This window comes from Ascaphus truei, chromosome 5 (genome assembly GCF_040206685.1).
Source record: "Ascaphus truei isolate aAscTru1 chromosome 5, aAscTru1.hap1, whole genome shotgun sequence".
NCBI classification, from domain to species: Eukaryota; Metazoa; Chordata; class Amphibia; order Anura; family Ascaphidae; genus Ascaphus; species Ascaphus truei.
Genome location: NC_134487.1, coordinates 126,312,469 through 126,453,898, shown reverse-complemented (window position 1 = coordinate 126,453,898; position 141,430 = coordinate 126,312,469). Strand labels below are relative to the sequence as shown.

At 43.1% G+C, this 141,430-nt stretch overlaps 2 protein-coding genes across 7 annotated transcripts in view; one reads left to right on the top strand and one right to left on the bottom strand.

The window, feature by feature from the left end:
- The first annotated feature begins 59,707 nt into the window (after nt 1–59,707).
- On the top strand, nt 59,708–120,284 carry DRAM1 (DNA damage regulated autophagy modulator 1). 6 transcript variants are annotated; one of them, XM_075600630.1, is made up of 9 exons: nt 59,708–59,916; nt 60,384–60,494; nt 61,913–62,060; nt 98,503–98,570; nt 100,744–100,886; nt 104,574–104,751; nt 107,350–107,411; nt 116,845–116,949; nt 119,991–120,284. In XM_075600630.1, the coding sequence occupies exons 3-9, from the start codon at nt 61,927–61,929 to the stop codon at nt 120,036–120,038; spliced, it is 738 nt and encodes a 245-aa protein (XP_075456745.1). In that variant the 5' UTR covers nt 59,708–59,916; nt 60,384–60,494; nt 61,913–61,926; the 3' UTR covers nt 120,039–120,284. The 6 variants fall into 6 exon arrangements, with proteins under 6 accessions (XP_075456745.1, XP_075456748.1, XP_075456746.1 ...); XM_075600633.1 differs by lacking the exon at nt 60,384–60,494; XM_075600631.1 differs by lacking the exon at nt 59,708–59,916 and having other exon boundaries at nt 59,956–60,494.
- A 17,389-nt stretch (nt 120,285–137,673) lies between these two features.
- The window catches only part of WASHC3 (WASH complex subunit 3), a 12,537-nt gene continuing 8,780 nt past the window's right edge, over nt 137,674–141,430 (bottom strand). The window contains exons 4-7 of the mRNA XM_075600629.1: nt 140,956–141,084; nt 139,580–139,711; nt 138,983–139,047; nt 137,674–138,583 (exon numbers count right to left, since the gene is read on the bottom strand). Coding sequence (XP_075456744.1) covers nt 138,505–138,583; nt 138,983–139,047; nt 139,580–139,711; nt 140,956–141,084 — 405 coding nt within the window. The 3' untranslated portion in view covers nt 137,674–138,504. The remainder of the gene's footprint in view (nt 138,584–138,982; nt 139,048–139,579; nt 139,712–140,955; nt 141,085–141,430) is intronic.

Sequence of the window (141,430 nt, the reverse complement as noted above, 5' to 3'; positions counted from 1 at the left end):
CCTCGCAGCGTCATTTTGACGCCGCGTTGCCATGGCGCCGCAGGGAGGAAGCCGCCGGAGCCACGGTAAGTTAGGTTTACAGAGGCCCTGCAGCTCCCCCGGCACTTAATTTAAGTGCCTTCGGGAAGCGCGCTGGGCCTCTGTAAACCCCGCGCCCCCCGTCGGCAGTGTCGCGCCCCCCCTGGGGGTCGCGCCCCACAGTTTGCGCACCGCTGGTATAACTAACAATGTAAAATACACCCCCAAGCCTCCCCACACCCTCCTCAGCTTCCGAGAGGTCTCTTTTGTGCACCTTAAACAGAGCGGGAGGGAGTGAAGATTTCAGCAACAAAGCTTACTACTCCAATCTCCCATGCTACACTTCCTAACAGATAAAGGGAACAGTACTGCTGAAAATAACCATCCTAGATATGCTACGATTTAGAATCCCTATAGCAGACAAGAGTAACCCAGATATTTAGACTACTATGTAACGGCCCCCCAAAATAACAGGAGGCCCCACCAAAAATCTAAGTGGTGAACCATATATCCCAGTGCAGAACTTACCAAAGCAACCCCCCTCGCCCCCTTTCCCCCCTCCCCCGTCCCCCCCTTCCCCTCCCCTCCTTTCCCCCCCCTTCCTATCTACCCCGTCTCGTCCCCTGCCCCCACTGTCAAAACACAAGATACGAGTTAAGGGCACTAAGTATAGTAATAGACTATTCTCCCTCCATATATATGTATAGGAGGCAAAAGACCCTCAGGTCCACGCATATCTCTCTCAGCCCTCGAGAGACTCCCCTTACGCACCTTCCACAGAAAGGAAGAAACTGAGAATCTCAACGATAGAGATTACCATCCAAACCTGCCAAACCACGGTGTTCAGCTGCTAAGTTATATATCACGGTTGTAGAAAGTTATGTTATGTATGTTGTTATACACAGTTCCCACTGAAGAAAATGTTGTCTCAGGTACCCAAATTGACTCCCACTCCCCCTTTCCTCCCCCCCCACCACCCCCCCTCCCTCTCCCCTCCCTCCCCTTTCCCCCCTACCCCCCCCCCCCGAGTGAAATGCACTAAAACCTGTAAATGTAAATACGAAGGCAAGGGGGGAAATCTTAAGTTGGATACAGTAGAGGGTCTGGCCCCCTCTGCTGCGCACGTACCAGCCTCCGGTGCCGGACCCACCCCAGAAGGGGCACTTAGCCCCAAAAGCTGGTCGCCCAGTGGACCAGCCCCATGTTACTAAGGTCTCAGGTAGACCTGATTTCTACTGCTCTCTATCTGCTGGTTCTGTCCCAGCAGATCTTTCTTCTCTGTCTCCTGCCTCCCCCCCTCCCTCCCCCTTCCTCCACCATGGCACACTAGACCAAAAATACACATAGCCAAGGCCTACCACAAATGTTTGCTGGGGCAAAAACAAACAACTATACTTTTAAAGCAAGACCTTCCAGATGGGGAAGGAAAGGTCACATGGCACACTATAACACAAAAGCCCAATGGCTAAGCTAGCGGCAATCAAAATAATCTCCCTAAATGTAAAGGGCCTACAAAACAACAGGAAAAGGAGACTGACCTCAAAAGATCAGGGGCGATATCATCTTCCCACAGGAAACCCACTTCACATCCCAAGACCCACCAAATGTATTCAAAAAAGTGTTCCCAATTAGCTATTTTGCATCATTTAGTAGTAAAAACAGGAGTAGCAATTCTACTCCGACAGAGAACACAATTCAATCAAATCAAAACAACAGTGGATCCAGAGGGTAGATTTCGAGTGGTATACGGCTCAATAGCTGGTTCGGCGATTGCTCTGATCAATATCTATGATCCTAACGAGAATCAAACCGAGTTCCTCTCAACAGTTCTCGAGAGCATTGACCCGGCATATTTATCATCAGTATTGGTTGGTGGAAACTTTAACATGGTACTGAACCCTGCTGATGACAAATCATCCACCATGGGCTGCCCCCATACAACACTCTCCCAACAAATAGGGAAAAGGTTTAGGGGGATTATAAAAGATTTCTCTCTAGTGGATGTTTGGAGATCCCAGCACCAGGGCCAGCGGGACTACACCTTTTATTCGGCGCCTCACCAGACCTATTCTCGGATAGACTATTTCCTAGTAACTAAGAATATCCTAGAGGCAGCGTGCAAATCAGACATAGGCCCAATTACGTGGTCTGACCACACTCCCATTACCTTAACCTTATCAGTCCCATTCACAAAATCAAATGTCTATTCATGGAGGCTAAACGACTCCCTGCTGAACCATCCTGAGATAGAAAAAGAGGTCAAAACTGCACTTAAGGATTATTTATTTTTCAACTCAGGATCAGTCACCTCCCCGGCAATCCTGTGGCAAGCCCATAAGGCCTCAATCAGAGGGAAATTCATCTCTATTGCAGCCTACAGGAAAAAGGTCAAACTAAAATTACTCAAAGACCTCACGGACACTATCGTCAAATTAGAACAATCACATAAAACTGCCCCATCTAAGAAAATATACAAACTATTAACCGCTGCCAGACTAAAATTAAAACAGGCCCAACTAGAGGATGTAGAGAAAGCTTTAAAATGGACAAACCAACAGTATTATGATAAAAAGGTAACAAGGCAGACAGACTCCAGTAAACTGAGAGGGGTCCAGAAAAGATCCCAAATAACGGCAATCAAGAATGTCTGGTGAAATACAATATAATGATAAAAAAATAGCAGCGGAATTCACCAAATTCTACACCAAGCTATATAACTTGAGATCCCAAAATGGCCGAACCGGCGGCGGCGGAGGCCATAAAAAAATATCTGGAGAAATGCCACCTCCCTACAATAACGGAAGAGGAAAACGCAATACTTAATGCGGAAATTTCGAAAGAGGAATTAGAAGCGGCAGTGAAAGTACTGAAGGTGTCAAAGTCCCCTGGCCCAGGCGGGTTCACAAATGTGTACTACAAAAGATTCTTACCTATACTATCCACGCATCTACTGAAGATGTTCAACTTCTTCATGGAAGGGAACCCAATCTCGACCTCTATGTCTCTAGCTAACCTAGCCATAATACATAAAGATGGAAGAGACCCGATGCAATGTGGAAGCTACCGTCCAATCTCCCTCTTGAACATCGACCTTAAATTGTATAGTAAAATCCTAGCAAATCGACTGAACCCTATCTTACCTAGGCTCATAAACATAGACCAAGTCGGATTTGTAGCGGGCAGGCAAGCCTCAGATAACACCTGTAAGATAATTAACATAATAGACCATGTTCGCCTTACAGGAACCAAAGCAATCCTACTAAGCTTAGACGCGGAGAAGGCGTTCGATAGAATTGATTGGTTGTTCTTAGATAGCACCCTACGTAAATTTGGATTCAAAGACTCATACCTAGAGGGTGTCCGTAGACTTTATCAAGACCCTTCAGCAATGGTGAAACTCCCAGGGGGCAATCTACAACGATTCAATATTAAAAACGGCACCAGACAAGGATGCCCTTTATCTCCTCTCTTCTTTGCACTGACAATAGAACCCCTAGCATCTATCGCTGGAGCTCCTCATACATAAAATATCTAGGAGTAAATGTATCCAGGAACTACCGGTCCCTATACCAAGCAATTACCCAGCCCTATTTCGGAAAATTAAGACCGATCTAGACAAATGGAACGACTACCAAATTTCATGGATCGAGAGAATGATCTCGGTTAAAATGAACATACTCCCCCGCTTGCTATACTATTTCCAGACCCTCCCGGTCCACATCCCTGGCTCAGAATTGAAAAATATACAAAAGCAAATATTCCACTTTATTTGGCAAGGTAAAAACCCAGAACCGCTAGGTCAGTTCTGCTCACATCAAGGGGGAGAGGAGGCCTTGGAGTCCCCGACATACTAAGATACTACCAGGCCACCCAACTTAGACAGGTAGTAGCATGGAATGCTGAACCAGATCAATATTGCTGGTTAGATATAGAATCACAATACGCTGGCACGCCTTCTCTGCCAGTTTGTCTTTGGTCCCTGAATAAGGGAGACACGTTACCTAGCAAATTTAGCCTTGGGTCAATGAGGCACACATGGGAGATCTGGACGAGAGCTAAATTCAAATTTAAACTCGCAGCCACCAACTCTCAACTCATCCCAATCTTCAAAAATCCTAAATTCCCTCCCGGCTGTGAGCCCAGACAATTCGACCAATTTAAATCGAAAAACATCAGAGTAATCGCTGACCTTCTGAGCTTAGGGCATTTCCTGAGCTACCAAAGACTAAAAAGCAAATATGAATTTCCAGAACTAAACGCGTTCAAATATCTCCAGATTCGACATTTTTTACAAACATTATCCCCCACATTGGAGTTTCCCACTCTCACTAAGTTTGAAAGGCTGTGCCAGAATACTGCACACCAGAAAGGCCTTATAACGCAGATTTACGCTGAAATGGAGATGGCAATAGATCCCCCTACCCATGACTATATGCATAAGTGGGAGGCGGAATTAAATATAACCATAGAAAGAGAGGACTGGGAAAGTATATGGGCGGCTGCCTCAGGAACGTCCATATGTACCACGACTAAAGAAAATATATACAAAATACTGTTCCACTGGTATCTTACCCCAGTCAGATTAAGACAAATCTACCCTCTGGCCTCCGATCTATGCTGGAGAGGTTGCGGACAAAAGGGGGACATGGCCCATATATGGTGGTCATATCCGGAGATTCAGAAATATTGGTCAACTATACAAAATATAATAAAAGAGGTCACAGGCCTCACTATACTCGTTGGACCGCTAACCTATTTGTTGGCCAGGCCAATAGAGATTGCTGACCGCCCAACAAGAAAATTAATCTCCTCCATTCTTACAGCGGCCAGATGTGCAGTGGCCGCCTCGTGGAAGAGGGTATCATAGCAAACAGTGAAAAGAAGGATTCACGAAGTAATGCTCATGGAAAAACTCACAGCCTTCTTGAAGAGATCCACATGGTCCTTTTATAAAATTTGGGAATCATGGCTGACCCAACCCACAGCATAGAAGACCCCATCTGTTTCCAGAAGGGAAATAAAGATCTAGTAAAAAGAAACTAGATAGAGTATATTTGGTTGATTAGTTGAGGAGGGAAGACACCCCCCATCCTCCCCCCCACCCGCCCCCTTCTTCTGTTTCTCCCCCTACCCTCTTTCTCGCCTGCCCTCCCTGGTCTGTTAATAGGAACGGAGCCGCGGCGAGACTGTTGGTGTGTAAAAAGGAAAAATCTTGTATTAGGCTAAAGTTATGTTTAAATGTATGTACATTGTATAAATGCCTAATAAAATTTTTTGAAAAAATAAAAAAAGATGTGACATTTAAAAGTGAACATCATGGCCCCCAGAGTAGAGCTGTTGCTTATGCTCTCGCAAAATGTATTTGTGACTATAAATTCATATGTTGTGTAATATTTTGGTATGACATACTAAGTACAATCAGAGCACGCAGTCTATAAACTATGACAAAAAACAAGTCCAAAGACCAAATCTGGGGCTCCAAAAAACAATCCCAACAGTAGATTTTGGGCCCTGTTTGTTTAAATCAAAAACACTACAGGAATGTCCAATCCTTTGTCTCATAAACAGAAAGGTATCCTTACCAACTCCACTTATAAATGGTGTAAATGATCAGTCTTGGGGTTTACAGTATATACATGTAGAAAAGATGGCGCCTGGCTGGTTCTGCTCTGTAATTGAGCTATCACAAATCAGCTGAAGATGTTCACATGGAATGGCACCTACTGTCGCGGCCCCTTTTATTTTAAAACATCACCGCATTCTTCCTGGATTTTTTTTCGAATGCTACGCACTTCACCGGGTGCATGCCGCTTTCATGTTGCGTTCTTAGCCGCGGTTCATGCGCGGTTCATGCGCGGTTGATGCGTTTATTGAGAATGGTTCGGACTTAATAGGTTGCAATTCTTCGCGTGTCCGCCAGATGGCAGATATTCATGAATTGTAATGCGCATGCGCTTCAGTAATGTGTCGACTTACAGGTGTTTCGTTTAAAAAAGATACCACTGTGGGCTATTGTAAATTGGCCTTGGGACTGAAGGAAGAGGTTACAATAACGTATCAATTTAGGCTTTTCATATTAAAGAAAGACAAGCACCAGTTTCTCGGAAAAAAGGCGCGAAATTAAAACTACTAAAGGAAGAGGACTGCTGGACTGGTTTACATCCCCTTGAAGAAGTCTTTGTTAAGACGAAACGCGTTGGGACTTATTTCTACCCCTATACTTATAGCAGGAGTTTATTGGGAGCTGTCTTGAGCTCTGTTACCCTCTCTGTCCTTAACCCCTGGTGTATGGCCATCACTGGGGCTTATTGGGAGTTGTGTTAGCAGTTGTTTCCTGTATAGCTTCTGTGGCCCCTGTTGTTTGTGTTTTTTATATCTTAATATATAAAATCGAAAGGTTAGTGCTATCTGCGGTGAATCTGATTGGTCCTCAGCCTCTGGCCAATCAGATTGGTGGGTCTGACGTCACACACACACACACACACACACACACACACACACACACACACACACACACACACACACACACACACACACACACACACACACACACACACACACACACACACACACACACACACACACACACACACACACTGTCCACTGTCCCCCCCTCCTGTCCACTCTCCCCCCCCCTTGTCCACTCTCCCCCTCCTCCTGTCCACTCCCCCCCCTCCTGTTCACTCTCCCCCCCATCCTGTCCACTCTCCCCTCCCTCCTCTCCACTCTCCCCCCCTCCTGTCCACTCTCCCCCCTCCTATCCACTGCCCCCCCTGTCCACTGTCATCCCCCCTCCTGTCCACTGCCCCCCTCCTATCCACTGCCCCCCCTCCTGTCCACTGTCCCCCCTCTCCTGTCCGCTGTCCCCCCCCTCTTGTCCGCTATCCCCCCCTCCTGTCCGCTGTCCCCCCCTCCTGTCCGCTGTCCCCCCCTCCTGTCCGCTGTCCCCCCCTCCTGTCTGCTGTCCCCCCCCTCCTGTCCACTGTCCCCCCCCTCCTGTCCACTGTCCCCCCCCTCCTGTCCACTGTCCCCCCCTCCTGTCCACTGTCCCCCCTCCTGTCCACTGTCCCCCCCTCCTGTCCACTGTCCCCCCCTCCTGTCCACTGTACCCCCCTCCTGTCCACTGTCCCCCCCTCTCCTGTCCACTGCCCCCCCCTCCTGTCCACTGTCCCCCCCTCCTCTCCACTGTCCCACCCTCCTGTCCACTGTACCCCCCTCCTGTCCACTGTCCCCCCTCCAGTCCACTGTCCCCCCCTCTCCTGTCCACTGCCCCCCCTCCTGTCCACTGTCCCCCCTCCTGTCCACTGTCCCCCCCTCTCCTGTCCACTGCCCCCCCTCCTGTCCACTGTCCCCCCCCTCTCCTGTCCACTGCCCCCCCTCCTGTCCACTGCCCCCCCCTCCTGTCCACTGTCCCCCCTCTCCCCCCTCCTGTCCACTCTCCCCCCCCCCTCCTGTCCACTCTCCCCCCCCTCCAGTCCACTCTCCCCCCCCTCCTGTCCACTCTCCCCGCCCCCTCCTGTCCAGTCTCTCCCAGCTCACCTGTCTCTCCCTCCCCGGCGCTCAGCTCTCTCTCCCTCCCCGGTGCTCAGCTCTCTCCCTCCCCGGCGCTCACCTCTCTCTCCCTCCCCCGCGCTCACCTCTCTCTCCCTCCCTGGCGCTCAGCTCTCTCTCCTTCCCTGGTGCTCAGCTCTCTCCCTCCCCGGCGCTCACCTCTCTCCTTCCCCGGCGCTCAGCTCTCTCTCCCTCCCCAGCGCTCAGCTCTCTCCCTCCCCGGCACTCAGCTCTCTCTTCCTCCCCGGCGCTCACCTCTCTCTCCCTCCCCGGCGCTCAGCTCTCTCCTTCCCCGGCGCTCAGCTCTCTCCTTCCCCGGCGCTCACCTCTCTCTCCCTCCCCGGCGCTCACCTCACTCTCCCTCCCTGGCACTCACCTATCTCTCCCTCCCCGGCACTCACCTCTCTCTCCCTCCCCGGCACTCACCTCTCTCTCCCTCCCCGGCGCTCACCTCTCTCTCCCTCCCCAGTGCTCAGCTCTCTCTCCCTCCCCGGCGGGGGGACAGGCAGTGGGCAGGCACGCGGCGCCAACTACCTAAGATGGCGACGCCCGGAAGGACCCCCTTCCTCCCTCGAGGCGCCGAGTGCCTAAAATGGCGGCGCCCGGAAGGAGAGGTGACATATCTGTGTGTGTGTCACTGTGTGTGTGTGTGTGTGTGTGTGTGTGTGTGTGTGTGTGTGTGTGTGTGTGTGTGTGTGTGTGTGTGTGTGTGTGTGTGTGTGTGTGTGTGTGTGTGTGTGTGTGTGTGTGTGTGTGACACTGTGTGTGTGTGTGTGTGTGTGTGTGTGTGTGTGTGTGTGTGTGTGTGTGTGTGTGTGTGTGTGTGTGTGTGTGTGTGTGTGTGTGTCACTGTGTGTGTGTCTCACTGTGTGTGTGTGTGTGTCTCACTGTATGTGTGTGTATGTGTGTGTCACTGTGTGTGTGTGTGTGTGTGTGTGTGTGTGTGTGTGTGTGTGTGTGTGTGTGTGTGTGTGTGTGTGTGTGTGTGTGTGTGTGTGTGTGTGTGTGTGAGACACTGTAGGGTGGGGACCCGTGGGGACCCACCCCCCTCCTGTCCACTGCCCCCCCCCTCCTGTCCACTGTCCCCCCCCCTGTCCACTGTCCCCCCCCTCCTGTCCACTGCCCCCCTCCTGTCCACTGCCCCCCCCTCCTGTCCACTGCCCACCCCCCTCCTGTCCACTGTCCCCCCCTCCTGTCCACTGCCCCCCCCTCCTGTCCACTGTCCCCCCTTCCTGTCCACTGTCCCCCCCTCCTGTCCACTGCCCCCCCTCCTGTCCACTGCCCTCCCCTCTTGTCCACTGTCCCCCCCTCCTGTCCACTGCCCCCCCTCCTGTCCACTCTCTCCCTCCTGTCCACTCTCCCCCCATCCTGTCCACTCTCCCCCCCTCCTGTCCACTCTCCCCCCCTCCTGTCCACTCTCCCCCCCCCTCCTGTCCACTCTCCCCCCCCCATCCTGTCCACTCTCCCCCCCCTCCTGTCCACTCTCCCCCCTCCTGTCCACTGCCCCCCCCTGTCCACTGCCCCCCTCTCCTGTCCACTGTCCCCCCTCTCCAGTCCACTGTCCCCCCTCCTGTCTGCTATCCCCCCTTCTGTCCGCTGTCCCCCCTCCTGTCTGCTGTCCCCCCCTCCTGTCCGCTGTCCCCCCTCCTGTCCACTGTCCCCCCCTCCTATCCACTGTCCCCCCCTCCTGTCCACTGTCACCCCCCTCCTGTCCACTGTCCCCCCCTCCTGTCCACTGTCCCCCCTCCTGTCCACTGTCCCCCCTCCTGTCCACTGTCCCCCCTCCTGTCCACTGTCCCCCCCTCCTGTCCACTGTCCCCCCTCCTGTCCACTGTCCCCCCTCCTGTCCACTGTCCGCTCCCTCTCCTGTCCACTGCCCCCCTTCCTGTCCACTGTCCCCCCCTCTCCTGTCCACTGTCCCCCCCTCCTGTCCACTGTCCCCCCCTCTCCTGTCCACTGTCCCCCCCTCTCCTGTCCACTGCCCCCACTCCTGTCCAAAGTCCCCTCCCTCTCCTGTCCACTGCCCCCCCTCCTGTCCACTGTCCCCCCCCTCCTGTCCACTGTCGTCCCCCCTCCTGTCCACTGCCCCCCTCCTGTCCACTGTCCCCCCTCTCCAGTCCGCTGTCCCCCCTCCTGTCCGCTATCCTCCCTCCTGTCCGCTGTCCCCCCCTCCTGTCCGCTGTCCCCCCCTCCTGTACTCTGTCCCCCCCCCCTCCTGTCAACTGTCCCCCCTCCTGTCCACTGTCCCCCCCCCTCCTGTCCACTGTCCCCCCCTCCTGTCCACTGTCCCCCCTCCTGTCCACTGTCCCCCCCTCCTGTCCACTGCCCCCCCCTCCTGTCCACTGTCCCCCCCTCCTGTCCACTGTCCCCCCTCCTGTCCACTGTCCCCCCCCTCTCCTGTCCACTGCCCCCCTCCTGTCCACTGTCCCCCCCTCTCCTGTCCACTGTCCCCCCCCTCTCCTGTCCACTGCCCCCCTCTCCCCCCCTCCTGTGCACTCTCCCCCCCTCCTGTCCACTCTCCCCTCCCCTCCTGTCCACTATCTGCCCCCTCTCCCCCCTCCTGTCCGGTGTCCCCCCCCCTCCTGTCCGCTGTCCCCCCCTCCTGTCCACTGCCCCCCCTCCTGTCCACTATCCCCCCCTCCTGTCCAGTCTCCCCCCCTCCTGTCCACTCTCCCCCCCTCCTGTCCACTCTCCCCCCCTCCTGTCCACTCTCCCCCCTCCTGTCCACTGCCCCCCCCCTGTCCACTGTCGTCCCCCCTCCTGTCCACTGCCCCCCCACCTGTCCACTGCCCCCCTCCTGTCCACTGCCCCCCCCTGTCCACTGTCGTCCCCCCTCCTGTCCACTGCCCCCCCTCCTGTCCACTGCCCCCCCTCCTGTCCACTGTCCGCCCTCCTCCTGTCCACTGTCCCCCCCCTACTGTCCGCTGTCCCCCCCTCCTGTCCACTGTCCCACCCTCCTGTCCAGTCTCCCCCCTCCTGTCCAGTCTCCCCCCCTCCTGTCCACTCTCCCCCCCCCTCCTGTCCACTGTCCCCCCCTCCTGTCCACTGTCCCCCCCCCCTCCTGTCCACTGTCCCCCCCTCCTGTCCACTGTCCCCCCCCTCCTGTTTACTGTCCCCCCCTCTTGTCCACTGTCCCCCCTCCTGTCCACTGTCCCCCCCTCCTGTCCACTGTCCCCCCTCTCCTGTCCACTGCCCCCCCTCCTGTCCACTGTCCCCCCCTCTCCTGTCCACTGCCCCCCTCCTGTCCACTGTCCCCCCCTCTCCTGTCCACTGCCCCCCTCCTGTCCACTTTCCCCCCCCTCCTGTCCACTCTCCCCCCCCTCCTGTCCACTCTCCCCCCCTCCTGTCCACTCTCCCCCCTCCTGTCCACTCTCCCCCCCTCCTGTCCAGTCTCCCCCTTCCTGTCCACTGCCCCCCCTGTCCACTGTCGTCCCCCCTCCTGTCCACTGCCCCCCCTCCTGTTCACTGCCCCCCCTCCCGTCCACTGTCCCCCCCTCCTGTCCGCTGTCCCCCCCTCCTGTCCACTGTCCCCCCTCCTGTCCACTGTCCCCCCTCCTGTCCACTGTCCCAACCCTCCTGTCCACTGTCCCCCCCTCCTGTCCACTGTCCCCCCCCTCCTGTCCACTGTCCCCCCCTCCTGTCCACTGTCCCCCCCTCCTGTCCACTGTCCCCCCCCCTCCTGTCCACTGTCCCCTCCCCCCCTCATAGTGGGAAATTTAACTCACGGGCAACACCGGGTCTCTCAGCTAGTTTCATTATAAAGATTTACCCCTTTTTTCCCTGCGTCCTTTCCTGTGTTCCTGGAGATTTTCTGTTATACCTGTTATACCTGGTAAAGTTGGTTACTTTAACAACCACATGCTGTTTTATAGTTATTTTAATGTGAGTGTCCATTTGGTTCCAGCTATATATAAATTGTGTATACAATATCACACTATTTATGTTATCTCTTTATTGAGATTATCCTGCTGTGGAGGAGCTGATCTTGATGCTGCAAGTTCTTTGGCTGGCGGAAAGTATCCTGTTTACAGTATGCTGTGAATCTGTTTGCGGGAGAAGGTCTTCAGTTCCAGCTCTACAGAGATTCCTGACTAGTGTGGTTCACTTAACAACCGAAATGCCTATCTATCCTTGCCGAATGTGAGTTTAATACTTGTTGCCTTGACGGTTATTTGCAATATCACACTATTGTGTTTTTCTCCTCTTTTTTCTATATATTTCCTCATTTGATGAGCCTGTGTGCAATCGGAACTTTACTCCTCTAACGAGTATCAAAGGAGACAATGGAACAATTTAAAACAAGTCAACATTTTCTTTAATTTACTGCTAGTTAAAACATTTATGTACAGAAAGTAAAAACATTTACAGTCAGTATGGTTTACAGTCACATGTTGTCATTAAAAAAATGTCTTTATTCATAAAATATACAAAACGCAACATCTCCTTTATTAAAGTACAGCATGTCAAAACATTTACAGTAGGATGGTGTGCAGAGCGGTCAGTCAGGCCTGCACAACTCCAGTCCTGGAGGGCCGCAAACAGGCCCGGTTTTCAAGACAACCTTGAAAACCGGGCCTGTTTGTTGCCCTCGGGGACTGGAATTGTGCAGGTCTTGTGTACAGTAAACACAAACATTTATTTATTAATACAAGTTAAAACACACAACATCTCCTTTATTTAAGTACAGCAGGTCAAAACATGTACAGTACAGCATAACAGTATGGTCTTACCTATTTAAAAAAAAAATCTTTATTCATACAGTAAAATATACAAAACGCAACATCTCCTTTATTAAAGTACAGCAAGTCAAAACTTTTACAGTAGGATGGTGTGCAGAGCGGTCAGTCAGGCCTGCACAACTCCAGTCCTCGAGGGCCGCAAACAGGCCCGATTTTCAGGGTAACCTTTGAAAACCGGGCCTGTTTGTTGCCCTCGAGGACTGGAATTGTGCAGGTCTTGTGTGTACAGTAAGTTAAAACATTTCTGTATAAATACAAGTTAAAGCACACAACAACATCTCCTTTATTTAAGTTCAGCAGGTCAAAACATGTTCAGTACAGTTCAGCACAACAGTATGGTCTTACCTGTTATTAAAAAAAAATCTTTATTCATAAAATATACAAAACGCAACATCTTCTTTTGTTAAAGAACGGCAAGTCAAAACAGTTACAGTGGGATGTTGTGCAGAACAGTCAGTCAGGCCTGCACTGAAAAAGAACGCTGTGACGTTCGAAACGCGTTGGATGGGTCTTTTGTCACATTAAAGTGCCCTTTTAATTATTTTTTGTTTTGGGTCCTTCCTGCTCCGTTTGTGCTGGTGCGCTTTTGGTCTCCTTTTTCCCTGTATTGCATTTAGTAGCTGCACAGCCTGCCTACCTACCCTACCAGGATGTGAGTATTTGCATATTTTTCTGGGGAACCTGCCAATGAGACTGATGGTAAGTGGGTTACACCATATACCACCTGTCTTCAGAAGGATAGTACCCATACTATTACACATTAGGTACTATATCAATTGTTAGTACCCTGGTTTAGTGGTTTGGCTTATTTTTGTTATTATACCTGCATTTGAGCGCTTCAGCTATTTTCCACATATGCAAAGTGTGTAACCTTTTATGCATGGCGACGAGGTACAGGTGTTGAAAGTGGGCATACTCTAATGTGAGTCATTAACGTATAAATATACCATCCATTTTGTGGATTCACTGCACATTGAATACACATCGACTAAACATCGAATATACATTCTTGTGTTTGTATTTCTTTCTACTCGCAGCAATGCTTGTTAAAAAGATTTCAAAGGATCTCAGCATGCGAATTAAGGAGATATACACGAGCGGACACCGAATTACTGGTTAGCTACTACTGGCCTCGTTGTGCCAGCAACCACCGTGAGCTATCATGCACACGGAAAAACCAGACAACGCACGAGGACACCAACGGTAACTAACGCGCAAGTATATTTATATAACTAAATGTATTTATTTTTTTATAAAATATTGTACTGTAGATCTATTAGTGTACTGTTCTAATTTTATAGTTATTTCGGTATATTTATATAACAACGATATATGTATATTTTTTATATTGCTGCATATTAATAGAACAATATACTGTGTACTGTAGATCTACTGTATCTAATTTTATAGTTATTTCGGTATATTTATATAACAACTGTAAGGTTAAAACTGTCTTCTGGAATTGATAAGGTTAAAAAGAATACGCTGGCCTTGCTATTTTCACGGGAGGCTATCGTAAATAGCTGCAGACCAACTGTTCAATGCCTGTCAAAATATTGTTAAAACAGAGGATAGGGCTGCCTTATAAGTCACCATTGTATATGTCTCTTGCTCAGCAGTTAAATGTTTAAAGCTCTACAGAAAAGGCATTATGTGAAGGATACATGTAAATTTAGATGTGTACCCATATTTGTAACAGAAGACAACTGTATTTTTGTCCCTGCCTTGTGTATATAAACCTGCTTGAGAATCATTAAAATTTAGTTGTGACAATTCAACCACTAGCTTCCTTGAATTTTCACAGCTCCGAGCTCGTATATGCTACGCTAATTGAAAGCATCCCATATCTGTTGCGTTTCAGTAGCTCCCGGGAGAAAAGGTTTTGCTTGCCCTAGAAGGACCTGATCTGTAGAGATCTAACAGTTTTGGTGACAGAAGTGGAATTTCGCACAGGAAAAAGGGTGAGTAAAGATTCTTTTTATTTGTTTCTCACCTTTTCCTCTGCGAAACTAAACAACCTAAATTTATAAGGGCAAAAGAACATAAGGTGAGAGTCCTTATTGTTTAATCGTGGGTAAGTCCCTTTAATCAAGGGTAAGTCCCCGATTTATGTAACAAAGGGTGAGAGTCCCTTTGGTTTTATCGAGGGTAAGTCTGTGATTAATGTAACAAAGGGTGGGTCCCTATTGTTTAATCAAGTGTACAGTAAGTCCCTGATAAGTAAAACGGACAGTATATGATTTCAAATAGCGTGGCAATTTAAGTTAAGTTAAAATTGTTTAAAGTTAAGTTAACATAAGGATTGTTTAATGTTAAGTCAAGGTATTGTTTAAAGTTAAGTTAATAATTGTTTATTAATACGTGCGCATAAAGTGTTAAGATTTCTTTCCTGTATAAACTCATTATGGGCACTAACATTTTGTCATCTAATGAACTTACACTAACCTGTCAGCCCTCTCCCTCGCTGTTAGTGGCAAAATCAGCTGTCTCTCTCTCTCGCCTGTATGTATTGTAATAAGCAGCTGCAAGTAGCCCCCACCTTTTTTCCTCCAGCTATTTTTACACAGGCATAGGAATGTACTAAAATTCGTGAATGCCTCTTAGGAAAAACGAACATGCAAACTCAAATTATTTGTGCAACATTAACTGAGTATGAGTATATATTAAGTTTAAATTAATAATATTTTCCTGTCTGAATTGAAAAGTGGAAAACAAGAGTATAACAGGTATAGGTTTCTTTTTCCCTCAGAATGTTTTATTTTTAAGTATGGATATGGAAAAAAAAAAAAAAAAAAAAAAAAAAAGGTTGATTGATTGAGTAATCCCTGTATGTGTGCTTGTAAGAATCTGGGTGAATTCTATCTATGTGAAAGTGTTATTTGCATTGAATAATAAGAATACTGGTTTATTGTATGTATACAAAATCACTATTCAGGACTTGCAAATGATTCTAAAATAAGAATATAATTAATTGCTCATGATTGAAATTTAATTTCTAAAAGGTGTACACCACCACAATAATATAAACTAATTTACACTGGGCAGTGGAAAGTTTTAGGTATCTGTGGAGAAAAAGAATAAAGAAAGGATGAATTATTTTTCTAAACAGTCCAGTCACTGGAATAATAAGGATGTTTATCGTACTGGCCAGGCGATTTATTTCCTTAACCAGAATTATAATTATTTTCCTCTAAATCTCCACAGATAAAATCAGGTGAATATCTTATATAGAATAACAGGGGAAATATATTCTAGACACAAAGCTAACTAGAAGCTCAGCATTTTAAAAATTAGTTTAAAAAATAAATAAAAAATAAGTTAATTATGATATGAAGAAAAAAAAGGGATATCTTTATTAATTTATTCTGCAGAATCAAACTGTTTTGTTTTCCTATAGGTGAGAAAATATGTGTCTGTTATTTTTGTAAAAACTGGTTGAATGTGTGAAAGAAGCGTAAAATTCTGTTTGTTTTGTATCTGCGCTCTGTGCTCTTTTTGTGTATAACCAGTAACTAAACTATCTAAAAGTATATGTTAAAGCCTACAATTTTCTGTTTAACAAAGATCCAGTTTTAAGTTTTGAATACCAGAAACATTGTCGGGCTGTGTGAAGAGCTGCATATTTCAAGCTGTCCCAAATTGTATTGCAGTAACCAGTAATTAACCATTTTTCTGTTACAAGGTTTTGGCAGGAAGCCCAGAGAATTATTTGAGCTTGTTATACAGTATGGTTTGAAATGGAAACAGGTGTAAATTGATTAATATAGAGTTCCAATAAACAGAGGACAGTAACCCAAAATGAGCACTCTAAACACCTGGTGGGTGGGTAACGAAGTGGTTAAAACTTAAATCTTTAATATCCGTGTAAAATAATGGGGATTAAAACAAATATTAAACGCTCAGATCCTATAGTATGAACACAATGTAATGTTCTGGATGACTGATGAACTGCATAGAATCACTAAACTAGTGTATTGCAGTGGGAACAGGTGGATAAAGTAACCACTAGTCCAATGTAATCAGCACAGAAACTCTAGTGCTGAGCCATGTATAAGTGTGCAGACCCCGAAATAGCAGTAAAGCAACGTACAAGGAAAACGGCCCCTGACCAGGTCTGCCAGTATACTAATAATAATAATAATAGCATGTTCTTCTATAGTGCTGCTGGTTGTGCGCAGCGCTTTGCGGAGACATTTTTGCAGGCACGGGTCCCTGCCCCGTGGAGCTTACAGTCTACGTTTTTGCTGCCTGAGGCACAGGGAGATGGAGTGACTTGCCCGGAGTCTCGGGGAGCCGACACTGGGAGTTGAACCAGGCTCCCCTGCTTCAAGCTCTCAGTGCCAGTCGGTGTCGTTGCTCACTGAGCCGCTCTGTCTCATATACTAGAGGATTCTCTATGGAATTATTTTTCTGCAAAGTTGATCAAATATTTAATATTTTATCATTTTTAACCATCTTTTTCTCTCAAATGTGTCCCACCTTTAAATCTGTGTCTATAAGTTTTTATGCTACAGGTTGTTCTTTCAGCAAATCAGATGCTATTTTGTGTTCTAAAAGTTTCTGTCAGAAGACTATAGCAGATTATATTTATATTCAGTAGGGTTCTTTTGAGATTTTTTTATGAAAATTTTATACCCAAAGGTTTTAGGTTACTTTTGCTATACATCAAGCAATTCCATTAAGGTTATGCTTTAAATGCTGTTATCCTTTATATGATATTGTTCACATGTAATACAAGTGAACAAAAGGAGGGTGTTATTGCTGTTATTATTGCTGGCTGCCCCTGAAACCATATGGCAAGGGCTGAGAGTGCCCGCTCTTGGCTCTTGGGTATAATTGTAACGGATTTTCTGGCCTGGCCTGACCCACCCAATCTCATATTGGCCCCTGTGGTCTAAGCAGCCCCCATTAGTGTAGTGTCTGGTGGTGCACCTGTTGACAACAGGACTCCTTAGTCTCCCGTATGATGGTGTGTGGGGATTGCCAACCCAGACAGGCAGCTGAGGTACTGTACTTGAGTCGTACCTATATCCAGTGCAGCGCCTCCATCTCATCAGGATCCCAGCGTCCGCTTGTGGATGGTCCTGGTGAGGAACTCCTCTGTGGTGCACCCCTCGGTGCAATCACTCCCATCCATACATAGGGCACCTCACCAGGGTGTGAGGGCAAACCTCCATAATTACTGCTGGCATGCCCATAACTTACCAGGCCTTACTGTCAGCAGGAGAGATGACTGTAGCCATTTTACAGCATGGTTACATAATATTGTACCTTACTATGTTGCCTGTAATTTTTCCTTTTTATACCCCCACATGGGTATAAACTAGAAACTGTGGATGTAGGGTTAATTGTGTAAGCCCAGTGGGCTAGTTAATGCATTCTCTGTGTATTCCCTTTGCCTCATGGGCCTGCAGCTGTCTGTGCAAACTTATAAGTGGATTGCCTTGTATGGGTGGCCCCTTATGAGAAATAGCTGCACAGAATATGCTTATGAGAACAGAGTCTCCTGGCACATGAGGGGAAAGGGAGATGATATTTTGGCCTGTCTTGTCTGTCAGCAAGGTATTCATAGCTGGTGTCCTAGAGAAGAGAAGGTTTTAGAACCCCACATGATAGGTGCAAATAGTGGAGTGCAAGCTCTTGTGTCTACATGTTGGTTTTATGTGTTCTAAAACCTGCAATGCATTGTGTTTGTCCTGTGATTTAAACCCAGGTTGGTGAATTGGCATGTGAATTACATGTGAATAAGCATTCCAATGCCCCAGCTCAGATATGGAGTGCCTGAAAGTGAACTGACCTTGTTATTTTCTATGTCATATTCCCTTAGCGGAACTGTGAAATTTCTTGTGTGTCAGTTTTAGGAGGATATTTGGGTGGAAATATAATTATTTTGGTTGCAGGAGTTGTACGGCCAAAGTGCTGGTAGTCACTTAATTTTCCCCAGCAAGCAGGCATGATTTGACGGAACGCAGTGTGAATTACACCAGGGCCTCCCTGTGCCCCCCAGACTCCTGGATTTCGAGTCCAAATCTCCCCAAGTTATTTTCCTAATAAGTATAAGGTCCCCCAAAGTATATTCTCTGTTTCTTGTGTTTGTGTTTTCAAGGTCTTATCCGAATGAACCACCGTTTTGCCTTGTGATTGATCCCTTAAATATAAAGGTGTATTTGGCCTAGCCTAATGTGACAATCAGATATAATTTTCTCTCATGGGAAGACCAATGGTCACCCTAGGTACCTTGTAGATTTGATGTTGTATGATTATGTTCTAAAACAGACGATATTAATCAGCATCTATTGTGTGAAACTAATGCAATTGTCTGAGTGTCTCATGTCCAGGTGCAGTCCTTCCAATTAGATGAAGATAAAGGTGACGCAAAAGCGCTTTTCATCTAAAGTGGAGAGGCCTATTCCAGATTCTACCCAATCAGAGTATTTTTCCTGGATCCATGTTACACAAGTGCACCCACAGTCGCTTCAAAATTAAACCTCAACAAAGGAGGGATGGCCTAAAGACACAGCCGTTCTCAGTTGGTGTTTTGGTTCATAAGAAAACCCGGCACTAACCAAAAAAAGGAGAAAAAGTTCATAAGAAGAAACATCGGACCTCAACATATGAACTTTGAACTTTTTAATAACCTTTCTTTTTACAGGTTTTATTATTTTAATTACAATGTTTATTCTATTAGGTTTATATACTGTAAGTGGTGTCCACATAAAGACGATAGGGTAGTAACAAGAATATTTTGTTATATAATGGAATCCTGGTAAACAAAGCCCACATCTTAGGTGCAATCTATACCAATGTACTATACATACCCAATAAATTGCACCCCAGGAACACGAGAGTTATATTTAACCCCTTGGAAAAAGACAAGATGCTATAAGATATTTGTAGAACTATATATATAAGAAATTGGTTATGAAGGGAGTAGAAATACAAGTTTACCCTAGGGAAATTATTGACTCTGTGATAGAAGGATAGATAAATTATTATCCTGCAACTAGACCAGGTTATGTTATTTGGGAAAGTGGTTCCAGTGTTTGAAGGTAGAGATGAGGGTTGGGATTTGTTGGGACTTGGTGGTTAGATTATTTCGCTGGGAGCGAAGCTAGTGGATGTTTTTGTATGTGTGTCTGTCCTACTCATTACTCTCTGTGTTATGAACAGCAAAACTTTGGTCCTGAAGTGCGTTGCAACCCCCCCACCGATGCTATGTCTCTTTTTGGTGATGAAGATATCAGCAGTCCCCCAGAAGAAGAGACCGAAAAAAAAAAGAAATCAACTGGGCCGATACAGTGGCCAGAAAGGAATCAAGTTATGTACTATGGGACTATTTTTTTGGTCCGGCAGGACTATGATATGGTTAACTGTTCTTTAAAAAAGACTGTCTCTAAAGGAAGAGGGGGCTGAGAAGATCAGAAAAGAGGAAGGTGGGGAGGTCACCCAAGGGCGTGTGTCAACCACAAGGAAAGGATCACAAGTCAACCATTTTGCCTATGGCAGCCATTTTGTCTGTTCCGATATTCTGAGTAAATGTAGTATGTAAGATGTATGTGTTGGGCAGTCGCTCCTAGGAAATATTAACCCACACCAACCCCCACTTATGATCAGAAATAGAATTTAAATAATGTTCATCATACCTAAGCAAAGAATACGAAATTGAAAGGCATTAATTATTAAAAATAGCTCAGTTAAGAGAGTAGTGGGAAGTCTAATACCCTGTTAGGAATGTATGATTTATATGCAAAAGGGGATTTTTCAGTAGTCAATATAAATGTTGTTTTTCCACGATAATAAAAGACGCTATTTTTAAGGTTCAGCAATAGATAAGGACAGTAGTTTTGCAAAATTGTATTGCATTGGGTTATCTGATGGCAGCACAAGGAGGGGTTTGTAAATTAGTGGGTAAAGAATGCCGTTCTTATATTGACACCCAATCAAAAAGTTTACACCATGATATGGATACTCTAGCAGAAATTTAATCTAGAATGCGAGAGGAAACAAAAGAGTTTGATTTTACATTTGGCCTTGAAAATTGGCTCGATGTATTGGGAATTAAATTCTTTTCGGAATTAGGATAATCGCAGGTTTATTACTCTGTGTGTATGAATTAATCTAGATGGCTAAAAGTGTAATCAGCTCTATTTTTTGCCAAAGAAAGATGTTTCTGCTTCTAGCTCGACCATTATGTATATGCCTCCCACAAAGAGAGCGAGAAATACCAATAGTATTGGTACTCGTCAACCACCCATATGTTCATCTCTGACGAGATACCTAAAAGAGATAGGTTTCTGCAGGCACATGGTCTCTTGGAGGTTTCTTCCTTGGAGTTTTTCCTCTCCTGAGTGGTTTGCAGAAGAATAAATGGGACTGGTCAATTGGTTTGTTCTTTCAGAACAAAAGGAGGGGATGTAAGGTTAAAACTGTCTTCTGGAATTGATAAGGTTAAAAAGAATACGCTGGCCTTGCTATTTTCACGGGAGGCTATCGTAAATAGCTGCAGACCAACTGTTCAATGCCTGTCAAAATATTGTTAAAACAGAGGATAGGGCTGCCTTATAAGTCACCATTGTATATGTCTCTTGCTCAGCAGTTAAATGTTTAAAGCTCTACAGAAAAGGCATTATGTGAAGGATACATGTAAATTTAGATGTGTACCCATATTTGTAACAGAAGACAACTGTATTTTTGTCCCTGCCTTGTGTATATAAACCTGCTTGAGAATCATTAAAATTTAGTTGTGACAATTCAACCACTAGCTTCCTTGAATTTTCACAGCTCCGAGCTCGTATATGCTACGCTAATTGAAAGCATCCCATATCTGTTGCGTTTCAGTAGCTCCCGGGAGAAAAGGTTTTGCTTGCCCTAGAAGGACCTGATCTGTAGAGATCTAACAACAACGGTATATGTATATTTTTTATATTGCTGCATAAAAATAGAACAATATACTGTGTACTGTAGATCTACTGTATCTAATTTTATAGTTATTTCGGTATATTTATATAACAACAGTATATACTGTATATTGTTTATATTGCTGCATATTAATAGAACAATATACTGTGTACTGTAGATCTACTGTATCTAATTTTATAGTTATTTTGGTATATTTATATAACAACGGTATATGTATATTTTTTATATTACTGCATATTAATAGAACAATATACTGTGTACTGTAGATCTACTGAATCAAATTTTATAGTTATTTCGGTATATTTATATAACAACGGTATACAGTATGTATATTTTTTATATTGCTGCATAATAATAGAACAATATACTGTGTACTGTAGATCTACTGTATCTAATTTTATAGTTATTTCGGTATATTTATATAACAAAAGTTTATACTGTATATTATTTATATTGCTGCATATTAATAGAACAATATATTGTGTACTGTAGATCTACTGTATCTAATTTTATAGTTATTTCGGTATATTTATATTACAACAGTATATACTGTATATTGTTTATATTGCTGCATATTAATAGAACAATATCTCACTGTATACTATTTTTACTGCAAATGATGTGCTGTGCTTGTGGCCTACTGCACTGTAACTTACCGGATTGTTGTTTTTCTGTACATTGTAGGGAGACAACTCTTCTGGTCAACAAAATAAGTGAGGAGAATGATGAGAAGAGTGCATTAAGGGTCAAATACACTCTGCAGGAAAATCACAATCTCACTGTATCCGAGACCAGCATAAAGAAGATGAGACGCATAATTGGATGGAAATATGGACGTGTGAGGTTAGTACTGCACAATACAATACAAAAGTGTTGTTTAAGAAACTGTACTGTACCTCTAAAATTAATTATTCCTTGTCATTACAGACCGTACCCCATGATAAGGGACGTAAACAAAATCAAAAGAGTGGTCCAGGCCCAGGCATGGATCGACAGTGGGGAAACTTTCCAGGATTGCATCTTCACTGACGAGTCTACTGTATCGCTGGAGAGATTTGCCACCTTTGCATTCCACAAAAAAGGTCACATATCTATGAAGCCGCGGCCAAAACATCCAGTGAAGATGCATGTGTGGGGTGCCATCTCTAGGCATGGACCAGGATGCATTGTCATCTTTGAAGGTAAAATATATACAATATAATGTAGCCTTATGCACTGTACTGTACTAGTGTGCAGTTTTTTGAGCACTTTTCTTTTCTTGTTATAGGAATCATGAATAAAGCTTTCTTCTGAGACAAAATTGTGCCTGAGATTGTGGAATACATCATATGCGAGTTCCCGGATGGTCACCGTTTCTACCAGGACAATGATCCGAAGCACACCGCGTCAACAGCGCATATCCTTGAGCGCGGTATCAACTGGGTGAAGACGCCAGCGGAGTAAGTGCGGTAACCGTATCTCATTTTCCCCCACTGTTTTTACTGTGTACTGTATCTCTTAAACTAATTGTCCTTTTTTTTCAATGACAGATCGCCAGACTTCAATCCGATCGAAATTGTCTGGCATCAGCTGAAGGACCATATCCGAAAAGTCGTGAAACGCTCCAAAAAGGATGAGTTGGCGAAAGGCATACTGAGTTTTTGGAACGATGTACTCACCATGGAACGATGCAATAAATATATTGACCACATTGCGACTGTGTTGCCCATTGTGATGGCGCGTAATGGGCAAGCATCAGGAAGGTAGTATGGTATACTGAAATACTGTACTGTAGTATTGTAAGTACAGTATGATACAGGTAAGTATGGCACAGATTTTTCCTTTCCTAGTAGTCAGAGTATATTCCAGTATAGACTAGTTTGACAGTACTACGGTAACTGCATACTGTAGTCCAATATGGAGTAGCTATGCAGTACACAATGCCATAATACAGTATGCACCTACTGTACAGTAACTGCTCAATTTATTTATTTCCAGAGAGAGCAGCACCAGCCATCTGGTTACAAAGTATTTAACAGTAGTCAGTGTACACAGTAGTTCCAGTATGGACTTGTTTGACAGTGCTAACAGCGTACTGTAGTCCAATATGGAGTAGATACAGTATACAGTACACAATGCCATAATACAGTACAGTATACACCTAACTGCTCAATTTATTTATTTCCAGAGAGAGCAGCACCAGCCATCTGGTTCCAAACTATTTAACAGTAGTCACAGTATATAGTAGTTCCAGTATAGACTAGTTTAACAGCTACACAGCACACAATGCCATAATACAGTACGCACATAACTGCACTAATTTTTTGTTTTCTTGTCTTTTCAGGAAAAAAGGATGGACAGGGAGAGAGGGGGGTGTCGTGTACAGTCTGTGAACTGTTTGTACAGTCAAGTGTACAGAATCTAAACTGCAGTAACTGCAGATGTACACAAAACCTCTCCTCTCTCAATGAACTACTGTACTGTACACAGAATGAGGAAGAAGATAAAGACGGAAAAAATTATATTACTATATATATATATATATATTATAAATTATATATTATTAATTAATATTATTATCAATGTGCATTATTCATGTTTATCCACCGGCCCTCAATTTCCATCTGACAGAAGAACTTAATAAAGACTGCATTATGTATTATTCATGATTATTTTTATATTTCTTTTTTTTGGTTCCTGATAAAATAAATATTTATTTACATTCTTGATAATCACAATCATTGACAACAACCCCCCTCCCCACCACACACACCTACAGTACACCAAAGAAAAAGAATGAATGACAAAACAACATGAATCAGTTAATGGTTTTTTAACTCAATTCTCACAGTGCTGTGCAAATCAGATTTACATATCAAATTCGAGAAGGGATTTTTCCAAAGCGTTACCGTAAACAAAACCTCAAAGGGTTGGAGGGGGGGTTGGGTGAGTCATGCGCAGTAATCAGATAGCTCCCATCTCAAAGAGGATTATACGCAGGCGCAGTGAGGTGACACCCGGCTAGGGACGGATTAAAAACACAATGACAAGCTTCAGAAAATGAATGACTCTGTGGAGGTGCCTGTCGATAAGAGTTTCAAATCCTTGAGCGAGCCATGTGTGTGTCGTGGGGGAGGGGGCTACAGGGTACAGCTGCATGAAGTTCAAAGATAATGACATACTTTAATTTCAAAAGGCAGTTCATCATAATAATATGATCCCTACACTCCCAAAATACAGTACGTAAAAAGCACACAAATCAACCATGTGCAGTCAAACACACAGGGTTGCAGTCAAAAGCTACAGCACAGATTGAATATCGTAATATCAAGATGGTTTTTGCAGGCTTGTGGAGAAAATACAAATAAAAAAATTAGATTTTTTTTTTGGTCACTCACTCAAGCAAGCAGTGGTGGGTGAAGTTACAGGCGCATGCGCAGTAATCAACTAGCTCCCATCCCAAAGATGATTACATCCAGGCGCATAGAGAGGTGATGCTCTGCTAAGGACTGATTAAAAACACAATGGCAAGCGTTTGATATTTATTTTTTTTGTTCCTGATAAAATAAATATTTATTTACATTCATGCTAATCATAATCATTGACAACAACTTCCCCCCCCCACTCCTACAGTACACCAAAGAAAAAGAATGAATGACAAAACAACATGAATCAGTTAATGTTTTTTTAACTCTCAATTCTCACAGTGCTGTGCAAATCAGATTTACATATCAAATTCGAGATGGGATTTTTCCAAAGCGTTACCATAAACAAAACCTCAAAGGGTTGGAGGGGGGGTTGGGTGAGTCATGCGCAGTAATCAGCTAGCTCCCATCTCAAAGAGGATTACATGCAGGCGCAGTGAGGTGACGCCAAGCTAGGGACGGATTAAAAACACAATGACAAGCTTCAGAAAATGAATGACTCTGTGGAGGTGTCTGTCGATAAGAGTTTCAAATCCTTGAGCGAGCCATGTGTGTGTTTGTGGGGGAGGGGGCTACAGGGTACAGCTGCATGAAGTTCAAAGATAATTACATACTTTAATTTCAAAAGGCAGTTCATCATAATAATATGATCCCTACACTCCCAAAATACAGTACGTAAGAAGAAAACTTTTGCACAAAACTCTATTTCCATTTCCAGCCTCAGCGCCATAGAAGGTTACTCCACACAAATTTCTCATCTGGTTGGAAGATACCGGATCAACCTTTTAGGCAGCTCAAGGACTACCTTCATCGTATACTGTATCACAGGTTTTGGTTTATTTATTTATTGTTTGTATATCACTGTATATTATTGTTTACACAAGCGCTAATTGCACTTATTATTTTACCACTACGTAAAAAGCACACAAATAAACCATGTGCAGTCAAACGCACAGGGTCGCAGTCAAAAGCGACAGCACAGATTGAAGATTGTAATATCAAGATGGTTTTTGCAGGCTTGTGGAGAAAATAAAAATAAAAAAATGAGAATTTTTTTTTTTGGGGTACTCACTCAAGCAAGCAGCGGTGGGTGAAGTTACAGGCGCATGCGCAGTAATCAACTGCTGTCAAGCAGGAAAGTGATTGAAACCAGAAAGACACACGTTCAAAGGAATGGTGTGGGAGAGATGTACTGCACTGTAGATAAGATAATAAGTTGAAATACCCTACAGTAAATTATCCTGTGTGTCCGAGTGAGGGGAGAGCGCTGTATATGCAGAAATGTGACACTGTTACAGTACTGTACACTGAAGAAGTGAAGATCATCAGGAAGCGCAATGTCATGTAAAAAACAGAAGAAAATTCCCTGATGGTGCAGTATTGTGATTGATATGTGATAAATATCAAGGTGCAGTGTGCTGGATACTCACAAGTGTAGAGTGAGCAATGTTCCCATAAAGGTTTCTTTATGTGTGTCAGCCCGTTGGACCGTCAGACAGGTAAGTGGAATGGTAAGTGCTGGAGACCTTAAGTGAATAATAAAACGGACATAGTGCAGACTGTACAAAATATCTTTAAAAGTAAGTATATGTGCAATACACTCACATGGTTTTAAAAGGTAACAAGCGTTTAGATCACACAGGTTGGATCTCAGCAATGAATGAGCTGTTCTCTGTCCCCCCTCTGCCTCGGCAGGCGTGCGTGTCACCGGTGCGTCTCACCCTAACCGGAAACCGGAAGTGACGTCATCTGCTCTGGGGGACGCCGATCCTGTGGGAGTTTTTCTCATCAGCCTCACTCTACGCGTTTCTCCGTATTGCGGTTTCTTCAGGAGTGTATGGCTGACATGCTCTAGGAGGATTTTATACGCTATGCTCAGATCCCATTGGTGGGCAATTAAGTATGGTAATCCAAATCACTAATTAGGGCAGGGATTACAGGTGTAAACAGGCAATATTTGTACAACTCATATCAATTATGAGTATAAACAGACATAAAAGTTATAAGACTCATATCATACATATATGAGTCTTCCAAAAGAATTTTAATAAAATGAACTTAAAATTAACGATATACACATATTAGTTAAAATGGTTAAAATAATTAAAATAAATTAAATTAACCGCTACAACATGATTAACCCCTAAATAAACTGAGCTAGTCATATAATAGCAGACATGGTGATGTAGTTTATCTAGTGGAGAAAAGACAGGCATGTTAGAATCATTCACAGAAAAGGTTTTATGTCGAACTCAAGATTTAAACCTTGGGGGGAAATGGTTTTTAGCTCGAATATCCAGAATGATTCCCTCTTGATTAAATTTAAGTCTCTATTGCCCCCCCTCCAATGGGGCAAAACTTGCTCTATGGCTTTGAATGAGAAGCTGGCAGGATTGGAGCTATGTGTCAATAAAAAATGGTTCGAAACACTGTGGGTTGTGAGTTTGCGTTTTATATTACCCAGATGTTCTAATATGCGCGTTCTAAGCGGGCGTATGGTCTTCCCAATGTATTGTAAGCCACACTCACATTCCGCAAGGTAAATGACATGACTGGATCTACAGTTCAAATGCTGTTTAATTTTATAAGATTTCTGTGTTACATTAGATTTGAAACTGTATACTTCTTTAGAGCTATGCTGGCAAGCAGTGCACATTTTACATTCATAAAATCCTTTGGGGGGATCTAGCCAAGTGTGCTTTTTGGCAATTGTATTTCTCAGTGCACTCGGGGACAGGAAGTTTTTAATATTAGGTGCTCTCCTATAAACCATTTTTACTCTGTCCGCCAAATGTTCCCCCAAAATTGGGTCATTTCTGAGTACCGGCCAGTGGTTATTAAGGATTCTATTAATCTTACTGGCATCCTTATTGAATTGTGTGATAAAAGGCACTTGTATAGTGTCCATCTCTACAGTTAATTTTGGGGCAGGTGTGAGCATGGATTCTCTTGGGGTACTCTTAGTTCTAGCTAATGCTCTATCTATTACATCCCTCTTGTAGTTTCTCTCTCTAAACCTTTTAGTTAAGACTGTGGATTGCTCCTCAAAAACATGGTTATCTGTGCAATTACGCTTTAATCTGCGGTACTGCCCATATGGGATGTTTCCAATCCACTTATTGAGGTGGCAGCTTGATTGTAAAATGTAGTTATTTGCGTCCACCTCTTTAAAATGGTTTTTGGTCTTAATAAGGCCATTTTCCAGATAAATGCAAAGGTCTAGAAAGTTGATAGAGGTGCTACTGACTATAGATGTAAATCTCAGATTGTACTCATTGTCATCCAAATACAAGAGGAACACATCTAGATCTTTCACAGTACCCTTCCATACAAAGATAATATCATCTATGTACCTCCGCCATGTGACCAAATTTGCGTCCAGCCCAGGCCAAGACCATATATATTGGTCCTCCCACATGGCCATCAATAGATTAGCATAGCTGGGCGCAAATTTGGTCCCCATGGCGGTCCCACAGAGTTGCAAATAAAAAACCTCGTTGAACCAAAAGAAGTTCTTGCTTAGGACAAACTTAATGCATTCCACCAAAAAGTCTACTTGTATTGTGGGCAAAATCCCTTCCTTTTCCAAAAAATGTCTGGCGGCTCTACATCCATCTACATGTCTAATGGATGTGTAAAGAGCCGTCACATCTGCTGTCACCAATAAGAAGTTATCCTGCCATTCTATCTCTCTCAGCATCAGGATTACGTCATTCGTATCTTTCAAATAAGATTTTTGCTTTTTGACTATTCCCTGTAAATAACTATCCACAAACTCTGACAGGTTAGCCGTTAGTGACCCAATGCCAGATATTATAGGCCGTCCTGGCGGATGAGTGCGGTTTTTATGTATCTTAGGTAGGAAGTAGAAAACGGGGAATATCGGATCCTCTACATTTAAGAACTTTAATTCATGTTCCTCCAATATTCCCCGTTCTCTTCCATTTCCCAAAAGAGTTTGTAGTTCTTTTTTATACATGGAAGAAGGGTTAGATGTAAGTTTCTGGTATGTACCTGTATCACCCAGTATCTTATTTGCTTCAGACATATAGTAGTCGTGATCTAATATCACTACTCCCCCTCCCTTGTCCGCTGGTTTTATTACAATAGTTTTGTCTGCTGATAGTTCTTCTAGTGCCAATTTTTCAGATTTTGTTAGATTCGAATGGTACTTCTTATTATTATTAGAAAGGGCTTCTAGATCCTTGGTGATTAATTGGAAAAATACTTCCAAGTGGTTGCCTTTTGCAAACTTTGGGAAAAAATGACTTTTGGGTTTAAATTTAGAGTGGACACAGTCCACTGTATCGGTGTCCAATGTGGATACATCTGCAACTTTATTTATTTTGGTGTCAGTCCAGTTTTTAATTTCAACATCTTTATTCAAATAGAACCTCTTAAGGGTTAGTGACCTTATAAATCTGTGAGCATCTAAGTATAGACCAAATTTATTTGGTCCAACAGTTGGTGCAAAGGTAAGGCCTTTACTAATTACTCCTCTCTGGGATTCTGTGAGATTTTTACAACTGAGATTAAAAATATTTTTAGAATCTAATTTAACTTTCTTGTTTTTCCGTGCTCTGCCCCCTCGTCTCCCTCTGACATGCGTCTTTTGTTTTTGGGTTTGCCAGAGGTGCTTGGCGTTACCAGGGGGTGAAATGGGTTCCTGGTTTCCCAAGAACTCATACACCCCCTGTGCTCCAAAAAAGAAGAAGAGGGCAATTCCCTCGGACTTTCTCTGGGTTTTGCCTCATCATTAGGTGCCAGCTTTCCTTTGTTAGAAGTGTCCATAATGTCACTAATTTCTATGTGTTTGGTTTTTTCTTTGACTTTGCCTCCTACATTAGTTGTTTTAGCGTCTGGTTTTTTATCTGTCTTTTTTACCAACACCTGAGGAAGAAATCCTGCATGATGTTTAGGGTAATTGTCTGCAAATTTGCCTCTGAAAGAGGTGTCCATATTGGATGTGGACACTGGGCTATTCTCAGAAGGGTCAGGATTAGACTGTGCTTTTTGGCCTTTTTTGGAATTTTTGTTCCACGTTCTTTCTATGCCTTTCGCATAGTCGTCCTGATCCCTTCTGAATTTATGCAATTTTATTTCTATTACTTCTTTTTTGAAAACATCAATATTTTTCTGTATTTTAGCGTCTCTCTCATGGTAGTCTTTGATATTTTCCAAAGACCCCAATTCAAGTCTTAGATCCTCAATTTCTTTATCTAATGTTGCAAGGTGTTTCTCTTGTTGAGACATGATTAATTTAATAAGGTTAAAAGAACATTCATCTTGTGCACTATTCCATTTATTAATAAAATCTTCATCACTTAAATCCATAGATGGATTTTTTTGGACTCTCAGCCCTCTAGGAATAATTTTATATTCCACATATTTCCGCAAGAAAAGTAAATCTAACCACTTTTTGGTGTCTCTTATTAGAGTACGTTCCAGTTTAATGCAAGTGGCATTGATTTGTTCTTGGTCATCTTTAAAAGACAAATTGGTGTCTTTGAAATATGTGTCCAAGTTCAAATTTCTGTTAGTTCTATTTTCGAACACATTAGAGTTAGCCATATTAAACTCACTCTTAAACACGTGATATAATCTAGGCAGCCTTGATATTAGTGAAAACAAAATACAAGTGGCAGGCAAATATATCAAAAAGTGGCGCTCCAAAATTATAAACACAGATGTGAAAAAATGTGATACTTATACAAACATGAATTAATGCTGCTTAACCCAGTGTGGGGTCGTTCTCTCGATCCCGTGGACAGTGAAGAAGTGAAGATCATCAGGAAGCGCAATGTCATGTAAAAAACAGAAGAAAATTCCCTGATGGTGCAGTATTGTGATTGATATGTGATAAATATCAAGGTGCAGTGTGCTGGATACTCACAAGTGTAGAGTGAGCAATGTTCCCATAAAGGTTTCTTTATGTGTGTCAGCCCGTTGGACCGTCAGACAGGTAAGTGGAATGGTAAGTGCTGGAGACCTTAAGTGAATAATAAAACGGACATAGTGCAGACTGTACAAAATATCTTTAAAAGTAAGTATATGTGCAATACACTCACATGGTTTTAAAAGGTAACAAGCGTTTAGATCACACAGGTTGGATCTCAGCAATGAATGAGCTGTTCTCTGTCCCCCCTCTGCCTCGGCAGGCGTGCGTGTCACCGGTGCGTCTCACCCTAACCGGAAACCGGAAGTGACGTCATCTGCTCTGGGGGACGCCGATCCTGTGGGAGTTTTTCTCATCAGCCTCACTCTACGCGTTTCTCCGTATTGCGGTTTCTTCAGGAGTGTATGGCTGACATGCTCTAGGAGGATTTTATACGCTATGCTCAGATCCCATTGGTGGGCAATTAAGTATGGTAATCCAAATCACTAATTAGGGCAGGGATTACAGGTGTAAACAGGCAATATTTGTACAACTCATATCAATTATGAGTATAAACAGACATAAAAGTTATAAGACTCATATCATACATATATGAGTCTTCCAAAAGAATTTTAATAAAATGAACTTAAAATTAACGATATACACATATTAGTTAAAATGGTTAAAATAATTAAAATAAATTAAATTAACCGCTACAACATGATTAACCCCTAAATAAACTGAGCTAGTCATATAATAGCAGACATGGTGATGTAGTTTATCTAGTGGAGAAAAGACAGGCATGTTAGAATCATTCACAGAAAAGGTTTTATGTCGAACTCAAGATTTAAACCTTGGGGGGAAATGGTTTTTAGCTCGAATATCCAGAATGATTCCCTCTTGATTAAATTTAAGTCTCTATTGCCCCCCCTCCAATGGGGCAAAACTTGCTCTATGGCTTTGAATGAGAAGCTGGCAGGATTGGAGCTATGTGTCAATAAAAAATGGTTCGAAACACTGTGGGTTGTGAGTTTGCGTTTTATATTACCCAGATGTTCTAATATGCGCGTTCTAAGCGGGCGTATGGTCTTCCCAATGTATTGTAAGCCACACTCACATTCCGCAAGGTAAATGACATGACTGGATCTACAGTTCAAATGCTGTTTAATTTTATAAGATTTCTGTGTTACATTAGATTTGAAACTGTATACTTCTTTAGAGCTATGCTGGCAAGCAGTGCACATTTTACATTCATAAAATCCTTTGGGGGGATCTAGCCAAGTGTGCTTTTTGGCAATTGTATTTCTCAGTGCACTCGGGGACAGGAAGTTTTTAATATTAGGTGCTCTCCTATAAACCATTTTTACTCTGTCCGCCAAATGTTCCCCCAAAATTGGGTCATTTCTGAGTACCGGCCAGTGGTTATTAAGGATTCTATTAATCTTACTGGCATCCTTATTGAATTGTGTGATAAAAGGCACTTGTATAGTGTCCATCTCTACAGTTAATTTTGGGGCAGGTGTGAGCATGGATTCTCTTGGGGTACTCTTAGTTCTAGCTAATGCTCTATCTATTACATCCCTCTTGTAGTTTCTCTCTCTAAACCTTTTAGTTAAGACTGTGGATTGCTCCTCAAAAACATGGTTATCTGTGCAATTACGCTTTAATCTGCGGTACTGCCCATATGGGATGTTTCCAATCCACTTATTGAGGTGGCAGCTTGATTGTAAAATGTAGTTATTTGCGTCCACCTCTTTAAAATGGTTTTTGGTCTTAATAAGGCCATTTTCCAGATAAATGCAAAGGTCTAGAAAGTTGATAGAGGTGCTACTGACTATAGATGTAAATCTCAGATTGTACTCATTGTCATCCAAATACAAGAGGAACACATCTAGATCTTTCACAGTACCCTTCCATACAAAGATAATATCATCTATGTACCTCCGCCATGTGACCAAATTTGCGTCCAGCCCAGGCCAAGACCATATATATTGGTCCTCCCACATGGCCATCAATAGATTAGCATAGCTGGGCGCAAATTTGGTCCCCATGGCGGTCCCACAGAGTTGCAAATAAAAAACCTCGTTGAACCAAAAGAAGTTCTTGCTTAGGACAAACTTAATGCATTCCACCAAAAAGTCTACTTGTATTGTGGGCAAAATCCCTTCCTTTTCCAAAAAATGTCTGGCGGCTCTACATCCATCTACATGTCTAATGGATGTGTAAAGAGCCGTCACATCTGCTGTCACCAATAAGAAGTTATCCTGCCATTCTATCTCTCTCAGCATCAGGATTACGTCATTCGTATCTTTCAAATAAGATTTTTGCTTTTTGACTATTCCCTGTAAATAACTATCCACAAACTCTGACAGGTTAGCCGTTAGTGACCCAATGCCAGATATTATAGGCCGTCCTGGCGGATGAGTGCGGTTTTTATGTATCTTAGGTAGGAAGTAGAAAACGGGGAATATCGGATCCTCTACATTTAAGAACTTTAATTCATGTTCCTCCAATATTCCCCGTTCTCTTCCATTTCCCAAAAGAGTTTGTAGTTCTTTTTTATACATGGAAGAAGGGTTAGATGTAAGTTTCTGGTATGTACCTGTATCACCCAGTATCTTATTTGCTTCAGACATATAGTAGTCGTGATCTAATATCACTACTCCCCCTCCCTTGTCCGCTGGTTTTATTACAATAGTTTTGTCTGCTGATAGTTCTTCTAGTGCCAATTTTTCAGATTTTGTTAGATTCGAATGGTACTTCTTATTATTATTAGAAAGGGCTTCTAGATCCTTGGTGATTAATTGGAAAAATACTTCCAAGTGGTTGCCTTTTGCAAACTTTGGGAAAAAATGACTTTTGGGTTTAAATTTAGAGTGGACACAGTCCACTGTATCGGTGTCCAATGTGGATACATCTGCAACTTTATTTATTTTGGTGTCAGTCCAGTTTTTAATTTCAACATCTTTATTCAAATAGAACCTCTTAAGGGTTAGTGACCTTATAAATCTGTGAGCATCTAAGTATAGACCAAATTTATTTGGTCCAACAGTTGGTGCAAAGGTAAGGCCTTTACTAATTACTCCTCTCTGGGATTCTGTGAGATTTTTACAACTGAGATTAAAAATATTTTTAGAATCTAATTTAACTTTCTTGTTTTTCCGTGCTCTGCCCTCTCGTCTCCCTCTGACATGCGTCTTTTGTTTTTGGGTTTGCCAGAGGTGCTTGGCGTTACCAGGGGGTGAAATGGGTTCCTGGTTTCCCAAGAACTCATACACCCCCTGTGCTCCAAAAAAGAAGAAGAGGGCAATTCCCTCGGACTTTCTCTGGGTTTTGCCTCATCATTAGGTGCCAGCTTTCCTTTGTTAGAAGTGTCCATAATGTCACTAATTTCTATGTGTTTGGTTTTTTCTTTGACTTTGCCTCCTACATTAGTTGTTTTAGCGTCTGGTTTTTTATCTGTCTTTTTTACCAACACCTGAGGAAGAAATCCTGCATGATGTTTAGGGTAATTGTCTGCAAATTTGCCTCTGAAAGAGGTGTCCATATTGGATGTGGACACTGGGCTATTCTCAGAAGGGTCAGGATTAGACTGTGCTTTTTGGCCTTTTTTGGAATTTTTGTTCCACGTTCTTTCTATGCCTTTCGCATAGTCGTCCTGATCCCTTCTGAATTTATGCAATTTTATTTCTATTACTTCTTTTTTGAAAACATCAATATTTTTCTGTATTTTAGCGTCTCTCTCATGGTAGTCTTTGATATTTTCCAAAGACCCCAATTCAAGTCTTAGATCCTCAATTTCTTTATCTAATGTTGCAAGGTGTTTCTCTTGTTGAGACATGATTAATTTAATAAGGTTAAAAGAACATTCATCTTGTGCACTATTCCATTTATTAATAAAATCTTCATCACTTAAATCCATAGATGGATTTTTTTGGACTCTCAGCCCTCTAGGAATAATTTTATATTCCACATATTTCCGCAAGAAAAGTAAATCTAACCACTTTTTGGTGTCTCTTATTAGAGTACGTTCCAGTTTAATGCAAGTGGCATTGATTTGTTCTTGGTCATCTTTAAAAGACAAATTGGTGTCTTTGAAATATGTGTCCAAGTTCAAATTTCTGTTAGTTCTATTTTCGAACACATTAGAGTTAGCCATATTAAACTCACTCTTAAACACGTGATATAATCTAGGCAGCCTTGATATTAGTGAAAACAAAATACAAGTGGCAGGCAAATATATCAAAAAGTGGCGCTCCAAAATTATAAACACAGATGTGAAAAAATGTGATACTTATACAAACATGAATTAATGCTGCTTAACCCAGTGTGGGGTCGTTCTCTCGATCCCGTGGACAGTGAAGAAGTGAAGATCATCAGGAAGCGCAATGTCATGTAAAAAACAGAAGAAAATTCCCTGATGGTGCAGTATTGTGATTGATATGTGATAAATATCAAGGTGCAGTGTGCTGGATACTCACAAGTGTAGAGTGAGCAATGTTCCCATAAAGGTTTCTTTATGTGTGTCAGCCCGTTGGACCGTCAGACAGGTAAGTGGAATGGTAAGTGCTGGAGACCTTAAGTGAATAATAAAACGGACATAGTGCAGACTGTACAAAATATCTTTAAAAGTAAGTATATGTGCAATACACTCACATGGTTTTAAAAGGTAACAAGCGTTTAGATCACACAGGTTGGATCTCAGCAATGAATGAGCTGTTCTCTGTCCCCCCTCTGCCTCGGCAGGCGTGCGTGTCACCGGTGCGTCTCACCCTAACCGGAAACCGGAAGTGACGTCATCTGCTCTGGGGGACGCCGATCCTGTGGGAGTTTTTCTCATCAGCCTCACTCTACGCGTTTCTCCGTATTGCGGTTTCTTCAGGAGTGTATGGCTGACATGCTCTAGGAGGATTTTATACGCTATGCTCAGATCCCATTGGTGGGCAATTAAGTATGGTAATCCAAATCACTAATTAGGGCAGGGATTACAGGTGTAAACAGGCAATATTTGTACAACTCATATCAATTATGAGTATAAACAGACATAAAAGTTATAAGACTCATATCATACATATATGAGTCTTCCAAAAGAATTTTAATAAAATGAACTTAAAATTAACGATATACACATATTAGTTAAAATGGTTAAAATAATTAAAATAAATTAAATTAACCGCTACAACATGATTAACCCCTAAATAAACTGAGCTAGTCATATAATAGCAGACATGGTGATGTAGTTTATCTAGTGGAGAAAAGACAGGCATGTTAGAATCATTCACAGAAAAGGTTTTATGTCGAACTCAAGATTTAAACCTTGGGGGGAAATGGTTTTTAGCTCGAATATCCAGAATGATTCCCTCTTGATTAAATTTAAGTCTCTATTGCCCCCCCTCCAATGGGGCAAAACTTGCTCTATGGCTTTGAATGAGAAGCTGGCAGGATTGGAGCTATGTGTCAATAAAAAATGGTTCGAAACACTGTGGGTTGTGAGTTTGCGTTTTATATTACCCAGATGTTCTAATATGCGCGTTCTAAGCGGGCGTATGGTCTTCCCAATGTACACTGGCGACACACTTTATTCGAGCTCGGCTAGTCCCACGAATTCGGGTATACCCGGGTGTATTGAGGTTTGTGACTGTTTTCTGCCCGAGTGCATTGAGGTATTTTCAGGCAGGGATTGAAGCATTTTATTCCCGCTGGCTGCAATACTGCACAGTATATATATATATACTGCATTACAATTCATGAATTTATGCCATCTGGTAGACACGCGAAGCATTGCAGCCTATTAAATCCTAATCATTATCATTTAACAGATCAGCCGCCCGTCAGCCAGGCATGAACCCAGGCTGGGAAGGCAAACGCAACGGGGCTTGTCAGAGGTGAGGAGCGGCGCATTCCAGGTATCTGCCAGGTACATACTGGGTATTTGCTCGAATAAAGTGTGTCGGTGCAGTATTGTAAGCCACACTCACATTCCGCAAGGTAAATGACATGACTGGATCTACAGTTCAAATGCTGTTTAATTTTATAAGATTTCTGTGTTACATTAGATTTGAAACTGTATACTTCTTTAGAGCTATGCTGGCAAGCAGTGCACATTTTACATTCATAAAATCCTTTGGGGGGATCTAGCCAAGTGTGCTTTTTGGCAATTGTATTTCTCAGTGCACTCGGGGACAGGAAGTTTTTAATATTAGGTGCTCTCCTATAAACCATTTTTACTCTGTCCGCCAAATGTTCCCCCAAAATTGGGTCATTTCTGAGTACCGGCCAGTGGTTATTAAGGATTCTATTAATCTTACTGGCATCCTTATTGAATTGTGTGATAAAAGGCACTTGTATAGTGTCCATCTCTACAGTTAATTTTGGGGCAGGTGTGAGCATGGATTCTCTTGGGGTACTCTTAGTTCTAGCTAATGCTCTATCTATTACATCCCTCTTGTAGTTTCTCTCTCTAAACCTTTTAGTTAAGACTGTGGATTGCTCCTCAAAAACATGGTTATCTGTGCAATTACGCTTTAATCTGCGGTACTGCCCATATGGGATGTTTCCAATCCACTTATTGAGGTGGCAGCTTGATTGTAAAATGTAGTTATTTGCGTCCACCTCTTTAAAATGGTTTTTGGTCTTAATAAGGCCATTTTCCAGATAAATGCAAAGGTCTAGAAAGTTGATAGAGGTGCTACTGACTATAGATGTAAATCTCAGATTGTACTCATTGTCATCCAAATACAAGAGGAACACATCTAGATCTTTCACAGTACCCTTCCATACAAAGATAATATCATCTATGTACCTCCGCCATGTGACCAAATTTGCGTCCAGCCCAGGCCAAGACCATATATATTGGTCCTCCCACATGGCCATCAATAGATTAGCATAGCTGGGCGCAAATTTGGTCCCCATGGCGGTCCCACAGAGTTGCAAATAAAAAACCTCGTTGAACCAAAAGAAGTTCTTGCTTAGGACAAACTTAATGCATTCCACCAAAAAGTCTACTTGTATTGTGGGCAAAATCCCTTCCTTTTCCAAAAAATGTCTGGCGGCTCTACATCCATCTACATGTCTAATGGATGTGTAAAGAGCCGTCACATCTGCTGTCACCAATAAGAAGTTATCCTGCCATTCTATCTCTCTCAGCATCAGGATTACGTCATTCGTATCTTTCAAATAAGATTTTTGCTTTTTGACTATTCCCTGTAAATAACTATCCACAAACTCTGACAGGTTAGCCGTTAGTGACCCAATGCCAGATATTATAGGCCGTCCTGGCGGATGAGTGCGGTTTTTATGTATCTTAGGTAGGAAGTAGAAAACGGGGAATATCGGATCCTCTACATTTAAGAACTTTAATTCATGTTCCTCCAATATTCCCCGTTCTCTTCCATTTCCCAAAAGAGTTTGTAGTTCTTTTTTATACATGGAAGAAGGGTTAGATGTAAGTTTCTGGTATGTACCTGTATCACCCAGTATCTTATTTGCTTCAGACATATAGTAGTCGTGATCTAATATCACTACTCCCCCTCCCTTGTCCGCTGGTTTTATTACAATAGTTTTGTCTGCTGATAGTTCTTCTAGTGCCAATTTTTCAGATTTTGTTAGATTCGAATGGTACTTCTTATTATTATTAGAAAGGGCTTCTAGATCCTTGGTGATTAATTGGAAAAATACTTCCAAGTGGTTGCCTTTTGCAAACTTTGGGAAAAAATGACTTTTGGGTTTAAATTTAGAGTGGACACAGTCCACTGTATCGGTGTCCAATGTGGATACATCTGCAACTTTATTTATTTTGGTGTCAGTCCAGTTTTTAATTTCAACATCTTTATTCAAATAGAACCTCTTAAGGGTTAGTGACCTTATAAATCTGTGAGCATCTAAGTATAGACCAAATTTATTTGGTCCAACAGTTGGTGCAAAGGTAAGGCCTTTACTAATTACTCCTCTCTGGGATTCTGTGAGATTTTTACAACTGAGATTAAAAATATTTTTAGAATCTAATTTAACTTTCTTGTTTTTCCGTGCTCTGCCCCCTCGTCTCCCTCTGACATGCGTCTTTTGTTTTTGGGTTTGCCAGAGGTGCTTGGCGTTACCAGGGGGTGAAATGGGTTCCTGGTTTCCCAAGAACTCATACACCCCCTGTGCTCCAAAAAAGAAGAAGAGGGCAATTCCCTCGGACTTTCTCTGGGTTTTGCCTCATCATTAGGTGCCAGCTTTCCTTTGTTAGAAGTGTCCATAATGTCACTAATTTCTATGTGTTTGGTTTTTTCTTTGACTTTGCCTCCTACATTAGTTGTTTTAGCGTCTGGTTTTTTATCTGTCTTTTTTACCAACACCTGAGGAAGAAATCCTGCATGATGTTTAGGGTAATTGTCTGCAAATTTGCCTCTGAAAGAGGTGTCCATATTGGATGTGGACACTGGGCTATTCTCAGAAGGGTCAGGATTAGACTGTGCTTTTTGGCCTTTTTTGGAATTTTTGTTCCACGTTCTTTCTATGCCTTTCGCATAGTCGTCCTGATCCCTTCTGAATTTATGCAATTTTATTTCTATTACTTCTTTTTTGAAAACATCAATATTTTTCTGTATTTTAGCGTCTCTCTCATGGTAGTCTTTGATATTTTCCAAAGACCCCAATTCAAGTCTTAGATCCTCAATTTCTTTATCTAATGTTGCAAGGTGTTTCTCTTGTTGAGACATGATTAATTTAATAAGGTTAAAAGAACATTCATCTTGTGCACTATTCCATTTATTAATAAAATCTTCATCACTTAAATCCATAGATGGATTTTTTTGGACTCTCAGCCCTCTAGGAATAATTTTATATTCCACATATTTCCGCAAGAAAAGTAAATCTAACCACTTTTTGGTGTCTCTTATTAGAGTACGTTCCAGTTTAATGCAAGTGGCATTGATTTGTTCTTGGTCATCTTTAAAAGACAAATTGGTGTCTTTGAAATATGTGTCCAAGTTCAAATTTCTGTTAGTTCTATTTTCGAACACATTAGAGTTAGCCATATTAAACTCACTCTTAAACACGTGATATAATCTAGGCAGCCTTGATATTAGTGAGAACAAAATACAAGTGGCAGGCAAATATATCAAAAAGTGGCGCTCCAAAATTATAAACACAGATGTGAAAAAATGTGATACTTATACAAACATGAATTAATGCTGCTTAACCCAGTGTGGGGTCGTTCTCTCGATCCCGTGGACAGTGAAGAAGTGAAGATCATCAGGAAGCGCAATGTCATGTAAAAAACAGAAGAAAATTCCCTGATGGTGCAGTATTGTGATTGATATGTGATAAATATCAAGGTGCAGTGTGCTGGATACTCACAAGTGTAGAGTGAGCAATGTTCCCATAAAGGTTTCTTTATGTGTGTCAGCCCGTTGGACCGTCAGACAGGTAAGTGGAATGGTAAGTGCTGGAGACCTTAAGTGAATAATAAAACGGACATAGTGCAGACTGTACAAAATATCTTTAAAAGTAAGTATATGTGCAATACACTCACATGGTTTTAAAAGGTAACAAGCGTTTAGATCACACAGGTTGGATCTCAGCAATGAATGAGCTGTTCTCTGTCCCCCCTCTGCCTCGGCAGGCGTGCGTGTCACCGGTGCGTCTCACCCTAACCGGAAACCGGAAGTGACGTCATCTGCTCTGGGGGACGCCGATCCTGTGGGAGTTTTTCTCATCAGCCTCACTCTACGCGTTTCTCCGTATTGCGGTTTCTTCAGGAGTGTATGGCTGACATGCTCTAGGAGGATTTTATACGCTATGCTCAGATCCCATTGGTGGGCAATTAAGTATGGTAATCCAAATCACTAATTAGGGCAGGGATTACAGGTGTAAACAGGCAATATTTGTACAACTCATATCAATTATGAGTATAAACAGACATAAAAGTTATAAGACTCATATCATACATATATGAGTCTTCCAAAAGAATTTTAATAAAATGAACTTAAAATTAACGATATACACATATTAGTTAAAATGGTTAAAATAATTAAAATAAATTAAATTAACCGCTACAACATGATTAACCCCTAAATAAACTGAGCTAGTCATATAATAGCAGACATGGTGATGTAGTTTATCTAGTGGAGAAAAGACAGGCATGTTAGAATCATTCACAGAAAAGGTTTTATGTCGAACTCAAGATTTAAACCTTGGGGGGAAATGGTTTTTAGCTCGAATATCCAGAATGATTCCCTCTTGATTAAATTTAAGTCTCTATTGCCCCCCCTCCAATGGGGCAAAACTTGCTCTATGGCTTTGAATGAGAAGCTGGCAGGATTGGAGCTATGTGTCAATAAAAAATGGTTCGAAACACTGTGGGTTGTGAGTTTGCGTTTTATATTACCCAGATGTTCTAATATGCGCGTTCTAAGCGGGCGTATGGTCTTCCCAATGTATTGTAAGCCACACTCACATTCCGCAAGGTAAATGACATGACTGGATCTACAGTTCAAATGCTGTTTAATTTTATAAGATTTCTGTGTTACATTAGATTTGAAACTGTATACTTCTTTAGTATTGATTTAGTAGTGATTTGGATTACCATACTTAATTGCCCACCAATGGGATCTGAGCATAGCGTATAAAATCCTCCTAGAGCATGTCAGCCATACACTCCTGAAGAAACCGCAATACGGAGAAACGCGTAGAGTGAGGCTGATGAGAAAAACTCCCACAGGATCGGCGTCCCCCAGAGCAGATGACGTCACTTCCGGTTTCCGGTTAGGGTGAGACGCACCGGTGACACGCACGCCTGCCGAGGCAGAGGGGGGACAGAGAACAGCTCATTCATTGCTGAGATCCAACCTGTGTGATCTAAACGCTTGTTACCTTTTAAAACCATGTGAGTGTATTGCACATATACTTACTTTTAAAGATATTTTGTACAGTCTGCACTATGTCCGTTTTATTATTCACTTAAGGTCTCCAGCACTTACCATTCCACTTACCTGTCTGACGGTCCAACGGGCTGACACACATAAAGAAACCTTTATGGGAACATTGCTCACTCTACACTTGTGAGTATCCAGCACACTGCACCTTGATATTTATCACATATCAATCACAATACTGCACCATCAGGGAATTTTCTTCTGTTTTTTACATGACATTGCGCTTCCTGATGATCTTCACTTCTTCACTGTCCACGGGATCGAGAGAACGACCCCACACTGGGTTAAGCAGCATTAATTCATGTTTGTATAAGTATCACATTTTTTCACATCTGTGTTTATAATTTTGGAGCGCCACTTTTTGATATATTTGCCTGCCACTTGTATTTTGTTCTCACTAATATCAAGGCTGCCTAGATTATATCACGTGTTTAAGAGTGAGTTTAATATGGCTAACTCTAATGTGTTCGAAAATAGAACTAACAGAAATTTGAACTTGGACACATATTTCAAAGACACCAATTTGTCTTTTAAAGATGACCAAGAACAAATCAATGCCACTTGCATTAAACTGGAACGTCTAATAAGAGACACCAAAAAGTGGTTAGATTTACTTTTCTTGCGGAAATATGTGGAATATAAAATTATTCCTAGAGGGCTGAGAGTCCAAAAAAATCCATCTATGGATTTAAGTGATGAAGATTTTATTAATAAATGGAATAGTGCACAAGATGAATGTTCTTTTAACCTTATTAAATTAATCATGTCTCAACAAGAGAAACACCTTGCAACATTAGATAAAGAAATTGAGGATCTAAGACTTGAATTGGGGTCTTTGGAAAATATCAAAGACTACCATGAGAGAGACGCTAAAATACAGAAAAATATTGATGTTTTCAAAAAAGAAGTAATAGAAATAAAATTGCATAAATTCAGAAGGGATCAGGACGACTATGCGAAAGGCATAGAAAGAACGGGGAACAAAAATTCCAAAAAAGGCCAAAAAGCACAGTCTAATCCTGACCCTTCTGAGAATAGCCCAGTGTCCACATCCAATATGGACACCTCTTTCAGAGGCAAATTTGCAGACAATTACCCTAAACATCATGCAGGATTTCTTCCTCAGGTGTTGGTAAAAAAGACAGATAAAAAACCAGACGCTAAAACAACTAATGTAGGAGGCAAAGTCAAAGAAAAAACCAAACACATAGAAATTAGTGACATTATGGACACTTCTAACAAAGGAAAGCTGGCACCTAATGATGAGGCAAAACCCAGAGAAAGTCCGAGGGAATTGCCCTCTTCTTCTTTTTTGGAGCACAGGGGGTGTATGAGTTCTTGGGAAACCAGGAACCCATTTCACCCCCTGGTAACGCCAAGCACCTCTGGCAAACCCAAAAACAAAAGACGCATGTCAGAGGGAGACGAGGGGGCAGAGCACGGAAAAACAAGAAAGTTAAATTAGATTCTAAAAATATTTTTAATCTCAGTTGTAAAAATCTCACAGAATCCCAGAGAGGAGTAATTAGTAAAGGCCTTACCTTTGCACCAACTGTTGGACCAAATAAATTTGGTCTATACTTAGATGCTCACAGATTTATAAGGTCACTAACCCTTAAGAGGTTCTATTTGAATAAAGATGTTGAAATTAAAAACTGGACTGACACCAAAATAAATAAAGTTGCAGATGTATCCACATTGGACACCGATACAGTGGACTGTGTCCACTCTAAATTTAAACCCAAAAGTCATTTTTTCCCAAAGTTTGCAAAAGGCAACCACTTGGAAGTATTTTTCCAATTAATCACCAAGGATCTAGAAGCCCTTTCTAATAATAATAAGAAGTACCATTCGAATCTAACAAAATCTGAAAAATTGGCACTAGAAGAACTATCAGCAGACAAAACTATTGTAATAAAACCAGCGGACAAGGGAGGGGGAGTAGTGATATTAGATCACGACTACTATATGTCTGAAGCAAATAAGATACTGGGTGATACAGGTACATACCAGAAACTTACATCTAACCCTTCTTCCATGTATAAAAAAGAACTACAAACTCTTTTGGGAAATGGAAGAGAACGGGGAATATTGGAGGAACATGAATTAAAGTTCTTAAATGTAGAGGATCCGATATTCCCCGTTTTCTACTTCCTACCTAAGATACATAAAAACCGCACTCATCCGCCAGGACGGCCTATAATATCTGGCATTGGGTCACTAACGGCTAACCTGTCAGAGTTTGTGGATAGTTATTTACAGGGAATAGTCAAAAAGCAAAAATCTTATTTGAAAGATACGAATGACGTAATCCTGATGCTGAGAGAGATAGAATGGCAGGATAACTTCTTATTGGTGACAGCAGATGTGACGGCTCTTTACACATCCATTAGACATGTAGATGGATGTAGAGCCGCCAGACATTTTTTGGAAAAGGAAGGGATTTTGCCCACAATACAAGTAGACTTTTTGGTGGAATGCATTAAGTTTGTCCTAAGCAAGAACTTCTTTTGGTTCAACGAGGTTTTTTATTTGCAACTCTGTGGGACCGCCATGGGGACCAAATTTGCGCCCAGCTATGCTAATCTATTGATGGCCATGTGGGAGGACCAATATATATGGTCTTGGCCTGGGCTGGACGCAAATTTGGTCACATGGCGGAGGTACATAGATGATATTATCTTTGTATGGAAGGGTACTGTGAAAGATCTAGATGTGTTCCTCTTGTATTTGGATGACAATGAGTACAATCTGAGATTTACATCTATAGTCAGTAGCACCTCTATCAACTTTCTAGACCTTTGCATTTATCTGGAAAATGGCCTTATTAAGACCAAAAACCATTTTAAAGAGGTGGACGCAAATAACTACATTTTACAATCAAGCTGCCACCTCAATAAGTGGATTGGAAACATCCCATATGGGCAGTACCGCAGATTAAAGCGTAATTGCACAGATAACCATGTTTTTGAGGAGCAATCCACAGTCTTAACTAAAAGGTTTAGAGAGAGAAACTACAAGAGGGATGTAATAGATAGAGCATTAGCTAGAACTAAGAGTACCCCAAGAGAATCCATGCTCACACCTGCCCCAAAATTAACTGTAGAGATGGACACTATACAAGTGCCTTTTATCACACAATTCAATAAGGATGCCAGTAAGATTAATAGAATCCTTAATAACCACTGGCCGGTACTCAGAAATGACCCAATTTTGGGGGAACATTTGGCGGACAGAGTAAAAATGGTTTATAGGAGAGCACCTAATATTAAAAACTTCCTGTCCCCGAGTGCACTGAGAAATACAATTGCCAAAAAGCACACTTGGCTAGATCCCCCCAAAGGATTTTATGAATGTAAAATGTGCACTGCTTGCCAGCATAGCTCTAAAGAAGTATACAGTTTCAAATCTAATGTAACACAGAAATCTTATAAAATTAAACAGCATTTGAACTGTAGATCCAGTCATGTCATTTACCTTGCGGAATGTGAGTGTGGCTTACAATACATTGGGAAGACCATACGCCCGCTTAGAACGCGCATATTAGAACATCTGGGTAATATAAAACGCAAACTCACAACCCACAGTGTTTCGAACCATTTTTTATTGACACATAGCTCCAATCCTGCCAGCTTCTCATTCAAAGCCATAGAGCAAGTTTTGCCCCATTGGAGGGGGGGCAATAGAGACTTAAATTTAATCAAGAGGGAATCATTCTGGATATTCGAGCTAAAAACCATTTCCCCCCAAGGTTTAAATCTTGAGTTCGACATAAAACCTTTTCTGTGAATGATTCTAACATGCCTGTCTTTTCTCCACTAGATAAACTACATCACCATGTCTGCTATTATATGACTAGCTCAGTTTATTTAGGGGTTAATCATGTTGTAGCGGTTAATTTAATTTATTTTAATTATTTTAACCATTTTAACTAATATGTGTATATCGTTAATTTTAAGTTCATTTTATTAAAATTCTTTTGGAAGACTCATATATGTATGATATGAGTCTTATAACTTTTATGTCTGTTTATACTCATAATTGATATGAGTTGTACAAATATTGCCTGTTTACACCTGTAATCCCTGCCCTAATTAGTGATTTGGATTACCATACTTAATTGCCCACCAATGGGATCTGAGCATAGCGTATAAAATCCTCCTAGAGCATGTCAGCCATACACTCCTGAAGAAACCGCAATACGGAGAAACGCGTAGAGTGAGGCTGATGAGAAAAACTCCCACAGGATCGGTGTCCCCCAGAGCAGATGACGTCACTTCCGGTTTCCGGTTAGGGTGAGACGCACCGGTGACACGCACGCCTGCCGAGGCAGAGGGGGGACAGAGAACAGCTCATTCATTGCTGAGATCCAACCTGTGTGATCTAAACGCTTGTTACCTTTTAAAACCATGTGAGTGTATTGCACATATACTTACTTTTAAAGATATTTTGTACAGTCTGCACTATGTCCGTTTTATTATTCACTTAAGGTCTCCAGCACTTACCATTCCACTTACCTGTCTGACGGTCCAACGGGCTGACACACATAAAGAAACCTTTATGGGAACATTGCTCACTCTACACTTGTGAGTATCCAGCACACTGCACCTTGATATTTATCACATATCAATCACAATACTGCACCATCAGGGAATTTTCTTCTGTTTTTTACATGACATTGCGCTTCCTGATGATCTTCACTTCTTCACTGTCCACGGGATCGAGAGAACGACCCCACACTGGGTTAAGCAGCATTAATTCATGTTTGTATAAGTATCACATTTTTTCACATCTGTGTTTATAATTTTGGAGCGCCACTTTTTGATATATTTGCCTGCCACTTGTATTTTGTTCTCACTAATATCAAGGCTGCCTAGATTATATCACGTGTTTAAGAGTGAGTTTAATATGGCTAACTCTAATGTGTTCGAAAATAGAACTAACAGAAATTTGAACTTGGACACATATTTCAAAGACACCAATTTGTCTTTTAAAGATGACCAAGAACAAATCAATGCCACTTGCATTAAACTGGAACGTACTCTAATAAGAGACACCAAAAAGTGGTTAGATTTACTTTTCTTGCGGAAATATGTGGAATATAAAATTATTCCTAGAGGGCTGAGAGTCCAAAAAAATCCATCTATGGATTTAAGTGATGAAGATTTTATTAATAAATGGAATAGTGCACAAGATGAATGTTCTTTTAACCTTATTAAATTAATCATGTCTCAACAAGAGAAACACCTTGCAACATTAGATAAAGAAATTGAGGATCTAAGACTTGAATTGGGGTCTTTGGAAAATATCAAAGACTACCATGAGAGAGACGCTAAAATACAGAAAAATATTGATGTTTTCAAAAAAGAAGTAATAGAAATAAAATTGCATAAATTCAGAAGGGATCAGGACGACTATGCGAAAGGCATAGAAAGAACGTGGAACAAAAATTCCAAAAAAGGCCAAAAAGCACAGTCTAATCCTGACCCTTCTGAGAATAGCCCAGTGTCCACATCCAATATGGACACCTCTTTCAGAGGCAAATTTGCAGACAATTACCCTAAACATCATGCAGGATTTCTTCCTCAGGTGTTGGTAAAAAAGACAGATAAAAAACCAGACGCTAAAACAACTAATGTAGGAGGCAAAGTCAAAGAAAAAACCAAACACATAGAAATTAGTGACATTATGGACACTTCTAACAAAGGAAAGCTGGCACCTAATGATGAGGCAAAACCCAGAGAAAGTCCGAGGGAATTGCCCTCTTCTTCTTTTTTGGAGCACAGGGGGTGTATGAGTTCTTGGGAAACCAGGAACCCATTTCACCCCCTGGTAACGCCAAGCACCTCTGGCAAACCCAAAAACAAAAGACGCATGTCAGAGGGAGACGAGGGGGCAGAGCACGGAAAAACAAGAAAGTTAAATTAGATTCTAAAAATATTTTTAATCTCAGTTGTAAAAATCTTACAGAATCCCAGAGAGGAGTAATTAGTAAAGGCCTTACCTTTGCACCAACTGTTGGACCAAATAAATTTGGTCTATACTTAGATGCTCACAGATTTATAAGGTCACTAACCCTTAAGAGGTTCTATTTGAATAAAGATGTTGAAATTAAAAACTGGACTGACACCAAAATAAATAAAGTTGCAGATGTATCCACATTGGACACCGATACAGTGGACTGTGTCCACTCTAAATTTAAACCCAAAAGTCATTTTTTCCCAAAGTTTGCAAAAGGCAACCACTTGGAAGTATTTTTCCAATTAATCACCAAGGATCTAGAAGCCCTTTCTAATAATAATAAGAAGTACCATTCGAATCTAACAAAATCTGAAAAATTGGCACTAGAAGAACTATCAGCAGACAAAACTATTGTAATAAAACCAGCGGACAAGGGAGGGGGAGTAGTGATATTAGATCACGACTACTATATGTCTGAAGCAAATAAGATACTGGGTGATACAGGTACATACCAGAAACTTACATCTAACCCTTCTTCCATGTATAAAAAAGAACTACAAACTCTTTTGGGAAATGGAAGAGAACGGGGAATATTGGAGGAACATGAATTAAAGTTCTTAAATGTAGAGGATCCGATATTCCCCGTTTTCTACTTCCTACCTAAGATACATAAAAACCGCACTCATCCGCCAGGACGGCCTATAATATCTGGCATTGGGTCACTAACGGCTAACCTGTCAGAGTTTGTGGATAGTTATTTACAGGGAATAGTCAAAAAGCAAAAATCTTATTTGAAAGATACGAATGACGTAATCCTGATGCTGAGAGAGATAGAATGGCAGGATAACTTCTTATTGGTGACAGCAGATGTGACGGCTCTTTACACATCCATTAGACATGTAGATGGATGTAGAGCCGCCAGACATTTTTTGGAAAAGGAAGGGATTTTGCCCACAATACAAGTAGACTTTTTGGTGGAATGCATTAAGTTTGTCCTAAGCAAGAACTTCTTTTGGTTCAACGAGGTTTTTTATTTGCAACTCTGTGGGACCGCCATGGGGACCAAATTTGCGCCCAGCTATGCTAATCTATTGATGGCCATGTGGGAGGACCAATATATATGGTCTTGGCCTGGGCTGGACGCAAATTTGGTCACATGGCGGAGGTACATAGATGATATTATCTTTGTATGGAAGGGTACTGTGAAAGATCTAGATGTGTTCCTCTTGTATTTGGATGACAATGAGTACAATCTGAGATTTACATCTATAGTCAGTAGCACCTCTATCAACTTTCTAGACCTTTGCATTTATCTGGAAAATGGCCTTATTAAGACCAAAAACCATTTTAAAGAGGTGGACGCAAATAACTACATTTTACAATCAAGCTGCCACCTCAATAAGTGGATTGGAAACATCCCATATGGGCAGTACCGCAGATTAAAGCGTAATTGCACAGATAACCATGTTTTTGAGGAGCAATCCACAGTCTTAACTAAAAGGTTTAGAGAGAGAAACTACAAGAGGGATGTAATAGATAGAGCATTAGCTAGAACTAAGAGTACCCCAAGAGAATCCATGCTCACACCTGCCCCAAAATTAACTGTAGAGATGGACACTATACAAGTGCCTTTTATCACACAATTCAATAAGGATGCCAGTAAGATTAATAGAATCCTTAATAACCACTGGCCGGTACTCAGAAATGACCCAATTTTGGGGGAACATTTGGCGGACAGAGTAAAAATGGTTTATAGGAGAGCACCTAATATTAAAAACTTCCTGTCCCCGAGTGCACTGAGAAATACAATTGCCAAAAAGCACACTTGGCTAGATCCCCCCAAAGGATTTTATGAATGTAAAATGTGCACTGCTTGCCAGCATAGCTCTAAAGAAGTATACAGTTTCAAATCTAATGTAACACAGAAATCTTATAAAATTAAACAGCATTTGAACTGTAGATCCAGTCATGTCATTTACCTTGCGGAATGTGAGTGTGGCTTACAATACATTGGGAAGACCATACGCCCGCTTAGAACGCGCATATTAGAACATCTGGGTAATATAAAACGCAAACTCACAACCCACAGTGTTTCGAACCATTTTTTATTGACACATAGCTCCAATCCTGCCAGCTTCTCATTCAAAGCCATAGAGCAAGTTTTGCCCCATTGGAGGGGGGGCAATAGAGACTTAAATTTAATCAAGAGGGAATCATTCTGGATATTCGAGCTAAAAACCATTTCCCCCCAAGGTTTAAATCTTGAGTTCGACATAAAACCTTTTCTGTGAATGATTCTAACATGCCTGTCTTTTCTCCACTAGATAAACTACATCACCATGTCTGCTATTATATGACTAGCTCAGTTTATTTAGGGGTTAATCATGTTGTAGCGGTTAATTTAATTTATTTTAATTATTTTAACCATTTTAACTAATATGTGTATATCGTTAATTTTAAGTTCATTTTATTAAAATTCTTTTGGAAGACTCATATATGTATGATATGAGTCTTATAACTTTTATGTCTGTTTATACTCATAATTGATATGAGTTGTACAAATATTGCCTGTTTACACCTGTAATCCCTGCCCTAATTAGTGATTTGGATTACCATACTTAATTGCCCACCAATGGGATCTGAGCATAGCGTATAAAATCCTCCTAGAGCATGTCAGCCATACACTCCTGAAGAAACCGCAATACGGAGAAACGCGTAGAGTGAGGCTGATGAGAAAAACTCCCACAGGATCGGCGTCCCCCAGAGCAGATGACGTCACTTCCGGTTTCCGGTTAGGGTGAGACGCACCGGTGACACGCACGCCTGCCGAGGCAGAGGGGGGACAGAGAACAGCTCATTCATTGCTGAGATCCAACCTGTGTGATCTAAACGCTTGTTACCTTTTAAAACCATGTGAGTGTATTGCACATATACTTACTTTTAAAGATATTTTGTACAGTCTGCACTATGTCCGTTTTATTATTCACTTAAGGTCTCCAGCACTTACCATTCCACTTACCTGTCTGACGGTCCAACGGGCTGACACACATAAAGAAACCTTTATGGGAACATTGCTCACTCTACACTTGTGAGTATCCAGCACACTGCACCTTGATATTTATCACATATCAATCACAATACTGCACCATCAGGGAATTTTCTTCTGTTTTTTACATGACATTGCGCTTCCTGATGATCTTCACTTCTTCACTGTCCACGGGATCGAGAGAACGACCCCACACTGGGTTAAGCAGCATTAATTCATGTTTGTATAAGTATCACATTTTTTCACATCTGTGTTTATAATTTTGGAGCGCCACTTTTTGATATATTTGCCTGACACAGTACTGTACACGCCTATGCGTTTCAACAATTTTCAAATGAGACATACAGTACAGCACTGCAAATGCATGTATACTGTAAATATGCAAATTTACAATTACTGCGCGCGCGCACACGCAGACTGTGTACTGACGTAAAAATGGTGAAATAGGGCAGTCACTGCATAATGGAACCTAGCCAAAGGATAAAATAAAATCAGTGTTAATGAATAGTAGTGCTGTACATCACAGAAAAGACCTCTGACGTGTTTCGTCCCGTCCCGGGACTTTATCAAAGAGTGACAAGACTCTGTACAGAGGCATCTTAAATAGGCAAGCCCTTCTCGGTTATTGGTTGTAAAAAATCCAAACACAATGGTAAATAATCAGCTAATCATGCTGAAAAGCCAGGGGAGAGAAGAAATAATCTCTAATGCATTATTTATATATATTTTTTATTTACATGCTCGGCTATCCTTACAGTGCATTAGAGATTATTTCTTCTCTCCTTATTTAGATTATCTCCATGTTTATGTGCATTTCTTTATTAAAGTTAATCCATTGATTTGATATGATGTTATTATATAATAATGCATATTTATGCATTGCATTGTATATGTTGCCATTATTTGACAACATATGTACTGTGACAAACGCCCCTCTTTTGTAGCGCTGACGTCTGTCTGGGTTCTTCCCGACACAGTCTTCTAGGGTTAATTATACAACAAACAGGATCATGCAAAGTATTATGCTGCTTAACTCAGGCTTCTGCCTGCTTTATTTTCATCCAAGTAAGGTACTGCAGCTTTAACATGTGAAGGTTAGAGGTACTCAGATACTTTCATTCAGCAGTTCACATATTTCAGTGTTACAATATTTCCCACACTGTTATTTCAAGAAATAAAACCAAAATCATATAAGCAAAAACCTATCCCTTTCAGGGATCTAACTACACATCAGAATCAGTCTCTCTAACAGCTGCTGGCCAACTAAACTGGTTCCCCAGCTTAAAACAATGCTCTCTCATTTAGGGTCACAAGATACAGCACAGTCTTTTAGCAACAGCAGTAACCATTTGTTTTGTCTTATCTGTTTGAGGTGTCCAGGCAAATCCTCTGGTACTGTGATACGTGGAGGGGCCGTCAACCCCGATACTGGATGCAAGGGAGCAGCGACACCCCCAGCCCCCAGGCTCTAAGGAGAGAGAGTGAAATGCAAAACCTCTCTGCTCTAAATACCTGTGCATGTGATTAGAAGAGCAGGTGAGGGAGCACTAGAGCCATTGTAATCTGTGGTCTGGATTTTCCATCCAGCTGCCTGAGTTAATGGGAAGCTGTGGAATGGATCATTTTTAACTATTCCTGCACTTTCTGCTCTAAAATGGGGCAGAAAGCTGCCTAACATCTTTGGACTATGTCACAGTACATACAGTATATACATACAGTATATGTTTTCTCTTATCAATTCCCATATACTTCTCCAATAGGTTATAATAACATATGTGAATTCCTTCAGTAATTGTTTATTCTGATGCTCTACATCACATGTTCTTGTTTTTATTATCATTTTAAATGTTTGTTTGTGTGCATATTTGTCTTTTTTACCTGTCTGTACACAGGCTATCTTATAGGCAAATTTGGTTCCCTCCCATGGCTTTTCAGCATGATTAGATTATTATTTAGAAGGGCTTGCCTATTTAAGATGCCTCTGTACAGAGTCTTGTCACTCTTTGATAAAGTCCCAGGACGGGACAAAACGCGTCAGAGGTCTTTTCTGTGATGTACAGCACTACTATTCATTAAAGCTGATTTTATTTTATCCTTTGGCTGGGTTCCATTATGCAGTGACCGCCCTATTTCACCATTTTTGCCTGTTACTTCCTTGGCTGGAGCACGCAGGCAGTCCCTGCTGCATTGGGAGCCGTGTCTCCTTTCCGGCGTGCAACGTGTGGTGCCGCCCCCTAGAGTTGCGAGGAGCACCAGAGCACAGGACACGCCGGGTCTGTCCCAGAAGAAGCTGTTCATTTCCTGCGGTGACGTCATGCACGAGCGCAGGGTTTACAGAGCTGGGACCGGCATGAAAACGGAACGAACAGTGAAGACACCAGGTCGGGTAAGGGCAGCAGGTTTTAGTTTCCCGTGAGTACAGGAGAGTGGCATCCACGGTTGCTTCTTCTGTCTCTATCTATTCCCTGCTCACTAGCCCCCCACCCAGGTTATTAGTCTGTCTACTGTTCTTCCTTTAAGGCTTTTATTCGTTTATTACATTATCTGCAGCAGGATTGTCATCTTCATAATTATACATACCAGAAGTTGCATTTTTCAAACCACCAGTCACGTGCATATTGTTGAGCACCAGACAACACAGGGTTCATTCCCCTTACTCTACATGTGTACTGACGTAGGTTGAACTGCTAAGGTATTAGACTTCGAAGACAACAGCTCGCGAACGCCCCCCTGAGTTTTTAGACGGCACTGCAGTATTGCAGACAGCGAGAATAAAATGCTAATATCACGAGCGCTAAAATAACGCAATACACTCCGGATCAAAAAAAAACCCGCATCTGACCGAGATTATCAGAGCGCCGCGGATTCAGCCCATTTAGGCTAAAGGCGGCCGCCACTGTAGTTAACTTCTTAAATCAATAGCTGGAGACCTGCTAGTCCTCCTATACCATAGACCCAGGGTGGGCAACCCTGTCGCCATTCGCCCCTTGTGGCGAATTGGCAGTGAAACTGTGGCGAATAGAGCCCCCCCTGCTTCTGAGGCTGAGTCCCCAGTCTTCACTGTGGCACGCGCGCCCGTCGGGGGCGGGGGGCGGCGCGTGCACAGCGCTATACCGCGATAGGCGGTCTGTAGGGAGAGGGAAGGTTTGCAACGGGAGGAGGCGAGGCTGTGGGTTTGCGGGGCGTGGCCATGACGTCCCGTGGCTGGTTCGCCCTTATTGGCTGAACCGCCGGCGGGGGCGTGGCCACGCCTCCGTTGCAGATGTTAATTTCAAATTCCCCTGCCTGCCTGAAAACCTGTCGCGCACCGCTGGGGAAAGGTGCGCGACAAGGTAGGGACTGGGACCGGCCTGACTGGGGGGGTGGGGCTTGATAGCAGTGACTGGGGCCGTCCCGTTACTGCACTGGCAGCCACAGGAACAGGAGAAGCAGCAGCACAGAGGAAGCTCTCTCCTCCTCCCCTGCTTCTTACTGCACCGGCAGCCACAGGGGCAAGAGAAGTAGCACGGAGAGGAAGCTCTCTCTCCTCCTCCCCTGCTTCTTACTGCACCGGCAGCCACAGGGGCAACAGAAGTAGCACGGAGAGGAAGCTCTCTCTCCTCCTCTCCCCTCTCCCCCCCCCCTGCTTCTTACTGCACCGCAGCCACCGGGACAGGAGAAGCAGCAGCAGCACGGAGAAGCTCTCTCTCCTCCCCCCTTTCCCCCCTGGTTCTTACTGCACCGGCAGCCACAGGTACAGGAGAAGCAGCATAGAGAGGAAGCTCTTCAGCCTCACTCCGGTGCCTGCTCCTCAGCTGTGCTGGGAGGGAGAAGCCACCGGCTCCAGCCACTGTCAGGGGGTTGAGAGTGATTTCGGCTGCACGGATCCCATCCACCATGAGCCGGGGAGCAGCCCCCAGCACAGGCTCTTTAAACTCTCACCGCCTGCAAAAGCCCCCACCACCCAGCTTAGGATACCCCCCCTGATGCCCAGGTACCCCCATCCCCCCTGATGCCCTCTCCTGCTGCCCATATCCCCACTCATGCTGCCTTCATGCTCCCAGACCACCCCCTCTAAGGCTGCCCAGATCTCCCCCCCAGACTGCCCTGACGCTCCCCTCTCGTGCTGCCCTCATCATCCTCTCTCACGCTGCCCTCATCATCCCCTCTCGCGCTGCCCTCATCGTCCCCTCTCGCGCTGCCCTCATCATCCCCTCTCGCGCTGCCCTCATTATCCCCTCGTGCTGCCCTCATCATCCCCTCTCACGCTGCCCTCATCATCCCCTCCCATACTGCCCAGACCACCCTCCTCTCCCACAGCTGCACCAAGCCTGCCCACACTGGCACCCACCCTGCCCCCACTGCTGCTGCGGAGTTACCCCCTCCCGCCGTCACAGTTCCCCTGCCCTACGCCCCGCTCGTTATACACCCTCCTATGCGCCCTACGCGTAGGATGGGGGGGTGTGTGCTTGATGATGAGGAGGACTGCTGAAAGGGACTGGGGGAGATCTAGGGTACTGGGGGGAGATCAAGGGTGCTGGGAGGAAATGATGATGATGGGGGTTAAATGAGATGGTGATGAGGGGGGAGGTGATGATGATGAGGAGGGTAGTGGCGGTGGCGTGAGAGGAGGATGAAGAGGGGGTGAGAGGAGGAGGAAGGGGGGTGAGAGGAGGAGGGGGGTGAGAGGATGAGGGGGTTTGCGGTGGGAGAATTTATAAACTTGTTCAAACAGTGTGTGTTGTTTAAAATTTTCGCATGCACAACATAATACCTCAATTTTTACATGGTGTGGCTATTTTCACTTCTAATTCGCCACACCTGTGGCTACAGTACATTGAAAAATAGGTTGCCCACACCTGTCCTAGCTCATCGTCAATGCACATTTATCTGCAGGCACCTCACCTGATTAAATCAGAGGCCCCTCCATACAAATGTAACTCACATGCAAATCCCAATACAAGTCTGCTATATGAGAAATTAGCGTGCTAAGTGAAGGTGAAAAACGGCGCTAACTCTATTAGTGTTTCACTAAAATCTATACAGTGAGTGGTTTTAGCAAAATCTATTGATTTAACAATAATAAAAACGTGCTCAAATAACGTGCAAGTGATATTTAAAAGGTTCAAACCCCCTGCTCAAACCCAGCTGGTAGGGACTGGTTTCGCTAGTCCCGCAAATCGTCACTTTCGTTGTATTCCAGGGGGAGCATGGAGGGAGATAGAACAAAAGAAACAAAAAAACAATCTAAGTGTAGACAGTTTTTAGATTTGTAAAATTAAATGTCTTGTCTTGGCTCGTATGTTGTGCCTACTTACAAGATGTAAGTTGTTTTCAAGCGATTTAGACACACAATGGTCTCTGCTAGTGTAGTTGTTCTCCACTCTATAAAGCGGTCTCCAATTGTCAGCTCAGCAACCAAGTGTATGTGAAGAAAAAAGATACCATAGTGCAGACCAATACAATGATAAAACTAAACTTTATGATTTAAAAATGAACACTTACAATAAAAACGAATATAATATGCATTGTTCACAATCTTATGTGATCAGGGGGAGAAGAGTATGTTAGCTTCAGGCTCACCCGCCTCTTCCGATGGAACCCGATGCAATCAGCCTCTCTCTGCGATGCTGTGTCTCCGGTGGTGGACACTCCTGAGGAAGCCACACACCCTTTTCTGGCGAAACGCGTAGAGTGGGAGCCGTCCTGAGAGGGGAGAGGAGAGAGGCGTGATCACCATTTAGAAATTCAACCAGCCGCGCCCGAAGTGACGTGACGGGGACAAAGCGGAAGTGACGTACCGGCGGTGAGAGAGGCGAGATCATCCACCCGAAGGGCAGCTCCAAGCGCAGTACTGATGTGCAGCAGCTAAAGGGGAGTCCAACAGCCCACGGGAAGATACAGCCTGGGTCACACAGTCCACCACCGGAGACACAGCATCGCAGAGAGAGGCTGATTGCATCGGGTTCCATCGGAAGAGGCGGGTGAGCGGTCTCCAATTGTCAGCTCAGCAACCAAGTGTATGTGAAGAAAAAAGATACCATAGTGCAGACCAATACAATGATAAAACTAAACTTTATGATTTAAAAATGAACACTTACAATAAAAACGAATATAATATGCATTGTTCACAATCTTATGTGATCAGGGGGAGAAGAGTATGTTAGCTTCAGGCTCACCCGCCTCTTCCGATGGTGATCACGCCTCTCTCCTCTCCCCTCTCAGGACGGCTCCCACTCTACGCGTTTCGCCAGAAAAGGGTGTGTGGCTTCCTCAGGAGTGTCCACCACCGGAGACACAGCATCGCAGAGAGAGGCTGATTGCATCGGGTTCCATCGGAAGAGGCGGGTGAGCCTGAAGCTAACATACTCTTCTCCCCCTGATCACATAAGATTGTGAACAATGCATATTATATTCGTTTTTATTGTAAGTGTTCATTTTTAAATCATAAAGTTTAGTTTTATCATTGTATTGGTCTGCACTATGGTATCTTTTTTCTTCACATACACTTGGTTGCTGAGCTGACAATTGGAGACCGCTTTATAGAGTGGAGAACAACTACACTAGCAGAGACCATTGTGTGTCTAAATCGCTTGAAAACAACTTACATCTTGTAAGTAGGCACAACATACGAGCCAAGACAAGACATTTAATTTTACAAATCTAAAAACTGTCTACACTTAGATTGTTTTTTTGTTTCTTTTGTTCTATCTCCCTCCATGCTCCCCCTGGAATACAACGAATATGAGAAATTAGTACATACAGTCACATAATCCCCTGAACACTTTGCAGGGCTGACTCCCAAATTACATCACAGTGCTCACCCATAGATTACAAAACACATTTGTCTGCTTAACTAGACGTGGGAATTGAATTCACAGGGAATAAAAGTGCTTTGGAATACACATACATAGTACATTGTACATTAACCCTTTCTCTTCCCACACGAATTAGGGGTAACTAGCCGGGTATAACCCATTTATTACAGGCCAGATTATCCCTGATCGTCACAGGGGGGAAGGGGAGAAAGGGGGGGACGGGAGAAAGGCGAGAGATGGAGAGGGGGAGGGGAGAGATTGGGGAAGAAAAGAGAGGGGGAAGGGAGAGAGGGGAAAAGGGAGAGGAGGGAAGGGGAGAGGGGAGAAAGGGGACAAGGGGAGAGAGGGGACAAGGGGAGAGAGGGAAAGGGGGCAGAGAGGGGAAAGGGGGCAGAGAGAGGAAAGGGGGCAGAGGGGGGAAGGAGAGATGGGGGAGAAAAGGGAAGGGGAGAGAGGAGAGGGGAGAGGGGAGGGGAGGGGGAGGGAGGGAAGGAGGGAGGGAGGGGAAGGGGAGGGAGGGGAAGGGGAGGGAGGGGAGGGGGAGGGAGGGGGAGGGAAGGAGGAGGGGAGGGAGGAGGAGCGAGGGGGAGGGAGGGGAAGGGGAGAGAGGGAGGGGAGGGGAAAGGAGAGAGGGAGGGAGGGGAACGGGAGGGAGGGGAAAGGGAGAGAGGAGGGAGGGGAAAGGGAGGGAGGGGGGGAAGGGAGGGAGGGGGGGAAGGGGAGGGAGGGAGAGGGGAGGGGAAGGGGAGGGAGGGGAAGGGAGGGGAAGGGGAGGGAGGGGAAGGGGAGGAGGAGCAAGGGGGAGGGAGGGGGAGGGAGAGGAAGGGGAGGGAGGGGAAGGGGAGAGGGAGGGAGGGGAAAGGGAGAGAGGTAGGGAGGGGAAAGGGAGAGAGGGAGGGAGGGGAAAGGGAGAGAGGGAGGGAGGGAAAGGGAGAGAGGGAGGGAGGGGAAAGGGAGAGAGGGAGGGAGGGGAAAGGAAGAGAGGGGGGGGGAGGGAGAGAGGGAGGGAGGGGAAAGGGAGAGAGGGGGAAAGGAGAGAGGGAGGGAGGGGAAAGGGAGAGAGGGAGGGAAAGGAGAGAGGGAGGGAGGGGAAAAGGAGAGAGAGAGGGAGGGGAAAGGGAGAGAGGAGGGAGGGGAGAGGGAAGGAGGGGAGGGGAAAGGGAGGGGGGAGGGGAAAGGGAGAGAGGGAGGGAGGGGAAGGGGAGAGAGGGAGGGGAAAGGGAGAGAGGGAGGGGAAAGGGAGAGAGAGAGGGAGGGAGAGAGGGAGGGGGAAGGGAGAGAGGGAGGGGGGAAGGGGAGAGAGGGAGGGGGGAAGGGGAGAGAGAGGGAGGGGAAGGGGGGAGAGGGAGGGGAAAGGGAGAGAGAGAGGGAGGGGGAAGGGAGAGAGGGAGGGGAGGAAAGGGAGGGAGGGGAAGGGGAGAGATGAAGGGAGGGGAAGGGGAGAGAGGGGAAGGGGAGAGAGGGAGGGGTGAGGAAGGGGAGAGAGGGAGGAGGGGAAGGGGAGAGAGGGGAAGGGGAGAGAGGGAGGAGGAGAGAGGGAAGGGGGGGAAGGGGAGAGAGAGAGGGGGGAAGGGAGAGGGAGGGGGGGAAGGAGAGAGAGGGAGGGGGGAAGGAGAGAGTGAGAGGGGGAAAGGGGAGAGAGGGAGGTGAAAGGGAGGAGGGGAAGGGGAGGGAGGGGAAAGGGGAAGAAAGGAGGAGGAGGGAGAGAGGGAGAAAGGGAGAGAGGGAGGGGAGGGGAAAGGGAGAGAGCGAGGAGGGGAAAGGGGAGAGAGAGAGGGGGAAAGGGAGAGAGGGAGGGATGGGGAAAGGGAGAGGGAGGGGAAAGGAGAGAGGGAGGAGGGGGGAGAGAGGGAGGAGGGGAGAGGGAGGGGAAAGGGAGGAGGGAGGGTCGAGGGGAAGAGAGGGAGGGGGGGGAAGGGGAGGGAGGGTGAGGTAGGGGGAGGGAGGGGAAGGGGAGATAGGGAACGGGAAGGGGAGGGAGGGGAAGGGGGAGGGAGAGGGAGGGGAGGGAGGGGAAAGAGAGGAGGGAATGAGAGAGAAGGGGAGAGAGGGGGAAGTAAAGAGAGATGCGGGGAAGGATAGAGAGGGGGAAGGAAAGAGAGTGTGGGAAGGAAAGAGGGGGGAAGGAGCGAGAGAGGGGTGAACGAAAGAGAGGGGGGATGGAGAGAGAGGAGGGGGGAAGGACAGAGAGGGGGAAGGAGAGAGGGAGAAAGAGAGGGGTGGGAGAGAGGGGTGTGGAAGTGAGAGAGAGGTAGGGTGGGGGGGGCAGGGATATTGGAAGAGAGGATCTGAGTGTGCCCCACTGCCTACCTGCTGCCCTGGAGGATTGAGGGGGCCTGTGGAGGGGGTCTGCCGAGCTGCCCTGCTGAAAGGTGCCCATGGAGGTGCCTGTCAGGGGAACCTCCCTTCTAACAGGCTACAGCATGCTGCCTGGACAGGCACCTCCAAGGACACCTTCCAGCAGGCACCACTACGGATCAGGCCAGATTAGCTTTGCCGGCCAGGGGAACGGCCCCTTTACTTTACTCACCGGGCCTGGGACAGGAGTCCCAGCTGTCTCCCCCTCTCAGCTGCCCTGGATAGGAGGCCCCCCAAAATGTTGATGATTCATGTTTTGGGCAACGATATGGGCGGTAACAGCTTTAGACTTGGTTAGGTCAATAAAGACTGATCTATCACAGATTCAGGTACGTCGGGGAACGGTTTCAGGTGGTTGTGGTCAGATATTGTCCACAGGAAGGCGTGGAAGGGGGTGCAGTGAGCTGAGGCGGTGGAGCGCACCAGAAAGAAAATGAATAAGAGATATGAGAAATTTATGTTGCCAGTAGGGAACTGGGGGATGTCACCCTGAGTTCGATTCAGCAAATAGCGGATTATTTCGCCCAGATGGAGTACATTTATCCGAAATAGGGTTAGACTTGTTTAACATGACACTTCAGGAGGGGCTTCAAAGGATCCTTTCGTGTCTGGAGGTACGGGCTAGTTTAAGGAAATTAAATAATAGAAGTGAAGTGGAGCAAAGGTGCACTGCGACTGGAGAAGTACTTAGAAAAAATATATTGGGCAAACTCCAAAATAAAATAGAGGGTATTTAAAATGAGTAAACTCACAGATGGATGACATGACAACCGCACCAACGCGTTTCATCCCGCAGGACTTTATCAAGGTGTACACTTCACTTCTATTGCTTCTACACTCCAGGATTGCACGCAGAGGAACCACCATCCAGCTTCGGTGCTCCAGACCTCAGTATACCCCCGGGCAGGTAATGGGCATTAGTCCTTATCTTACTACCTGAGACCCCTATGGGGATGTTTATGCTTTAAGTGGGGTGTGCATTATTGACCATCTTTGCGGTAGTCAGGCAGACTGACCGCTAGATCTTTATTTTTGCCCCCCCCTTATATGATTATGGTATATATGTGAGTTTATGGATTGAATACTGTGTTCCTACTTTTGGATTATTTCTCTCAACTATCAAGATGCCTGTGTGTACACACGGTTATTGAGTGTCGCTCTACCAACTTTCCTTAAGGAAATTAAATAGCCCTTTGGATGGTGGCTGTTGGGGGGTAAGTGTGCAGTAACCTTGCCAGCGGGGGCTCTATGCTGCGCAAAAGCCCTATGGTAGCTAGAGGGCGGCTCATTTGTGCGTAATTTCCTGGGGCCCAGTATTGCTTAACGGCCGGGCCAGTGGGAGTCCAGCTTGGTGGTTCTTGTGGGCCATGATTGGGGTACCATCAGCCTTTACCTGGGGGGGAGCACGCTGGCTGGGTTTGTACTTACCAGGGTTTATTATGTGTAAATAAAGTCGTGGCCTTTGTGCCTCCAGACCTACCATTGTGTGTTTATTTATTTATATGTGGGTTGGAGGGAGGGAAGGGGAGTTTCCTCACAGGCTCCGAGGTCAAGTGTTTACATTCCGTTTCGACTCACTTGATCCCGGTTTTGTTTTGTTCGTGCAATTGTCTGTCCTTGGGATTGAGCTCTAAACAAATAGCGTCCCAAGAAGGATTAAAATGGGCACAAAGAACTCTATCACCTTTAGGAATTGTTCACAGAAGGTGAAAGGCATGTGGCACCACATGCACTTGCACGAAATATAGATGTAAAGTCACATCTATAATTCTGTGTTTAGTCAAACTCCAGCAGCACAGCATAAATACTTATTTTCACCATGGGGCTTCTGCTTTGATTAAGATTCTAGTCCAAAATATGCAGCTTGCCTTTAACCCAGCCAACAAAACCTCCCTGCTCACTTCCACCTCCCTCTTCATTTCCCCCTCCCTTCACCTTGTAGTATGCTCTCCCCGCAGCTACGAACAGAAACTTGCCCTCTAGCCTTTCAGTGCAGGAGGAGGGGCCTGATTTGTGAAATGCAAATTGCAGAGCAATGCTCAAATCACACAGAGCCAGCCGGGGGTTTCACGCAACCAGGGGCTCACATACTGTAGAACAAGGGCTGATGGAGAATGGGGAAGTGTATAGGATAGTTGTAAATGTACAGCTCCACTGTGCATGAGAAACGCCGCACACAGAAGGGGTCACGTGGAGGGGGATGTATTCTTCAAAAACTGGAGGAAGTTTTCTTTTTGTTTATAACACGTAGTCATCGCAAGAAGTGTCTATTTCCCTTTAGAGAGCTACACAGACAGGCAGTAACTTTCTGATCATCCGTTACAGAGCAAGAAGACCCCATGGCTATTTGGAACTTCCAAGGCATGGCTTACATGCCATCTATCTTGGTCATCTGGTCCTCCGCATCTTTTATCGTCCCCTATCTCATCTCTGTGCTTAACGGACACGTGGTGCCTTTCGTACCCTATATAAGGTGAGGCCAACTTATCTTTGTTTTTTTTGCATTGACAATTATTTTTTTAACTTGATGGATTTAGAACTGTTGAATATTGAATGCAACTGCTACATGGGGCTGGCGGTGCTGCAGTCCTCCCTGGGTTTATACATTTTTACATTATGGTAATGTGTGTATGTTACTAATTTTCTATGTACAGCAACCCAAAAAATAGTTCCTGTATTCCTGAACAGGTACTTCAACTTTTAAACCATGCAGTCCTGTACTATGCATAATACATAGGCATTGATGTTGAGTTTTCAGTGGATTAGGAAAGGAAGGGCATGGATACTACAGTATATACTGTAGAAATATTATTGCAGATAAAGGCAGTGTTCATTTTTTCAGAAGACTAAACATTTTGGGGAACCCTCACCCCTTGCCTAAAATGCTGAGAGCCTAATTTGTATTTCATTAATGCAAATACAATTAATAGGGAGGGTTTAACAAAAGGAGAAGGCACTAAGGCAGTGTTGCACAAACTGGGGGGCAGGAGATTTTCGGGGGGGGGGGAGGGGAGAGGGTGTGGTGGTTACAGAAGTATGCGCTCTCCCCCAAGGCATTTAAATTAAATGCTGGGGGACCACGCGAGGCCTCTGTAACTAACTAACTAACTAACTTACCTTGGCTTCCAGCTACACGTCGCCATAATAACCTGGCGTGAAATGACGCGCACGGTGTTACGTGATGTCTCGTTGCCATGGCAATGTGACGTCACATCACTCCGCGGCGTCATTTCATGACGGAGCCGAGCTTTGGAGAGCAGGCAGGGGGCGCAGGAGGAAAAAATTGCGCACCTCTGCACTAAGGCACAATAATATGATTTAATTATAACATATTCGTATGTGCAAAGTACCAAAAGCAATACATACATAGCACATACTGTACAGCAGTGCTATCCCAGATCTATCCAAAGGACTTGTCACTGTACCACTGCACGAATAGTGCTGCCGTGGGCTGGTGATATTGCATGTTTGGTATATACTGTATACAGGCATACCCCGCATTAACGTACGCAATGGGACCGGAGCATGTATGTAAAGTGAAAATGTACTTAAAGGGAAGCACTACCTTTTTCCCACTTATCGATGCATGTACTGTACTGCAATCATCATATACGTGCATAACTGATGTAAATAACGCATGTGTAACAGGCTCTATAGTCTCCCCGCTTGCGCACAGCTTCGGTACAGGTAGGGAGCTGGTATTGCTGGTCAGGACGTGCTGACTGGCGCATGCGTGAGCTGCTGTTTGCCTATTGAGCGAAATGTACTTACTCGCGAGTGTACTTAAAGTGAGTGTCCTTAAAGCGGGGTATGCCTGTATAGACTGTCCTGTGAAATGTGTACAGTATGTGTTAATATATCTGAAATGTAAAGTATACAATACAAAAAAAGATAAGAAATAATATGTATATTTAATATGATGATCTCGTTGTGGATGCTTATGTCAGTGTGTTTGGATTTGTGCCTTAATTTCCATGCCTCCTTGTGTTGCTCCAGTAACACAAGTTCCACTTTTCTGTGCAATATGTGTACAGTCAGTGTGTCTGTCACGCTATCTGCATTTGGATTAGAGAGCATAAATTAAATGTTGGCCTTTCTCAGTCTCATTTAGAACAGTGGTTCCCAAACATTTTTACATTGTGTACCCCACAATGTCTTGCCGCTGTGCATGCAAAGCATTGTGTGGAGCAACATTGGCAGCTCCTGCTGTAATTGACATTGACAGCTATACCACCCGCGCTAAGGTGCAATTTGGAGCCTTCTAAGCACACAATCCTCACATGGGCCGAGGAACCCACTATACTCACTGCGATCAGTCATTATACATTTTTGAAGTGAAACTTCTTTAGCGGCACCCACCACATCAGCAAAATTCCCTGGCAGTGACTGCAGTTGTGACTGAAGTGACGTCACTGCTGGCAGATGAGGCTGTCAGTGTTGCCAGCAGGAGTCACCAGAGAGGAGGAAGGCAGCGACACACACACACAGAGCCGCCAAACACCCTCTGCCGAGTGAGCCGCCAAACACGCCCTCCCACCCCCGCGTGAGCCGATGAGCACCCACCCCCCTGTGAGCCGTCGAGCACAAAAGTGAGCTGCCGAGCAGCGTCTCCCGCCCCCCAGTGAGCTGCCAAGCACCCATCCCCCTCCCCGTGAGCCGCCGCGCACACCTCCCCCAGTGAGCCGCCGCCGAACGCCCCCGTGTCCCTGTACCTCCGCCGGAGGGCTGGCTCCAACAGAAGGCATCAGCAGCAGGACACAGCCGGGGGAGAGATTGAGGGGCTGCTCCGGACGGGGTGCTCAGACATAGCCCCCCTCCCCATGTCTCTGTACCTCCGCACCTCCGCCGGGGGGGGGGATTCAGGAGAGAGGGGGGCAGGACCCTGAGAATAACACAGACAGAGACACACACTGACTGACACACACACACACTGACTGACACACACACACTGACTGACACACACAAACACATGGAATTCAGTTACTATAAATATAGAAGTGCAAATAGCTCAAACACACGTTCTAAGTCAAACTTCTTTGCACTTTGACACTGAAATTGTGTTTTGATTATTAATTAGAAACATCATCATTACAAATACAATTTCTGTGACTAAACAGTGACAAAAGACAAAGAAGTTTCACTAAAAATGCACGTGATCAGCACACACACAACTTTGTTTTTTGGAGAACACCTTGGAGACACCTCGCGAACACCCTGTTGGAATCAATGATTTATAATATCAGAACTGGGCTGTAGTTAGGATGACCCAGTCAGAGACAGAGGCAGACATAGAGGCTGGGAGGGTGGTAGTTTCTTCTGTAAGGCAATACATGAACTGCGAAAAAGGCATTTGGTATGTAAAGCTGTGTCAAAGATGTATCTGGGTTTTATTCATTTCATGACAAGCGGCTAATAAAAAGTATATGATATGGTAGTGGAACAGGTGCTATTCCACTTTACAGTAAATACCTTATTCAGACTTTGAATTGCGGCTAAGGCTGTGGCCATGCTAGGCGCGCGCTACAGAGTGCTTGGCGCCACACGAGCCTACTGCAGTGGCGATTTGTGGCCTGGGAATCTGGGGGAGACGCGATGGGGAGGCGTGTCGGAGGCGTGCTCGTAATATCACGTGAGCGGCTCACCCCCATTGGCTGAGCCGCGCACGTGACCCAGCCATTGGGTGGCATAATCAAAAGATTTTGTCTGCTCTGCAATCGCGTGCCTGGTCGCGAGGGCAATCGCGCGCTCTATGGCCTGCCTCATAGAGGCACAGCCTTTTGTTCGCGCCGCGCTCGCCGTCGCATTAAGCATGGAGGCGGCCTTATTTTGTAGCAATTGACCATGTCGGATTTCATTGGGTATTAACACTGATGGTATGAATCGCCAGAGAGGTGGGTGAACAGTAATTAAACAAAATGGCAGTCAGATACCTCAGTGAACCATTCTTGGAGTGCATTGTACTGCGCTGCAGAATATGTTGGTGCTTTATACATAAACAATAATAGGCTATTCTTTGTGTTCCAGTAAAGCAGAAACTGGAAGTGCTCTGGAAGTTGTTTGCATTTTTGTTTAATGTGAATTTTTTTCAATTTAAATATCTAAAACATATGTCTTGTGTTTGGTATATACAGTAGTGTCACCAGGGACTCTCTTATTTATTTATTCATTTATTTAATTATAAAATATTTTACCAGGAAGTAATACATTGAGAGTTACCTCTCGTTTTCAAGTATGTCCTGGGCACAGAGTTAAGACAAATAATACATGGTTACAAATACAGTTACATAAATGAACAGGGTATACATTATATACAAGACATTGCATGCACAGTTAAAGAAAATATATATTATGGGCGTATGAAACAGTTACAGACCAGATTAAAATGTGAGACAGCCTTAGATTTGAAAGAATTTAAACTGGTGGTGGATGTGAGAGTCTCTGATAGGTTGTTCCAGTTTTGGGGTGCACGGTAAGAGAAGGAGGAGCGGCCGGATACTTTGTTGAGCCTTGGGACCATGAACAGTCTTTTGGAGTCTGATCTCAGGTGATAAGTGCTGCATGTGGTAGGGGTGAGGAGCTTGTTCAGGTAGCTGGGTAGCTTGCCCATGAAGAATTTAAAGGCAAGACAGGAAAGGTGAACTTTGCGCCTAGACTCTAGTGATGACCAATCTAGTTCTTTGAGCATATCGCAGTGATATGTGTTATAGTTGCATTGGAGAACAAAACGACAAATTGAATTGTAGAGGGTGTCAAGTTTGCTAAGATGGGTTTGAGGTGCTGAGCCATATACTATGTCTCCATAGTCAATAATTGGCATTAGCATCTGCTATGCGATACGCTTTCTGACCAGGAGACTTAGGGAGGATTTGTTCCTGTAAAGTACCCCTAGTTTGGCATAGGTCTTGGTTGTCAGGGTATCAATGTGCATCCTGAATGTTAAGTGGGAGTCAAACCATATAAATATCCGGAGCCTGCTGCCCAAACTGGACGAACTAAGGGCATGGTGCCTTATGCATAAACCCAAAGCCATCATTCTTACAGAAGCATGGCTATCCCCTAAAACCCCTGATGCAAATATCGCCATTCAGGGATACTACATTTTTAGGAGAGATAGGTCAAAGAGAGGAGGAGGGGTGTTATTTTATATTGCAGACACCTTACAATTTACACTGTTAAATTGCCCACCAAGCCCACCCTCTTTTGAAATTCTAGTTGGCAAAATCTGCCTCCCCTTTTCTAAGCCAATCTTTCTTGCTGGCATCTACCGCCCCCTTAAAGCCCCTCTACAATCCTTGACTGATATCACCCAATTTCTTGGCTCCATTTCCTCTCTGAATGAGAAGAGTTAGCTGCTAGTTCTTGGGGATTTCAACTTCAATTGGCTTGACCCTAAAAACCACAAAATCCAGATACAACTCAAGTCACTTAACCTATCACAACTCATTTCCCAACCCACACGGATAAACCTGAAATCGCATAACCATTCCTTGCTAGACTGGATTCTCTCCTCAAACCCCAGCAGAATCCAATCCTCTGGCATCCTTCCTGACATTTTCAGTGACCATGCAATAGTGTACTGTGTAAGGAAAATTAAACCGCCCCAATCAAGCCCTACAGTTCTCCTCACTAGAACATTTAAAAACTTTAACCCACAACAGTTTCTGGATGACCTTACCAACTGCCCATGGCACAGAATCGATTTAATTCCCGACCCTGATTCTGCACTCGACTATTTCCAATCCGAGTTCTTAAAACTCTGCGATACCCATGCTCCACTACGCAAAATAAGGGTACGGGGGGCCCACCTTCCATGGGTTACAACTGACCTTATTGCACTCTACCAGCTCAGGGATACCTTGTGGAAAAGCTACAAAGTAACTGGCACTACCAAGGATCTCAATCACTACAGATGCATGCGGAACATGTGCACAAGGCAAACAAGGCATGCAAAAGCACAATATTACTCTGACAATCTCCACCAAAATACAACAAACCCAGCTAACTTCTGGCAGGTTATCAACAATATATTCCAGCCTCCTAACCATCAACAACCAAGTAATATCACTAAGGGGGATATTACTCTGACAAACCCCACTGACATTGCAAATGCATTCAATGATTACTTTGTGGGGTGTGCCACTAACTTATTAGCAAAACGCAGCCCAATCCACAAACCTGAATCTCATCCTGGGAGTACCCCTATAGTCCCACCCCCTCCCAACACTGCCCACAATTTTCAATTTGGCCCAGTATCTGAAGAGGAGATTATACAAGCGCTCCTCAAACTAAAACTAAGCAGCCAATGTGGACCTGACTTACTACAATCTAGGTTCCTACGACTTGGTGCCCCAGCCATTGCCAAACCAATTGCGTCCATAGTCAACTCTATCCTGTCTGCAGGCCATATCCCTAAGACCTGGAAAGCTGCCAGAGTTGTCCCAATCTTCAAAAGTGGGACAAAAACACTGTCTCAAACTACAGGCCAATCTCACTTCTCCCAATTCTATCCAAAGTCATGGAAAAATGTGTCCACTCCCAATTAAGCGATTTCTATACCAAGACAAATTTCCCTAGCCAATTCCAATCTGGGTTTCGTCCCAAACACTCCACCGTAACTACCCTGCTAAAAGTTTGCAATGAAATCCAATGTGGAATGGAACGGGGACAACTCACTGGTGCAGTATTCCTAGATTTTGCAAAGGCTTTTGACACAGTTGATCATGCTATCCTGCTTAACAAACTCCAGAGCTCTGGAATAGGGAAGCATGCTTTAAACTGGTTTCAGTCCTACCTATCAGGAAGATCCCATCATGTGTCCATCTCATATCACCTGTGGTGTCCCGCAAGGCTCTGTTCTGGGGCCCCTACTCTTCTCAGTGTTCATCAATGATCTTCCCACAGCTTGTAAGGAAGCCTCAATACACATGTATGCAGCGACACAATCCTATATGCACACAGCCATAGCCTCTCTGACCTTCAACACATACTTCAGTCTGACTTTTTGAGACTCGAAAACTGGATTTCCCAAAACAAACTGTTTTTAAACACTGACAAGACTGTAACAATGGTATTTGGGACCAAGGCTAAATTTTTAAAGCTTCCAGTGACTGAGCTCCTGATTAGAACCAACGCTAACACCACCCTAACCCCTGTCAGTAGTTTTAAATACCTGGGCTTATGGTTTATGGTATATCAAGATATGTAAAAAAATAATCTTCTACAGACAAGATTGTACTTTTAATGCCTATTCCTACTATGTTTGTATTGCTGATTTAATTGTGTGCTGTTGATTGGAAATGTTTTCAGCTTTGAAATGCTTAGTCTATTTCATACACAAAATAAGTACATATTATACAATCTACTATGAGTCAGTCAGAGGAAAAAAGTTCCCTTTTCAGGTTGCATGGGGTTAATAATATCTCTTTCCAAAACCAGTGATTTTGAACAGCAGTAAATCAATAAAAGGAGCGTGCTGTGTAGCTAGTACTGTAAATACAATTGGCAGGAAGGGTGGAACGTGTACATTTTCCATAAAACTGTGTAAATGTTGATGATGACCTTTCTACATTGACTAATAACAAAGTTATACAAACCAGAGATGGGAAAATCCCAAGCGCCTAAAATTCCCGCCCCCCCCTCCCCGGCTCCTGCGCTGTGTGCAGTGATCACCGACCTGCCAATCACCTCTGCGACCGGCAACAGCGATTCCCACCGACACCAAGGTCGAATCAGGTGCGCTGGGAGCTGCAGTGGCGGTGATTGACAGGTCAAGTCACTGCCGCATTGCTCAGTGGGGTGAGGGGGGGTCAGAGAGCAAGAGGCAGAGGCTGTGCGAGGGCAACTCTGCCTGCCCCTGCTCTCAATGCACAATGTGGCAGTCTAATATATCTCTGTGACTTATAAATATAAGGATTTCTGTATTTGACATAATTAGTTTCACCACATAATGGTATGTGTGATGTCCAAGTAGAATGGCCTGTCATAAACAGATCCAATGCCACATTCCGATTGGCCAGGGTGACCCGAGTCAATCTGTATTTGTTCATATTTGCCTAATGCTGAGGCTGTGGAGGGGACAAAAGTTGTAAAAAAAAAAAAAAACCCCATTCCTTCCTCTATCAGACAAATCACATGTTAGTGATCTTTGCTTGAAACGACTAATGGGAAGTTACACTTGCCAATTACAGTATTTATAGAAAGGCAGAAAAGAAGAGCAGATGTTGAGAGTGCAATTTGTCTTATTAGCATACTTTTCTCTATGACAGGGAGGCAACAGGAAATGCTTACATAAACAATTTCTTGTGTGGCTCTCATTTCTATCCCAAATCATAAGTTATGACGCATAGGCCAAGTAAGCCTGAACTGAAATCCCTTCTTCACTATGACATTGTTAGTGACATCATTGATCTCTGTATGATGTCATTTATTGGCCTGAAATTTCAAATGCATTTGGCATTTTTTTTTTTTTTTTTTTTTTTTTAACCTTTGGATTGCAAAAATACTTATTTGTCAACTGGAAGAAAAAAAAACTATCTGGTACCTTACAAATTTTTACAAATCTATAAAGGCGATGGGTGAAGTAAAACTGCAGCCTAAACTTTGCCACTGATGTTCTGTTGGATTCTACTGTGGAATGTGTGATGTCCATTTCATTCCGTTTTTCTCCAGCAACCCTGTTCCGAACAAGCCAGCTCTTTCACTCCGAGACCTGCACAGCCACTCCTGCCACTTCTCGCCTCCTGCTCACAAGGGTTTAGGTTGTTGCTTACCTAAACCCATTATAAATATGTATTAGAAAAAAGGAAGATTTAATGGTACTTTGGAAAATGCAAGGCATGGCTTTCATGCCCTCTTTTTTGGTTGCCTGGTCCGCAACAGCTTTTATCATCTCTTATATCCTCGCTGTGCTTTCAGGACATGTAGAGCCTTTGGTGCCTTATATAAGGTGAGATAAATGCAGGTTAGCTAAAGAAACACGTTCTTTTCAATCATGATATTTCGTTTTTTCCTTAATGCTGTATAGTCAGTTCTGCTTTTGAAGTAGGATCTGATCTACTGTCTAGTACTGGATATGCCTACTGCTGGTCAGAGACTAACTCAGGGCTTAGAAATAAGATATGATTATGTATTCATATTAGAATAGATAGAGATTATATTGACTCATTTGGGATCTAATAAATATTTTGCCCCCCCTCGTCTTGATAAATGGGATCCACCATTCTATTTGACTTTATTAATCATCTTACCTGAACTCGGGGCAGGGCCTGCTTTGTCTTAGCACCAGAAGACCCCTAATTCATTGTATCATTTACCCATTTACCCATCAATCCCACTATTTTGGACAAATGACAATGTTTATTGGTAATATGGAGGAAAGATGATGAATAAGGGAAGTGTTGTTTGAGTCATGGCATTAACAAGTGAAATATCTCATTAGCTAGTTTGGTTATATGGAAGGGCGTGAAGAAAATGTTACCATTATCCTGTAGTTAAAAAAAAGCATCTAAATGTAGCAGGCATGTGTTTGTTCGTTGCGTTTTCTTAGTGTTTGCAGTCCTGTATTTTGTCAACGGTACTGATACCACAGGTCCAGATGATCGTAGTAACACTTTTATCTTCCAAATGTGTCTTCTTTCTGATACTGTAAATATACAGATGCAGCGGACGTTATTTTAAGGAATCACGGCGCCGTTTTCGTGAGCGCTGCTGTACTTCACATGGCGTGAACGCGGCCAATTGCCCCAGGCACACGTGTTTATCGCGGTTGCTTTGTTTGAATTTCATGGATTGTGTGCAATTAAATGCAATGAATGAATTGTAATGTGTACAGTATTGTGCTACCATGTCAATTTCAGGTGTTTAAAAGTCAGAACACTAAAATGCCATTTTCTGCACTCGCGTCTTATGGCGGTACGGTTGTAAGAAATCCCGCGCCATGTCATCGGTATTCCGAGGTATACACTGTGTGAAGTGTTCGAAAAACGGCCGCTGCATCTGTATGACTAATACACATATGTATGTGATTGATGAGCTGCCACTTTTGCTGCCAGAATACTTTATCAAGATTCTGTGCATTTAATGATGCCATAATGCTCATGTCTAGAAAGAACACAGAATGTTATCATGGCTTATGATGTCAATCAATTCTGTGTGTTTGAAAAATTTGTCAATGTGTAATTATGCATACATTACTTGATAGCTTTTTATTTTAAATTTTTTAAAACAGAGGAAAGATAAACCTCGTCCCTCGTAAAACCCTCTCTCCCCATAAAGAAAATCCTTACTGAAATGTTACAGATTTTTAACCAGTCGATCATGTTTATTCTTTATTGATAGTTTCATTATACTGTACGTATCCACATTTCAACTTTCCTTATAAACTGTTAAGAGATGATTTGGGAAGACTGTGGGTAGTTACTGGAGTTCAGAAATTGTTATTGTACACAGGCTGCAATGTCATATGAAGCTCAGATCTGCAGTTTGCTTTAGCTGCAGCAGTCTACATTTTTAGAGAGAAATGTCCTTTTTTTAAAATATATTTTAAGTGTTCCAAAGTGTCTTGTTGCAGTATCCTTCAGTATTCAGACTGTTAAAGCTGCAGTTCAAGCAATATCCTGCATGTGTGTTTTTTCCTAATAAATCAGTTCTGTACTATGAGAAAATACTTGTAACATTTAAAAAAAATATGTAAAGATATTTTTAATGTATTATAATGTAACAAAGTTTATTATATAGAGTGTGGGGAATATGGCTGGTAAAAAATAACGGAACAGAGAAAAACCCGGGCGCTCCCTGGGAAGTGTGTGACCGGGGAAATATAACAAGGAATTTTACAACCTTAAAAACAAAGGTCCCCTCAGTTTCGTCGTCTCGTCCTATGGCTCTGACCCCAATAGGATCTTATCCAGGATCCTTATTGGTACAGGGATACAGACAAAAAGGGGGGCACAGGTTGAGGAATTTGGGGTGTGTATGGTATCTAATAGATGAAGGTGGGTGTAATCAAAATATTTTAAAAAAAAAACACTTACACGGCCTTGTGTAAATGCTATCACAGCAAGGTTTCTTTGCGGTTTTCTTTCTTTGTATTCCCTGGAGTGTTTTTTTTCTTTTTTTCAGGTCTGGATCTTTTCCTGGTTTTCACCGGCAGTTTTCAGTTAGGATGCCCCCCTCAGAGTGAACAGATGTAAAAACAAATGTTTAAGGGAAAATACAAATAATATTGTTAAATCTCAGACTGTTGTAGATAAAAAAGCAGCAAAGACTGCAAACACTCACACGGGCAAGTGTGAGTGCAATCCTAGGGAAAGTGTCTTTTCTTTCTTATAGGATCTCCATATTTTGTAACCTACAGGGATGATAGGGGTCTGGTATAAAATATAAATGAAAATATAAATATAAAATAATACTCACACGGCCTCGTGTGAGCAAATACACATAAAAGTATCTTTGAGTTCTTTTTGAGATAGTGGTGCTAACTTCCAAAAGTAGGAAGAATAGCAAGTAGCCCCTCCTTGATGTCGGTGCAAAGCAGAGCAATGTCTTGGTCTAAATGGACTACAAGTGATTTTATTGAACCATTAAAACACTAAAAAATGCACTACATAAAAATACATATACAATGAAAAATACAGGGAAAAGTACAGCCCGTCTGTAGGATGTTGTTCGTAGATCTTGTGGTACGCAGCTAACTGGCTCCGCGTCCGGGTATAGTGCTGCTTCCCCTCTGATCCACTCCTTGACGGTGGCTGTGTTAGTCCAAAATTGCTTAGTGGTGAGAGCAACGCGTTTCGCCCCTTTTTGGGCTTCCTCAGGCTCCGTAGGGAGCCACAGTCAAGGAGTGGGGGACATCCTAAATGAAAACTGCCGGTGAAAACCAGGAAAAGATCCGGACCTGAAAAGGAGAAAAAAACCACTCCAGGGAATACAAAGAAAAGAAAACCGCAAAGAAACCTTGCTGTGATAGCATTTACACAAGGCCGTGTAAGTGTTTTTTTTTTTAATATATTTTCATTACACCCACCTTCAACTATTAGATACCATACACACCCCAAATTCCTCAACCTGTGCTCCCCCTTTTTTTCTGTATCCCTGGTAAAAAATAACGTGCAGCTTATTTCTCTATTTCCCACACCAGGGAGACTTAGGTTTTAAAGTGTATATTTTATTAACAAAGTGCGTTAAGTACATATATGCGTGTGCACAGTAAAATGAGGCACAGGGATGAAAAGTGTTCAGTTTAGTATAGAAAAACCTCACCGGTTTAGGGGCGCTTGGGGTTCCCTGTGTCATAGAAACTCCAGATTTTGGGAGTGTAAGTTTTAGGTGGGATATTGGGGCGAAAATGTATTCCTTTTGTTTGCAGGAGATCGGGGGGGCCAGCTACTGGTGGTTCCCTGATTCTCCCCAGCGTGCAGGCACTATTTTTGGGTTCGCAGGGTGAATTCCCAGGGGCTTCCCAGTGTCCCCCAGACTCCTGGATTTCGAGCCAAAATATTCCCCAGTTATTTCCCTTATAAATATAAGGTTCCCAAAAGTATATTCCCCAATAAAGTGTACTTTATATCGTGTTCTGCATTTACTATAAGGCTTTATGCAGTCAGTTTGGGCATATATTTACGGTGCCAGCTAGTCTCCATAAGAGTCCATAGTTCAAAGTAGAGAGGATGTCCAGATGGGGGAGAACCATTTGGTGAGCAGAAAAAGGCTAGATGTCAGTTCCAGAGAACAGGGGGCACCCCACTGGGGCCCAAGTTGTGACTGCAGACTTAGCAGAGTCGGTAATGGGCTAGTTGGAGGGGAGAGGGGGTGCTGCTTGTGGGCACATTTTCCATTGGCTGATTCATATTTCCCGCCCACACGGTTTTTTTCAAGCTGGCTTAACACCCCTGCCTCTGACATCATCAGCCAGGTGAGCCCTGCTCTGATTGGCTACTGAGAAATTTCTCACGCTTCTAATAGGACTGCAGGTTTCTGTGAATGAAACTCGAGGTATTTTAAACCACTACGCCCATCAGATTTTTTGTTCTCTCAAGGTTCGTAAAGTTTTCTCTAGATTCTAGGATTCTAAGGCTGCGCTTATAGTGCCGGCGACGGTTACGCGACCGTCGCGTCAAAATAAATGCATTGTCGCTGTCGTCGGTGCTTATAGTGCATGCGACGGTGACAAAGCGACGGAGCGACAGTGCTATCAAAAATCTGGTAGTCGCTATTTGATTTTTTCGGCGACGGTCTGCCCTTGCGGCCAATCAGGAGCTTCTCCGTGCCTCTGCCCTCCCCCTTTTCTGATGTCACTGGCCTTGTAGCCAGTGACGTAGCCTAAAATTGAAATTCAACTATTGCAGTGGTGACGGTGACGTCATCGGTCGCGTCGCCGGCACCGGCACTATAAGTGTGGCCTTAGTTTCAAGTCCATCAAGAAAAGGTCTCCTTCAGCTAAAGCTGCCTGGAATATTTTCTGTTCTGTTTTTGCAACTGTTATCAGGGGAAAATCTTATTAGGATTCCCTGCACCGAGTTTAGCTTTGTACCCCAGTTCCAAGTAAGTGTATTTTTGCCTGTAGTTTGTGCAACATTGTGTGTTTGCCTTTTCCTGTGAATAAATGTACAATTTATTTAATTAACTTGTTTTGTATGATCCGGATAAAAAGGTGTAAATGGCCTGGTCTCCCGTGACAGCCAGGATCTGAGACACCAGTCAATTGTGATCAAAGATGTATACAGTAATATAGAGTTACACTACAAATTTGATTAAAACATTTTTTTAAAGCAGCAGTCCCTGCTGATCGCCGATTTTATGTTGCATTGTATTTCTTACCTACTTTAAGATATCTTTCCTGTCTTTTTCAACGCTGTTGTTATTTTTACAATTTGATGCTTGGACATTAGCGTTTGAAATGTTAAGTGTCTGGGAGGATAAAATGGATCTCTCCCCGGAGCCCAGTGCAGTCTAAAGTTTACCATGGTAACCTCAGAAGCTAAAGATTAAGAAAAATATATATTTTTCACACACTTTTTGTTGTCATACCAGTGCACGCATTAAAAAAAGCATTGTATACTGTAATTATCCTGGGGTTGGAAAATACCATCCTTTTTTACCTTATCTTATCTGTGCATTTTGACTCCTACTTCTTAACTGTCGTTCGATTTCCTCGTTCCAAAAATGTGTCAAACATCTATCTATTTATGTTCTTGTTCACAATATGTAATGTAGGTGGCAAGAGATTAGAGCTGTTACTCAGCCCAGTAAAGAAAGAGTCTAGAATGCTCAGTGTAATTTTGCATTACCCTGAAGTTAGAATAGATCACAGAATGAAGCCTGTTCAGGCCTAGCTAGATTGCAAAACACCAGCGTTCAAATTGTGATTGCTGTGTTTACACAGTGCTCACAAGGCATGCATATCAATTTACTGTCTCTTACTCATAGGAAAAAAATTGCAGATTGTTGACAGCAGTTGTTTGTGAGCAAGATAAACCATTGGTAAACAGGAGGGTCCCGGGCAGCGGCGGAAAGCGAAAATCGCCGGAAAGAGGAACTAGCGATTTACGTCGTGTGCGCATGCGCAAGCCGGCAATTCCCCCCTTCTGCGCATGCGCAACCTCCGGTCGGCGCAGGAAACCTCAGTTCGGCGCGCGCAACCTTTGTTCTGTGACTGCGCACCCTCGTCAACCGCCCGTTCTGCGCATGCGCGACCCCTGACTTCCCCATTCTGCGCATGCGCAGACATGGCGACCCCTTCTCGGTACCGCCGTATCAGCGGATCGCCGAGAAGCGGGGCCTTGCTGTATCTGTATTGTGATGCTTTTTGAAAAATGACAGTCTTGTAAATTAATGATTTTAGAGTTAAAACTGTGATAGTTTTTCAAAATTGTCCAATAGCCACGAAATTGTGAAGACGGACTGAACGGCAGTAATTGTAGTGGTGTTGCAGAGACATGTACAGATGTAGCAAACGTTATTATTCCTGCTAGTGAGTTGTACCGAGACACACACAACGCGCTAGCAGGAGCAGCCACCATTGTAATGGCTTTACCTGTGCGTGACAAAGGGGCGCCAGTGGGTGCAATAACATCTGCTACATCTGTATAAACCTGTCCTATGTAGCCCGGATCTGAGACACTATTCAATGGTGATGAAAGACGGGTAATAGAGTTCCACTACAAAGTTGATAAAAAATATACTTTTATTAGTATGCTGCAGTCCCTGGTGATCGCCGATTTTACTTTGCATTGTGTTTTTTACCTACTTTAAAATATATTTTCTTATCCTTTCCAATGCTGTTTTATTTTTACAATCTAATGCTTGGACACACAGCAATTGTTTGAAATATTAAATGTCAGGGAAGTTAAAATGAAGCTCTGCCCAGATCCCAGAGCAGTATAAAATTTAGACTTTTCTTCATCCTCAGAAGCTGAAGATGAAGAAAATTATGTTTTTTTCACACACAACAAATAAACAAATAAACAAATAAAGCAGGACATGCTCAGGAGTCAAGATACTAACATTACATGAGTTAAATTCGTATAGGCTTTTGGGGGGGATTGCTGCAGTAATGTGATAGGGATAGATACAGACTCTATGATGCTACTTGCTGAGATAATTGTAGTCATTTGCCATAAAAAAAAAGAATTAACTGATAATGTAAAATGTATACAATATAATCTGTATTGTCTATTTTAATCATACCCACGACCATCGTAACTAAGCTAAACAGGGACATACAGAACAGAGAGATGGAATCACTTTTTTTTTTTACAAATCTTTTAATGTACGTCATCAAAAATAAGTTATACAAAGTGTAGTATGAATTTGCATGATACAGGAGAAAGAAAATGGCAACTTGTTACTACTATATATATATATATATATATATATATATATATATATATATATATATAATCTTATAGGACAAACAATATGTCATTTTTTAAAACGTATTAAGCTTCTTTTTTTTTAAATAACAGATCACATTGAGACAGTGTCCTTTATCAATTGATATAAGTAAAAAGATTATACCATTCAGTGTCATTGTTCCTAAAATGCATTTCTCTTTCTCATGAGAGACCCTAAAAGGTGTCAGTGCCAGTTCTATGTGTTCTTGGGACTTTTGCTACCTGTGACTCAGGTGCTGTAGTAAAAGGACTTCTTTAGAATGAATTTTGTTTTGTTCTGTCATTGTTTCGCTAAGAACAGTATTGCACACACACACACACACACACATTGTATCCGGCGTAACATACGCATAATCTAGGAGATCTGAAAGGTTATTGATTAAACATGGCTCTTTGTTTTCACCTCTCCCTGTAATGTTTTGCTGTCTCTTGTCCCCTCTTCCCCATCATGCCCTGCTGCTCTTTGCACTCTCTCCCCTCCTCTCTCTTTGCACTCCCTAACTGTGTCTGCTCCTCTCTGTGCACACTACCCTCCCTCCTCTCCTACTTATCTCATCTGTCTCCTCTACTTGCTGTCACTCTGTTTCCTCTTCCTACTCACCTTGCTGTCTCTCCTTCCCTCCCTTTGCACTCCCTCCTGACCGATGTGCACACTGCTCCATTCCCCCCTCCTCGTCATCCATCTATCTCCTCCTCTCCTTGCTGTCTCCTCTTCTCCTTGCTGTCTCTCTCTGTCTCCTCTCCCCTCCTTGCTGTCTATCATCCCCTCCCTCCTGCCCTGCTACTCTTGAATTCTCTCCTCCCCTCTTTGCACTCCCTGCCTTACTGTGTCTGCTCCTCTCTGTGCACACTATGCTATCCTACTCATCTGTCTTCTCCTCTCCTTGCTGCCTTTTTGTTTCCTCCTCCTACTCACCTTCCTGTCTCTTCTCCACCATGTGCACGCTGCTGTCCGCTGTCTCTCTCTCTGTCTCCTCTGCCCTCCTTGCTGTCTCTCCTCCCCCCTCCATCATGTGTTGCTCCTCTTTGTACTCTCTCCTCCCCTCTTTGCACTCCCTGCCTTACTGTTTCTGCTCCTCTCCTACTTATCTCGTCTATCTCCTCCTCTCCTTGCTGTCTCCTCTTCTCCTTGCTGTCTCTCTCTGTCTCCTCCTGTCCTTGCTGCCTCTCTCTGTCTCCTCTTCTCCTTGCTGTCTCTCTCTGTCTCCTCTCCCCTCCTTGCTGTCTCTCATCCCCTCCCTCCTGCCCTGCTACTCTTGCATTCTCTCCTCCCCTCTTTGCACTCCCTGCCTTACTGTGTCTGCTCCTCTCTGTGCACACTATGCTATCCTACTCATCTGTCTTCTCCTCTCCTTGCTGCCTTTTTGTTTCCTCCTCCTACTCACCTTCCTGTCTCTTCTCCCCCATGTGCACACTGCTGTCCGCTGTCTCTCTCTCTCTGTCTCCTCTGCCCTTCTTGCTGTCTCTCCTCCCCCCTCCATCATGTGTTGCTCCTCTTTGTACTCTCTCCTCCCCTCTTTGCACTCTCTCCCCCCTCTCTTTGCACTCCCTGCCTTACTGTGTCTGCTCCTCTCTGTGCACACTATACTCCCTCCTCTCCTACTTATCTCTTCGATCTCCTCCTTTCCTTGCTGTCTCTCCTCCCCCCTCCATCATGTGTTGCTTCTCTTTGCACTCTCTCCTCCCCTCTTTGCACTCTCTCCCCCCCTCTCTTTGCACTCTCTCCCCCCCTCTCTTTGCACTCCCTGCCTTACTGTGTCTGCTCCTCTCCTACTTATCTCGTCTATCTCCTCCTTTCCTTGCTGTCTCCACTGCCATTAAAATCCCCTTTCCCCTTCCTGGGTAAGTGAGAGGCCGTCTATAACAGAGGGGGATGTATGTATGTATATCTTTATTGATATAGCGCCGACAGTGTACTCAGCGCGTTACAAACACAATACAGTACAGGGAATTATAATAACACAATAAGCGCAGGGAAGAAAATCCCTGCCTCGGAAAAAAAGTTACCTGAGTTATGTTCATATGTTTCATGTCCCTCCGTGTATTCTGAAAAGAGTTTTCTTAATATTACAGAGGCCCAACAACATCTTTTGACCTTTAGAAATATAAGTGGTTATAGATAATAAGAAAAACTAAAATTTACCTGGGATGCTGCTTTAATTAAAACTATAATTATACCCCATGTATAACTAAACCCTGCAGTTCCAACACAACAGTGCACACACTTACTGAGAAAGACGTAAAGTAGCAGCACCATCACACAGTCATTTTGTTTAGGGAACTGATCTGTGGCCCCTGACATCCAGTGCTGTTGCATCTTTCGTTGCTTGTCGATTGAGTTCGGTATTGGGATCCAGTTGGGGGATCACGGCTAAACTCTTTACCCCTGTTAAAATAATCTAAAAAAAAAAAAAAGCTTGCGAGCAGCGCAGAATACTGCTTTAACATGTGCAGAAGTACTGTTTTAAGGATTATGGTTATTGCACCAAATGGGACTTTTAACTATACATGTTATCTCTTTTCATATACCTTCTGGAATAGCAAAAACATGGAAATTGCACTTGCAGCTTTGCAGAAGTTGTCGTGCTTGTAAAGATTTGCAAATATTTCCTGTTGTTCAGGTTGGAGCTGTGCACCTGCACCCTGTAGTGCTTTGTTGTTCTAATAGTTTGTATCCTCTGTTTGATTTCCTTTTATCTTAAAGAACTTCTAAACATATTAAGCAACTAGGTCATACGTTACCGTTCCGAGGTCTGGTAAACAAGAGACAGCATTCAATAGTAGAAACTTCAAAAAGGTGTATTAGTGAAAGCAGTGATACATCAAGAAAAACAACGTTTCGGTCCTACAAAACGGGATGTTCCTCAGGGGGATACAAGTATATATATACAAGTAGTCCCTCTTCCCCTCCGTCTCCAGCCCAGTTCTGGTCAAATTTCTTCCTGGTTATTTTAGTGTTCGATCCATGGTTTCCACGCTCTATAAAAGTTATCTGTTGATTGTTTGATGAATGCTGTTAGTTTCTCCATGGTCATTACTTTGTTATCTCGCTTCTCTACTGCACGTCTGGATGGAGGGGCTATTTTTTTCCATGAGGCCCTATTGAGCACCTGGCTGCTGTCAATATGAACGAGATCAGTCGCCTCAGAGGGTGGCCTAAAGCTTCCACTGGCTTTGCCAATAAGTATATTAAAGGGTCTACTGCAATTGTCTTTGATCTGCACTTTGATTTGTGAACTGTAACAATAGATAATGTTACCTTAGTAATATAAGGATACATTGTAGCTGCTGAGTTACACTGACTGAAGGATTGATTGAAACTGAAAGGCGGCCATTTTGTTAGGCCCACAATCAGGATTTTTACAGATTTATAACAGCAGCACCAAACGATTGCCAGCTTGGGTAAGAATGTAGAATTATACATTGCCACATGCTTTACATATACAAATAAGAGAAAAAGGGGTGACTGTAGTATTGCTGCTGTAAATGGAAAGTGAAACTATTGGTATGTAAATAAAAAGTACTGGTTCTCTGAGCTTATGAATAAAAAAAAATGGTGGTTATCTGCAACACTATTATCCTAACACTTTGCCCACTGTACAGAGATATATGCAATAGTGATGTACCAAGTACCCGGAAATTATCCGATACCCGGCCATATTTTTAGTGCCCGGAAATGACCCGGCCCAGGGCACTGGGACCCGCTGTCGGGTACTTCCATTCTGCTCTGCTCTCTCGGTCCTCCTCCTCAATCAGCCCTCTTCCTCCGGGGAGAAGTGGACGGAGAATGGCAGGAGCAGAGCAGGGCAACAGAGGAGGAAGACAGCAGCCGTCGGCGGAGGGAAAGGAGGAGGACTTCAGCTGGTAGAAGAGGAAGGCAGCCGGCGGTGGAGGGAGAGGAGGACATCAGCCGGCAGAGGAGGACGGCAGTGGGCGGTGGAGAAGAGGAGAAGGACGGCAGCCAGCAGAGGAGGCGGACATCAGCCGGCACTGGAGGGAGAGGAGGAGGACATCAGCCGGCGGCGGGAGAAGAGAACTGAGGACCATGTGAATGGAGCAGAGTGGCACAGGAGGACAGCCAGGAAGGAGCACACTGTAGGAGCGGAAGTCAGAGAAGACTGGCCATCCTCCTGTGCCGCCCTGATCCGCTAACATGGTCCTCAGTCCTCTTCTCCCACCGCCACCGACTGATGTCCTTCTCTCCCTCCACGGCCTGCTGTCGTCCTCCTTTTCTGCCGACTGAGGTCCTTCTCTCCCTCTACTGCCTGCTGTCGTCCTCCTCCTCTGCCGGCTGCCGTCCTCCTCCTCCTCTGCTGCCGCCGCCATACACGTACCACCCTCTTCTGCCGCCCAAAACCTACCCGGTCGTGTATCAGGATACCCGCCAGGGTAATTTTTTTTTTTTCCCCGGGTATCCGGTACCCAGTATTTTTTATTACCCAGTACATCACTAGTATGCAACACTTTTCAAAGCATCCAATGAGTTAAACACCCCAAATATATAGGTAGACTTCTAGACAAAACAACATGATTTTATTAAAGTGGAAAGATGATAAGAAACATTTGTATGTGAATGCTTAATTCGAGTCAAATGCAATAATAATATAATAATCTTGTGTGATATGCCATTCCTTTCAATTACAGTGTACCATTATATGTTGGAAGTGTTTCAGTCAGCCGCTGCCGCAGAGAGATAATAACGAGCCAATTATAGAGAGAGAAAGGGATTTGTAGAAGATTACACAGTCATTACAATTTAGTTACATTTTTCTTTATCTACACTAGGGTGACTTGTCATTCTCTGTATGTGCCCTATTTAGGAGTTCAATGGGGAATTGCCTTGCAATCTTTAGCATACAACATGTGGATAATTGGCTACTGGTAGGGTATTTGGACTATTGATCTCTCACTAACAGTTCTAAAGGTATTTATCACCCATGCTGATAAGTGGTTCATACAAATACCTGTTTGCCCCTTTATCTCTACCTATGATGAAGAATTTATTGTATCACAATACATCCCTGGCATCTACGATCAGGAAAACGGGGTGTATTGGGGGGGCTTAGTAAAAAAAAAATCTCATTCACCTGCTTGCAAATTAGCTGCTTCTTTGTGCAAAATGGTGAATATCTAATTGTGATTGAATTAGGCTAATTTCATTTTTTTTTTTTTACATGTGGAGTGATAATTCTTGACAAGGTATAAAGCCAGTGTATCAGACACTATTGAATACAATCCTCAATTACCTGTTAATGCTTTTAGTAAATAACCGACTTTTTTTTTTTCTTTCTTTAACTTAGGCTAGTATTTCTTAGACATGAAATAAGATGAGCATTCTTCACAATGCATTTGTTGTTTCTGGGCATTCAATGGGAAAGAGATCTAATAAAAATAAAAGAAAATACAATTATTGAGGAATTGCACTTGCAGTTTTGTAGAAGTTGTAGTGTGTTAATATTTGCAGGTCTAAATTCAGTCTTACACTATGCATTTCTAAAGAAAGTGGAAATAGTTCTGTGGTAAAGTCTATGCAACTGATAAGACTGTGGTTTAATTATCAGTAAGATAAAATCTAATCTTTAGTTTAAATGTGCATCCAAATCGCATTTTGAGTGCTTGCAATGTTAGTCTCTGTACTTCTTAGGGCATATCGCTGACTAGCTGGAAGATACTGCACAATTCCTCCATTTATCAGGGTCCTTACCTCATAATTTGCAACTTTAAAAAAAATTGTTTATACAGTATATTTTCTCTCTGAAAAAGTTCCCTCGACCCAGTGAATTTCAATGTAAGGTGAAGAGGTCTTCTGCAATTCCCTACCAAATATCTCGGTATAAAGGTCCACATGTTGGCCAATATGTAGTAGGAATGTGGAATCGTTTTAATATAATTCATAGCTTTGTTTGCCTTGCAACTTGCTTAATAAACAAACATGTCAACAATTGAAAGGTCATTAGCCTACGTGACTTCCTGCTGAGGGAGAAAGAAGTAGAGACTGTAGACAACCACAAACATGTTAGTTCTCCAGTAATGGTAGAGTAGCTTCGGACCGTCGGTATGCTCATAAAGCAGCATTCCCCCTGCTTACATTCACCTCATTAAGCTGCCCGAGATTGAGCATGACAAAGAAGATATTTTCTGTCCAGGAGTAAACATTCTCCCTCCCTCCCGGACAAAAGGAGTAATATACCTTGGGAATCGGGGGGTCCCTGGACGTATGTACTATATATATGTATAATTTTATTTTTATGTAGCGCCAACCATGTACGCAGTGCTTTACTACATTACAATAGGAGGTAAATAATGTACAATACAAACACAGGAATTACGTGCAATAGCTCAGTGGCAACATAAGGCTGCGCTTATAGTGCTGGCGGCGGCGACGCGACCGATGACATGAAAGTTATAATTTGATTTTCAGTGACTGTCGCCAGCGACGTCACGAAAGGGGGCGGGCCGCGGTCTCTGATTGGTTTAGAGACAGTCACATGTGGCGACTGTCTCTAAAAAAATCAAATAGACCCGGCTTCAAAATTTGGGGTTGCTCCATCGGCGTCTCGCTTACTATAAGCGCTTGCGACAGAGTAAATATATTTGATTCGGAGCGACGTCGCCAGGCACTATTCTTTAAGCGCAGGCTAAGGCTAAGGCTGAGTCCATGGTGACTCCAGCCGTGCGGAGGGGCGCTGAGGCTGAGGGAAAGCGGGTGCTTTCCCTGGCCTTAGTTCGCGCGCCGTCCGGGGGCGTGTCGGGGGGGGCGGGCCAGTGATGTAACGGAGCTGGTTCGCCCTCATTGAGCGAACCGCTTACGTGACCGGCCCTGCGCTCCGGCGAGCGCTCAAACTAGAAAAATAATGTCGGCGTGCGGAAGCATACGCGAGCTCATTGCGGCTGCAGGGGTTCACTGCCGAGCGTGAGCACGGCTCAGAACCGGTTAGCGCCTAAGCGCTGACCATGCCCGCAGCCTAAAGCAGAGTTTACAATCTAAGAGCTGTTATTTGTGGAGGCTTACAGACATATTAGGAGTAAAAAGTGTATTGGAAATGCAGTCAGGCTATGGCAAGAATACGTAATAGAGGCGTAAAATGTTTAATGAGCTGCTTCTTTTCAGAGGTGGATTTTCAGTCAGGTTCTGAATGTGTAAAGTGAAGGTGCTTGACGAATATTAAGTGAAAGAGCCTTCCATAGGTAGTGAGAGATTTGTGAGAGAGGTTTAAGATGGGAGAGGGCTGTAGAGGTAAAAGGTGCAAAGAGGAGACACTATTGGCCGCTCAGTAGCAACACTGCTCAAAACGTTTGGGCGTGGTACAACCGTGTTTAAGGAACTTATGCTGGGCAGTATACTTATTATTGGGGCGACAGGGGGGCAGGTTTGCGGAACACCCTAAGCCCTGTTACAGCAATGCTAAATCTGGATTCAGACAGCCTCTCTCTCATGTGCCAGCCAGGGTTCCCATATTCTGGCAAATGTGTGCGTTTTCCCCCCATTAGGAACGCAGTGATCGTCTCTAGTTTGAGTATGTGCCAGACCCAGCGTTTGATAGCTGCTAACTCAGGCCATGCCTGTTTTTTCGAGCTTGCATCGATACAGCATCTGGTGGCAAGGAGTATATGTAACATTAATTTGTAAGAGTGTTTGGGCATTTTAGGGGGAGGTCTGGCATGCAAGACTAACCAAGGTGTCAGGACCACCGTAATGCCACTCATAGAGGTAGTCAATGAATACCTGTTGCCATAGAGGAGCTATTTTAGGACAGAACCACCACATATGGGAAAGTGAGCCTCTATGTCCGCAGCCTCGGAAACACAAGGGAGTGATACTAGCATCTGTTGCATGTAACTGCACAAGCGTGAGGTACCAGCGGAAGCATGAATGAATTCTCTTTTATATTTGTACATATAGAGCTAGTTGCTACTTCTTCACAGATATGTGTCCACTCCTCTATATCTATTCCCTCATTCAGCTCATCTTCCAACTTCAGCATATATTTGTTTTTTAGATTGTAAAATACATCTTGGAGCACCTGATAAATAATTGTTATTAGGCCTTTGTCAAGGTGCCTTGAATCAGCACCTCGAAATAGGTTGTGATAGCCGGAGTTATTCCTCAGTAAACTAACATTGTAAAATGTTTTAATTGGAGGTATTTGAATATTTCATTTGGCTGCAGGCCCTTACTTTCCTGAAAATCTGGGACGTTTTTAACATATTTATCCGACACGTACCTTTGATTCTAGTAATCCCTGCTTTCTTCTTGGCTGCAAACCTTGGCTCGTCCAATCATGGACTGAACTGGGGATTATTGTACAGTGGGATAATTCCTGATTTTCTTTGTTGGTTATATTGTATTTTAATTGTAAGTGATCCCACAGAGCGACTGAATGCTTAATTGTTAGATAGGAAATAGCCCCTGGTTGCCTATCACATTTGTTTATCCAAAGTAACGAATTTACTTTTGCCGGGAAAAATTCACGATTCTCAATATTGACCCATCCCCTTGTGCCTGCTGCTGAGTTCCAAAAGAGCAGCTGATTTAGCTGTGATGCTTGGATGTATTTCTGTAGATTAGACACTGCCAAGGCACCCAGTATTGAAGATCTTTGTTGCACTATATTCTGATTCTGGGCTTTTTCCAAATGAATCTGGAAATGCACCTTTGTAGCCCAATCAGCTCCTTGTTCAGGACTGGAATAGGAAGGGTTCTGAAGAGATACATTATTCTTGCTAGTAATGTTATTTTGACAGCAGCTATCCTGCCCACCAAGTAGATATAGTATCTGTCCCATTCTGCAAAATCTCTATTAAGTTTACCAATGTGTTGTGTATAGTTGTGTTTATAGAGGTTTTGTATAGTTTTAGTGAGGTTTACGCCTAAATATGGGATAGTATCTGTACACCATGTGAAATCAAAATTTATAGCTAGTAATTTGGACATATGCTGTGGTAGAATTATGCTTAAGGCAAGGGATTTTGTTTGATTCATTTTGAGTCCTGAACACCTCCGTATTGAGCGAGTGTCTGGAAAAGATTAGGGAGGGAAGTAAGAGGTCAACAAGATATCGTCAGCAAATAATGATAGTTTGTGTTCTATTTTCACTATCTGTAAACCTGAAACAGGGTCTCTCCTGAGACTGGAAGCCAGAGGCTTAATGGAGTTAGCAAACAGGAGCGGCGAGTGTGGGTACCCCTGCTGCGTGCAAGGGGCGTGGTATAAAACTTGTATCCCCTGAAGGAAGCTACCCCCAAAAAAAACATCTTATTCAAAACCGTAAACAGATACTGCCAATCCAGCCTATCAAAGGCCTTTTCTGCATTCAGAGATAAGAGCATGCAAAGGACCGTTTTAGTATCGACTGTATAGATTCTATATTATTCTATATCTAGAATATTCATGAGCACTCCTGCACTGACATGTGCTAGAGGGAGGGCAGGGCTGACAAAGAGCTGTGCCAGGGCTTGTGACAGGACATGAAGGGGCAGTGCCTTAGCAAATGGTTGTTAAAATAGAATACAAGAAAATTGGTCTTTCAAAGTTGTTGTTTTTTAAACAGAAAATGCTAAAAGTATTTTTTCTTACTACAGAACTGATTTATTTAAAAAAAACACACATGCAGGATATTGACTGAACTGCAGCGTTAATTTTATGTTTATGTAGAGCCAACCATGTACACAGTGCTTTACTACATTACAATAGGAGGTAAATAATGTACAATACAAACACATGAATTACGTGCAATAGCTCAGTGGCAACATAAGCCGCGCTTATAGTGCTGGCGATGTGACCGATTCTGTTGTTATCTGGGGCATGTCTGGTAGGGATAAATCCAAACTGGTCATGGTGTATCAGATAAGTCATGTATTGTTTCAGGCGATTTGCCAATTTTTTGGCGTATCATTGAATATCTGTGTTTATAAGTGACTGTAACTGGCACAATTCGATGGGTCTTTTCCTTTTTTAGGGGATAAGTATAATATTGGCAGCAGCCATCAACTCTGGGACCACCGCACCACGTAGGAATTTATTGATAATGTTAGCCTCATTCTTTAGGCGTCTGATCAGCATTGTATGCACCTTATTACCTCTTTCATAATACTCTCGGCCCATCCATTGAAGAGCTTATTCAGCTGAGTGTGCGAGGCATAGACCTAACACCTCTTTAACCCTTGTTTTAATTCTAAGTGAGTCTGGATTTCTGGTACGTTGGTGTGGCGCCTCCAGTTTAGCCAGTTCAGTTATTATGTCTGCTATTCTTTTTCATCTGGCTTTCTTCCTACGTGTGGCTATCTAAATAAAAAAAGTCCTTCTATTATAAGCTTTATGTATTTCCCAAATGGTTGAATCTGGGAGGTCTGGAGCGTAATTAGTTTTGAAGAAGAATTTGAGGTCATCCCCTATATAGGATTCTAAACAGTTCGTTCCAGGTTGCGTGTGAAGAAAGAATATTGTAAGAAAGTCTCATAGTAGCTGCTGTCCATGTTATCAGCGGTGGATAGACGTGTGGGTTCGTAATGAACGTCTCATGTCACCACTGCATGTTTCTGTTATATATATTGTGACAAACAGCTTACTCCGGGGCTCCGCCGTTTGTCCGGGACTGTTAGAACACGGTATTTTAGGGTAGGTTAAATGATGAGGCGTCACGTACTGTTCCTTTAAACAGACTATGCCTGGTTTATTCAGTCCCAGGCACTGAGACTGCCACAGTGCATATAACAGAGACACATCAAAACAAAAGCTGCTCACCTGAGCGATAACTTAACTTAGATTTCCCTAACTCAGGGTGGAAGTGGCTTTTCCACTTCCAACAACAAAACAAGGTACTTTTGCAGTCTTAGACAAATGAACAGAATGATTGAACCTGTTTGGGGAAGAGGCTTCTCCCCTCTGTAGTTCAGCAGCCTTCCAGCCTCCAGGCTCTTGGGGAGAGGGGAGAGCAAACAGGAAACAGGTCTAATATACCTGATCTCTAATCAGCATGACAGGTGACAGAAAACAGGCAGCAGACAAACTGTGGAATGGAGTGCATGTACTAGAAGGCTGCCCTGTTCAGCCTAGACAGGACAGAAACTGTTCAGTATCCTGGGAGCCCTGTATATGGAATTTATTACCATCCCCTGGTTTCTGTCACAATATATAATCAAAAATGAATTGACGATACCGTTCTGTGGCTAACTAAATGCTTTTATTGGTGCAAGCTTTCGAGATATACTGATCTCTTCTTCCGGCGATGGTACATTAAATAAAGCAGGCAAGGTTAAACTTACATACAGTGCTAATACTGTAGGAATGTTATCTGTGACTGAAACCTAACACCCCCCCCCCCCCCATGTAGTATGCGATTTATGACTTGAGGTGTTAAATACAATAGGTGTTGTACATTCAGGGACTATTTAACACCTCAAGTCATAAATCGCATACTACATAAGGAAGGGGGGATTGTTAGGTTTCATTCAGTCACAGATAACATTCCTACAGTATTTGCACTGTATGTAAGTTTAACCTTGCCTGCTTTATTCAATGTACCATCGCCGGAAGAAGAGATCAGTGTATCTCGAAAGCTCGCACAAATAAAAGCATTTAGTTAGCCACAGAACGGTTTCGTCTATTCATTTTTGATTATTAAAGCTGGGCTAACACGGTACCGATACCTTTACATTATATATATATATATATATATATATATATATATATATATATATATATATATTTTGCCCACACACACATGAAACAAGCAAGTGTCCCCTTGTGCAATCTGGACCGTTGTTGTTCATTTCCAAATAGGATATCCCCTTTGCAGGAAAAAGGAAACGGCGCTCCGCAAGCCAAAATAGTGACATCCATCGGGGTCATGCGATGCTCCAATGCACTTTAAAAGAGGAACACACGTTCTTGGAATTCTAGTTTTGCAATCTGTGATTTTTTTTCTGACGTTGAACTTGATCATGTGAATCTCCCGTTTCCAGTTATAGTTTTCTTTTAAAAGTGCAAATATATCAAGTCTAATTCCACCTTGCGTAACTATGGACTAAATGCATCATTTTGTAGTACAGTAGGCTACCTTGTATTATTTGTTACTAAAATGACAATGGGGTGAACTGTGTCATTTACTTCACTGAAGCTACCATATATACCCTCAGTACCAGAGAAGCCCTGTTTAAAGGGGAAATCCCACATGGGACCAAAGTGTACTAATGGCAGTGACTTGATGCCTTTTGTTTTGCTATTTTTTTAAAGTTTGTTTGTAAACATGGGGGAAGATACACAAAGCTCTGTTAGTGACTTAAGGAGCCATTAACTTCAGTGCTAATGGGGATCCACAAAGTTCCTTAACGATGCGTTAAGTGCTGTCTTAATGCTAAGGCAGCCTACCATTAACTTTAACAGACATCAGTGCTAATGATATGCAAGATAGGTGTGGATCACCGAAACGCATATCTACAGCAGCCTGTTAAAGTTAACATGGGACTTAACACTGTGTTATTTTAAGTCATGGTTATACCAGGCATTAGCGACTCCGAACACCTAAAGCCGGGTAGCAGCATTTATTTTGGCCTGGACTAGGGTTCTGAAGTGGGCCAATTTGGCTTCCGGTATTGCCTTAGCAATATCCTTTAGGAAGCAAAAGTGAATACCCTGAACTACGCCAAAAAAAGGAAGCTAAGACCCAAGTATTAACCCCTTAAAAACCATAGACCCTGGCTAAATTCCCACACACGCATACTGCGTTCCTCCACTCGTTCCTCTGAACGCCTCTGGAGGAAGTCTCACACTCTCGCAGACTTCCTTCACTACAAATTTATGCTATCCTGTTTCAACTCTGCCCTCTCGCAAGCTAAACAAGCCTACTTTTCTTCACTAATCAACATGCACAAGTCTAACCCACGCCGACTGTTCTCTGTCTTTGATACTCTACTCAAACCACCCTCAGCTGCCTCTCCTTCCTCCATCTCTTCTCAGGACTTTGCTGACTATTTTAAGGAAAAGGTGGAATCCATACGTCAGAACATCCCCTCTGTTTCTTCCTCCCATCCTACACCTCTTCCTAACTCTCCTCCTGCCTTCCTTGACTCTCTTTCCACTGTCTCAGAGGAGGATGTTTCGTTGTTGATCGCCTCTTCTCCCTCTACCACTTGCCCTCTTGACCCCATTCCCTCCCATCTCCTAAAACCTCTTGCTCCTACTATAATCCCTACGCTCACACATATTTTTAATGCCTCCCTCTGCTCTGGAACCTTTCCATCCTCCTTCAAACATGCAACAGTCATACCATTACTCAAAAACAGCAAGCTACCCTACCTGTCTTTCTAACTATCGACCTGTCTCCCTCCAGCCTTTTGCCTCTAAACTCCTTGAACGTCTTGTATTCTCTCGCTTGCTCCATTTTCTCGACACCTATTCTCTCCTACACCCTCTACAATCTGGCTTCCGCACTGCTCACTCCACGGAAACAGCCCTCAATAAAATAACTGACGACCTCCATGCTGCCAAAGACAGAGGTCACTACACTCTGCTCATATTACTCGACCTCTCTGCAGCATTTGACACCATGGACCACCCTCTTCTCCTTCATATTCTCCATACTCTTGGTATTCGGAACAAAGCTCTATCCTGGATCTCATCCTAGCTCTCCCATCGTACTTTCAGTGTCTCTTCTGCTAACACCTCCTCCTCCTCTATTGATCTCTCTGTGGGGGTAACCCAGGGCTCTGTCCTGGGACCTCTTCTCTTTTCTCTGTACACACTTTCTCTAGGTGACCTAATAACATCTTTTGGGTTTAAATATCACCTCTATGCTGACGACACACAAATATACTTTTCAACACCCGACCTTACACCTGCTGTACAAACCAAAGTTTCTGAATGTCTCTCTGCTATATCATCCTGGATGGCCCTCCGCCGCCTTAAACTCAACATGGCTAAAACAGAGCTCCTCATACTTCCTCCCAAACTTGGCCCTACTACCTCCTTCCACATTACTGTTGGAACTACAGGTAAACCCCGTTATAACGCGGTCCTCGGGGTCCACCCCAAGACCACCGCGTTAATAACGGGGTTGCGCTAATTTTTAAAAAAAATGGCCGCCGCGTGCCTGTTCGGGAGGGAGTGAGGAGGGAAGGAAGGAAGAGGTGTCCGGAAGCCCTACATGCGGGCCACATGCCTCCTCCCTCTCCCTCCCAGCCCCCTCCCTCTCCCTCCCAGCCCCTTCCCGCGAGAGGGAGGCCCGGGGAACAGAAGAAAAAAAAACTGCCGGAAGTCATCAGCTCCGGCGTGAGAGGGAGGCCCGGGGAACAGGTGATCAGCCGCCTCGACCCCTGCAGCACCAACCCCCCCAGCACCGTCACCACCCTCCCCCTCGCAGGACCGGGCCCCCTCGCCCCGCCGTAGCGCAGGGTCATCCTGCCACTCCGCCGCATCGCAGGGCCCCGCCACCCCCCAATGACGTCCCACCCCCGCCCTGGGCCGTACCGTCAACCTACCCCCACCTACCTGCCCCCCTGCGCTGCACCGGCCATCCCACCAGCCCCCGCAGCATCGGGGGCCCCCGCAGCCATCACCCCCCTCCACCGCAGCACCACCCCCAGCGGCACGCAGCGCCCCCCCCCTGTAGCCACATGCCTCACCAATCATCCCCAAGGTAAGGCTGATTTGTGTGTGTGTATGTGTGTGTGGTGTGTGCGGTGTGAGCAATGAGCAGTGTGTCAGTGTGAGCAATGAGCAGTGTGTCAGTGTGTGCAGTGTGAGCAATGAGCAGTGTGTGTGCAGTGTGCAGTGTGTGTGCAGTGTGTGTGCAATGTGTGTGCAATGTGAGCAATGTGCAGTGTGTCAGTGTGTGCAATGAGCAGTGTGTGTCAGTGTGAGCAGTGTGTGTGCAGTGTGCAGTGTGAGCAATGAGCAGTGTGTCAGTGTGAGCAATGAGCAGTGTGTCAGTGTGTGCAGTGTGTGCAGTGTGTGCGCAGTGTGTGTGCAATGTGAGCAATGTGCAGTGTGTGCAGTGTGAGCAATGAGCAGTGTGAGCAATGAGCAGTGTGTGTGCAGTGTGAGCAATGAGCAGTGTGTGCAGTGTGCAAAAAAAAAAAAAAAATTTTAATTTTTTTTTTTAAATTTTTTTTTTTTTTTTAAACGGGAGCCACGGGAAAACCGCGTTATAACCGAATCGCGGTATAGCGAGGCGCGTTATAACGGGGTTTACCTGTATGATCATTCACCCAGTAGTCCAAGCACGCTGCCTAGGGGTCACACTCGACTCCTCTCTCACATTCGCCCCTCACATTCAAAACATTTCTAAAACTTGTCGCTTTTTCCTCCGCAATATAACAAAGATACGCTCTTTCCTCTGTTGCTCGACTGCTAAAACTCTGACTCAGGCCCTCATTCTCTCCCGTCTTGATTACAAAAACCTCCTGCTGTCCGGCCTTCCTGCCTCTCACCTGTCTCCCCTATAATCTATCCTAAATGCTGCTGCCAGAATCACTCTACTCTTTCCTAGATCTGTCTCAGCATCTCCCCTCATAAATCCCTCTCCTGGCTTCCGATCAAATCCCGCATCTCACACTCCATTCTTCTCCTCACTTTTGAAGCTTTACACTCTTCTGCCCCTCCTTACATCTCAGCCCTAATTTCTAGCTATGCACCATCCCGACTCTTGCGTTCTGCTCAAGGATGTCTTCTTTCTACCCCCTTTGTATCTAAAGCCCTCTCCCGCCTTAAACCTTTTTCACTGACTGCCCCACACCTCTGGAATGCCCTTCCCCTCAGTACCCGACTAGCACCCTCTCTATCCACCTTTAAGACCCACCTTAAGACATACTTGCTTAAAGAAGCATATGAATAGCACTGTGGATATTCTGAACACATGACACATAAAGCTTGGCCCCCTGCAGACGCACTTACTAGAACTCCCTCCTACTGTCTCTGTACGTTCTCCCTACCTACCAATTACACTGTAAGCTCCTCGGGGCAGGGACTCGACTTCCTTAATGTTACTTTTATGTCTAAAGCACTTATTCCCATGATTTGTTATTTATATTATCTGTTATTTATTTGATTATCACATGTATTACTACTGTGAAGCGCTATGTACATTAATGGCGCTATATAAATAAAGACATACAATACAATACAATACATAGTGGCCATGACGGCATACATTATACAGGCCTTCGTGTTCACTAAGGTAACCAAAGGGTTAATACAAATACCTTAATTACCCTAGAATATAATTTTTCTAACACTCTGGAGGCTTAGGATCCGACAGTGCCAGGACACATCTTAATACACATTAACCTATTTACAGGACTCACAGTGAGGATCCCAGTCAGAACTCTGAAGAACCTGTTTCTAGAACATTGGGTGGAGCTATATATACCCTCTATACTTCTTATAGTGACATCACAGGTCACAAGTCATACAAGGGAGTGGCATCCCTTCTGCATATTCATTCTACAGCACATGATGGGAAGGGGAGTAACCTGAGTGAGCCCACACAGTTAACCCATTAAGTTGCTAACCGCTTTATTGAAATAGTAGTCCCTATAGAGGGGGCTACATATAGATAGATACATATGTATATACCCTATTTCCTCAATTCTAAGACGCACCTTTTTTTCGATTTTCACATGTCTGAAATCGGGGTGAGTCTTAGAATCGATGTATTAAAAATTTTTTTTAAGTGTCTACAGTACTAACCCCCTCTTTTCCTTTAACATGTTTCAGGAGAGGTCCCACATCAGTGGAGGACGAAGTGTGCGGCGGCGGCAGGAGAGGTCCCACGTCTGCAGATGGTTGAAGATGGACAGCGGGCGGGAGTGCGGTGGCGGCGGCAGGACAGGTCCCAAGTCTGCAGGTGAATGAAGATAAGAAGACAGCGGGCGTGCGGAGGCGGCTAATAGATCATAATAACAGAAGCAAAGCGGCATAGGGGAACGGCTTGGGAGGTGCACTCTGTAACACCGGAAGTTGACCGGTGTCTGACTTCCGGTTACAGTGTGCACCTCCCAAGCCGTTCCCCTATGCCGCTCAGCTCTCCTGCTATTATGATCTCCTGCCGCTGCACCCCACCGCTGTCTTCTTATCTTCATTCACCTCTAGACTTTGGACCTGTCCTGCTGCCGCACACCCACCCGCTGTCCATCTTCAACCATCTGCAGATGTGGGACCTCTCCTGCCGCCGCCGCCCGCTTCATCCTCCGCTGACATGGGACCTCTCCTGAAACATGGTAAGTGAAAAAGTAATTTTCCTCGATTGTAAGAGCCAAATCGTTGGTGCGTCTTAAAATCGAAGGCGTCTTACAATCGAGGAAATACGGTACATGGAGAAATCAAGCAATCTTAGACAAATATAGATAGAAAAAAGGAATCCTCAGCTTGGCTGATGTTAAATGATTCTTAATTCTGAATATACATTTCTGACGCTGGCTTATATACCATTTCACTGGCTTCAGGCTACATATTTCTTTCATTTCTTCAGTCAATCATTAATGTTTAAACCAATATTCCTTCACATCCTTATCTCTTGGCTCTGAATGAAGAACTCTATTGTCCTTCACTAAGTAACTAGGATTGACTGTGTTCCTTATCTTTAAAACCGATCTCTATTATATTGTTTGACTAACTATCTGTTTCCAACTACTCTTACATTCCAAACTCATGAGCCTATACTGTTCAACTTAGCAGACATTAAACATACCAAGTTTTATACAAAATCGAAATTAATAAAACAAGATGGATTCTTGAGTCACATAAAACATGACACCTGCCGGTCTTCAGACTGATTTATGCCTTCTAATCTTGCAGAGTCAGCTAGTTAGATTCCAATATCATTAATACTATATAGCAGGGTCCCCCCTGGGTCCTGCTTACCTCCGCTACAGCGGGGGAGGTTGCTGAGGCAGTGTGGGCGGTCAGGATGGCGAGCGGGTCGCCGACGGTCTGCGGCAGCGCCCATAGCAGGGCGTCGCCATGACAGATATGGCCGCGCATGCACGGAGAGCAAGAGAGCGGCGACCATTGCCTAGGAGCTCCTGCAGGGGAACTACAGTTCCCAGCAGCCTAAGGGGCTGCAGTCACATGGCGTGAAACTAGCCAATAGGGCCGCAGCATCTCCTACATCCAGGGATGGATACATTTTGCACGCAGAGGAGCACGGCAGTCGGAGCTGGGACCAGGAAGTGTTAGGGTGTGTAGGTGCAGGGCATCTGTGACTCCCCCAACTAGGCCCCGACTCCCCTCAGTTTGTGGTTACTGCAGGGACCGGCCCATCAGTTAGGGATACGACCCCTGTAGTACCAGAGTACGGGACACAGCCAGGACGCGGTGGCGAACTGGCGATTCGGGGGTCTGTGACCAGACCACTATACCTATCAGAGACTTTCTTCATAGTGGAACCATCCACGCGGAATACCACCCCACGTAGAGGCGGAGACTGCTCCGACATCACAGGGATCAGTGGATCCGTATTATCTTCCGGCCATACCCGGGTGTAGGAGCACCTGGGCAGGTACTGCAACTGCACCAACTGTAACACCTTCAGTTCTAGTGGGCAGCGCTGTCTCACATATTTGAGTGGGTTGCTACTTGTGTACACTGGGGTGGCTGGCTGCCCAAGGGCACCTCAGTACTTTGGGGGGATATCCCATCCAGGGTTGACATTGTGTTGGAGGACTGTGTGTGGGTACGGCCGTGCGTGGCCTAGTGGTGTGGACTGGTTATCCTTGTTGTTCTTATGCATACAGTAAAACTGTTACTCTTACCTGACGGATCAGGCACACCCCAGGCTCCTCATAAAGGTTGAGCTGCAATTCAAAGGGCCAGTATACTATTTTGTTTGTTTTTAGGCTCCTACGTGTGTTTGTATATTTATACATCTATATTATTGTGAGTGTGAAAGGGGAGCGCCGTAGTTTCTTTTCACTTTTCTAATTAAAAAAAATGCCTGAGTATGAAACATGCCCCATATCTTTCTCTCTATAATACCTAAATGAATGCCATCTTAACTGTTGCATTGGTATGATTAAAATACAACTGTGGACACCACTTTTGCCAACGTAACTTCTACTTTCATATGTAAAAACAGATATCTGAGATATTTCCACAGATCCCTGGTCATGGAGGTATGATTACACACGCCTGATTTAGTACGTACATAATTTATATTCTGTACCCCTGTGAACCATTTTAGATTAAAAAAAAATTTGGTCACCGTGCGCATCTGGTTGGGGACAATTTTATCATCCCTTTGAAGGTGCGGTTCTGGCAGGGTGGCTATTTCTGTGTACACTCTGTTTGAAAATGTACCATAAATGGTTGTGTTGGGTTATGACTTAAACCCCCCCTCCTCCCCCCCTCCTGCCGCTCTTAGATAAATGCAAAAAAATCCCACAAAAAATACAAGTGAAGGGCGTATATGGCTGTGAGAAAAGTGATCAGTGATACTGATCGGTGTTGAGAGTATTGAGTCCATGCATCTCTCCCTACAGATCTTGTATATTTTATATACAGGTATGCGATTTTACCTATTTCAAAGTTTGAGTGCACACTTTGATGCTCCATTTTAAAACTCATAAAGTTTCTTATATCTAATACCATCTGCACTGTCCGATCTTTCTCTTATACCCCGAGTTTAGCACTGATATACACTCTGAGGGAAAGCGTATTGTGTCCAAAGTTGCTGCAATTTTGATTATGCTAGATATTTTACTTATACTGTAAATGGTAAGTGTGCATCTATAAATTTTAGCAACAATATTGTCCTGTGAGAAACAATAGTGAACCATTGTGTATTTTTCATATTTTTTTCCTGATTCCACATCCTGTGCTCTCCATATTTCTGAAGATCTCTATGCGCTTAGATAACCCCACCTCTAGACAAACACAGAAAACCAGGCTGAGGTCACTGGCCTGACCCGCCATAAAACAATACCATGTATTTTTAAGATGCAACTTGTAACTCAAATTAACATGTTCTGTGCCAGATTATTAAAATACTGAATAATTTAATGGTCTTATCATTACAAGTCCTATCAGCCACCTTTAGCTAGTAGGGCTAATTGTAAAGGGGAGAGGGGGGGAGGTGAACTATGTTTGTTGGGGGTAGTGGGGTGGGTAATGGGTGTAGGTGCCCTGGGGAGAGAGATTAGGTGCCCGAGGAGGTTAAGGGGAGTGGCTAACCCCGTATTTGCCATAGCAGTTGTACCACTATGACATACAATCGATAGGATAGTTAGGGCATATCTATTCATGGCCACTATGGCTTCTAGAGGGGTTAATTATGTTTAATTGGGAAGAAAGATGGCATCTTCCTTAGCATGTGGCTAACGCGATCCGACGTTGCTGCCAGCTAGCGCCGCGGGGTGTCTTATCCCGACTTTCGCTGGCTAACGCTGTGTTAGCCATATACAAATGAGGGGCCTAACGGATGTTGTTTTTGCATATATTTAGCCGCTAAGCTAATGTCCGTTAACTATTTATGTAACGTGAAGTTAGCTGCCCTGACTTAACAAAGCTTGGGGGTTGATTTCTTCTACCTGCTCTTTTTGTCTCCTGCTGTCACAGTGTGTCCTTTCTCAGCTCTCTAGTAAGGAAGGGGTGGGATAAAGGTAAGCACACTTGATTGATAAACCCATCCATTCAGAGGCTCCACAGAAAATAAATGTGTCACCCAGTAAAAAGCCACAACATCATGTCTCAATGACCTTGCAGCTTTCTGATGGCCACCTGAGTGAAGCTCACCACGGTGGCCATATTTTTTCCCCTGAGCAAGAATTATAGCCCGGAAGAGAGAAAAAAAATCAGTATAAAAAGAAACTATTTAAATATTGTAAACAATTTGCTATGTGCGTTTCAACTTTTCTTTCTACCTGAAATGTGGAGACTGATGGAGAACACTGCGTAGTCCTGCACAGAGCAAGTGGATGCAAAAAAACCTTCAATATTTCAAAATGTTTACAGTGCTAATTTTACTAAACTTCAGAGTCACTAGAATTGTTTTACTAATAAAAAAAAAATCCTTTTTTTGTTTGTCTTAGTGATACAGGCGCAAACCCCCCTGAGAGTGGCGTATTTGGATTCATGATCAGCGTGTCGGCCGTATTAGGTACAGTAGTTGTCATCAATACTTCGGGCAGATACAATAGGGGGAAGTGAGCAATCACTAGGACTTGGAGATCCCAATAGGGCAAACTCCCAGGTCCTACAGCAGAATCATTGCTAATAGTCTATGCAAGTACCCATGCCTGGTCTGCTAAGTTGTCCAATCAGGACAGCAGAAAAATACCACTCTGTAGATGTTTAACAGGTGTCACAGTGTTAGAAATTGGACCTGATACTACGTAGTGTAAGTGAAACAAGGTGTGTGTGTAGTAAAAAGCGTGCCTGGAGTAAAGAGCACGCTGCTTAGAGGGTAGGACTCATTATGCTGAGACTGTAGAGACTTATGTAAAGCTCCTAGTTAGGTAATCTTAAGTAGTACAGCAGTTAAATGATGACAGTATATAAAGCATACGGAAAGTCTCTGTGTAGATAAGGGTAAATGCCCTCTGCATCACAAGCAATAAATAAAGTAGTCATATGCTCCACAGTACTAGTGATTGATTGCTCACTTCCCCCTATTGCATCTGCCTGATTATTGCGCAAGTGGACAATGTATACCCTACAGACTATACCCTTTAATAAAAAAATGTTTATTACTTGAATAGTTGTAGAGACACTATTTGGTCCCCCTATTCGTATAGCCATTACGGCTGATCCTAAACATCTACTGTAGTGTTTATTTACTGGGATCAATATTGTGTTTAATGTTCGTTTTAATACCCCTTATTTTATCTGGATATTGATTAATAAATTATTTGTAATTCACAAACTATCCAGCAGGTGGCTGAGTGCCCTTACTGGGTTTCTGTTTTCCCACGTAGTATATCTCTATAACCTACCCAGGGAGCACCGTCACCACATCATTATTTACAGCTGATGTGGGGTACCCTTATCAGTTAAACATCATCAATACTTCACAGGTTGCTGCTGGCCTTCTATTCTTTAGATATCTTGATAACAATGTTCTCATTAGAATAAAACTGCTGCTGGTTTGGAAATTACATATAACTTCACATTAGAGCAAGTCGAGAGCGCAATTGTCATAATGCGTCTCCTCCTTATAGTATCCCTCCTACAGCTTCAGTACCATTTATTTGGGCAATTTCAGAGTGATTAATTGTGCTAGCGATGTACCTTCTGATCCCTCACAACTTTAGTACTCAAGTGTTCTTAAGAAGATTATAGAATTTACTTATCAAATGCAAACTTGAGCTATTTTATATCATAATATCTCACTTACCGACTTACGGTAAGTGACAATTTAAAGCTCCTAAAAAAATGCAGGTGTGCCAAAGGTGATTATCCCCTGACCCGAGGGTCTCCTAGTGATAAGACAGTAATGGTCCTGCACCCACAGACCTTCTAGTTTAAAACATGGGGGGGGGGGAAGTCATGTACTCTAGCAACACAGATTGTTGCATTAATAATACCTTCTGCCCAGAAATACAGTAATAATCTAGATAAAGCTTTAGAATGTAGACTTTCTGTTCCAACAGACCATAACATGTTGTAGTTAAATCAACAGCAGTGACAAGTCTGAGGAGGCCATGTAACTCCTATATTGCCAATGCAAAAAATGTAAACAAAATCTGCCATTTTCAGTTGCGTAGTTCCCATAACAAGATTTTTGATCTGTTAATAAATGTACATTAAGTCTAACTTAGATAATAAATCTGATCATGTAATACATATAGACCCATATTTACAAAGTGAGAGTCATAAGACACTTCCAGCAGAGGAAGACGCTTTTGGCCCCTTCAAGTAAATAAGCTGGAAGGTGTCTTTCCACATGTCATAGAACCACTTAGTAAATGTTAACAAAAACGGTGGTAACCCGCACTCAAGAATGCAAAGACAATAAGAGAGCCAGATACTGAAAACTATTTTGAGTCAATTTCCCTTTATTGATCAGTTCCTGGCTCTCTTATAGTCTTTGCATCATTGAGTGCGGGTTACCACCATTTTTGTTCAGACGTTACTTTAAGGGATTTAGGGGTCCCTTTGGGTCCTTCACACCTTTATATACCTATTCTAATCTCTACGCTGGAATGCGCATTCCTATATTTTTTTTGTTACACGTAGTAAATGTGGGGCATAGTGTTTGGTTTCCAAGTGACTTGTAACTAAAATGCAAAAAAGTTCTCATGGAATAATGTATTTTTTGTTTTGTATTTTAGGTGCTGCTACAATGTATACCAGATATAAAATAGTAGAGAAGCAAAATGATACGTTCAGATTTATTAATAATAGTTTCAATATATTATCACTAGCAATTGGATTGCTTGGCTGCATTGGCATGGGTATCGTTGCTACATTTCAGGTTGGTTGTATGACACTGTTACCACTGTTACCACTTACAAATGCAATTCTTGACATTTTAATATAAACTGTTAATACCATTACTGCACAACATATGGTGAGCATATAAAATGGCTGTTATCGGAAATACGTTGAGTGGAAAGACCGGTTTGAACTTTTTCCAACTTCGTAGGTGTAACAAAATATTACGAGAAAGACGGACTTCTAAATCCTTACATTTAATAACCCAAAAAGAAATTCATTCATCTCTGACTTCACACGGCCATTAGACAACAATACCTGATTATCTGTACAATGCAAATACCCATTTTATTTGATCTATTATCATCAAGTCAATGGAATGAAAGTCCCTGAACATTAGAACCAATACTTATAGGTTTTTCCATTTGGAGTCTGAAACTTAATGATTGGTTTGATTGGGTACAAACCCCTTTGCAACAAGATCTTAAATATGTTGACGCTCAGTCCTTGACCCTGTCTTATTTGTTTGGATGTTTTTTATTTTATTATTTATCTTAAGAATGTGCATTTTGTGTCCACTGCTCCCTCCCGCATCTTATCCAAGAACTGTTAATGGAGGGAAGAGTAGACACAATCACCAGGAGACAGAAACGGCTGTCTTCTGTAGCTCTATTGAGAAGCGTTACAGCTTCCAAAATCTCACTGTTTATACAGACGGAGCCGGACTTACCGTTTGCATGGACGCGGTCCCGTGACCGCGCCGAATGCGGCTCGGAAGGATTAATGCTGCGGGAGGTACCATTGAAAAGAATGGACCCCCGCAGCACCGTCGCGGCTGCCACCTCCCCCAGCGCCTCGGTTTTTCAGTGTTTCACCCGCGGCCACGCGAACAGTAAGACTGGTTGCATTTGTATGTGACTGCTGTATGCAATGTCGAGGGATTGGCTAACCTCTCAGTTGGTAAAACAGCCAAGGAATGAAAGTTACATTCTACAATACCCCCCCTCCCAACCCCCAAAAAAACAAGATTCTGAGCCAAAGTGTGAGAACCAAATAGATGTGTCTTATTAGGATTCCTTCTTCTATTCACTGTTCACTTAAGTCATCAGACCATGATTCATTGGCCCAGATACATCACTCAATGGTAAGGAAAAGTGGAGATGTTATCTCCAAAAATTAGTACATTTTGGGTCAACTTGTATGGTAAATGTACTAATTTTTGGGGATTACATCTCCAGTTTTCCTTACTACTGCTTGATGTTTCTGGGCCATTGTATGTATGTATGTTTGTATGTATATTTTTATAGTGCCAACTAGGTACACATCGCTGTACCATTTTTACAAACATTTCAATATGATTGCAATACAGGGAATCTGATAATACAGCTGGGATAAGTACATCAAGAAAAATGTACCAATGGGAGAAAGAAATTCCTGACCCAGAGAGCTTCAAATCTAGTTATTGGGTTACCTCTATAGTGTGTAACATATTTTTGTTTCTAACTGGCTATTTTTGTCCATGGATATATACTTTTGAGAGTGAGAAATGCTCTACATTACTACATTGTAGTCAGACAAAACTACAAATGCAACAAATTAGCCTTTATATTATAAAAACAGTGGTGCACAGGGAATGAGACCTCCCCTATAATCTGGTCCCTATAAATCATACAAAATATCAATATTGCTCAGCACTCAGAAAAAGAATCAAACAGTTCATTTAGCAGAAAAAGATTTTTTCTTATTGCAAAATGAGAGGGGGGAAAAATATATATAAAATGTAAAAAAATATTAAGAACATGGTTCCATACTAAGCATGAAGAAAATATATTAGAAAAACTACTTAATAACAGATTTGAAAGGGATCAGCATCATGCATACACCTACTACGGGCTTCTTAGTGCAGAAAGTAACACCACTTCAATAACTTATGTACACAAAGAGGGGCAGAGGGGGCGGCAGAGAGCCCAGTGTAGCAAGGGGCCCGACCAATCATGTCCCCGGGACCACTATCTCCCCTCATCCCACCCGACCAATCGAGCCCTGCACCACTCCCCTGCTGAACAACTCGCCAGGGCCCAGGCCATGAGTGTAGGCCCAGCTGTCCTTTCGGCAAACCCTTGTACACATCTCTGTGGCTAACCTGGAATATTCCGTGCATTTAGTTTTTCTGCATCAGACAGCAACCTAGTCATGTGAATGCTCAGGACCGTTCCCGCTTTGATTTTTATTGTGGTTGGGTTACTGCTTTATTCATGACTAATAATCTTAACCACATGTTCTGCTTTTTTATGACTAATTTTTCTGTTTTTTCCTGAATTGCCAAATTGTAACGGGGTAGTCACTCTAGTGCAGGCGTGAACAAACTTTTTATGCCGAGCCCCCCTTTTTATCCATGAAATTTCTCGGGCCCCTCCTGCCTGATGTAATCAAAATCACATGAAAAAAAAAACCTTTATTAAACGGTATACAATGTGAATACAAATATGTGTAAGGCCGCGCATATAGTGCCCACGACGGCGACGTCACCCGTCGCCGCTAGCGAAAGTTGTATTTCGCTTTGCGGTGGCGGCGTGAGCAACCAGGCCATTGATTGGTTCAGGGGCTGCCACATGAAGCGACAGCCCCTAAAAAATCAAATGTTGCCGGCTTAAAAAAATCGCGTCGCCAAGTCACGCTTACTATAAGTGTGTATATATAACAATATATATATATATATAACAATATAACAAGTGTGCATATATAACAATATAACAAGTGTGCATATATAACAATGCATTTGTTTTCGGGCGTCGCCGGCACTATAAGCGCAGCCTAAATACTTACATACTTCAACAGCTCGCTCTTGCAAAATTAGGCTGCGTCCACGCTACCGCTGAGAGCGGTGACATCACCAACTCTCCAAGCATGAGCACAGGGTGTCCTGCATAATTTAGCAAGCACGAGCGGGGAAGTGTTTACACTTTTTTTTTATTATTTCTGTACATTCATAGTATGAGTGATATAGGTGCACCCTACCCTTTCACTCGCAGAGGATCGCAGCGAAGCAGATTGCCAGCGGAGGAGAGCAGGAACACAGCGCTATTGCAGGGCAGACACCGGAAGGAAGGGCGTTTGACATCACAGCGCTGGGGCGTGCTCCTTCCTCGTACCTCCGAAACACGTGGCCGCCACTTGCACTATTCTGTTTGGGCGAGCGCACATCTTCTTTGCCTGCGCACCCAGGTTTTGCCGCACATGCCCCGCCTAAATAATCTTGCGCCCGGAGCATCCCCCCCTCAGTTTGTGCACCGCTGCATTCAATCACAACACACACACACAATCACAACACACACAACCAACACATACACTCAATCACAACACACACACAGACAACCAACAGGCACAGCACACACAGATCATCTCGAATATGTACGGCCATTATATTTAATAAGATTTAAAAAAATGTTTAAAACAAACAAACTGTAAACACCCATGAATTGCATTTCTGGTTGAATATAATGAAATAACATGAGTAAATGAATACACTATACTGATACTGTACATTTTCCAAGAAAAGAAGAAACTGAGGTTTAATGGGCTGGTATTGCGCTTCACAGCATAGGGATACTGTTATACAGTACATATGTGTGTCATGTACAAAATTGCCTTTTGTTTCCCATATAGTGAAATAAGTTGGTAGCAGGAAATAACTTGAAACTAACATGCACGTTGTTTTGCCTTCCAGGAGCTGGCTGTTCCAATAGTCCATGATGTGGGGGCACTGATAACATTTATCTGTGGTGTTATGTATATTTTCTGCCAGTCCCTCATCTCTTACAAGTCTTGTCCAGAGTGGAACAGTATTGGCACGTGCCGTATAAGAATGACCATTTCTGTTGTGTCAATAATGGCTGTGTTTCCCAGTATCCTTTTGCAGTGACAAACTACATAATATGACTCAACTACATTTTTCTGTTATCTGATTTGTAAAAAAAAAAAATATATATATATATATATATATATATATATATATATATATATATATATATATATCACACGCAACCAATGTATTCTATCCCACTGTTTTCTATATTGTATTGGTATTTTGTAAGTATAGTACTTTATGGTAAAAAAAATTTTAATAACTCTTGCATATTGAAGTTAACAGGGTTTTTTTTGTTTTTGTTTTTTTAAAAGTGTTTTTGTTTGCTTCCCTTTAGAAGCCTAATTGAGCATCTTTACCATTCCCCAAATCTTATCCATCAATTATGTGGGACTGTTGTATAAAATGTCTGGCCATTAGGTTATCCTCCAATGTTACAGAACCCAATTCAGGTAAGTGTACAAAAAAAAATCATTTTTGGCAGAGGGGGGATGGGGAGGGTACCAAGTAAGCGAGAATGTTTGATAGTGGGGTGTTCAGATGATTTAACATGTACAGTATGTAACCATGTAATTGATAAATAGTGGGATGTTCAGATTGAACATGTATAGATGCAGCAGCCAGGATTCAACCACATCTCGAGATGAAAACTGCAATATGCCGCAATATCTCGAGAAGTGGAACGAAGCAGACTATAATGGCCCATCGGATTAACACAGTGGGGTCCCTGCTTTATTAATCCTAACGGGGTGTACCTGTCTGTAAGAGAGGCGCTGTAACCTACCTGAGCGCCTCTAACAAGTGGTCGCGGGGTTTTATTTAATTTTAAACACTACAGTATTGTAGCTGGGGGTCTCTGGAGCTGAACCGTATTGATTTCAGGCCCAGGGACCCCCTACTTCCTGAGTTACAGGCCGGTATCCCTGCTATGTTAAATTCCTGTCGGTCACGTGGGATTTTAATTCTGCAGGGGGAGACCGGCACCCCATAACAGGGCCTGTAACTCGGGAAGTAGGGGGTCCCAAGGCTGAAATTAACTGTACTCAGCTCAGAAGACCCCTTGCTCCCGCACACTAGTATCAAACACCCCTGATTCTTACTCTATAAACACACTTAACATCTACTGCACAATGCAATCCAATAGATATATATGTGGGTATATGTGTATATAAGTGTCAAAAGGAGTGCTACTGGGCGTGGCCAAATGTATACAACAAAAGACAAAAAAGCCCAAAGCTACATCCAATATGACATAAATACTCAGGGAAATACCTATATATTCTCTTGATAAAGAGTCATTTAGTTAAACCCTTTGGCCAAAGCATTATGCAAGCCACATCAAGGCATGATCAAATTGAGGTGAGACTAAATTTTGCAGCTAAAATGTAACCGTACCTGTATTGCCAGACATCATGCAATCATAAAAGCGTACGGTTACAGTGGTTTACACAGCGTGGGCTGTACTTGTGGAGCACAAGATCCAGGTTCTTGGGGTTAACAGTTTGGTGTTTGCTGTTGTCATTTTATCAGTCACCATAGACATAGGCACGTTTTTTTGTTGGACCTAACTGAAGTGTAGCTTTCCTGTTTGTTTTATTTGTATTATTTTATTAATAGTTAATTGGGTAAAGATCCTCACTGACAGAGGTGTTTTTACCTACCCACCGGTGCCTAATAGAACATAGCGTCTTCTATTATGCCCCCAGTGCTAGAGCATAGAGGGTACAGCTATATCACTCAGTCATATATTTTCTGATGTGGTATAATACTTTGATCTGGGAACCTATACGGCCATCGGTATCCTGTACACAGCATTTCATTTTTGAGGCAGTTTACCAATATCACGTTATCATCTGTTCACCATGATCTTATTTTTCTATTTAGACAGTACCTTTAGTGTATTACAATACATATTACGGATATACCCACAGGGTATCAGTGAGGAACACGTTTTGTCCTCAGTTTTATTAGCTATATTAGGCTTGTTAGTCCACACCCTGTACTTGATTAGTATTTGGAGACTGTACCTGATACTTTTATTATTTATTGATCGAGAACACTCATACAGAGTTCATACTTCGACCATAGTTACTATATTGTGTTGTTTTTAAAGCCCTATATTTTATATTCATTTTGGATCATTAAAGTATTTTTAAGAATTCATCAAACATTGATGGTGTTAGAGTGCTTGCCACTAGGTTTTCTGTCCTTGTGTATTTCTATTAGCCTCACCTAGAGAGCACCTCACCACCCACACATTCTAGCTGTAGCAGGGAACTATTGGTGTCTCTACTAGTTACGAGTGTCAGTAGCTATAGTAGTTCTTGAAAAAACTAAATGAGTCCACAGTGATTTCAGAGACGATCATAAGAGTTCATCATAGATATCATTTGAGTACACGCTTTTGAAATGTTACAACGCACATTTTAAGAAGAGACCTGTGTGTGTTGGTCCTAAAAGCTTGTGAACAAGTTACATCTATAAATAACTCTCATGCTGGCCCATGAAAATGTAGTCCAATACGCAAGAGAATCGTATTTTAATTCTAATACTATTAGCTGAATTAAGATTTCCATTCTATCAAATACTATATGAGGCAAACGGTCTCTGTTTGTTTCCCTTACATCTTATCTTTCAGTGTTTGTATGTGCCTCATTCGTTATTACCAAATTAAAACTTCACTGGACACCAGAAGATCAGGTATGGCTTGTTTTTACTTAGTTTATATTCAATATTTACAGTAAGTGATAGTGACCCCACCAAACTAAAACACTCAATAACATGAACAGGTAAATAAACTGCAAATAAAACAAAACAATCATTTATTTTCCTCTGCGTCCCACAGCAGCACACACCTGTGGAGATAGTAACTCCTACATCTAGTTAGGACAGTAGGTTTTGACCTCTGGATGCGGTGTTATACTTCCTCCTGGTCAGTGTCTTTTTGTCCTTCTTGGAGGTAGGATGGAAGGCCCCTTTGTTTTTCAGGATTTTCTTCCCCCAAAGGCTTCGATTAGGAATCACTCTAGAGAGTTCTGCTACACCAGATAGAGATTTATTCCAGTTGTTTTCCTCCGTCCTAACATCACGTTGCATTAATGTATATATTTATGGAGGCGTTGGCTTCTCTGGCCATGAGTAATAGTCCCAAGTGGGTAGTTTAGTGACCTTCAAGCAAGACAGAACATATATGGTTAGGGCTAACCGGCCTCCCACAGCTTTGTGGTAGGTTTCACCCGCTGTAACAGCTCTCCGGTAACCTCAGGAGGTACCTTTTTCCAGTATCCCTCTAATAGCCCTTTGTCATTTCCCACCAAGAGTCGGGGCGGTCGTGTGACTAAGTTCTTTTAACATTACTAGATTTCTGTCTACAGGAATGTAGGATTTAGGCATGTATTGTGGCTGCTGGAATGTATTTTAGTCTCCCTCTACAAAATTGTTGTGCCTTAATATGTCTTAAGATGTCTGTTAATCAGGACCCCACAATGGAGAGCTGTCAGGACATTAAAGCAGCAGTCCAAGCTGCCATTTAAAAAAAAAAAAAACATTCCTCTTTAATATGTGCATCAATACAATTCACACAATGATAAGTAATTAGCTAAGTTGCCAATCAATCCATTCTCCTGTGATCGATCGGGAAGATTCATCTCGGGGTTCACTAAATGTCTGTCAGTGCAGCAGAAGAGGACCAAAGATGCAAAGTTCTGTGGGGAAGGTAATATGACCAGGCAGTCACTCTATACAATTGGTGCACTACTAGAGAGAGGCCAGGGCTCAAAATGGGGTGTGCCAGAAGTGAATGGTTACTATTGAAAGAAAAAATGCTTCTTACATTATAATATATTAAAAATGTAATTCAAAGTTATAGGTTTTTTTTTGTTTTTTTTTAATGCTACAAGTATTTTCTCATACTACAGAATTGATTTATTTAAAAAAACACACGTAGAATATTGCTTGTACTGCAGCTTTAAAAGAACAGAAGGTGTGTCTGAATCTAAGACCCATAAAAGTAGTGTAAAAAGCCAAGTATTTAACATATAATGCTTGTGGGAATGTATTACTAGATACATATAAGAAGAAATTATAGAATGTCAAGATTGTATTTAAGAAGTGGCAGCTAAGGAACTTCTTCCTCAAGCGTAGCATGTGTTCTCATGGTCCAAGTCAGCAATGCAGGAAACATTTAATTCCTATAAACAATCACCTCAACCAGCATTTGGGGTAGAGATGTCTACCTATATGTTTGGGTTTCTTCCTAAGGAGAATCAGATGTAGACAAGAATTTAAAGATGCATTCTGCTCTTCAGAGGAAGAAGGTAAATTGAGATGAATTGTTCTCTTTTAACACCAATGATATTGATACACTTATCATATAAATGAGGAGATGTTATGAAAATTGAAGACATGAAAGTACCTCTTAATAAACAGAGCAAGATGATTTGGGGGGCCTGTGAGAAGGAACGTGGGGGCCTGTGAGAAGGAATGTGGTGGGCCTGTGGGAAGGAATGTGGTGGACCTGTGAGAAGGAACGTGGGGGGGGCCTGTGAGAAGGAACGTGGGGGGGCCTGTGAGAAGGAACGTGGGGGGGGCCTGTGAGAAGGGACGTGGGGGGCCTGTGAGAAGGAACGTGGGGGGCCTGTGAGAAGGAACGTGGGGGGGCCTGTGAGAAGGAACATGGGGGGCCTGTGAGAAGGAATGTGGGGGGGGCCTGTGAGAAGGAACGTGGGGGGGCCTGTGAGAAGGAACGTGGGGGGGCCTGTGAGAAGGAATGTGGGGGGCCTGTGGGAAGGAACGTGGTGGGGCCTGTGAGAAGGAACATGGGGGAGCCTGTGAGAAGGAACGTGGGGGGGCCTGTGAGAAGGAACGTGGGGGGGCCTGCAGACCTCCTGCTCATCTACACTATTATTAAAACTAAACTAAAAAAATGAACTAATTAATTACCGTAGTGGCTATCTGCTATGGTAATGAAGCTGCTTTAATGTCATTTTTATTAATAGTGTGCCGGAGCAGGGGGTCTCCTGAGATGAACCGCATTGATTTCATGTCCGGAGACCCCCTGCTTCCCAAGTTACACTATTAATAAAAATTACATTAAAGCAGCTTCATTACCTTAGCGGATAGCCGCTAAGGCAAAGAAGAAGTTAAGGCACAATAGCAGGTTTATTGAGGGCACAGGGGGTGAGTGAAGCGGTACTTGGTCCTTCACTCACCCCCTCTGCCCCCAATAAACATTACAATATGTTAACCACCAATACACGTCCCTCGTACCCCCACATAAAAACATTTTTTATACACAGGATTGATGCCAGAGGCCGGCGGGGGTCCAGCAGGTGTTTGTGGACCTTCATGTGGTCCCCACAGGTGTCCTGTGGCCCCACAGGGGTCTCCGGGTGGTCCCCGCGGTTGTCTGGGGGGTCTCCGGGTAGTCCCCGTGGGTGTCCGGGGGCCCTCGGGTAGTCCCAGTGAGTGGTCCTCATGGGTGTCTGGGGGCCCTCGAGTGGTCCCCGCGGGGGTCCTCGGGTGGTCCCTCTGTGTGTTCAGAGGTCCTCGGGTGGTCCCTGCGGGTCCCCGCTGGCCTGCGGTACCAAACCTGTGGCAAATGATTTTATTGTAACACATTGCAATAAATACACCACCCCCCTCCCTACCCCACCAGTACATACAGTACAGTACTGGGCAAAATTACTATTACCCGGATATGGATAATAGCTCATTTGCCCATTATAAAATCAAACATTAGCCAGCCAGCATAAATAAAGTAAATAAAACGTTCAACTTACCCCAGTCATCATGAAGGGTGTCCTCGTCAGCATACTGCAGGTCCATGTCCTCAGTTGCCAGAAAGAATACAAGAAAAAATACTATCTAACGACCCCTAACCCCTTAATCACCTTAGCAGTTAATAACCACTATAGTAATTAAGGGGTTAACCCCCCCCCCATTCCCCACTACCCACCCGGGAGGCCTAAGCACCAACCACGGACCCACTATACCCACCCAGTACCCATTGATTGGTACAGTGATATATCATACCCATATAATATGGGCATGATAAGCCACTATATCAATGGTCAACCTAATAAACATAATTAAGGCTAAAAAAATACAAAATAATCACATACAGTAAATACAGAAGCACCTAAACACCCCAGCAATAAAATAACTAAATAGCCTAATAGTACACATCACAAATAATTATCACCAAAATAGCCAAATTATTACAATTATGTTATTCCAAAACAATACAATTAAATATACAACTATCCAAGCAAACTATTAAACAAATAAAACCACTAGCCAACAAAACAATTAATTAATTTACAACACTAACCAACAAAACAATTAATGAATTAAAACCAGTAGCCAACAAAACTAATAAATAATTTAAAATACTAACCAATCAAAATGTAGTAAAAATAAGCCACCCAAATTCAAAACCATTTAAACCAAACAATAAACACAAATAGAAACAATAACAATCAATAGAAAACAAGTATTTGCCAAAAAAAATGCATTGTCTGTCACTGTATTTATCTGTACCCTAAACGGGCACAGATTAATACATTATCAGTCAATGGGCAATGAAAAACATTAAAAGAAACAAATACAATCAGCAAGCATGTAAAAATAAAATTACATACGTTCAATATTTTTCTTACCTTTAGAAGCGTTGGCCCTCCGAATCCCGGCCTAGTTGCCAAGTGGTGTTATTAATTAATTGACTTGTTGGCTAGTGCTTTTATTTATTTATTTAATTGATTGGTTGGCTAGTGTTTTTATTTATTTAATTGTTTGGCTAGTGTTTGTATTTATTTAAATGTTAGCAAAAAAATAAATTTCCCACAGGATTGATACCTCAAGCCAGCGGGGACCACCCGGGGACTACCTGAGGACTCCCGCGGGGACCACCCGAGGGCCCCCAGACACCAACGGGGAACACCTGAGGACCCCCAGACACCCGCGGGGACCACCCGGGGACCCCCGTCGGCCTCTGGTATCAATCCTGTGTATAAAAAAAATAAAAATGCTTTTATGTGAGTTGTGTAGTGGTGGTTAGTACATATTGCAATGTTTATTGGGGGCAGAGGGGGTGAGTGAAGGGCCAAGTACCCGCTTCACTCACAACCTTTTAGTAGTCCTTTTGTGCCCCAACATCCAATAAAAGTACAGTAACTAAGACAAAAAGACCACAGTACCAGTTTTCTCTAAATTAAGAAGCGTCTGACAGTATAGCCGAGAGGGACAGGATGGCCATCCTCTTATGGAGATTTATTTTTTTGGAGGTTTTGGGAATATATGATAACTGATCAATATCTAGAGGCTGCGCCATAAAATTCCAGGACTGTCCACCAGAGAGGTACATTCTTTAAAAACACATCTTTCTGTCCCTTAAATAAGAAAGCAGTAGAAGAGGCAATCAACAGAAGTTCCCAAAGGAACCCATTCTAACCTATTTAGGACATATTTGATATTCTTGGCACTTTCTCTTGGTCTGCCATCAGCACAACGAGATGGGAGTAGTGCACCCCCTAGCGGTGCTACTCAGAGGAATCCAAACTTAAATGTTGTACATATACAAGATCCTGACAAGCATGAGTCCAGCATAAGTCCATGTAAAGTATCCCACGTAGCCACAAAGAAAATCAGTGATCTAGCCCACTCAATAGCGTCCAGCAGGAGGTATGTCTTATATGAGGTAGCCGATATAAATAAATAACTCACTGTTTTGGTGTGGGATCCGGACGCTGTCGGCGTGCTCCTACCGAAGGATAACAGCGAGAAAAAAATTGGTGAGGCAGTGCAGCTGCCTTAGGAAAAGATGCAGACCAGGACTCTTCTAAGTCAGTAAAAAGCTTTAATGGCACATCACAGCAAAAAAATCCACTCTTGTGCGTTTCACGCGAGGAACCGCGCTTTATCAAAGAGTTATCATCAGCACTAAGAGTTTACACCAAAGCGATAATAATAATGGCAGCAGCCTTACATCTGGACAGTATTGGGGGCATCCCATATTCAAATGACTGGGTGCTAAAGGCAAGTGTGTTACTGAAATGTACAAAAAGATAGTTCAATAGTCATACAAGTTTTATCAAAACACTGTTGCATTTTCAAATGTGAGAAAAGCAAACTGATTCCTTTTCGGAACCTGCAGTTCCTAGTACTAGTGTTCAATACTGTCAGCGAAGCGATATCTATTTCTCTTCCATAATGCAAGATACTAATTGCAAAAGAGTTAAAGCTCAAGGGTGGTCTTCCATAAGAAATTGTATGAAGTTAATAGAATTAATGTCAAGCTCCACAGAAGTGGAGGTGTGGATAGTGCATCTCCGACAGGAGGTATATGAGATCATTAAAGAGAAATGTCCTGGCAGTTTTGTATATGGTACAGTTACTATAGGCAGGGGAATTCTTATCTCGGTACAGACAAAGATGTCATGGTTGGAGAATTTCAAGAATCTCACAGTATGATGTCCTCTCGCTACCCATTACTGGACTGTAATAATAACAGATGCGCCAGTCAATATGGATGGAGAGCCCACCACAACCATTATTTAACACATACAGTAGAAGCTGAAAACTCCAAGAGAGAATGCTGCAGGCAAACATTCTAAATGAGAACAGTGTTTTTTTGGCAATTATACATTTCCCGGCTTTGATCAGAAGCCAATCTCTCAGACTTCAGACCGATAATTCAACTACGGTTGTTATCTAAACAAACGGTGGCACAAATAGTGTCAAGATGTTTAAAACAGTATGTATTGGCATGGGCAGATTAAAATGTTCCACATATCTCAGCACTTTACGTCCAGGGTTTGGAAAATGTCATGGCTGCATTTCTCAGTCGCTCTCAGGGAATGGTAATTGCATCCAGAAGGTTATCCAGAGATGGGGATATCCACATATAGGTTGTATGGCTATCAGGAGCAATGGAAACCTTGCTACGTGATCTGACATAGACACTTTTGTCACACATTATAACACTGACATAATTTAATTAGTAGATGCAGCCTTTGGCTATCTTTTTTTCTTATTGGTATGGGACATCCTACAGGTGTTTGCTGCCCTCGCATGCTGAAGAACCAGATCGTTTTTCTTACCGATATTTTCCTTTTCCTTTACTCCAGTAACGGTAGCGTGCACACATATTTCCCCCCACTCATTATGAAGCACCTTTAGTTTTTTCTCTTGTATATTTTTTTTATTTTGTATTTGATTTATTGCTTAGAACGACATTTGACCATGAAGAAGTATAGGTCCCTTTGTAGCCCCTCCTCCAGAGGTCAAATCCTTCTGTCCTACCTAGAGAGTAGAGCTATGATCCCCACAGGTGTGCAGCTATTAGTGAAGCAGAAGAAAGGAGATTATAATGAAGAAAACAAAAATCTGTTTTTATAGCACGGCAAGTGTACCATACATAGTATGTGAAATACACACTTGACTATATTCCTTTTTACTCAAACCACAAGGTATGCTCCATCTAAACCCATTCTAGAAGGTGTGATCTCTGATTGGTAGATAACACCGTGTAAATAATTCACGTCAATGCCAGTTTCATTCCCGTCGTGTACTTTAAATTAAATGTAATTTAAAGTGCAGTATCGCACTTTAAAGGAATAAGGTCCAATATCTGATAGAATAACAGCTAAAGAAACTGTAATATGGCTGGGTAGATATGATCCATTTATTAGCCCATGGGTCTTAAGAGATGCAACATCTCAGGACCTGACACTAAGAACATTCTCAAGCAAGTGTTCCTGAGGACCTTTATCTCTAAAGCCCAGCTGCACTTAAAGTAAAAACTCATGGTCTTATAACACCTTATTGTACATTTTTTACATGCTAGAATATATTATATCTTTTTAAATTTCACCTAAAAATCTTGACTAAAAAAACCTAACATATTCCACATATCATATGTAAGATCGTATCAAACAAATTGTTGCGAGGTTGTATAACCTAGTAGATGCCTCCAGTTGTATATATATCCCTTCAAACTTCCCTCTAAATAACATAGCGATAGGCCTATGTGCTCAAAAAGGAGCACATCTGAGGTACCCTGGGAAATATGCTTAATGACTATGCAAAGTATATTTAAATGAGTCACACCCCACACCTAAAATATTTCGATATGACCAATAATTACAAGTCTAAGAGCCCTTGTGATTAAGGGGGTACTGGAGTCAGACCCAACAGGATAAGAGCCCACAACCTCTGCTATTCAGGGCTGCAGCTCTAACATTGTACTAAACCAGATACTGGGAAATGCTATTGCCACAGCATACTTTTGAGCTCTACTGCTTACACTTGTAGCCCTCTCCCCCTGGTTTCCTTTAAAAGCCGACCATTTCCACTTCCTAGTGGCTAGTTCAATGTTCCTTGTACATAAATCGGAGCATACCTGAGACACCTGGGGGATATGGGAAAGGCGAGTTTCCCAGCATCTGGTTTAGTTCAATGCTAGAGCTGTTTCCCTGAATAGCACCTCCTGCTTCACCACGACCACCACACAAGTCCTAGTTCAGGCTCTGGAGGGATCTCGCAATTCCTATCTCGCCTCCTGGAAGAAATGTGAGCTGTTGTCAAGCGGTTTAGCCTTTGCACTTTCGGAGCTACTATAAATTCATCTAGTTTAATAAGAAAAGAAAAATGCGAGTTTGGTCATTGTGCTCAGATTAGCAGACCTGGAATGAACAAAAAAAACACATTTTCCGCACAGTTTGGACATGCGAGAAGGGCTTACAGAATAGCAAAACACGCAAATCCCATCGGAATGGGCTCTTTCGGCATGGATTTGCACAACTCACAGTTACTAGAATATCCCCCTATGCGTTTGTTTATTTTATTTATGACCTTTTTTTTAGTATTTTTTTTATTAATCTGGGTGATATGTTTTTCACTGAATTATCTTTTATGGCCAAATTATTCAACCTTTTAGGCAACTTGCAAATATCAACTTTTAGCACTTGCATGAATAAAGCACAACTTCGTAGAATGAAGAATATGCTGTTTCTTTGTGCCATGATGAATGTGTTCATTGCAATTATTTAATTGATCTAAAATCTTTCCGTTATTTATTATATAGGAGTTTTTCAGACCAATACTTTCAGTGGTGCAGAATGTAGTTAAATACATGAACCATTTGCACAGTACAAATAGTCGATTGTCCCGTCTTTGTTTCTGCTTAAAATGGGCATGTTTTTAACACTTCTATATCCTTACATTTAACAGAATAAAGTAGAAAGTGCTTTTTCGATTTAGTCAACTATAGAGTTCCTTTGTGACTCGTTTGTATGTCACTTAAGTACTTTCTTTGGAGTAATTCCAGGGGAATTAAATTGCACTATATCACTTTTGACATACTACGTAGACCTCATAGTTTTTATTAATGAGAAGTCTTCAAGAACTCTAGTAGTATGAGCATAGTGTGCACCAACTACAGAACTGTGATACATTGTTGTCACAAAGCTGTGAATCAAGACCATACCTGTTAGCGATCATGTTCATTAGTATTGATTGTAATGGTGTTTGGAAAGTTGTCTGTCTCTGTACTTGTTTGAAAGTGCTTCCCATGGTAAATGTGGATAAATAATGCTTTAAACTTGAATTAAGAGTGTTTTATTGGTTTCCTTTACACGTGATTCATCCAGTGCTTGCATGCGCATCATTCATTAACTTGAACAGAATTGACTGGGATCCAAGTGATGAGGTATGTTATACTGCTACTACACACTGACATCAAATGCTGTCATGCTAAATAAAAGCGCGTGTACCAACTGCTTGCATCTCGGGCAGACATAAAGCATAATTGTAAAGAGACAAAATTATTGGGCTGGTTAGGTTAATCATGAGAAAAATAATTTATTGTTTGTTATTTATGTTTACATAATACTGATATGATTCATCATTTTAATGCAACAAGAATTAGCAAATGACTCCATAAACAAGTTTATGAATATCGGGGTAATTTTCAAAACTGCTGAAACCAAACTGCGCTGTAATAGCAGCCATAATCTGGTGAATGATCCCATAGATCTACTGTACAATGCCACCACCAAAATAATAAACTGGTTTGTGGAGGTAGGGTACTAAATACCACCCAGTATCTTCACAAAGAGTCTCTATTTTCTTTTAGGGCTATCCATATCACCTGTCAAGTGCTATCTGTGAGTGGATAGTAGCATTTGGCTTTATTTCCTACTTCCTTACCTTCATCAAAGACTTTCAGGTTGGTATACAGGTATCGGACATACTTATAAATGGATATATTTCCCCTTGTGATAAAGCCATTTGTCTTTAAACAGTGCTATGGTAATAATTTACTGAATCTTGCACAGTCTTTCTATGCTGAGTCTGTCACGAGGACTTGAGGAATAAAGATGCCTGGCATTGCTGTGCATGAACTGTGGTTGTTTATGTAAGGAACACACACACACACACACACACACGAAAGTCTATTGTTAAGGACTCCTATTAGTTCTAAACCAAGGTGTCACTGGCAGGTAGTCCAGTATAAATTGCATAAACGTCCAGCACACTTTGACATTTTCTCAGAAAGTATTTTCTTAGGCAATCAATCATCTAATAAAATATTTCCTGAGAAAATTTCCACATGTGCTGGATCTTTATACACGATGTACAGTATGTATGTATATCTTTATTTATATAGCGCAATTCATGTACATGGTGCTCCACAGCAGTAATACACGTGATATAATAATATAACACATAATGGGAATAAGCGCTTCAGACATAAAAGGAACAACAGGAAAAGGAGTGCCTGCCCCAAAGAGGTTACAATCTAGGTGCATATACACACCTTAATGTTGCCCTATGCTATGAGGGTGATTGCCAACTTTCTAAGTTACTTTTTTTAAGGATTTCCTAAGAAGGTTCAAGAGACTGCATTAGGCCTCGGTCCCGCTGCGCTCATTGGCGTGGGCGGCCACACGCGAGTTCCCCACCAGCAGGGGAATCCTCCCGAGCCGGTCCCGGTCCCCCCTGGCGGCACAGCGCACTACACGCTGTGGCGCGTCAGCCGCTATGGGACACAAGAAAATGGTGTTCCCTAGCGTTGACGCGTCACATGGTGTGGCTGTAAGCCAATGGGGAGGGGAGGCTTCGGGAGGAGGTGAGGCTTCGGGGAGCGGGGAGGAGTGTGGAGTGACAGCGGCGTGCCTGTCTGTGTGTGTGTCTGAGTGCGTGCGTGCCTGTCTGTGTGTGTGTGTGTGTCTGAGTGCGTGAGTGCCTGTCTGTGTGTGTGTATGTGTGTGCCTGAGTGCGTGAGTGCCTGCCTCTGTCTGTCTGTGTGTGTGTGTGTGTGTGTGTGTGTGTGTGTGTATGAGTGCCTACGTGTGTGTGTGTGTGTGTGTGTGTGTGTGTGTGTGTGTGTGTGTGTGTGTGTGTGTGTGTGTGTGTGTGTGTGTGTGTGTGTGTGTGCCTGCGTGTGTGTGTGTGTGTGCCTTCGTGTGTGTGTTGCTTACCTTCAATCAGCAGCTCCAGCCCGAGCCCGTGGAGGGAGGGGGGGAGAGTAGCGGGTCCCTCCGCTCAAGCCACGCCCCCCCTCCCTGTCAATCCTCCCAGTCAATCCTCCCACTCCCACCCACCTCCCGCTCCGGCTCCCGCTCCCTACAGACCGCATATCGCGGTCTGTGTATGTCAGCGCACCGCCTGTCTGCAGTGCGGGCGCGCTGACTCTGGGAGCGTGGCCTTAGCCTTAACTGTAATCGGTACCTGAAGGGGATGCATTTTAAATGATCTCTTGGATATGTTTTACTAACTATTCATGTACCTAAACCCCTATTCATAAATGTTGTTTCCATTGCTGAAGCTCCCTCTTCTACCTCATTACAAGTTGCACATACAGCACCATCGCTCGGAAACTCCCATTGACTTCACTTTAGATTGTGATGTTGCCTAATCAGCCCTATGATCAGAAAAAGGATTATAAAAAAAGAACACACACTGACAACTTAAAGAAAAGTGCTAACCCCATCCCCCCTTCTTTTTTGCTGCTCCATCACTGTGTACCCCAATATGCCCCCCCCCCCCCCCCCCCGCCCCCCTCACTATCTTATTTCCATCTCTTTTTCTGTCCATATTGAATTTCTGCCAGAGATTTCAGGCAAGGAGATTACTCTTTTTAAGCTTGGGAAACAACAGATAAACAGCTCGTCTGCCGCTTAAACATACAAAAGGACGACACATACCATATCTCAATTATAGATGTTTATGTTGTGAGAAAATACTATGTACAGTGTATCTTGTTTCTAATCTTACACCCCCCTTGTAAAGGGAAGACTTGTTTATCTCTGAAAACGCAATTAAAAAAAGATTGAAACAAAAAAGAAAAGCGCTAACACAGGAACCCAGGTGCCTACAGGAACAATCATGGACCTTAGTGGCAAAAGCTAGAAGGCTTCATCCTTTTTGCTTATTGTGCTCATGAGCTATTTGCATCTCTGAAAGACTTGGGGTAGGTAACGCTGTAGAACTGGCGACTCTGCGGGTGACCCTCACCAAACAAAACAAGCCTAATTGATTTAACACAGCCCAACAAGGAAGACAGCAATGCTCCAGTATTTGTGAAATTACCCTCCTTCTGTACAATAATTTAATGCTTTTGTCATACTTCTTCACTCCAGGTGATGCTAACCTACAGTATGTGTTCTTAAAGCCACGTAGGGTTACAGCAGAGAAACATATCATTATGATTGTCTTATTGAAACTGCACCTTCTAAACACGTGAAAACATAAAACGCTGGTGTATATTCTACAGTCAGAAATAAACTGGCAGGTTATAATGTGACACTGAAAACCAGTAATCAACCATTTAGGTAAAAAATAGTACCCCAGTGACCTATTATATTTCTAATGGTGATGGGTAAGCAGAGAAACCTCAATGCGTAATAGAAGAATGGGGGTTGTTAAACAGTGATAGTGCCGATCGGGGCACGAAAACTACCAACGCAGTCAACTGAAGTCTCAGGACGATAATGCCTCAAACTGAACAGCTTAATTAATCATTTTTAAGCTAGGTATAATAAAATGAATACATAACCACAAATGATATGAAAATTATTATGTCCTGGGTAATTAGTTTATTAGCTTTTCATTTTAACTCGATGAAAATAAGCTGATTTAATATATAAAGCGAATAAGATTTAGGTAATATTTTATATGTACATTTATGGAATTGTATGGTTATTAATATATAGAAAATTGATTATTTTGTAAACGGTCATGCAATAAATATTTTTAATTGGCTTTTTTTTTTTTCAGGGTGTCAGTCTAAGGATATTAACAGAAATAAAGGATGACTTCCGATAACAGCTAAGAAGAATATTTATTTTGGAGAAAACCCTGCAAGACAGGAGGACAATATTATGACTTGTACACAATTTGCACTTATTTGAACTATGCAAGTTTTCTGTCTGGGAAGCAGCAAGTTAACGTTTTCTAATATTTTGAAACTGATATTTCCAGAAAGGCTATTTTTATTCTCTAGATTAGGTCTCATATTATAATTTTTTATATGATTTGTGTTACTATGCCAATAAATCACTCAAGAAAAAGCTTGTTTTGTTTGATTGCCTTTTAATGCCTTAAATGCATTATTGATTAAATATATCTAAGATATATCTATAAAAAAAATATGGCTGATACAGCTTTCAACATAATTAATTTAGAGGCATCTTCTGAATCTACTGCTTTGGTGTGGACGCAATTATTCTTGGACCATTACCATCTAGACCAGTGGTAGGCAACATCACATACTTCAAGGGACGTTGCATCCGTGGGTAGGATCTTCTGTCTGCAGCTGGGGGAAAGGAGGGAGGAACTACAATCTAACGTAGCAACATCTCTGCCCCCACTGTGAGGGCTACAGTATGTGATGCCCCGGGCCGCCTGTTGCCCTCCAATGATCTAGATCAGTGTTTTGTTTTCCAACTTGTGTTTTATTATTTTAAAAAGAAGGGGAGGGGAGAGGGAAAGGGGATACAGAAAATAAAAAGGGGGGGGGGGTGTAGACCAGTGGTTTTTAACCTTTTTTTTATTATTATTCTTGGGGCACCCCTAACCATAGTGTTCAATTGCTGAGGCATCCCCACACCAGAACAGTCAGTCACAGAAGATACAAGACAGACAGGAGAAAGGAGGCAGAATCACAGGAGAGGGCAGAGTCGCAGTAATCAGAGGGGACAGGGAGACGGGGGACAGTCACGGGATTGTAGGGGGTCACAGAGTAGAGAGTTACAGAGTCACAAGTGGGCAGAGTCACGTGGTAGAGAGTCATGGTAGTTGCAGGAGGCAAAAAATCCAGGGGCAAAGAGTCACGGGACAGAGTTTTAGCGTCACGGGGCAGGGAGTCATGGGAAAAAGTCACAGGGGTCAGAGTCACGGGGCAGGGAGTTTCAGCGTCACGGGGAAGAGAGCCATCACACAAATTAACATATAGGAAAATTAGTCCCTGCTCCAAAGAGTTTACAATCTAATTGGTAGGTAGGAAGACCGTACAGAGACTGTAGGAGAGTGTTCTGGTAAGTGCATCTGCAAGGGGACAAGATTTATCAATGATGTGTATCGTATATCTATATGCTTCCACCACCCAAGAAACATGCACACAAAATATATAATTATATATCTATTAGGATCTATGGTCACCATTTATTAACGAAAAACTATGCGCTTAGCACAAATCTGTTGTAATGAAATGTGTCTGAAAATGTAAGTTACTCTCTACAAAGGGTGCAACAGTTCATTCAGAGCCCAAAGCATTACTTCTTAAAGATTGTTTAATATATATAAAAATATGGTGCTTTAGAATACAGAAAAAGATTATTAGAAGGTCATACAATTACAATAAATGCAGAACAGTTTCTTAAAATAAATGGATAAAACATACGCAGAAATTCCTATACTTTACCATATGTCGTAGCTTTTCCCAGAGAGGCACTGGCATAGGAAAGATGAGAACTCACGTGTCTTATCCCAAAACACACCTCTTGTTGAATTATAACTTTAATAACTTCTTGCTAAGCCTTATGTACCATTCTTCTCCCATTGAAGCAACATAAGCCCACCCCTGTCGCAAATCGCAAAGACATCCAACGTCTGACTAAATATATGAAAGACCTCATATCTTAATTTCTGTAATACTTAGACAGACACGAGTCACATAAATAGCTTCAGGCACGTTTACTGAATAAAAATACTAATTTTGACCGGCTTGCCCCTAAATTTGAGCGACAAATGGATATCTGTCCCTTGCCACCTCCGAAACATCACGTGTTTGGCCTTATTTCATTCGTCTCCTTGAAACACTTACAAATATCTAAACATTATACTTCAGAATAGGTGTCAGGACCAGGATTCCATATTTCATATATGGTTAGTCACGTCCCTTGGAACTCTGTGGAACCCTTCCAGGAATGCTTTGAGAGTACTTTTAAAAGTGTCCTGATTACTCGAGTGTCAGAAGAGCTATAATGTAATACCATCTCTGGCAAAACAAACACCCCTTTAATAAATAATAAACTAATCAAGATGGTGTCGCTACATTGATGATGTGTTCTTTATTTGGAAGGGCAGTCTGGAATGTATTGATACTTTTATTATTTACCTTAATCAAAACAATAGAAACCTCAGATTTACTTGTAAGCATCACTCACAACAAATCACATTTTTGGATCTAGATATTTTTATATCAGATAACCCAATACATACTAAGACATATTACAAAACAGTACAGGCCAATAATTATTAATAGCTAATAGTCATCATAACCCACAATGGATTAGAAACATACCTAAAGGACAATTTATCCATTTAAAACAATTGTTGTAATAATGACACATTCACTCATCAAGCCAATGAACTTAAATCCAAATTTGTAGACAGAAATTATTCTTTAGATCTAGAATCTATCATCTCACAAGTCCAGCAAATGGACAGGGAGACTCTTTTGAATTATAAAAAGAAAAAATACAAATCTTACTGGTAAATTACCCTTTATTACCCAGTACAATCAGATGGCTCCAATGATCCGTAAAATTTTCAATAAACATTGGCTAATTCTCCTTAAGGACACTACTTTATCTCAAATCCTTCCAGATAAACCATCCATTATTTTTAAGAAGGCGACCAACCTACAATCCAAGTTGGCACCTATCTGCCCTCTGCAGAATGCTCATTCAATATCCACCAACACCAAAAATAAGGGTTTCCATGTGTGCTGTAGATGCACGGCGTGCAAATGTAGCAATATAGTTAGAACAAATCGCACTTCTAAAATGTACAATATCTCTTCACTTATTAATTGTAAAAGTCAATTTTTTATATACATCCTTCAATGACCATGTGGTCTGCAGTACGTGGGGAGAACAGGTAGATCTTTCCAAAGAAGATTCTATAAACACCTATACAATACCATTTTCTTTTACACCACACTCAGAATCCTATGGGTTTAGTCTGTCAGGCTACTGAGCCCCTAACCTCACCCCCCCCCCCCTCCTCTACTTAACTGGATAGGAGGATTTAGGCATAATCAGATCAGTAGGCGACAAACCTACTGGATCTATTAATTAAAAACACTTTCTCCCAATGTGTTAAACATAGATTTTTACCTGGGAGCCTTTCTCATCGATTAGTGGTCCCAAGATGTTTGCCCTCCTTGCCTCCTCTCCTCCCTCTGCTTCCCATTACTCTGGTTGTTTCTATATCTTTCATTGTCTGGTATCATTAATTGCAGAATTTCTGGAGATATAGAGTTATGATGGTCACTAAGTATACTATCAGCTCCCACAATACTGAAGATAACACATTGCTTTAATGTATCTTCTTTTATACATATTATAACATGTAGGTATTTGTCAGATGTCCCCATTATTATTGCATTTTTTTTTCATGTCAATTGTTGTTCATTGTATGTTTTATGTATTGTTTGTATATGTTACGCAGGCATTTTGTATTCTGGTTTTTGTCTCTTGTCATGTGGCAACATTGTAACATTACTATGTACTGTACCTACAGCAATTGTTAGGTGATTCAAGTCATATTTTTATTAACATTACTCTGGATGATTATTGAAAGGGTTAATCCCATAGGCTATAAAATCTGGGATAGCCTCTCTCCATCCACATACACCTGAAGAAGTGACGCAGGTCACGAAACACGTAGGGTTTGCAGTCATTACTCAAGCACTCCAGCTTATCTCCAGAGGTGCACACGCGGACACGCCAGTGACGCCTATCCAGAAAATAAAGCTACCGGCGTTTTTTCATTCAGCCTGCTGCCCTTGGTGTGCTTCACGACTATTCGTTTGCACGATAGGAGCCGCGCGGATCAGTTCCATCAGTATCATAACCAAGGGATCCCGCTGAGAGCAAATACTGCTGTTGCACACTAATAATACATGCGCTTACCTATCCTGCATCTTGTAAGTAGGATTTGAATTGTACCACCTTTGAAGAACGCCAGCGCTACATCACATGTACCCATTGCACCTTTTTTTAAATCATTTTTGAAGTGAAACTTCCTTAGTGGCACCTCATTCGTGATGGGGCAAAAATGGATTGTGGAGACAGAAATGAAACGGATGTGACGTCAGTGCTGGCAGTTGAGGCTGGGCTGTGTTCTGGCTCAGCCCGACCCCAACACTGACATCACACCCGCTCCACAAATCAGATGCGGCGGCGGCGATAGCCGCCGGCGCCGCTCCTAATGGCCACCGCACCCCCCACACAGCCGCTGACATGCGGCGGCGGTGGCGATAGCCACTGCCGCCGCATCCCCCACACAGCCGCTGACATGCGGCGGCGCCGCTCTCCCTCACCCACTCCTCCACACCGGCAGCCGTCCTCCTCAACGCATGCGCAGAGGCTCTGTCCATATCCATGTTGTGGATGGCAGGTTTCGTGTGTGTGTGTGGTGTGGTTGGCAGAGGGCGCTGCTGCGAGGCAACCGGTGATTCGCTGTCACGCAGGGGGGTGGGGGGGAGGAGAGACTCAGGCAGAGCCGCCGCGGGTCCGCAGCTCTGCCTGTCTGTGAGGGGGGGGTGTGAGGGGAGGAGGAGAGTCTCAGGCAGAGCCGCCGCGGGTCCGCAGCTCTGCCTGCCTGTGAGGGGGGAGGGGGGGAGAGGAGAGACTCAGGCAGAGCTGCCGCGGGTCCGCAGCTCTGCCTGTCTGTGAGGGGGGGAGAGACTCAGGCAGAGCTGCCGCGGGTCCGCAGCTCTGCCTGTCTGTGAGGGGGGGAGAGACTCAGGCAGAGCCGCCGCGGGTCCGCAGCTCTGCCTGTCTGTGAGGGGGGGAGAGACTCAGGCAGAGCCGCCGCGGGTCCGCAGCTCTGCCTGTCTGTGAGGGGAGTAAGAGAGTCTCAGGCAGAGCCACCGCGGGTCCGCAGCTCTGCCTGTCTGTGAGGGGGGGGGGTGTGAGGGGAGGAGGAGAGTCTCAGGCAGAGCCGCCGCGGGTCCGCAGCTCTGCCTGTCTGTGAGGGGGGGGGGGTGTGAGGGGAGGAGGAGAGTCTCAGGCAGAGCCGCCGCGGGTCCGCAGCTCTGCCTGTCTGTGAGGGGGGTGTGAGGGGAGGAGGAGAGTCTCAGGCAGAGCCGCCGCGGGTCCGCAGCTCTGCCTGTCTGTGAGGGGGGGGGGGGTGTGAGGGGAGGAGGAGAGTCTCAGGCAGAGCCGCCGCGGGTCCGCAGCTCTGCCTGCTTTTGAGGTGGGGGGAGTCAGGAGAGAGGGGGCAGGACACAGAAAGAGAGACACACACACTGACTGACACACATACACACACTGACTGACTGACACACACACACACACACACACACACACACTGACTGACACACATGCACACACACTGACTGACACACATGCACACACACTGACTGACACACACACACACACACACACTGACTGACACACAGACACACACACACACTGACTGACACACACACACACACACACACACACACACACACACACACACACACACACACTGACTGACACACATACACACACACTGACTGACTGACACACACACACACACACACACACACACACACACTGACTGACACACATGCACACACACTGACTGACACACATGCACACACACACACACACACACTGACTGACACACAGACACACACACACACTGACTGACACACACACACACACACACACACACACACACACACACACACACACACACACTGAATGACACACATACACACACACACACACACACTGAATGACACACATACACACACACACACACACACACACACACTGAATGACACACATGCACACACTGACACACACACTGACTGACACACACACACACACACACACTGACTGATATGCACGCACACTGACACACATACACACACTGACCGACACAGAGAGACATTCACACAACACAGAGAGAGACATACTGACTGACACACACACTCACACACTGACTGACACACACACACACTGACTGACACACACACACACACACACACACACACACACACACACACACACACACTGAATGACACACAAACACACACACACACACACACACACACACACACACACACACACTGAATGACACACATGCACACACTGACACACACACTGACTGACACACACACACACACTGACTGATATGCACGCACACTGACACACATACACACACTGACCGACACAGAGAGACATTCACACAACACAGAGAGAGACATACTGACTGACACACACACTCACACACTGACTGACACACACACACACTGACTGACACACTGACTGACACACATGCACACACTGACTGACACACATGCACACACTGACACACATGCACACACTGACTGACACACATGCACACACTGACTGACACACATACACACACTGACTGACACACATACACACACTGACTGACACACATACACACACTGACTGACACACATACATAATCTCTGACTGACACACATACATACACAAACATACATACATACTCTCTGACACAAATACATACTCTCTGACTGACACACATACATACTCTCTGACTGACACACATACATTGTCACTGACTGACACATACACTGACTGACACATGTGTGCCGAGCACGCGCGTTATAAGTCAATTTCTGTGACAAAAGTCAAAGAAGTTTCACTTACTATGCGCGTGCACAGCACACACAGCTTTTTTATAATTTTTTTATACAATAAATTGTTACTTGTTTTATATGTCCTGCATTGTTTGTTATTTTTAATGTTACATGTACAGTAGGGAGTTTTCCTTTGTTGGTCATTCCTGAGTGTTGTTTCCCAAGTTGCCTTTAGTTTGTGTTCCACTGTCTGTTTCCCCAGTGTTGTTTCCCTATTAGTGATTTTAGGGGTATTTGAGTTACAGTATTACGCTACTTTATGTAATCTCTTATACTTTTTTCCACATGTCCTGAGACCCAGTCTGTTGTCATCTGGTGTTCTGTGACACATTACACACTAGGGATGCTAGGGACCTAAAACGGTCCAGCCGCTCAAAATTCAATTGCCTTGAGATGACAGCTGCTTGCAGAGAAGTGGGAAGATTCCTAGTTTAGTGAAGAAGGTTACATAGTTGCTTCTCTCTGTCTATTTACATGCAGATCAGTAAGGGAACAACCATTCATCTACCTGTATGGGTATACTGTCAGTAAAGTTCCATAGTATATAGTGGGTATGCTAAGTACAATATTTCTATTACACACCTGAGTGGGTGGAGTTTTCGTGTGTTGCACAATGTCCAGTTGGTAGCAATATAATAGTTATACAGACACAGGAATGGTGTTTGTCTACTGTTCAATTATTATGTCCTGTATGTTTGAAACATTGTATATGGATTCTGAATGTTATAAATAAGATAGGCATAGCATATTGTTGGGTGTGACCATGCATTGCAAGTGTTCCAAGTTTTGATGATACAATATAGTATGCGTTATGTATTTATTTTGTATATTACTATTTTGGTAGGCATGCCTCGTGGTAGGGTCAGAAAGAGTCCAAACAGTATGTTTTAGGCATTAACCTTCAGTGGTTTATTTTCCACATCAACAACAAACAGGCACACTGTCTCTTTAAGACAAACCAAATCATAAAATAAAAACCTACTACAATTTAGGAGACTAACTACACAACAGTGTTTGACTAACACGCTGGCTGGCTAGCCCAGTTCACAGCTTTAACAATATACTCATGTATAGAAAACATAATATCAAGTCCTTATCTGTGGTTGTGGGAACTGTGCCCCAAGAGAGTCCAGGAAATCCCTCTGGATACTGCAACACAGCTCTGCTCCCTCAGCAGTCTATGAAGCGCCGGTTCCATGAAGACAAACCCGCATCCAACAGGCTTCCTCAGTTTCATGGAGAGTCTCTTCCTGGGTGTGGGTCCCAGGCGGTCCCAGCAGGCCCTACGTCTAGCAGTCCTGTGGAGCCGTACCAACCAGCTTCCTTCCTAGTTGGGGAAAGTCTCTCTGAGCAGGCAGCTTGTTGCTCTCTTTTAAACCCCTTTTCAGTCAGGAGTTCGTTCTTCTTAAAATCAGCTTCTCCTACAGCTAGCCTCTCCAGGGGAGTTTAACTGCTTGCATGCTGTAAAGCACACATATTGCACCTCTCTCTGGCTTGCACAGAAAGCGATTGCCACACTATATACGTATGGAGACGATGAGGATTTTCAGTGAGGGGAGAATGTAGCACCCCTGTGGGAATACTACTTACTGAAGAGGTTAATGGGCCCAAGAGGGTTTAACTGTATGGATAGCTACAGTTTAACAGCCTCTCATTACATGGTGTAGAGTTGCTGGGCAGAAACCCAGCCACCCCACCTTCTAGAGGGTGCCTAGTGATGTCATTAAATAATGCAACTAAATAGAATGGCATTCCCCTCCCCTAGTAGTCATAGTGACTAGTGATGTCCCTATGGGGTATATACTGTATAGTGGGGATGGAATATTGTAGATCAGATCCCAGGAGGAGACCAAGCTAGTGGATCTTGTAGTACATAATGTAAGTCTTTCAGTCTGTAACTACATGTTTTACTATTAGGGTCACTTTGCTACGGTATTTACCAGTAAGGGAATTGTCACTCTTAAAGATAGGGCCCCTCTATATGGCCCTGAGGTGTATCCTACCCACAAGGGGTACTCCAAAGGAGGTTCCTTAATTAAGGGCATTCGAGTATCAACTTAGAATAACTAGGTCGTAAGAATCTCCTCGGTTCTGTCAGAGGTGATAGTGTGTAATTCCTTATGCAAGAGGGCACCCTGTCTTGGGATCCCAATGGAGATGGAAACAGTCAACATTTAAGCAATGGAGTTCTACTTTACAGGACTGCAAAGTGCAAGAGATGTGCCTCTTTAGGGGATGCTGCCTGAGCACCGCTAATGAAGAATTTAATATGTGTCTCTGTAAATAAATGTATAAGAATAGTTCCTGGCGCCTTTCTCTTATTGCTTACCATACCAGCCCTGCACAAATGCCAGCACCCAGAAAACAAGGTAACAAACCACTGAGCACCACCTGAATACACATTAGATCTCTTTGGAATTGCCTCTTCTGTTGACCGGGAGGAAGAGTTGTTACATACACATATATACAGTAGGTACACACACAAACCTATTTACAGGACTCACGGCGAGGCTTCAGTCTGAACTCTCAGTAACTTGTTCCTACAACATTGGGAGGATCTATATATATATATGTCTATCTCCCTATAGTCACAAGACTATCCCTTTCTGCATAGTCATCCTGCATTACATGATGTGGAGGGGAGTAACCCGAGTGATCCCACACAGTTAACCCATTAAACCGTTAACCCCTTATACTAACTAGTAATCCCCATGCCCCAAAAGGGGGCTACTATTGTATGAGCTCTAAGGTTGTTATTCAAGTAAAAATAAAAATGTCATCATAATTAATAGCCACTAGATGGCACTGTTGTTTGACAAACTGGTGGAGTTATTTTGCACTGATTAGGTGACATTAGCATTGATGACAATTTTATACTAATTGTTGTTATAGTGCAGTTCAAGAGCCCTGTCATAATAAGTCGATATCTTTCTACGTACACATTTTAAACCTCATAGCATTCTGTCACAAACATGTTATACTAAAATGCAAGTAAAATCTGTACGTTGTCAGTTCGTTTGTTGATTTTGAATAAACATTGATATTGTATTCCTGGTAAACAGTATTTTTTTTTAACAGCTATGCTGTCAATGAAGACCTAGTGTTTTTTAAAGTATACAGTATACAGCCACAGATTTTCCTATATACATATTGAGAGGATCAGTATGCTTGCTTTCTTGCATATTTTATTCATTCTTGTTAATCAAATAATACTTTACCAGAATAGGCCAAATAAGTCAAGTCGAATGGCAATAGATGCTTGATACACCTAAACTATGCAGTTTTAAGTCTTTGCAAGTTTTTTTTTTTATCCCTGTGAAGAACAATTTAAGAGAGTTCAACGATGGCTTAAAGTAAATGAGCTACACAAAGTTAATTTACAGGACACTATTCTCGATACTTTTATTCCTGTACCAACCAGGCGAAGGCGTTTATTATAGGAAGCCTCCTAATCATGTGATAAAACTAGAAAAGCTACAGAGTCATTTCTGAAAATGTACCAGTTCATGTTATCACCACCGTTGGCTCACTACAGGTCGTATGCGGTGGCTCCCTCTTCCTCCTGTACCTGGGCCTAATTTATTGAGGCCTGTGATCATGGCTGCTCAGGTTGTGTATGTTGCATCTGGTTACCATGGCAACAGACCACAACACAAGCAGACCAGATAGGCCACAATGTGGCGAAGTGCAGGAGCAAGGAGGGAATGGTGTGGAGGTACGGGGAGTTGTGCCAGCTCCTGTCTTCCTCCTTCCAGTTAGAGCTGGCATAAGACATTAGTGGGGAGGAGGGCACTCTTTGGGCTTTTTAAATAAAGGCTTACACAAGTGTGAAGTTTCTGCTGTAAGCCCACCGGCCCACAGAGAGAAAAGGAAAGGAAAAGGACCCAGCATGAGAGTGCAACATGTGAGCAGAGGGAGAGCTGGGGGCATAGAGAGGACAGGACCAGGGGGGGAGTCATGGAGGTAAAGAAAGAGGGGCAAACGCAGTGGGAGGTCATGTGGGTAGAGAGAGAGAGAACCAAGAGCAGGTGGGTTCATGGGGGCAGAGAGATAAGGGTTGGAGCAGGAGAGTCATGGGGGCAGAAAGAGAAGGACAGGAGCAGTGGGAGTCATGGAAGTAGAGAGAGAGGTTCAGGAGCACAGGGAGGCCATGAATGCTGCTAATGATATCTGATTCTTATGTGAAACATTTTATGGATTTATTTGAGCTTGCAAATAAGACAGAAAGCAAACTTTTGTAATAAAAAAGATCAAAAGTAAAGTAAAAGTGAAGAACATGTCTGAAGAAGGGACCAGCGTGTGAGTGGTTCTGAAACCTTACACTCTTTATTAAAATAACTTGGCTATTAAAGTATCACTTCATCAAGACTATTGTTCATTTTTCTCTACTCTACGGGTTAACATGGTACAATCCTCTATTTGAGCTTGTTTATAAAAAAAATCATTAGTTGGTGGTATGTTAAGTACGAATCTGCTGTTATGGTGGTACAGAACAACAACAACAAAAAAAAAAGATTGGGAACCGTTGGTGTACAGTAGATTAAAGTTTTGCATGTAGTGGTAATGGAAAAGGTGATATCCATAAAGAATATAACTGTGATATCAACTTTGTGCAGCAATAAAATTGTGTCTGTTTCTCACTGATCACCGGTCATCTTGCCACAAGTGGTGTCAGAAATGAGATGTTCCGCAGTGAGCCCAGTGACAACATGGAAGATGTTTTAAAAGTCCTGCGGCAAACACTGCTATATAGCAGGAAAGCAGAGCAGCTCAGCCGGAGGCGAACCATCTGTTAGCAGAACAGATTGGGATTATTAGAGATGCGCAACGAGAGGACAGTGCTATTCTGAGGGACGTGATCCCGCGCCTGTCCCAAATAACCACAGTGATGGCAAGTGATGTAGAAGCATGACCAGTTTGGATAAGCCAGTGCCTGTAGAAGAGGACGTTACAGGATAATGTTGAGGCATACATCCTTGCCTTTGAGTGGACTGCTGCCAGGGATTGTTGGCCCCGCACTCAGTGGGGATCACTGTAGTGCCATTCCTGTTTAGTGAACCCCAAAAACCCAATTACAATCTAGAAGAAGAGACTGCAGCTCTCTCAAGGCCAAGATCCTGGTGAGAATGGGAGTTAAGTCAGAAGTTTGCGTAAGGTTCTACAAGTGGCGATTCCATGACCAGAAAGTCCCATGGTCCCAGGTGAGGAAGGGGTTAAAATCGGAAACTTCTACACCTTGCCAAGATTTTCGAGATGTTGGTGCTCTCACCCTGGATGTGGCCTTACCCTTTGGCCTTTATGGAGCCCCTGCAACCTTTCAAAGGTTAATGAATAAATTGTTACAGCCTCACTCCAAGAACGCTTCTACATACTTGTATAATGCTGTTATTCATAGCCAAGATTGGGAATCTCATCTATAAAAGGTAGAGGCAGTACTGAAATTTTTTAGGAAAGAAGGTCTTACAGCCAACCCTGCCAAATGTTCGATAGGTTTGGCAGAGGCGAAATACCTTAGCTATGTTTTAGAGAGGAGGATGGTAAAGCCCCAAGTCAATTAAGTAGAGTCCATTGAAAACTGGCTACGTCCACTTAGGAAGTAGCTCTCTCAAGGCCAAGATCCTGGTGAGAATGGGAGTTAAGTCAGAAGTTTGCGTAAGGTTCTACAAGTGGCGATTCCATGACCAGAAAGTCCCATGGTCCCAGGTGAGGAAGGGGTTAAAATCGGAAACTTCTACACCTTGCCAAGATTTTCGAGATGTTGGTGCTCTCACCCTGGATGTGGCCTTACCCTTTGGCCTTTATGGAGCCCCTGCAACCTTTCAAAGGTTAATGAATAAATTGTTACAGCCTCACTCCAAGAACGCTTCTACATACTTGTATAATGCTGTTATTCATAGCCAAGATTGGGAATCTCATCTATAAAAGGTAGAGGCAGTACTGAAATTTTTTAGGAAAGAAGGTCTTACAGCCAACCCTGCCAAATGTTCGATAGGTTTGGCAGAGGCGAAATACCTTAGCTATGTTTTAGAGAGGAGGATGGTAAAGCCCCAAGTCAATTAAGTAGAGTCCATTGAAAACTGGCTACGTCCACTTAGGAAGTAGCTGGTCAGGACATTCTTAGGCATAGTTGGCTACAACAGGTGCTTTATTCCGCATTTTGCAACAAGGACTGCTCCACACACGTATCTAATTAAAGCAAGAACACCAGATATAGTAAAGTGGAACAGTAACACTGAGGAAGCATTTGCAGGCAGCACTTTGTGATCATCCTGTTTTAGTGGCCCCTGACTTCTCAAAACTTTTTTACAGCCCGATGCTTCAGAAGTGGGAGTGGTTCTCTCTCAATTTGTAGGTTAGGAAGAACATATGCAAGTTGCTGCCAAGAGAGCAAAGATATGCTATGGTGGAAAATGCATGTCTGGCAGTAAAATGGACAACTGAGAACTTAAGGTACTACCTATTGGGGTGAAATTTTACATTAGTAATGGACCATGCTCCATTTCAATAAATGCATGGAAACAAGGACAGGAACTCTAAAGTCCCTTGTATCCTGTCCTTGCAATCATTTAGTTTTTCTGTTGGGAAGTAAAGAGCTGCTATACTGTATGGGAATGAAGATGCCTTGTCAAGAGTAAATAGCCTCTCAGCAAGGGTCTCTTCACAGTGGAATGTTACGCTGGAGAGAGGGATATGTGACAGTCATAGACTCCGTCTATGTCAGCAGGAGATTGGGGCTTGTGCTGTTGCCAGCATGTGGTTAACTTCTACTGGCAGCAGCTTCCAGCTTTAAGTAGTTAGCCTTAGCTGCAGGGTTTAAAAAGCAGCCTGAGAACACACAGAGGTCTGACTGAAGCCCGTCAGCCTGGAGTTCTGAGCCACTGCAAGACTTTCCTAGGAAAGGACTATGCTTATTGTGTTACTATACCTGTGTGTATAAAGACTACACATTTCTGGGTGTTTTACTGGGAATCAGCTTAGCTGGCCAGTGCTGGTAGTTAGGGCAGTTACTTTGTTTAGTTTGCCTCCTGAGTGTAGTAGGGTTTTATTTTGTTACTTTGCCTTAAAAGGACAGAATTCCCATAAATTGTTGTCTATTTTAAGTCTGTGGACAAAATAAACCACAGGAAATTCTCCTGCCAACTGTGTCCCTCACTGATCACCGGTCATTTTACCACAGGGAATTAAGACAAACTACAAACTTTAAAACAATATTAAGGTAATTGAGCCTTGAAGAGTAGTTTCATGCTTCGTCTAGTGCAACCACAGATGTGACTATACTTACTGTTTTCGTTACTACAAAAAGGTGTGAGATTACAACCGCGTAAACACTTTTTTTGTCGCAACGCAGCCGCCATAAGTACTTGTGGGGTTTATTTGAGTAATTGGAATTCAGTATGTGTCGAGATTAGATGGCACACTGAATATCTTTACTTACAGTAGAGGCAGCGATTATTCTAACAAAAAACAGTGGCAATTCCCCAAAAGACCCAGGTACACCCAGGTACATTCTGAATACATTTCCTTAAACTAGCCCCAGCATTTTTGCATTGATTAATGGCCTATCAGATTAACAGCGGGGGTCCCTGGCAGTCCCATTCAAACTGAATTGGACTGCCAGGGATCCCTGCTGTGTTAATCCTATGGATCGTTAGTCAATGCAGAAATGCCTTAAACGTGCCACAAACTAGCCCAGAACATACCCAGCACATACCCAGAAAATGTAACCCGGCTAGTTTAAGGCAAATGTTAGAATAAGCGTTGCCTCTACTGTATGCCCACACATGCGCTGTCTACAACAACACAACACACGTGTTTCTATACAATGTAACTGTCACTAGAAATGTCTAGAATGTCTATGAACCCTTTATTATTAAGATTAAGATGTCAGGGAGATGACAGCCACCCCCCAAAGCACACCGGGACCCCACCGAGCATCCTATCATTCCTGGCACAGGAGTTCCCACGGGAGTACTGGGACCTAATGGTGCGTGTTTGGATGGAGGCTTTCCACCTTGTAAATACAGTACCTACACTACTCTAATAATTGTGGGTGTTTATGTACAAATGATATATACAATATACTGTTGTATACTCCTCCTGCTACGGGTCAACGATCAGCAGCAGGAGGAGGAGGAGAGACGGCCTTTCTGCACAGCTTTGGGGATGGGGACAATGACCTCGCAAAGTGGCTGGAGGAGGGGGAAGGAAACTACAAAGGGCTGGATGGGGACTGGAAGATATTGTTCACTGATTCTGTGAGTATTGTTGGCTGCATGGACCCCCGGACACATCCTTTTAAACTGTGACCTATGACATGGTACAGCAACCAATGGGATTGTCTTCAATCCCATTGGATGTAACACCATGTGATATAGCCATGTGGTTTTAAGAATGTGACGTACCTCCCTTGGAGATTGTCACATCCTTAAATTTTTTTTAAAAGAGGCAGCACGATACAGCGTCCAATCAGATTGGAGCTGTGCCATCTGATCCCAAAATGTGACATCACAGGCCATATATAAGGCCTGTACGTCTCATTTTACCTCAAGAAGCTGACAAGATAACATCCTGTTGTGGATTTACCATGGGGCTTTGGCTTGAAAGAAGATAGAAGATTAAAGAAAAGATAAAAAAAAATTACAGATGAAGATAGAAGACGTGATAGAAGATAAAAGAAAGAAGATTTTTTTTAACCTGATTTTGGTCTTCAAGGTGGATGGCTTTGGATTGTGGGTGATGATGTTGCTGTACGATTGCAGAAACGCTGGGATTCGGAGGGTGAAGACTTCTAAAGGTAAGTAAAATATTGAATGTATGAAATTGTTTTGGTTTTTTTCCCAGGATTTTTTATTGTATTTATTTTTATGTATTTGCTTGCCCATTGTTTGATAATGTATTAATCTGTGCCCCTTTATGGTACATATAAATACAGTGACAGCCAATGCATTTTTTTGGCGAATGCTGGTTTTCTATTGTTATTTTTTTTATTTCTGTTTATTGTTTAGATTAAATGGCTTTGAATTTGGATGGCTTGTTTTTAGTACATTTTAGGATTGGTTAGCGTTTTAAAATGATTTGTTTTGTTGGCTACTGGTTTAAATTAATTATTTTGTTGGCTAATGTTTAAAATTAATTGTATTGTTGGTTAGTGCTTTTATTTTTTAAATTGATTGGTTGGCTAGTGCTTTTATTTATTTAATTGGTTGGCTAGTGATTTTATTTATTTAATTGGTTGGCTAGTGATTTTATTTATTTAATTGGGGTGTTTAGGTGCCTGTGTATATCTTTTATTATTGTGTATTTTTAGCCGTCATGCTTTTTTATTAGGGTGACCATTGACTGCTATAGTGGTTTATCATGCCCATTTTATATGGGTATGATGTACCACTATGCCAATCAATGGGTAGAGGGTGGGTATAGTGGTCCCGGGGTGGGTGGTTAGGCCATTACAATAGTGGTTATTAACTGCTAAGGTGATTAAGGGGTTAGGGGCCATTAGATTGTATTTTTCTTTCTGGGAATGGAGGAAATGGACCTGCAGTATGCTGATGAGGCCCTTCATGATGGCAGTGGTAAGTAGAAAGTTTTATTTATGCTGGCTAATGTTTGATTTTATAATGGGGAAATTAGCTATTATCATTTTTTGGATAGGTTATTTTGCCCATTACTGTACTGTATGTTTTGTGGGGGGGGGGGGGGGGAAAGGGGGTGTATTTATTTCAATGTATTCCACATTTTTTTTTGCCACAGGATTGGTACAACAGGCCACCGGTGGACCCCCAGACACCGCAGGAACCACCTGTGGGCCCCCAGACACCGCAGGAACCACCCGAGGACCCCTGGACACCACCCAAGGCCTGCCAGACACCCGCAGGGAACACCCGAGGGCCCCCAGACACCCATGGGGACCACCTGAGGACCCCCGGACACCCATGGCCTCTGGTATCAACATGTGGGTGAAGAGCAGGGGGGCGCAAACTTTTTTCCCTGCGCCCCCCTGACGGCTGTCCCCTCGCTCCCGCGCCCCCCCCAACCCCAACTTACCCGCGCTCCGGCGTAATGACGTCACGTTGCCATAGCAACGTGACATCACATGACCTCGCAGCGTCATTTTGACGCCGCGTTGCCATGGCGACGCCGGGAGGAAGCCGCCGGAGCCACGGGTAAGTATGGTTTACAGAGGCCCTGCAGCTCCCCCGGCACTTAATTTAAGTGCCTTCGGGAAGCGCGCGGGGCCTCTGTAAACCCCGCGCCCCCCGTCGGCAGTCTCGCGCCCCCCCTGGGGGTCGCGCCCCACAGATTGCGCACCGCTGGTGTAGAGGATGTGGGTATTAGTTTTGTTGTGTTTTTAATGTTTATTGTGGGTAGCGGGGATGGGTGAAAAGGGCATTTGGCCCTTGGTGGGTGAGTAGCGGGAGGGGTTAATACCTTCATTGCCTTAGCGGTTCACCGCCAAGATAATGAAGTGGCCTGTAAATGCATTTTTATTGCATGGAATTCATGCCGGGGTCTCCACTTGCCTTCTGAAGTCTCCTCCGAACCCCCTTAAACTCCAAGGCCCCCTGTTGGCCATCTTGTGCTCCAAGGCACCACTGTGGGCACTCAGCAGCCCCTCAACACCAAGGCCCAATGGAGTGCCGACTTTCTACATCTTTTGTATTATATCTACCAGCTGCATGGATTTGCACACACCGTGGCAGTAACTCCACGATTCTTCAAGAACTGGGAGTGCTCCTCTTTATTTTGTGATTGTATTTATACTTGAGCACAGTACATGAATATTTGCAAATTAATATCTTTCATAAGCCAACCAATCAGTAAATCACATTTATTTTTTGTTTACTCTTTTATTGGTGAAGTTCAGAAATGAGCAAAAATATCAAAAGATGCAAGTACAGATGCACAGACTAATTGGTGTACAGCTGCACTGGTAATTCTGTCTTGTACAAGTTTTATATAAAAGAAAAAAGGTGCACTAGTCTACAATAAAGATACAAGCATACATTTGCTAATAAGTGCAATGCTAGAAGACATATTCTGGCATTATATCCCATTCCCTACAATGGGTCATAAGTGGTCTGAAGACGTAGCACCACTTAGTAAATATGAGCCATGCTGAGGTTTACACTGCAGTTTGCTTAGAGAACAAAAAATGGATACCTCCAAAACATTTTGAACACTAATAGCCTCAATCAATACATTGAAGCAATGGATCACACTGCGTTGACTTACAGTTTCATATTTACAATAAAATATAGCACTTGCATGTGTGGCTTGTATAAAGGAAATATACAACTTGATGGCATTCTAAGGGGTAAGGCACCATTAGAGTTCTCTTCTGGAAGCACTCCAGTCCTGACATTTTGAACAGCAATGAAATATAACGTTGTACATGATTTAGAAATCCTACAATATAACGCTGTAAGGAGAATAGGGCTCATACAAAACTCTGCTTCTGACTTTTGTCTTCATTAAAATAAATGTACAATTTCACATTATCTTTTTAAACATACTTCAGATTAGTAATTGAATAGGAAATCTTTGAACAATAATTACGTGTTTTCAAAATAATTGGCTATGACATGCTGAAATATATACACAATCCAACCTACTGGAAGATCAACCGCGGACTTTACAGTACCAATAGTGTACATCTTTTCAATCACTAAAAGAAGATTCACTGTCGGAGCTGTCTTCTGCTTCAAAATCCCCATCAGGCACTGGAGCATCGGGTGTCCTGTGTGTAATATATGTTGGAAATAGTTTAGATTGATGAACAAAATGTACAGCTTGTGCCTGTATATAAGAGAAAATCACCATGACAAAGTTTAGTAATTATTTTTTCCAATCGGTAAATGTGGAAACCGCCCAAAACAGACCAGGGGCTAAATGCCTAAACCTCTACATAAAGAAGGCAAGTTACATGTTCAAATAGTAATTAACATGCATGGTGACAATCTAACCAGACTGATACAATCCTTACCAATACAATTGACCGAATACACGGAGGCACATGCAACAAGTGCCCGTACAGGTTACTTGCATAGGAACGAACTCTGGTTGCAGGTTGCAATAACACGCACCAGCGCTTGAAGCATCTTATACTACGGATTTGTGATAAAATTGGAACACTTACTCCAAAAGGTCAGGATTAAGCCCTTCTGAAATCATTTTATTTCTGATCGCCATTACCGGAACTCCCTATAAACAAAAGAAAATTCAAATTTCTTTAGGAATTACACGTCTATAATCCAACCTAGAGATGCAACTTGTAGGTTTGCATGTTGAAATGCATAGGGGTAGTCTCATGGTATAGGAAAGACTGAATGCTTAGCTACATTATCATTACATTTTAACAGTTATAAACTGGCCAGATAAAAGTAGGATGGAAAAATATTTGAAACAATTAAAACAATTCACTGTATTATATGGGTATAAAAAGTGGATTGTACAATCTTTACATAAATTTAAATGAACACCAAGACCTTCCCCACTCTGTTACTAACAGCATTCATGTGGCCAGTGCATACCCCTCTATATCACTGCAGTAACAAACAAATCATTGCCCTGAATATTGTACATTTTATTTTCCCATGTGCACTCTCTGTCGCTATATTACTGTGCACAAACAATCCCTACTTGTAAAAAAATATATATCATTTAAGGTATTTTTTTTTTATAGAGGGAAAACAGGACAAACTGCTTCCCACCTTCTATAAACTTAAATACTTACCACTTGCACCATCTTTAGGTATCTGGCATATCTGGGATCTTTAGCCACAGTTGTAGCATTTTCTGTTTCTACTTCCGTTTGTACTTCTTCCTTCTGCAGTTTGGTATCGTTTATGGGATTCTGCTGCGTGACCTAAAAAAGTCAGCAAGAGCTGCACAAAAGTAGCAGTGTTCTAACCCCGTGGATCCCAACCCTCTCCCGCAGGGAACCCCGACCTCACTAGGTTTCTGAGGCAACCACCCAACATTTTATTCACATGCAAAGTAGGTGCATTCACCTGGGAGCAAGTGCATTGGTTATCCCTAGAACATCGTGTGTCCGGTGGTTCCTGAGAAGGTTGGAACCACTTTTCTAACCAATCTTAGACTTGTAATGCTACTAGTCAAGGCTGGTGACTCCAGATACACACGGAGAGAGGGGTACCTGGGCAGCATTGATAGGGGGGAGTGGATCATCAGCTGAACTCTCTATGCTTTAAAGAAGCAAAAAGATAGAATGCAAGAAATACAGACAAGAGGACAAAATAGAATAAAACATTTGGTAGATTAAAAAAAAAAAAAAAAAAGGAAGGAGGGAGGAATAAGTGATTGTTTAAATTTTAAAACCAAAAACACCATCGTGATAGTACTGAGCAGATTGCGAAAATGATTGGGATGGGAGAATTTAGGACAATAAAAATGTAGCAGATATGGCTCCACATATTTGTTGGTAATCCTCCGGGAATGTTTAATGAACGAAGTTGCGATTTTTTTTTTGTGCCTTGACTAGCAAATAAAATAAAGCAATACTAAAACGGTAACGATGCCAACATACTTTCAAAATAAACCACACAATTTTATTTAAGAAATTTTTTCTTTTTAAAATATTTCTTTTTAAAATATTTTTAATAATATCAATTATTTTAAAGGACAACTTTTTTACTCTCTATTGTACTGTTTGGCTATCAAAACACTAATTCCGTGTTCCATATCTTCTTATCTCTATGTTTGAGCAAAATCCCGTGCGCTGACCAACCCTCCATCTCCACTCCATACTTTCATAATATACTGATCATTACTCACACAATACGTGAGCACTCACCAAAAAAACATGCTCTAGTAAAAGTAAAATCAAATATAATGCTCAAATACAAGATATTTCCATGTAAACACCTTGTGTTTGTAGTTACCAAAACACACTCATAAAATAAAGATCAACACTGTTGAAATATATATATATTTTAGCTCAGGATCTGCAACTGGATGTACAGCAAATGTGTTTCACTGTTAACAGCAATGTCCTGATCACACCTAAAATAGTATGTTGCAGTTTGGAACGTTGTTGCTCCTCCCTCCTTAAGCACGCAGAATACTGAAAAAGTGTATAATAGCACTTACTTCTGACTGAGGAGACACCAAGAGAGCTTGTGCATCAGTCTCCGGTGTTAAATGACCATTGGTAATGTTGGTTTGAGATACACTGTGTGCTTCAACTTTTACGTCTTCTAGGCCAGGTATGGAAGAGAGCTGCAAGACAAACAATAGGATTTCATTTTCAGTTCTGTCCGTTTGCAACAACGACATACAGTATGTATAAAGCAGTTTAATCTTACACAGATCTGTTTGGGGCAGAGGTTAATCAAACCTGGTTTTCTTTAATTCACATGGAGAAAAGGAAAAACTGCAGCAGCTATACAGAGTTGGTGCACCTTTTGATACCATTCATTGTAATTTTGTTCTGACAAGCTTCTCCCCTAACAACAACTTCCAAAAACGCTCACTGTCACAAGAGCAGCAAAAATACTACTTCGCAAAGCAACACACCAAGCAAAGCAACACACCAAGCAAAGCAAATTAACCCAAAGCAACCACA

Excerpts from the sequence above, each read along its gene's own strand:
- DRAM1 (XM_075600633.1), top strand. The coding sequence starts at position 61,927 with ATGGCTATTTGGAACTTCCAAGGCATGGCTTACATGCCATCTATCTTG. Across the intron at positions 104,752-107,349 it reads AATAATGGCTGTGTTTCCCA|TGTTTGTATGTGCCTCATTC; the intron begins GTATCCTTTTGC and ends CTTATCTTTCAG. Across the intron at positions 116,950-119,990 it reads ACTTTCAGGTTGGTATACAG|GGTGTCAGTCTAAGGATATT; the intron begins GTATCGGACATA and ends TTTTTTTTTCAG.